The following is a 144,179-nucleotide window of genomic DNA, read 5'->3' on the forward strand; positions in this document are numbered from 1 at the left end:
AACCCTTTCAGACAAGTAAGGGTCTTGAGTTACTATGGAATCCTTTTTCTGCATGGGATTCTGTTCCACCAAATACAACCCAAACTTTTGATCATAACAAAGCAGGCTGAGCATGGTGAAATATTTTTAGGCTCTCTTTTCTTCTATTAGCATTTAAGAGACACTGGAGCACCTTTTTTTTAGACAGTGAATTATATTTTTCTTAAGGACTAGAGGCAAAATATTAGAAAAAAAGAGTTCTCGTACTGCAAACTCCTTCTGCCAGCTAGCTTAAGGATAACTAACCCCTTTTGGGAGAACAGACATTACTTCTTTTTTTTTTTTTCTTTTTTTTAACTAATAGCTACTTTGTTTATTTATTTATTTATTTATTTTTGGCTGTGTTGGGTCTTCGTTTCTGTGCGAGGGCTTTCTCTAGTTGCGGCAAGCGGGGGCCACTCTTCATCACGGTGCGCGGGCCTCTCACTATCGCGGCCCCTCCCGTTGTGGGGCACAGGCTCCAGACGCGCAGGCTCAGCAGCTGTGGCTCACGGGCCCAGTTGCTCCGCGGCATGTGGGATCTTCCCAGACCAGGGCTCGAACCCGTGTCCCCTGCATTAGCAGGCAGATTCTCAACCACTGCGCCACCAGGGAAGCCCCCCAGACATTACTTCTGAAGTTGACAGAATTGCTGCCCATGGCATCAGGATCACCTGGGGAGCTTGATGCATTCCTGATGCAGGGGCTGCAGCCTAGAATCTCGGGGGGTGGGATCCAAGCATCAGTATTTCTGAAGCTCCTCAGGGGGTTCCAATTGGCAGTCGAGGAATGTAAGAAATACTGCATGTTAAAAATTAAATACTGCATTTTAAATTTCCGTCAATTGTTTCTGTAAGTTAATTTTTATTCTGAGTCCTCACCACACTCGGTTTGTCATTCTTAGGACTCTACCCCTCTATCTGCCTCAGTCTCTCCAAGCCTCATGGTAAGGTTCCGGCGTTTGCAGGATTAGCTAGAACTAGTTAGCATGACCACCCAGACATCAGGGAAACAAGACGCTGATACTGCAGCCCTGAATTCAGGGACGTCCTCAGATCAGGCTGTAATAGAACAGTTTGAAAGTAAAAGACTTTTATGCCAGAAAATCCTGCACCCTGCAATCATTGTGTACTGTGCAGCCCCTACGTGGCTCAGATGAGAAGGTGGTCTCATGTAGGGCAGCTCCACCTTTCCGTATATAAGGCTGAGGCTGGAGAGAACCCGTTATCTTCCAAAAAGGTATGAGGTGCCCCCCACTAATTCAGACATGATTACACAACCATGCAATCTGCTAGTGAGGCTCTGGGGCCATCAAGCTATACATTTTGTGCTAAGCTCTCCACTATGCTATGCCTCCTGTGCTATTTTCTGCACCCTTTAAGCAATCATGGTGTGATTTACCCAAGAGGTAAATGTGTCTGGTCTTACCATCAATTGGTGCCCATTACTGCCCTCTCAGTACAATGAAGGTGCAAGCCTCTTGGAAACCCAATGGATCAAGTCAAAAGAGAAGACAAATCCTGCCTTTCTCTTGCATGCAGTAGGTGCTCAGTAAGTGCTGGATGAACCAAGGACTCTACCACTAAAGGTCCTCAGGCTCTAACAAAAGAAAGGCATCAATAGGGCTTGGACAAGGCACTTTGGAAACCAGGCACAGAAATCCACTCACATACATTCAAGTAAAAGGCAGACAAATAAAAGGATAAAGGCAAATCTCATGGAAACAAAGTACAGAAGGTATAGCTGAGCCTCACAAGCAGGTCAACAAGCAGTTGCTCTGTCTCTCCCTCCCCCTTTGGGACCCCATGACTTCATGCCACTGTTTGTGCTTCATTTCTTCTTGCTCTGCATATCCTGGTCCTTTGCTCCATTAGCACATGGCCCATTCTGTCACCCAGTAAGAGCAGCTTCTGCTTATTTCTGGGAGAAACGTTAATGGCTCAACTTGGGGGAAGCGGGGAGCTAACATCATCTGGCTGGTATAGCACTCTTATCTGGGGCTGCTGAAAGGACTAAAATCACTACTACAAATGATAAACACAAGCTCTGCCAGGTGATGTGATACCCTCAAGAAATTAAAATTCACACATAAATATTAGTTGTGACACCTTTATTTCAGAATGACGGCAGGATTGAATTTCACAGGTATACAACTAATTTATAGCTCTAAATCACAATAACACTGAATCAAAAACACTTTATCCTGCACAGAAACTTGGCACAGAAATGTTCACTTGTAATCTACTTAAGTTTCACATTATAGAACTGGACATATAAAAACACTAACACAGCTGGGGAGACAACAGCTTACAGATCTAAGTAAATCATTTGTAGCAATATCTCAGTTATCTTGAGGTCTCAGATCTGACAACTGCAGTCAAGGATGAGGAAGTAAGTTAGAGGAAGTAGCAGAGCCACTAAAATAATGTCACCAAGTTAATGCAGCAACGTTCATCCATTTCACTGCTAAAAAAAAAAGCCTCCCAATGACTCACTCAGCTCCTGTTTACTGTTACTTGACACAGTATGCAATTACAGCAATTCCCAACTCCATATAGTAAAGGAGAGCAAAGTTCCTAGGGACAGGCAGAGTTAAGGAGGAGAGAAACGACAGGGAACAGTGACAGAAAAGAAGAAACTATGAAAACCATGGCAAAACTCAAAGAACAGAGCCATTCAGTGGAGGGGCTTTAACAAACCTAAATAGGACCTGAAAGAATTCAAAACATAAATGATGACTCTGAAATGATTTCATTATCTTCAGTAGATTCTGTTTGCAAAAGCAGGGAAATGTATACTAAATTAGGAGGAGGCTCAAGAGGGAGGCGATATGGGGATATATGTATACATATAGCTGATTCACTTTGTTGTACAGCAGAAACTAACACAACATTGTAAAGCATTTATACTCCAATGAAGATGTGAAAAAAAAAGAGTTCTGTGTAAATGGCAGAAATAGAGCAAAAAAGATGTGAGACTTAAAAGAATAACCTTGAGTCAGCTATACCATGCCCCCACGATGTCTGATAAATGGGATATTACTACACAGGTACTGCTTATAAAATACACAAAGCAATTTATATCAAAAGAATATAGCACCTTTTTTTATCCCCACGATTGAAACCATAAAAGCCCGTTCATGGTAAAAGCACCTCAATCACGTAGGGATAGCCTCAGTCAGCTTCTCTGTGCATGAGAACTTTATATTCTGTCCTGAATGATCAGCTGTATTGATCCGTGGGCCCAACTGACTATAAACCCTTCTTAAGTGATAGAAGACATAGAGGCCACCAACACCTCCCCTAAATCACTGTTTCTCAAAATCTGGTCTGCGAAACAGCACAACCAAGACTCCTGGTGAACTTGTTTTAAAATGCAGATCCCCGAGTCCCAAATGAAATTCCATGAATCAGAATCTCTGGGGGAGGCCCTGGGAACCTGCAGTTGAGCCCACCTACCCAAGGATTTCTGGTACAAGTAGAAGCCTGGGAATCACTGTAATACATCCGCAGCTTCGTGTGTAGGTTCAGCAACCCAGTCAGGAGGAGACTGGCCAGGTCTGTGAATTAACCCTTCCCACCCTTGTTCCTAATGTACCCAAGTTAAGGCTATACTCCCGGTTTTGACATTTTATAGATAATCAAATTACATGTGGACTTCTAAATGTTTTATCACAGGAAGAAGATTCTGACACATAATAAAGTTTAACAAGCCCTAACTAATTTTAAAAGGAGCATACAATTTCTAAGCCATATATGTGAAACCTGAAGTAATGGATGCCCGCAGGGGGGGGAAAAAAAAAAAAAACTGAGGATAAGTGTCTGATGCAAGTTCAGAGGATTGCCTGGGAATGGGGAGGAAAACACATGTAAAAGCAGTCTTGGAGGAGAGGCAGAAAGCAGCTTACAACCAGAATAGGGAAACGCAAATCTCTTAAAAGTTGGCTGAGATGTTTAAGCTGGTCCTTAACACTCTTGAAGCAAAGGCTGGAAACTACTGGCAAACATGTTTTGTTTGGCCGGCACAATGTTTTACACAATCCTGAATTCGTTGCCAACACATAAAAATTGGGTGATTTCTTTCTTTTTTTTTAATACTATCTTTTCCTGGAAAATTGGAAATTGGAAGAACTAGAAAAATCAGACACTTGGCAACACCGTGCTGGAGCCGGGCAGCAGCTGCCCACCTTTCACCACAGCCACGTACTCCTGGGGTCTCCCCAGCGGCCGCCAGCCTGCTGCACGCATCAGATCACCTGCCAGACCCCTGCAGGCGTTTGCATTGGCCATGCCAGCTTCAAGGAATTAAGGCAAAAAATCAGCCTCTCTCTGCTTCACTCTAACAATAATTCTTACTACAAAGATACTTTCCTACCTCGGAGGTGTGAAGAAAGGAATCAGATAATATCTGCAAATCACCCAGAATTGTAGTGTTCACTGGCCATTGGAATCACCTACAGAGCTTTAAAAAATACTGCTGACTGGGTTCCACCCCCAGAGATTCTGACTTATTGGTCGGAGATGTAACGTAGGCAGCAGGAGCGCAGAAAGCTCCCAGGTGGTTCTAATGGACAGTCAAGGTTGAGAACTCCTGCTTTCACAGAATGCAAGTTGTTGAGTACGAAGGGTTACATTTATTCTTTCTTTTTTTTTTTGGCTGCGCCAGGAGACTTGCGGGATCTCAGTTCCCTGACCAGGGATTGAACCCGGACCCTGGCAGTGAAAGCCCGGAGTCCTAACCATCAGGCCACCAGGGAACTCCCAGAATTACATTTATCCTAACGTCAACCTCCAAGTACAGATTTCTCACCTCTCACCTCTGTGATAATTCACATCACCTTTTATTTGTGTAAATGAGCTCCTATTCCAAAAGCCTACCAACTGCCGTTTACAAACTGGAAAAAGGTCAAACTGTGTTCTGGTTTCTACCATTCATTTTCCCTCCAACACAACTGAAGAATGAAACACTAAGGAAATGAAGGGAAATTATCCTAAGACACAAAACTCAGGCAGTACAAACAGCTCAAATGCAATAAGAGGAGCTCACAGTGGCAGGCTTGTATTAAAATTAAAAAAAAGAAAAAGAAATTTTAAAAAAACAATTGCTTTGAAATTCATCAATTCACTAAATGGAAAATTTTTCAAATATTAAAAAAAAATAATAATTTCCCCAAGACTTTCCAGTAATGGCCCAACTTGTTTTATCTTAAGACAATGAATTCCAAATTATTGCCCCTCTTCAAGCTTTCATTTAGGTAGTGTGCATTTACATTTTGGCTTCGGATCATGGGGAATGCAAACTACCATCACCTAATTTTCAAACAATACTACTACATTACCTTACGTTAGAAAAGTATATTTCCAAAATGGTTTCATGTACTAAAAATAGCTTCTATTTACTTCTGTGTACCAGGTAGCATGCTAGGCACTTTATCACATGATCTCCAATTGTTCCAACAGCCTCATAAGGTTAACACTATAATCCCATTTTACAAAACTAAAAAATGAATCTAGGAAAGACCTTTAAGAAAGATTTTAAATTACATACATAATCACCGAGCTGCTGTGTGGTCCTGCTCAGATTCAAACCGGAGTCCGTCTGACTCCCAAACCTGTGCTTTTCATACCAAACAACCTTGTTTAATCATCACAAGTAGAAAGATCTGTGCCCAATTATCCCCATTTGCCCAATGAAAAACAGACAGGTCACATAATCTGCTCCACATCCCAGAATGAGTTAGAAGGAGCCAAGATGATAGCCTGTCTCCCCACCCCCCAGGTTCTTTTAAGGAGCAATCACAGTTCATGTGTTATATTATACAAGCTAGCTGACGGCAGTTATGTAGTACTGATGGGTAGAAATCAAACGCTCCTGATTTCTGAGAATCTTCAACATTACTGTGAAGATGGCTTAACTTCAACACAGGTATGGTATATTCCTGTCTGTTCCAGGCCACCTAAGAATCAGGTATCAGGTTTAAGTCCTTTATTCGGTCCCAGAATCCTCTCATGAATCCTATGAGCAATGATGTAGAGAACAAACAGGCAAAAGCAGCATTTTCCATGCCTCTGGCCCATCCTTGGCTGCCCAACACTGCCACCAGGCAATCAGCAGGACATCCTGAAGAAGGGCAGACATCACCTTCTATGGGATTTTTCCTTTATTTGTAAAATCGTAGAGATTATGCCATAAGAATCAGCCAGAAGGTCTCAGCTCCACGAGAGCCGCTATTTGAGGTCGGCTCCCAGGGGGAGTGTATCATGTCATATCCCGGCAGAAAGGTTTCCTCTTCTGTAAGCTGCCAACACCGCATTCTTATACCTGTATTTCGAAAACTGTGTCTTTGGATGTGTTGTGTCCGAGAAAAGATTCTCGAGCAAAAGTAGACACAACACAGCTTCCCTGCAAGAGAAAGCAAACAGGCTTTATCACCTAGTAAACATGTCTCAACAATCAATACTCATTTGTCCTCTTTTCTGAAGCAACTCTTAAGAGTCACTTGAATTCTATCACTACGGATAATTCTTGAAGGAATTGCATTTCCGCCTCCTAATGATCTTCAAACAAAGCAAGTACCTCATTTTATTAATAAACTACCAACTGCCCAGAGCAGCTGGTTCAAAGGGGAGTTGAGATTAGCTAAAACTGAGGTCTTAATCATTCCGATGTGAAAGAACTCTACTGTGTTTTCAAACCTCACCGAGCCCGGTCTCCCAACTGCCAGCAGCAAGAACAAACAGATGTCAGGGCTATTTGTTTTCTTCAAAAATGACAGGAAATCAAAAATCTATCAGATGGATGTGTCAGCAGCAACACCCCAAGCCCACTGATTAGTGAGATTTATGCACCTCCATTCTGGCTCAGGACAAAATCACTTTCTAAGCGTTTTAACTATCAAACGCCCACTTAGATATACAGGCCAGAGAGATCTAGGGAGCAACTTTAGTGTGAGGTACCCTACACAATGTGGTCACGTTCTATGTGACTTTAAATTATGCAAATTTGAAATGTGGTAGAATATAAAAATATTAAATAATGTCTCCTTAGGCACACTTGTGCAGACCCCATGGAATGTTTTTTTAAAACATTAAGAACTGCAAAATTCCAAAGCTCAAAATTTGAGTACACTGTACACGGCACCTACACTATTGCCACATCCCAGTGCTATCTTATCTGCTAAACAAAATGCCTATATTCCTACCCCATTCATGCACATGCATTGGAACTTTATGACGCAGTTTTAATGATCACTATTGCTGGTATCTTAACTTCCTTGTTGTGATCATTTTAATGTTTTTTTATGCCTTAAAATAATAGCATCCAAGTGGTTATGTTGGCGCTAATGCAGAGAAAATAAACTCTTGCACTATTAACTTTGGAATAGAGGTATGATGTGATCAAATGCTACACTAAAAAAAGGCCAAACCACCACCACGAGGCCACCTGATGTTAATTTAGGCAAACTCTAATCCCAGGGAGAGACAACTTTTTCTTAAAGGACCAGATAGTAAATATTTTAGGCTTTGCAGGCTGTAAGATCTCTGTCACAGTTCTTCACTTTTCTGTTGTAGCTGGAACATAGCTGTGTTCTAATAAACCTTTATTTACAAAAGGAGGCCACAGGCTAGATTTGGCCCCGAGGTTACAGTTGGCTGACCTCTGCTCTACAGCTATGGAGCTAATCCCCACCCCAGCCTTTTCTTTTAATGTGGCATTTTACGGCTCATAAAAGGTAGTTTCCCCCATCTACAAACATTCTCCCACTTCCAGTAGATATAATTTTGAGAAAATAAAAAGTTCCATTAAAACAGGCGTATTTCAAACTTGCCAAACTTTGTAAAATCAGTCAAGAAAATGAGCTAAAAGTAATAAGCTGGCAACAGCACTGCAGCAACAGCAATGCCTCAAAATGTTCCATATCATGTTTTTCGTGATGCTTACATAACTGTACATATGTGTCAAAACTTACCAAATCCTACATTGAAATTAGTCGTTTTAACTGTGCACAGATACCTAAATGAAGCTGATTTTGAAAAAAAGCTTTAAGTCTCAGCAATAGCCCCTAATTTGCAGTAATTGTAGATCCAAGTGGTAAGAGTATACACCTCTTACTTCATATTTGCTCCTGAGAAAACTGGTCATAAATTATGACAGTTCCAACTATGTAAATCCTTCAGGAACTCCGTTGCATTAAATGCATTAAATGCACCTGTCCTGCATTAAACTCGTAGTTATCCAGACCTCAACTACTTCACTTCAGAGAGGAGGAATTGGTTGCTTTTTAGAAACAACATAGGGACTTCCCTGGTGGCACAGTGGTTAAGAATCTGCCTGCCAATGCAGGGGACACAGGCTCGATACCTGGTCCGGGAAGATCCCACATGCCATGGAGCAACTAAGCCCATGTGCCACAACTACTGAGCCTATGTGCCTCAACTATGGAAGTCCGTGCACCTAGAGCCCGTGCTCCACAACAAGAGAAGTGACAGCAATGAGAAGCCCGGCACTGCAACCAAAGTAGAGCCCACTCGCCTCAACTAGAGAAGGCCCGTGCGCAGCACCGAAGACCCAACACAGCCAAAAATAAATAAAATACAATAAATTAAAAAAAAAAAAAAAAGGAAATACAAAGCCCTGAGTTCATGACTTAGCTCTCCACCACAGTAAAAGCAAAACAAAAAAACAAAAACATGAGTCATTTAAGACAGGAGATAATACTTGTTGAGTTTCCTCTTTCCCATTAGCAACACTTTTTTTTTTTTTTTCAAACATCTTTATTGAAGTATAATTGCCTTACAATAGTGTGTTAGCATCTGCTTTATAACAAAGTGAATCTGTTATACATATACAATATGTTCCCATTTCTCTTCCCTCTTGCCTCTCCCTCCCTCCCACCCTCCCCATCCCACCCCTCTAGGTGGTCACAAAGCACCGAGCTGATCTCCCTGTGCTATGCGGCTGCTTCCCACTAGCTATCTATTTTACATTTGGTAGTGTATATATGTCCATGACACTCTCTTACCCTGTCACATCTCACCCCACCCCCTCCCCATATCCTCAAGTCCATTCTCTAGTAGGTCTGTGTCTTTATTCCCGTCTTGCCACTAGGTTCTTCATGGCCTTTTTTTTTTTTTTTTTTCCCTTAGATTCCATATATATGTGTTAGCATACTGTATTTGTTTTTCTCTTTCTGACTTACTTCACTCTGTATGACAGACTCTAACTCCATCCACCTCATTACAAATACCTCCATTTCATTTCTTTTTATGGCTGAGTAATATTCCATTGTATATATGTGCCACATCTTCTTTATCCATTCATCTGTCGATGGACATTTAGGTCCATTAGCAACACTTTAAATCACAAACACAAGTTGATAATTTCAAATACGAGTTGTTGTTGAATCTCAACTCTTTTCTTTTCAGTCATCTTTGCTCCACTGTGGAGCCTGTCAACATTCAAGCAGGGGGAAGAAACGAAGAAAAAAAAAAAAAGAAAAAAGGGCAAACAAGCAGAAGCTGAGATGCTAAAATCAGGGAAAGGCCCCACAAAGAAAGTCATTGCTCCTCTGATTAATCTAAAGTCAATGGAATACGTGACAACAGTTTCAAAACCCCAGCTATTAGCTTTCGCGGGGCTTGCATTTCATCTGTCTCAAACTCAGAGATGAGAACTTATTTAAAGCAATCGTTCTCAAAGTGTGGTCCATGGATCAGCCTCACCAACATCACCTGGGAACTGGCTAGAAGCACAAATTCTCAGGCTCCCCTCCCTGCAGACCTAATGAATCAGAAATTCTGAGAGTGGGACTCACCAAGCTGTGTTTACCAAATTCTCCAGATGATTCTGATACTCACTAAAGTTTCCAAATCACTAATTTAAAGTCTGAAAACCAATGTACACTTGTAAGTGGAGTTTCCTCGTCCTCTCTTTTAACTTGGAGCTGACTTTAGATCCCACCTTGCAGGATAAGATGGGCTCTGTGCTCAAGTGCACAAGTACTAGTGGTGCTTGGTGAGCCTCACAGGAGGCCAGCCTGGAAAAACAGGGGGATATGGCCAAGTTCTTCTCCACAGCTTTTCCACGTACAGAGATGTGGGAGCACGCCACATTTAGATTCCATGCCAACAGTTTTTGAGCACCTGCCATGTTCCGGGCTTGTGCTAAATGAAATTATCTTGCTTAGCCATTCCAATAATAAATAAATGTATTAGTATGTGTTATGTATACAGAGGCTTGATATTAATCAGAATGGAGTCAAACCTGCAAACAAGCAGAAACCTTTGTAATTCTCCAATTCTCGTTCACAGGCCTGGCCAGCATGCTTTGAATGCTGAGGTTCTCGTACACAAATATTCCTTTTGCTTCCTCTTTGGTTAACTGTTCTCAAACTTTATTGTATATCAAAATTAGAGACCAAGTTGCTTATACAAAACCATGTATACTCTAGTTTTAAGCCAACATAAGGAAATTTGAGGTAATTTTGAACTACCCATAACAATGTGTGCTCTACTCAAAGGTTTTACCTTCTCTCAGACGTTAAAAATCAAAGTCCAATAAATCTTGTAAGATGCAAATCCACTATACAAATTTATTTTAGGCTTTGAGTCTCTCAGATAATTTTGTTCTGCCCTTTCCACCATGAAGACCATTGTCCTTGAGGCAGACAATGAAAACTTAAGGAATAAAAAAAGGAAGTAATTCCAAAATCCCCCTGCTTATCTGTTAACCCTACATCACTTGCCCTAAATGTGGCATGTGCTCCAGCACGAGTGCTATATTCTTAATGCTGTGCCCATGGCAGACATTGCTAATCAATCATAGCGCTCTTACCCAGAGCCGGAGAGTTATTCTCAAGGCCTTGGAATCCTTCTCAATAGCATTTCAGGCAGCACCCCCGCCCCCAGATCGGGAGGAGTATACATGACTGGTAAAATGTCTGTATTTCACTGGCCAATCAACATGCCCCTTTCTTGTTTTCTTTTAAACAGTTGAAGCAGTTTAAAGCTGCTCCAAATACAATTTTAAACCCCTCCTTCCACTGTTCTCAGGACAATAAAATTAAGCTTCAGTTAATTCTGAACTGCAGTCTCTACAAACCTATGCCACCTTGAGGGTGCTAATCATGGCGGATTGTGTTAAACAGTTTAAACAATTTGAGTGCAGTTGCAACCCACAACGTAGTACAAAACTGCTTTGAAAATCAAAGAACCAAGTAAATAAAGGTACAGAACAGATAACGAAAAACCTGTGAGGCAGTATCCCATGCATATAACTGGGAAACGTACAGCATGAATAGCCCAGGGAGGCTGATACATAATACTCAGGCTTATAAGCATGAAGACATGGCTGGAGTAAATAATTCTGAGTTTGCTTTTGGTACTCACTGATGATTCTTTATTCAGCTAAGGGGGCACCACACTGTTCCTTTAACAGCATCTCCATTATTCTAATTCCCTATGGAGAGAAGAAAGAAAAATCAAAATGCCACATTTCACGGACAAGCACTTTTACATTTATCACAACCTTTCCCTTCAAGGAATCCAAGCCATGGCCATATACTCTTTTCAGAAAAGGCTCGTAGTCATACTTTATATTTTTATAATATTCTAATCAGCAATTTCACATATATTATCTTCACATGTGCTCAGAACTACTCAGGGAAGCAGGCAGAGCAGAACTGTGAATCTTCCATTTTAAATATAAGAAAGCCATCCAAGTGATGTTAAGAACTTCCTGAAAGTGGCCCAGTTACTAAGCAGCACTGCTAGAGCTGGAATAATCACAGTAATAGTTAATACTACAATAGTGACATTAAAAATCACAGATCACCATAACAAGTATAATGATAACGAAAAGGTTTGAAATTACTAAAATGTGACACAGAGACACAAAGTGAGCAGATGATGTTGGAAAAATAATGCCAAAAGACTTGCTTGATGCAGGGTAGCCGCAAACCTTGCGCTTGTAAAAAGTGCAATATCTGCGAAGTGTGATAAAGCAAAGCATGATAAAACGAGGTATGCCTGTGTTCACTGAACACTTACAAACGTGCTAGACTCACTGCTAAGGTCTGTGTGTGCATTATCTGAGGTAGTGGGTGCAGGGTGCACCACGGAGATCCCCCCAGGACTCAGGCACTCCTCCCCCTTCTGCCAGCACCATAGGCTGGCATGCAGCTACCCTAGGCCAAAGGGAGATGCATTCCCTGAGGTCATGCCCCTCTGCAGGGGTGGCCCACATCTCATGGCTGGTGGGTATAGTGTAGAAAGGCCCAGCCCCCGCCCACAATTCGGGACAACTCTGAACGGCATCCCATCGCCACAGCTCCCCACGGGATCAGCTGGGACCTACATCACAACTGCATCGCACTTCAACGTCACCTTCTGCCTAATCCTGCTTGCCTCGCTCCCTTACAAGAGTTGTTTCCGAGAGCCCTCTCCAGTGACCCTCCTCATAAAAATGTCCATCTGAGTCTGTGTCCGAGAGCCGACTAGGACACCTTGTTTAATACACACAAAATCTATGAACAAGTACTATTCTTACCCCCGTTTTACTGATGAGAAAAACAGAAATTCAAAGAGAGTTAAGTAATTTTCCCAATGTTATACAGCTATTAAGTAATGAAGCCAGGGAAAGAACAGACACTGAATTCTGGTTTCAGGGGCACCCCTTAACCTTGCAAGGCTCACTCCATGACTGTACGCATCAAGCTGATTGCCCACCCACCCCGGCCAGTCAAATTCTACCCCGGAAGAAAGAGGAAAGCAGATACTCCCTCTTTCCTCCTTCAAGGACAAGTTCTGTACCGGAGGCTGAACCTTCAGATGGAAAGGCAGGATTGTGATGTAATTATGAACTGGGGTGTTAAGGAACCCGAAGCTGGGTTGTGGGGAATGGGGCACGATGATCTCAGGGACAGGAGTGTGGATGAGAGGGAGTAATAATGATCAACGCTAACTTAAATTGCAGGTCCCCAGGCCCCGCACAGGAAGGCTTTGATTTCATAGGACTTAAGCAGGCCCCAGAGAGCTGTACCTTTAACAAGTACCAGCTGCTCCCCATGGTCAGGCAGGGCTGGGAGACACTGGGTGGGCCTACATGAGAAAGGCAGGGACTTCTTACCTGGGGTTTGTTCTGAGCCATGGGAGGGGGATGCACCTCTAGAGAAGACAATAAAATATACTGAGTACTAAAGTACACTGAACAAAATCTAATGTTTCCTTGAGGTTTCCGAAGGTCCTTCAGATTCTAGCTGGCCATCACCACAAATACTGCCACTAGCTTGAGAGGAGGAAGTATTTTTTTTTAAATTATTTATTTATTTATGGCTGTGTTGGGTCTTCGTTTCTGTGCGAGGGCTTTCTCTAGTTGCGGCAAGTGGGGGCCACTCTTCATCGCGGTGCGCGGGCCTCTCACTATCGCGGCCTCTCTTGTTGCGGAGCACAGGCTCCAGACACGCAGGCTCAGTAATTGTGGCTCACAGGCCTAGTTGCTCCGCGGCATGTGGGATCTTCCCAGACCAGGGCTCGAACCCGTGTCCTCTGCATTGGCAGGCAGACTCTCAACCACTGCGCCACCAGGGAAGCCCGAGAGGAGGAAGTATTAATTAAAGGATCTTGACAATGCCAGGGAGCACGGACTGTGGGGTGAGCCAAAACAGGAGACTGTAGGACCAGGAGCCCTGTTGTCAGAGTCAAGAGACCTGGGTTCTGGTCACAGCCCTGCCAATTATTCTGCCGGGTACCTTAGGCTAATCACTTTTACAAACTTGTAACTTAGACCACAGAGCTAAGGGGACTGGGAGGTTGACTGGATAGTGCAGGTGCACGCCAGAATTACTAGGGGAACCCACAAAAGCAAATACAGATTCCCAAGCCCTACCCAGACCCATTCAATCAGAACTTCGAGGGCTGGGGCATGGAATCTGCAAATATTCCTCATGTGGTTCTGAAGCACAACTAGTTCATATACTAGAATTTGTAAAAAGCAGCTTGATACCACCTCTGCAAGCCTGGGAATTGAGGAAATAATTGTCCTTCATCATTTGTGAAGATACAGTATATACTCTTGTACTCTTAGAGCTACTAACCTTTTTAAGAATTAGGGGGAAAAGGAGGGGTTGGGGGATGAAACAACCAGTGGAGTGAAATTTAACTTAATTCTTAACCTAAGATCTGAATTGTGCTCACTTCTGCTCTCTCTCACTCAACAACAGAACGGTTAACAAATATTTATTGCGTACCTGCTATGTGCACTGGAGATTAAGTGGTGAACAAACCTAAGTCCCTGCGTTCATGGAACTTACAGACTAACAGATTTCATTCCCCTTGTCTCAACTTTTTTTGTCTGTTTCAACAAACCCCTGAGCAATAATTAAACGCCTTCCTTCTATTTTCAGGAAGAATAAAAATAGCCATGTTAATTCGGTTGCAAGCTTCTTTTTGCAGAGTGGGCCGTAAGTCTAGTCGGTATGTCTTTAAAACCAGAAAAGCAGACTCCTTCCTTAGGAAGTGAGCACAGGTGAGCTCTCCCCATCTGTCTAAATTAAGAACGCCACCGTTTACTGAGCTGAGAGCTAACTGACGTAAGTGAAGACGCTGGGGTTTGCCTTGGGAATTGAAAGACATTATTTATTGAATCAATTATGCTCACACTGTGACAGTTGATTTTCTTTCCCTTTTTTCCCCCTCTCTCATACCACTTGAGTCTTTTTAAGCAGAACAATTAGAAATAGAAGGTGGAGAACAGGGGCAGACAGAGAGAGACCTATAAATGAATTGAAAACAAAAAACGAAAAACAAAAAACCTACCAGGGAGGCCAAGCCATTATTTAGTCCGTCTCTTTGGTAAGGAAGGACCAAATCAAAACCCGGTCGATAGAGTCCTTTCGAATAGTTTCAATGCTTAAAATTCAACCCCCAAGAGATCAGGCTTAAAGGGGCTAAATTTACACCACTTATCACACAGTGATGGCTGAAATGCAGAACAAACATTACGTGGATCCACCTTTATAGACAGAGCTTAACTTAAAAGATTTTTGGACTGACAAACCATAAACCAGCTTAATTTTATTATGTCCTTCCCCTCTGAGAATTTTTTTCTCCGTTACCAGGCCATCTTTCTCTATTTGCCAATGTACAGACAAGGTAGCCCTCCCAGGCTCATTTCCCTAATACCAGGGCTGTGCTGGCCAGACACGTTCCCACAGAGGAGTCCCAGAGTCACGTCTTTCAGATTCAAAACACTTCGCCAATTCCCCACTCTAGAAGTGTCTGAAAAATAGCTGATTATTACAGAAAACGAAAAGCTTGCCTGAAGAGAAGGCAGAATAAGTTGGAACTAAAGGTGGCTAAGTCCAGATGCTATCTTTATTTTGTTATCAAACTGATGCTTCCTTAAGAAGCTCTGATTTACCTATGAGTCCCTGAAGAGGCCTGCATGAAGGGAGGACCTGCAGAAGCTGCTAGAAGGTGAATGGTTTGAATAAGACCCAAGCCTGGTTACGAGTGTGACATACAGAGTGAGGGGAAGGTCCAAGCAGAGGACAAGAGAGTAATATTAGACATTATAAAAATTACAAAGTTCTTGGGGAGTTCCCTGGCCATTCAGTGGTTAGGACTCTGTGCTTCCACTGCCAGGGGCCTGGGTTCGATCCCTGGTTGGGGAACTAAGATCCCAAAAGCTGTGCGGCACAGCCAAAAAAAAAAAAAAAAAAAATTACAAAGTTCTAAAGCAGTTCTCAAAAGACACATATATAGGGAGATCTTAACTTTTGTTGCTCAGTTAGTTATCACAATGATAAAAGATTGGCCATAATTAGATGAAGAACAACTGTCTGTGTACTGAGTGTTCACCAGAAGCTAGGTACTGTGATGACCAGATTAAGCATTGGAAGACCTCTCCTCCCGCCACTGAAAACAAGCTTTCTTTTGGATCATGGCTTTGGAATAAGTACCGGAAACAGTATCCGTGCCCGTTGTGTGTACAAGACTGCACTGCTGCTGTGAGGAATGAGATGCATATAAGACATGATGCTTCTACTCAAGAGGGCATCATCGGTCTCTTGGGAGGAATCAGAGGAATGCAAAATAACTGAAAAACAACATAGCCTCTGAGAAACATTACCACACTTAAAAAAAAGGTCAATGGAAGAAGGGAAGCAGAGACTGATCTTGCGTGAAGGCAGGACCTGCAGAAGCTGCTAGAAGGTGAATGGTTTGAATGAGACCCAAGCCTGGTTATGAGTGTGACATACAGAGTGAGGGGAAGGTCCAAGCAGAGGGATTAACAAAAGGCATGGGGGTGGGAACATCAGTCCATGTGCAGTTAAGCGTTTGCCTTCCTGAAGGGTGAGAAAGTGGAGTGGATGAGACTATTACACCTTCCAATGTCTCCACTCCCCCGTAAACTCCCCACCTGCTCACACATACTCTTCCTCCCACCTTAGTTCTGCTCTTTCCTGGAAGAGACAACAGCACATAAAACATCTCACAAATAGCCCTGTAATTATGCAACAACACTCTTAAAAGGTTTTAGGGTTGAGTCCAAGCTAGCTGTGAAACCTTGGGCATATTACTTAAATTCTCTAACCTTCAACTACCTCATCTTTGAATGGAGATAATATAGTAACATGGGTTTGTGCTAAGAATTTGTCAAAATAATGTCTGATCTGGTTACCACAGTACCTAGCCTCTGGTAAACACTCAGTACATGGTTGTTCATCTAAATCTCTTTCATGATCATCTAATCCCACTAGAATTCAAATCCCATAAGGCTAGGGCCCTTGTCTGTCTTGTTCAAGATGTAACCCCTAGGAGAACAATGCCCAGTACACAGAAGGCATGCAGTAAACGTCTACTGAATGAACGAATGAATCTATCAGTCAACCCATCAATCATCAGCTTACAAGTCTACCACACTAGATGGTAAGGTGCTCAGAAACAGGGAACAAAAGTTACTTACGTTTGAATCCTTACTGTCTAGTGCAGAATCTGGCACAAAATACATGCTCGATGTTGATGAATCATAAGACAGACCAACTGATACTTTTGAATGCCAGGCTGATGAGTGTGAATTTTGGAATTATAGTGCGATCTGCCCAGTAGTTGGCATCCTAGAAAGTGTGGTGAAAGGTCAGGATAACAGGGGCTGCCATAGGAAATGAAAAAAAACCAAACAAGGAAAGAATAAAGAATGAAAGATAAAAGGAAGGGAATGCTGTGGAAAGAACTGACAGCAGAGCAGGGACTTAAAATGGGTCCTGAAGAATCCGTGGGCTTCCCTGGTGGTGCAGTGGTTGAGAATCCACCTGCCAATGCAGGGGACACGGGTTCGAGCCCTGGTCTGGGAAGATCCCACATGCCACGGAGCAACTGGGCCCGTGAGCCACAACTACTGAGCCTGCGCGTCTGGAGCCTGTGCTCTGCAACAAGACAGGCCGCGATAGTGAGAGGCCCGCGCACCGTGATGAAGAGTGGCCCCCGCTTGCCGCAACTAGAGAAAGCCCTCGCACAGAACCGAAGACCCAACACAGCCAAAAATAAATTAATTAATTAATTAATTTAAAAAAAAAAAAGAATCCTGATTAGCCGAGAGGAGTTAGAAAGTGACATAACTCAGATGCTGAAGTGTGCGTTATAAAACCACTCACCTTTTGATAAAAAGGTACGCATTGAATTTACTTTAAAAATCTCACTTCCCTTTTGATTCTAAACTTTTTTTTATTAAGTTGGTTTACATAAAACTTTCTCGGAATCTTTTCATTTACTTTATGTAGAATCATAACAGTATGAATAAAAGGTAGAAAAAAGAAAATGTCGCTTCCCTGCTTCAACCCTTCAACAGTGTTCCACTGCTCTTAAAACGTAAGGCTCTGTCTGATCTGCCTCTAGCAGCACTTCAACCGCAGGGAGGGAGGGAGGGAGGAATCCGCATTCAGTTTTCTCATCAAAAGGTAAGAGAAACACTGCTCAATGCTTCTCCAGGAAAAGATTCTTTGCCACAGTAAAGTATCTTTTAATCTGATGCTGTCCAATTCTTTTACATTTAGGATTTCTCGTCTATAAAACTAGGATAACACCAAACAACAGGAGTTCAAATGTACTGGCATATACTGTGTGCCAGGAACTGTGCTGAGTACTTCATCTGCACTGGCTTATTTTACCCTCCTATCTGCCTTAGAGAGTATTTTCTTCTTTTGGATGAGACCCAAGGCTCAGAGAAATTAAGCATCTGGACCAAAATCACATAATAACCAAGAGGTAGAGCCTTGATTTGACCCAAGGCAATCTGGATTAAGAGTCCAGGATCCAGGATCTTACAACACTGGGGGCTGTAGGGTTTTAATGAGATTGCATGTGTGAAGACACCTAGTATGATGCTGGGCACACAGCAAGGGCTTTCCTTCCCTTCCCTATTGTCTATGTTCAAAAAGCCTGATACATAAAGCAGGTACTTCAGCCCTACGCCCAAACTAAATGGCATGATTCTTAATATACAAATCAATATTTAATCACATCTACAAATTATTTTAAATATAATGTTTTTCAAGTAGGAATATCCTAACAGACTATATGACTTCAATATAATTTTCCTACAGGGGCTAATAAACTATTGAGTAAGATTCACTTTTATTTTGATAAGTAACTCAAAATCTTTAGGTGTAACTGCAGAACATTAAACTGATACAGTAATTTAGATGTCTTTGCTTCACAGTATAAAGCTTCCTGTCTCCTGAAGGAGAACATTTAATCTCACAGTTTGTAAAGGAAAAGAATATATTCTAAAATAATAAAATCTAAAAATTGGAAAGGACATTATATTATCTAGTCCAGATAGGAAACTCTCAGCAAAGAAATGAAAGTGGCCCATCCAGTTTAAGGAGTTGTCCTGGGATCAAATATCACAATGGAAGATGACAAATCCATTTCCATATTGCCAATTTGCAAATAAATCCTGATCTGACATGAACCTTTTGTTGGCTAAAAGGCATTTAGTCACTGGTCTCCCACCCTCCAGTGTGACTCAATAAGTCTATTTCCATTTTTAGTTTTTTTAAATGTGACTTGTATATAATTTCAGTTTTTCTGACTTAGACTTCATGCAAAATATGGCTTGTTCATGTGTATCTGTTGGGTATAATTATCAGTAATTTTTTTAAACATCAAAGACAGCCTCCCATGCAGTGCCTCATCCACCCATGACATTTCTGACAATTGTGATCTTGCTTAGAAACCTCCATGGATGGGATGCTTTATACTCCTTATTCCCTCTGTCTCAGGCCTAACTATAAGACAATCTTCCTTACATTGAAGCGGCACTGGCTCGGTGCCTGGCACCAAAGGGTCCTAGTACCAAGTCTTGTACCAACTCTTATACTACCAAACTAAAAAACAACAAGGTTCCTATCAATTCCCTTTATTAGCCATTTTTTTCACTATTCATCAGATTTAAGCTCAGTCATAAATTCCCCTTGTTTCTTCCCTATTCTGAGAGAGAAAATGGTTAGCAGCATACTTGTACATTTAATCAATGAATTGTCTCTAAAAGAGTAAGTAAATCCAACTGATGCCTAGACAATAAACAAATCCAATGGGTGTCCAGATAATTCTCTTTTTATCTTAAGTTCGTATATACCCTATCAGAGAGGGGACAGAGATTTAAAATCAGGTTGGGTTGACTCCAAAACAGCCTCATTATAACTGCTAAACATTTGTCTATCATGTCATAATGAAAAAATTAAGTTTTTACCTATAATTTCCTTGCATTTTTCTTTTTAAATAATAGTAACAACTGGGACTTCCCTGGTGGTCCAGTGGGTAAGACTCCTCTCTCCCAATGCGGGGGGCCTGGGTTGGATCCCTAGGCAGGGAACTAGATCCCGCATGCCACAACTAAGACCCGGCACAGCCAAATAAATAAATAAATAAATATTTTAAAAAACAGTAACTGATCATTTACTGTATGCCAAGTCGGCTCCTATGCATTTTATGTATGTAACTCATTCACTCCTCACAGGTATTCTATGAAATAGGTTCCTATATTATCCTCATTTTACAGATGACAACGGTGAGACTCAGAAAATTAAACGGCTTGCCCAAGGTCACACAGCTGGTCAGTACAGGGTACGCTGCTTTCAGAGAGTGCAAGAGCAAAAGAACATAAATGGCTCTGCTGCAAATATAATTTAAAACATTTATGTGCAGGTAATACCTACTCAAAAACATTTTATATAAAATGTTTTTTTAAATTCTGCTTAAAAACAGAACAAGTCTCTTTGGGGGGAGTGCAGCAATTTTTTAAATTATGAAATATTTCAAACATATCAAGAAGTGCCAAGAGTAGAAAAACTAGTGGGCTTTAACAAACATCAATGTCCTTAAAAGTAACAAAAGCTACATCCTCACCAAAGGCCAGTGATCAAGAAAATTTTTAATTATAGCCTTTAAATTCTTCTTAAACTGGGTGTCAACAACTCAATCTCAAAAACCCATCATTTTCCTTTACCAAGGAAATTGAGAAAAAAAATAGTTTAGCCAGGATCTAAGAAAGAAAGCTAGACAAAGAATAAGGGGTCAAATCCCAGGCAGCAAATGGAATTCCGAGGATATTGAAAGTGACAAGAAATATCACTCCAACAAACCTGGGTTCATGAAATACGAGGCTTCTTTTCTCCTTAACAGGCAGACACCCCAGCGTCCTCCCCATCATCTGCTTGGGGCTCTACCTGGTGCCCCTAGTCCCACACAGTGTGGGCACACCAAGGGGTCCTTCAGCAAGAGATGAAGTTCTACCATAGAGTGGGGATACAGAATAAGAAATGACCACTGACAGAAGGGGTAAGAATGACCAAGAGGAACAGCTGGACACCTCGGAGAGCTCAAGGGGCATTTAACTAGCATGCTCCAGGGCTTAAGCACACAACTGAAGTTTAACTATTAGATGTACCTTCAAGAAATTAAATTAGCTTTGCAATTCAAGTTGCTCTGCCCAGAATTCTGTATTAATCCCTGGCCTTATTGGTCAAACTAACAGCCTTAATTTTGCACCAAGAGCCTAGGTGAATCCAAGCCCGATCCTACAACAGATTTGATCCACCAAAGATCTGTGACTAAAACACTCTTAGTCCACACAAGCTGTGGATGCAGCCCCTGTTTTTCTGCTATTTCAATGCAGCCCAGCCAGAGCTGTTTCAGTTTTCAATTCTGTGTCTTCCTCAGGTTTACACGAGGTACGTGAAGATTTATGGTGGCCACAAATTCCTATTTTCTCATTGTCTCTGAATTTAGCACAACGGAGTACAAGAACGGGCTCAGAAAAGTAATAGACTGGTTGGAAATTCCATCCAGAACAGTGCGGAGAACATGGCTCCCAAATTTCCGAAGAGTCCAGTCTGCTGTGAACGTAAAAGAGCAACAGCAAAGCAAGTACAATACTGTACACTTCGAGTGTCTACTTCAAAGTCGTATGCGTACTAAGCTCTGTATACTGGCTGACGACACCGTGCAAGTAATTTAACCTCTGTGTGCCTCCACTTCCTCATCAGGGCCTGGCTCCTGGTAAACACTCAATAAATTATAGCTACAACTATTATTACTGTAACTGGCTTTCTCCAAATTTTCCAGAAGAGTCTGCATTTACAGAAGACATGGACTGGAAACAAGCCAACATATCTATGACCAGGCACCAATACTCAAAGACATCTACGAGATTTACAAATCATTGTAATATGCGGTGTATTCAGCTCACGTGCATAGGATTTTAAAATGAAATTGGAACATCAGTACCACTTGCTTACTACCCTCTCTTGCTAATTAGTATTTTTTAAAAGCATGTGTCTGGGAATTCCCTGGCGGTCCAGTGGTTAGGACTTTGCGCTTTCACTGCCAAGGGCCCGGGGTTCAATACCTGGCCGGGAAACTAAGATCCCACAAGCCGCGTGGCATGGCAAAAAAAAAAAAAAAAAGGTAAAAGTGTGTGTCTTATTTTTAAATATTTTATTACCATCACCTCAACCCTTGACCATCTACTTGTTACATGAATTATCTCTGATGCTCTTGGATCCCTACTTAGCTTCAACTCCTGAATTTTTATGCAGACTTCAAGACTCTTGTCAGACAAATTTAAAAATCTTTTTTTAACATCTTTTTCAGAGTATAATTGCTTTACAATGTTGTGTTAGTTTCTGCTGTATAACAAAGTGAATCAGCTATATGCATACACATGTCCCCACATCCCCTCCCTCTTAAGCCTCCCTCTCATCCTCCCTACCCCACCCCTCTAGGTCATCGCAAAGCACCGAGCAGATCTCCCTGTGCTATGTGGCTGCTTCCCACCAGCCAACTATTTTACATTCGGTAGTGCATGTACAACGATGGTACTCTCACTTCGCCCCAGCTTCACCCTCCCACCCCATGTCATCAAGTACATTCTCTATGTCTACCTCTTTATTCCTGCCCGGCAACTAGGTTCATCAGTACTTTTTTTTTTTTTTTTTTTTTTGGTTCCATATACTTGCATTAGCATACAGTATTTGTTTTTCTCTTTCTGACTTACTTCACTCTGTATGACAGTCTCTAGATCCATCCACGTCTCAACAAATAACTCAATTTCGTTTCTTTTTATGGCTGAGTAATATCCCATTATATATATGTACCACATCTTCTTTATCCATTCGTCTGTCGATGGACACTTAGGTTGCTTCCATGTCCTGGCTATTGTAAATAGTGCTGCAATGAACATTGTGGCGCATGTCTCTTTTTGAATTATGGTTTTCTCAGGGTATATGCCCAGTAGTGAGATTGCTGGGTCATATGGCAGTTCTATTTTTAGTTTTCTAAGGAACCTCCATACTGTTTTCCATAGTGGTTGTATCAATTTACATTCCCACCAACAGTGCAGGAGGGTTCCCTTTTCACCACACCCATTCCAGCATTTATTGTTTCTAGCTTTTTTGATAATGGCCATTCTGACCGGCGTGAGGTGATACCTCATCGTAGTTTTGATTTGCATTTCTCTAATAATTAGTCATGTTGAGCATCTTTTCATGTGCCTCTTGGCCATCTGTATGTCTTCCTTGGTGAAATGTCTATTTAGGTCTTCTGCCCATTTTTTAACTGGATTGTTTGTTTTATGATATTGAGCTCCATGAGCTGTTTGTATATTTTGGAGATTAATCCTTTGTCTGTTGTTTCATTTACAAATATTTTCTGCCATTCTGAGGGTTGTCTTTTTGTCTTGTTTATGGTTTCCTTTGCTGTGCAAAAGCTTTTAAGTTTCATTAGGTCCCATTTGTTTATTTTTGTTTTTATTTCCATTTCTCTAGGAGGTGGGTCAAAAAGGATCTTGCTGTGATTTATGTCCTGGAGTGTTCTGCCTATGTTTTCCTCTAAGAGTTTTATAGTGTCTGGCTTTATATTTAGGTCTTTAATCCATTTTGAGTTTGTGTATGGTGTTAAGGAGCGTTCTAATCTCATTCTTTTACATGTAGCTGTCCAGTTTTCCCAGCACCACTTATTGAAGAGACTCTCTTTTCTCCATTGTATACTCTTGCCTCCTTTATCAAAAATAAGGTGACCATATGTGGGTGGGTTTATCTCTGGTTTTTCTATCCTGTTCCATTGATCTAAATTTCTGTTTTTGTGCCAGTACCATGCTGTCTTGATTACTGTAGCTTTGTAGTATAGTCTGAAGTCCAGGAGCATGATTCCTCCAGCTCCGTTTTTCTTTCTCAAGATTACTTTGGTTATTCAGGGTTTTCTGTGTTTCAATACAAATTGTGAAATTTTTTGTTCTACTTCTGTGAAAAATGCCATTGGTAGTTTGATAGGGATTGCATTGAATCTGTAGATTGCTTTGGATAATACAGTCATTTTCACAATGTTGATTCTTCCAATCCAAGAACATGGTATATCTCTCCATCTGTTTGTATCATCTTTCATTTCTTTCATCAGTGTCTTATAGCTTTCTGCATACAGGTCTTTTGTCTCCTTAGGTAGGTTCATTCCTAGGTATTTTATTCTTTTTGTTGCAATGGTAAATGGGAGTGTTTCCTTAATTTCTCTTTCAGATTTTTCATCATTAGTGTATAGGAATGCAAGAGATTCCTGTGCATTAATTTTGTATCCTGCAACTTTACCAAGTTCATTGATTAGCTCTACTAGTTTTCTAGTAGCATCTTTAGGATTCTCTATGTATAGTATCCTGTCATCTGCAAACAGTGACAGTTTCACTTCTTCTTTTCCGATTTGGATTCCTTTTATTTCTTTTTCTTCTCTGATTGCTGTTGCTAAAACTTCCAAAACTGTGCTGAATAACAGTGGTGAGAGTGGGCATCCTTGTCTTGTTACTGATCTTAGTGGAAATGGTTTCAGTTTTTCACCATTAAGAACGATGTTGGCTGTGGCTTTGTCATATATGGCCCTTATTATGTTGAGGTAAGTTCTTTCTATGCCTACTTTCTGGAGAGTTTTTATCATAAATCGGTGTTGAACTTTGTCTAAAGCTTTTTCTGCATCTACTGAGATGATCATATGGTTTTTCTCCTTCAATTTGTTAATATGGTGTATCACAATTATTGATTTGCGTATATTGAAGAATCCTTGCATTCCTGGGATAAACCCCACTTCATCCTGGTGTATGATCCTTTTAATGTGCTGTTGGATTCTGTTTGCTAGTATTTTGTTGAGGATTTCTGCATCTATGCTCATCAGTGATACTGGCCTGTAGTTTTCTTTCTTTGTGACATCTTTGTCTGGTTTTGGTATCAGGGTGATGGTGGCCTCGTAGAATGAGTTTGGGAGCGTTCCTCCCTCGGCTATATTTTGGAAGAATTTGAGAAGAATAGGTGTTAGCTCTGCTCTAAATGTTTGATAGAATTTGCCTGTGAAGCCATCTGGTTCTGGGCTTTTGTTTGTTGGAAGATTTTTAATCACAGTTAAAAATCTTGGTATTTACACATTGGGGGAAAGGAGGGTGGGTTTGAAAAAAAAAATCATACAATGTCAGAATTGAAAATGACCTCCTAGTCCAATCCCTGATTTTACAAAAAATGATAGTGAAGTGAGAGCAACTAGTCCAAGCACCGTGGCCAGGAGAGTGCAGCCAAGGCAGGGCCAGAGCTCAGGTTTCCTGATTCCTGGCCCCTGTGCTGCACAGTCCACTGTGCAGAGACGTGACTTCTGATCACTATGCAAATAATGACAGAGACTCATCTCAAGCTCAGGAAACCACTTTCTATCATTTCAGGAAAGAGCTTAACTTCCCAGGTTTCATCTAGTTTCATAGAAGATAATAACCCAGAATTTCAGCTGGCTGACTTAAGGGATTCCCAGAAGCTTTACCGCTGAGTAGTCTATCACAACCATGATGAATTCAAATGTGCCACTGAGGGGTTTTGGATTCCTGAGTCTCCCAGTCAAGGTAAAGGCATGGATTTAAACTTAGTGGAAGGAAAAAAAACTGTTATCAGTTGCAGAATACTCATTTTCACTAAGATGTTTTCACTGCAAAGGTTACATTTCTCGGGACTAAAAACTCTAGAGATAACAGCAGGCTGAGATGAGTTGATGGGGAGTGGGGTACGCAAAAAGAGAGCAGCTACTATTACTTAACTGATCTAGAAATAAGTTGTTAAAAATCAGAATCCTGGTAATATTCTCATGGCATCTAATGAATAAATATCAAGTAAATCAATCTATTTGAGCATTCAAGAGTGGGATTAAAAAGTATTATCAACAGATTTAAATTGAAAGCTGGGCAATAAGAGGGATAGAACATATTTCATCAGTTCTTCAAGTGATTCAAGTAATGAAAAGAATCTTGAAAGAATCCACATAATCAAGCAGGAAATAGAAGTCTCCAATATATAGTCAGCAGAACATTACACTAGTGTTCTTATGTCATCTTTGTGAGTTTATTCTTTTGAATGACAGTTTTATTTGCTCTTTTCCTCTATCTTGGAATTATTACTGGGTTTTGAAATGTCCGCTCTTTTTTAGGGTTGTGACTGCCATGCAGGTGTGGACACTATATAGTCAATTCATAGATAAGGAATTGAACAGTTCAGGGCAACTAGCCTAAGGTAACACAATTAAAACCTTGGAGGAGGACTGAGGTCACACAACTAGTTAATGACAGACGCATTAACTTTCACTGTCTTTGGAGTAAGAATCAGAAGACTGGAGCTAACAACTTCATTTCTTCTTCACAACAATCCCATGAGGATGGACCAATTAGCCCTGCTTTCCTAGTGACAAATACAAGTTCCTAACAGGTTGTGATTCATTCAAGTCATACAGCAAGAAAGCTGATAATACCCAGAGCCAGCTGGTGGTGGAAGGTACAAATGGGCAGAATTCTTCTGGAAGCAAATTGGTGTTACATATCAAAGGTCTTTAAAATGTGCACACTCATTAGCCTAGGAAGTGATCAGAAATATACACAAATATTTACATTCATGGATTTACTACAATATTATCTATAATAGTGAAAAAAATAGAAAACAACAATAAGAGCTATTATGCCAGTAGAATATTATGAAAGCATCAAAAATCATGTTTTCAAGGAATGTGTAATGACATAGAAAAATGTTCACAGTATGTCCATAAATGACAAGGTCAGGCTAAATAAACAGAACAATTCCAATTTTGTTATTCAAAAAAAAAATACATATACATACATATGCAAACATACACAAAGACATATGGAAGGATCTATATCAAAATGTTAAATGTAGATACAACAAGTAATAAAATTATGGATCTAAAAAATGATTAGAAAAATAATTTTTAAAGAAACAAAACCTTACCCATACTGCTGCTACATAAAATTTTTGTTTGGATAAATATTTAAAAGCCTATTTACTTAAAAAATATACTTCTTATTAGAGAATTTCTCTTAATGCTAGTGATTATTTAAGTTTTTCTATGTGCCAGGCATATTTCATATATATGCCCTCACTTAACCCTTAAAATAACCCTGTGAAAGATTATTATCACTCCTTTTTAGAGGTGAGAAATTTGAGGGTCCAAGATGTGAAATGTGACATCTGGGAAATAAGAAAACCAGATCATGTACCAAGGGGCACTTCTCTAAAGCTTCACATTTGTTAAGCACATAGGCAAAACCTTGTTTCACACCAAATAATCTTTCTAAAGGCAGAACATACTAGGCTTTTAGTTCAGGAGTTGGCATGTGGAAAACGATTAATAGGATGTCTATAATTTGCTTCAAAATATTTCAGCATGTGCAGCATAATGTTATGGTGCATGTGTTAGTTCAAGTTATACACCAGGTAGTAAGTTGCCCTAATGTAGGCTTCACGCTCCAGGCGTTGGCTATGAGCATTCTAATCAGCAATCTCACTCTATAGAAACCTCAGTTATCTTTATCAGAAACCACCAGAGGCTTTGATAATTAGCATAAGGAATGTTAAAATAGTGAATTTTCACTGGCTTGCTAACTAGCATAACGGATATTAGAAATGGACTCTTATTACCTCAATTAGAAGAACTTAAGATATGCGGATTAGCTCAAAATTCTAGAGTGACACTCATCCTTGCAATGAGGATTTAAGACTATTCAGCAATGCCTTCATCTGCCAACTTTAGGGAAGGCACCCACAGTTTATGACTAAATAGTCCTGTACAGACACTGAATTGAAGATTCTGGCTACCTGATGCTATCTGTAAAATAGCTGAATCTTGCCTTTGTAATATCATCAGCTCTGCCTGCAGAGAACGAAGCACCCAGAAGGACGGAGATGTAATCAAACTTACAGAACAGGAAGCTACTTTGGGTTTCCTTGTAAATGATTAACAAAGCATCTGTATGTGTTGCAGAACCTTTTCATAAGCTGGTAGTGAGGTTATGAGGGTGCAGCTGACCCTCACCATTCCCAATAGGTACCAAAAAGACCTTAACAACTGTACATACAACCTGGCATACCAATCTGCTTAAGTCAGTATGACAGGCAATTCTGACACTGCTCCTAGTGTTCCTGACCTCTTGGTATTTATGCCCTTGTGTAACCCCTTCCCTTGACTGTGGGCTACACCTGGTGACTTACTCCTACTGAAAAGAATACAGAAAATAGGGCTTCCCTGGTGGCGCAGTGGTTGAGAGTCTGCCTGCTAATGCAGGGAACACGGGTTCGAGCCCTGGTCTGGGAGGATCCCACGTGCCGCGGAGCGGCTGGGCCCGTGAGCCACAATTGCTGAGCCTGCGTGTCTGGAGCCTGTGCTCCACAACAAGAGAGGCCGCGATGGTGAGAGGCCCGCGCACAGCAATGAAGAGTGGCCCCCGCTTGCCGCGGCTGGTGAAAGCCCTCGCACAGAAACGAAGACCCAACATAGCCATAAATTAAAAATAAATAATAATAAAATAAATAAAAATTAGGAAAAAAAAAAAAGTTAAAAAAAAAAAAGAATACAGAAAATAAAGGGATGTCACTGCTGTGATTAGGAAACAAAAAAACTATGGTTTTTGCCTTGCTTGCACCCTCTTGCCCTCCCTCTTGCTTGCTGCCATGTTGTGAGATGCTGTATAGAGAGGCCCACACGGCAAGGAACCAAGGGAGGCCAGCAGAATCCTACCAGCAACCACATGAGTGTTTGGAACTGAATCCTCTCCATTGAGCCTTCAGATGAGATCGCAGCCCCAGCCAACAACTTGATTACATCCTTGTGAGACCATAAGGCTGAGCACCCAACTAAGCCATGCCAGACTCCTGACCCACAGAAACTGAGAGACAATGAACGTGTGCTGTTGCAAGCTGCGGAATGTTGGGGTAGTCTGTTATAAAGCAACAGATAACTAATACAGTTAGTTTAAAAAAATGATGCAACAAACAGATTTTTCCAATGCCCATTTGGACTACATATATAGTACCTGAATATACTATACTATATACACATAGTGTATAGTGTGTGTGTGTATATATCCATATATACACATACATGCATCCAATATATATACACACACACAACATACATATATATATACATATATATACTAGTATATATACAAGAACAGTATCTTCTGTCTCAAAGAATTATCTTCCACTATTAAAATGGATTTCATAAGGCTCAAATAAGCACACACCCTAAGGAAGCAGCATATTCAGATCTCTTTAGCCATAACATGTCTAGGCCAGACCTTCTTTAAAAAGATGCACAAGTTGTTTGACTTGCCCACATTGTTTCAGTGACAAATATTTCACATGCTGTTGAATTCAATCTCTCTCTGCTTCAGCCTCCCAATCAACACAATAAGAATAATGATGGAACCAATAATGGGGCCTTGCCAGGAGAGTGGCTGAAATAACAAATTATTTTATCACACATTGAAAATGTATTTCATAAACTTAAAAAAAAAATCTCTGTGTGAGTGCATAATGAAGGCCCTGCATTTCCGCAGCATTTGTAGTCATCCTGAAGTACTCAGACAACTGGACTAAAAAAAGAACACTTGCATGACGAGACTGTTATCACCCATATTATCTCCTGCACCTCTCCCAGAAAAGTAAAATGTGGGATTTACAAGAACCACGTGGGAGTTCACCAAAAAGTTCTTTTGATTTTTGTTTGGAATTTGGGGGGTGGTGGGGGAGTGGGGGTAAACTGGTGATTGCTTTGTTTTGATTTGGAGAGATGGAGACAAAAACTACAAAAGACAATTACACCCAATGTAGTATAAAGCATGCTTTCTCAGCGGGGACAATATTGAAACCAGATGACAATTTGTTCATGGAAGTGAAAACTATCTTGCACTTTTTATGTATATAGCAAAGATATAATACAGTGTATAAACAGATAATTAGGATATTTATCATAATTATAGGATAATACTATAGGATATTAGTATTAACATTGGGTGGGGGGGACAATTCGGAAAAAAAGTCTACAAAGGATCCTTAGTTGGGGGGTGATAATGGAAAAAAGACTGAGCAACACCAGCCTGAGGGTTGCCTTTCCAGAACTGGGAGCATCTGCAGAGCCATGTCTGCCCCAGGTAATATCCTGATCTCCGTTTCCTGTTCTGAGGATCCCTGAGGTTGGACTTGGCTGGCCTGGGTTACTACCAGCTCTGCTTCACAGTTGCTGGCCATTCACCTAGGCTGCAGAAATGTGTATGAAGCCTTACATGTGTCCCAGATTTCCACCAATCCCTATTTTCCTTCAGATTTCCTCTGTTTCCTTAGTCAGTTTTTTGAGTGCTTGCTTACCTGGAGGCATACGTATCTGTATGTATATGGCAAAATATGTATTTGACAACTAGCATCCTACTTGTCCACAGTATGAGAAAAATACACAGTAATGATACTGTCCATTGCTGTCATGGACAAAGATAGACAGCTATCTCAAAAAGAAACTTTTAGGAAGTTTCCTTGAAAAATTAAACACAGAATTACCATATAATCCAGCAAAGAACTGAAAGCAGAGATTTAAACAGATATTTATTCACCCTTGTTCATAATAGCAACGTTTGTGTCAGAAAGACCCCCGAATTGCAAGTCACCTCAAAGTGGTAAAGGGAAAAGAGAAAAGCAGTTGAACAAGCTCCCAGAGGAACAAAAACAGAAGTGATCCTGAAACAGGAGGGAAGGGGGCAGGGCACAACCTTTAAAAGAATGACAGCCATAGGACGTGACAAAAACTGGTGAGAACTAACTAGGTCCAAGATGGCGGAAGATTCGACTTCCAGTAGACCTTGAGCCTCAGGATACGCTCATTGTAACACATCAGCACGCTAAATGACAAACTCACAGGCGCCATGACAGTTCCAAGGCCGACCATAAAAGGTCAAAAAGTGGGCCATGGTCCAATTCCCCACTCCTTCCCCAAAACAGCTGAAATACTCCTCCCACTCATTAGCCTATGAAATTACCCACCACTATAAACACTGACAACCCACGTACCCTGGTCCCTCTCACCTTCTGAGATGGCCCACACTCTGTCTGTGGAGTGTGCTTCTCTCTAAATAAATCCACTTCTTACCTATCACTTTGTCTCTCACTGAATTCTTTCTGTGATGAGAATCAAGAACTTGAGTTTCATTAAGTCCTGAGACCAGGTGTGTGATCTCAATTAAAAGACCATGGGTTCAATGTTCATTGCAGCTCTATTTACAATAGCCAGGACATGGAAGCAACCTAAGTGTCCATCAACAGATGAATGGATAAAGAAGATGTGGCACGTATATACAATGGAATATTACTCAGCCATAAAAAGAAACGAAATTGAGTTATTTGTAGTGAGGTGGATGGACCTAGAGTCTGTCATAGAGTGAAGTAAGTCAGAAAGAGAAAAACAAATACTGTACGCTAACACATATATATGGAATCTAAAAAAAAAAAAAAGGTCTGACAAACCTAGGGGCAGGACAAGAATAAAGACACAGACGTAGAGAATGGACTTGAGGACACGGGGAGGGGGAAGGGTAAGCTGGGATGAAGTGAGAGAGTGGCATGGACATATATACACTACCAAATGTAAAATAGATAGCTAGTGGGAAGCAGCCACATAGCACAGGGAGATCAGCTCGGTGCTTTGTGGCCACCTAGAGGGGTGGGATAGGGAGGGTGGGAGGGAGACGCAAGAGGGAGGAGATATGGGGATATATGTATAGCTGATTCACTTTGTTATAAAGCAGAAACTAACACACCATTGTAAAGCAATTATACTCCAATAAAGATGTTAAATAAATAAATAAATAAGAAGGCATTCCATAACATCTCAAGATTAATCTCCTTCTCTCCCGAGGTCACACAGGGCACAATGAAAATCATTAAAGTAGAATGCATATATCCAAAAAAAAAAAAAAAAATGACCGTGGGTTCAAGTCCCAATCTGAGTTGCATGGTTTCAATCTCACCTTGGGGGTCCATATCTAGGACTAGGTTTTAATTTATACACACAGATATATATATATATATATATATATATATACACACACACACACATACTTAGTGAGCACCTAGTTTTTCTTTTTCTGGGAAAAAGAAACAGATCCCACCTTCACCACTGTTACCATGACTATTAGCCTCAAGCTCTAACCTGCCTGCTTTCTTGAAGAAACGGAAGTGTTATATTGTCTTTCTTACAGGAAACCACCAGAACAGAAAAACAAGAGGCCACCAGAATTGGTGAGAACCAGCCAAATCCAAGAAGGTGGAAGACCTGACCTCCAGTAGACCCTGAGCCTCGTTATATGCTCATGGTAACAATAACATGCTGAATGACACACCTACCAGTGCCATGACAGAAAGTACCGGACCACAGAAGGAAGAAAAAGAAGTGGCACTCAGTTGCAGGAAGAACCCTGTCTTTTCCCAGAAAACCAATGCATATGCACCCGCCACCACCATTAACCCTGCCTTTAAAAATCTTGCCTTGATCAACTCCCCACCCCCAGAAGTTGATTTGCGAACTAATTTCCTGCTTCTCCATTCTCTGGACATTGAATAAAATTTGTGCTGCTTCAGTCACAGCATCAGTTTCATTATTGGCTGTCTGAATCCAAATGGAAAAAGAACCTTCGCCACTGAGGCAGGGGGCTTCTGCTGAGCTATGGTCCAACGATCAATTTGGTAACGTCCCCACTAAACAGCCTCAGGGATAAAGTTCTAAACTGAACATAAAGTCACCTAAAACACTCTAATGATGACTTCTACAGAAGCCACTTAATGCAGGCTCAGCTGTGAAGGTTTATCAGGAAGTCAGGCTGATACGGGAAAACATCACCATTTGGGTAAAAGATAAAAGACACTTAAGCATGAGTGGCTCCTAAAATTGAAAAGCTAACTAATTAAACTAAGCCTCTTTAAAAAAAAAAAAAAAAGTAAAGTCAGAAAAGGCAAAAGCTAGCAGGAAAAATATATTCTTCCTTCTGAGTATAATAAGTGGGAATTCAGAGGAATCACCTGGATTACTCACTTTAAAAATTTAGTCACTTGATGATTTCCAGATAACAGTCACCAGAAACCAGCTGTGGACCTTGCTGTGCATTCTATTTCCTTTTTACTCATGTCCACGTATATGTACTGAGCACTGTCCTAGGTACTATGGTTGGGGGGACTGGGTGTAAGATGAATAAAACTGTCTCTCTGTCATCAAGAGCCTAGTACTACTGTTAAGACCATGCCAGAAACCTTTAGGAGTATTTACCCATTCTACCACCCTTTTCCCTGGGAACTAACACCCTAACGCTGACCCACGTAGTTGTGACATAGGATTAGCCATATTTACACAACCTGGCTTCTCCCCTCCTGGCCATGTTTGACCTAGGGAAGGCCACTGAGAGTTCCTTCCAGAGAATTTGGAAAGGAAGAAATAAGCAGTCTCTCTGTTGGCCAGAAATCTACATAACAGTACACTTGGACTGCGGAGGCCCACATCACACTATACAGCCTGTGAAGCAGAGAAAGCCAGACTGCATAAGAAGAGAATAAAGCCGATGCAATTCGTATGGACAAGTGCTAAAGAAGGAGTACCACCTGGGTTCCTGGCAGCTCTCAGTTCCAGTGCAGACCATTCTGAAGCCTGCCAGCCTCACCACCCTTGTAGCTCTATATCAAGCTAGCCTAAGGTAGTTTCTGTTATTTGCAACCAAAGAGCCCTAATAAATACAGAGGGAGTAGGACCGCAACACAAATTCATCTAAAGCACAACATGATGCTGAGCTGGCTAGCATTCTGCTTCATTCATCTGAGCACATCTTGAACAGTAAGTGGCAAGGAGTAAGTGGCATAGTAAGTGATAAAAGATGGGGATGTGAGTCCAGCCTCCACCCTTTGCCAGTCCTGTGACCTTGAGTAAATCCATTTAGCCCACACTCAACGCAGTGCCTCCCACAAAGCAGGTACTCAAAATATATCTGCAAGAGGAAGGACTGTGGGCAAGCAGCGACCTACAGACTGGGTGCACCTACCTCTTCAAGACATTTCTCATCGATAAAATGGGAATAATAGTGTCTCTTTATGTATCTCACAGAATCAGAATGTACACAATCACTGTGTGATTAAAAGTCATTAAAAGGTTCAGAATGATGGGCAGGTCAAATAGAGACCCACTCGGATTAAACAAACAATATTTATTTATCTAAAGCAAGGGCTGGCAAACTATAGCCCACAGGCCAAATCCAACTACCACCTGTGTTTGTATGGTCCACAAGATAAGAATGGTTTTTACAAATGAACATTTGCAGCCAGTCTGATGGCAGGGAATACTAATTTTTAACCCCAACTCAGGTAAATGTTATCTCCCCCCAAAAAAGAATTCCACTCTTTTAAGAATTATATACTTAGTAGACTTTTATTGTAAAAACTATACTCAATTACTATTATTATAATTTTAATTTTGTCAATAAAAAATGTGTGCAAATTTGGTTCTCTCTTGTTACAAAGCACCTACACAGTATCTTGATTTTGCCTATTGGCCCACAAAGTCTAACAAATTTACTCTCTGGCTCTTTACAGAAAAACTTTGCCACTTTTAATCTAAACAATGTCCCTGGGAATTCCCTGGTGGTCCAGCGGCTAGGACTCTGCACTTCCACTGCAAAGATTCCGGTTCAATCCCTGGTTGGGGAACTAGGATCCTGCAAGCTACGTGGTGCGGCCATAAATAAATAAACAAACAAACAATGTCCAAGAAGTCAACTCAGTCAGGGACATAGCAATAAAGTTATTTTTCTCATCAGCACTATTATTTTTAGAGTGCAATTTTGCAGAACATGGGGCTTTTTACAAATCCATATTTTGCAATATAGCAGGGCAAACCCGCAATAATGTCTGAGTAAATGACAGTCACATCAGACCTTACAGAAGCTCAACTATCCACTTCAAGCCCAGGCTTAAACAGGCAGGGCCAGCCTAGCGATGTGCTCACCAGGGTCAGGAACACATCATCAATCTAGACAGTATGTCTATGGAGTACAGTACCAAATATTCATCCATCACCCTCAGCCTCCCAGATTAACACATTGTGGTCCAGGTTCATTCTTGAACCTAGATCTGTAAAACGAGAACCAAGGTCTATTACCCATAAAACCTCTAAGGTCGTAAGGATAGTTCTTTAGACCAGCCATTAAGCCTGTCCCACAAAACATAACTAGGTAACATATGCCTCATACCTGAGTAAACCCTGGAAATAAGTGATTATGTTCACCCACATAATTAATAACAATAATAATGACAAATAATTTTAAATATAATAAATAAAACAAATACTAATAATTTTAAAATATTTTGGAACACCTACAATAGGCATATAAAGGTGCATAAGAAATGGACTTTCCTAGGCAAGAAAACAGGATATATCAATCTCATATGTAATGCTATATAAAACAGATGAAAACAAGAATAGCACTACTTAAAACACAGGGTAACTCAGGACCTTAGAACTTCAAGGTGGCCTCTGAATAACATTCATGGAAGCCTAAGCTCCCACAAGTATAGAGCTTGAAAACCACAATAAAAGACAATCAGGAGCTCCAGAACTCTGTGTCTTCTTTGTCCAGACTATCAGGACAACAATAACAGCTATTTCCAAGGTTTGTGAGCATTAAATGAATTAATGATTAAATATTCTTTTTAGTGAGTAGCACATGGTAAGCACTCCATAAATATTAGCTATTATTATCTTTTTTACTAAACAGCTGTCATCACATTGTATATACAGTAAATATAATTATTCATTTTGATTATTTCTCTTTATTAGACTGTAAGTATTCCCATATTATCACATATTCTTCATTGGCATGTTTTTAACTTAATGAGCCACAAATGGCACTTTAGTTTTACTTTGATTTGGATTTATGTAATAATTAGTGAGGGTAATTATCTTTTCATATATTTATTAATTGTATTTTTTTCTTGTTTTGTCTGTTCATGAGCCTTGTTCAAGAACCCAATGGGAATCTCCATGGTTTCTTAAAATTAATGTTGGTTCAAAGTGAAAAGAAGCTTACCTTCTGGGCACCCTGTCTTAAAAATGTGCTGGCAAACGTTTCCAGAACGCAGTTGAGAAAACCAGCCCCTGTAATTGAAATCCTGCCTTTTTGAATGAACTCTGTCCTGCAAAAAACAAAAATATACATCTTTGTAACACAATGTTGTAAAGCAACTATACTCCAATAAAAATTAATTTAAAAAAAAATATATATATATACACACACACACCTTTGGTGTCATTCTATATTTGAATATTTAAATTATAGGGATTTCCAACAGCATAATTACCACTTATAATCAACACAAAATAATATCTATAGTAATTCAATAATTGCCTGTTACACCAAAGATTTTATCAAAAGGAGACTTCCAGTTTATATAATATAAGCAACATATTATATTCAAATTAAAGACTATTCATTTCAAGTTGCTAAGAAAGTAGATTTTAAAAGTTCTCACCACACACACAAACTGTAACTATGTGAGGTAATGGATGTGTTAAATAACCTTATTGTGATAATTATTTTGCAATATATACATATATCAAATCATTACACTGTACATCTTAAACTCACACAATATTACATGACACTTACATCACAATAAAGCTGGAAAGAAGAGAAAACACATGGGTACTTTATTCTGATTATAAAAACTGCAGAACACAGAATTTTTATTTATACCTAACAAATAATTCAATGATCAAACTGTGACAGGACAGTCAACGAGCTTTAAGAATCTCTACCTGACCCAAAATAAATAAATTTAACCTATTCTAAGTAAATATATATATAAATATATATATATTTATATATATATTTCTCATTCCATGCTACAAAATGTCTTGTTAAAATTGAGTATGAGACAATAATCAGCTATATGACCTCAGGTAAACTACTTAGATTCTCTTAACTCAGTTTCCTCCCATGTAAATTGGGAATAATTATAGTATCTTCTTTTTACAACTAGTGTCAGAAGTAAATGAATACATACAACAGGAACATGAACAGTTCCTGACACACAGTAAGGAACTTATTAAATGTTAGCCACCATTACTAAAGAGAGACAGACAGACAGAGACAGGAAAGAAGCCTGGAATGACTTCTTTAATCTTTGATCAGAAAAGGAGATGAGACAGATTATATGTGCCACTAACCTATTTAAAGTTCTACCAATATTGGGACTTCCCTGGTGGCGTAGTGGTTAAGAATCCACCTGCCAATGCAGGGGACACGGGTTTGAGCCCTGGTCTGGGAAGATCCCACATGCCACGGAGCAACTAAGCCCGTGTGCCACAACTATTGAGCCTGCGCTCTAGAGCCCGTGAGCCACAACTACTGAAGCCCATGTGCCACAACTACAGAAGCTCAAGTGCCTAGAGCCCGTGCTCCACAACAAGAGAAGCCACCACAATGAGAAGCCCGTGCACCGCAACAAAGAGTAGCCCCTGCTCGCCACAACTAGAGAAAGCCTGCACACAGCAACAAAGACCCAACACAGCCAAAAATAAATAAATAAATACATTTATTAAAAATTAAAAAAAAGTTCTACCAATATTAATTATCTCCATTTCATAAAGCAAAGATTTGAATAACACTTGAGAGTGATGTCATAAAGCTGGCAGGATAGGAAGCCCTAGGCCCTCATTCCCCCACAGAGACCCCAACTTATGGGCCAAGTTGCCTTTATGAGAAGTGCATAAACCAGCTAAGAGACTGCAGCACCCCAGGCAAGTATAAAGCCAAGCAAAGCCACACTGAACTGAACAAGAATGTTTGTTGCATTTACCTGCCACGGTCCCCATCCACCCAGCATAGGGCACCACAATCAGGAAACAACCCCTGACTCCTGGCTTCTCCTTTGGAAGGAAAGAAAAGAGCGTAATGTACAGCTAACATTCTGACCTTACAGTGGGCTGTCCAAGGAACTGGTTTCTGTCTTGCCTGACTCAGAATGCTGAAGGGAACAGCAGCATACTTTGGATGTCTGGGGGCTGCTAAGAACAAAGGCAAGCATGGTGGCTTGTTATAGCACCAAAGAATCTGCAGTACCACGGACAGACACCAGGGAGAGCAAGAGACTATGAGTTCTTGATAACAGGGGCAAACCTTCTAACTGGAAAATTACACACACAAGCCCCAAAGAGAAACATCCTCACAAAAGACACAAGGGGGGGCCCCCCCAAAATCTCTACCCAGGCTGATGGGTGAAGGTCTTCCCCTGCACAAAGCCAGTCTGCAGAGGTTGGGAGAGGTGGCTGTCTTTTCAAATGCCCAAGTCTCAACAAAAGATCACAAAGTAAACAAAGAAACAAGGAAACAAGGCCCAACCAAAATAACAAGATAAATCTCTGGAAACCAATCCTAAAGAAATAGAAATCTATTAATTACCTGACAAAGAATTCAAAATAACCACCTGAAAGATGGTCAATGAGTTAAAAGAGAACAGAGGTAGACAACTAAATGAAATCAGGAAAATGAGGTATGAACAAAATAAGAATATCAACAAAGAGATAGAAACTAATTATAAGAAAAAGAAAAAAAAACAGAAATCCAGGAACTGAAGACTAAAATATAAAAACTGGAAAATTCACTAGAAGGGTTAAACACCAGATTTGATCAAGCAGCAGAAAGAATCAGTGAACTTGAAGACAAGTCATTTACAATTACTGAGTCAGAGGAGAATAAAAAAGGAAAAAGAAAAAAGAATGAAGAAAAGTTAAGATGGCCTAATGGACTTATGGGACATCATGAAGTGGTCAATGTACACATTACAGGAGTGCCAGAAGGAGAGGAGAGAAAGAAAGAAGCAAAGAGCCTATTTGAAGAAATAATGGCAGAAAACTTCCCAAATTTGAGGAAGAAAATGGACATCCAAATTCAAGAAGCTCAATGATGCCAAAGAGGATAAATCCTAAGGAGACCCACATCAAGACTTTTATAATCAAATCATCAAGTCACAGACAATGAGAGAGAATCTTGAAAGCAGCAAGAAAAAAAGCAACTTGTCACATACAAGGGAGCCCACATAAAATTTTCAGCAATTTCTCAGGAGAAACTTAGTAGGCCAGAAAAAATTGGTATGATATATTCAAAGTGCTAAAGAAAAAAAAAAAACTGTAAACCAAGAATACTGTATTTGGTAAAACTATCCTTCAAAAATGAAGGTGAAATTAAGGCTTTCCCAGATAAACAAAAGCTGAGGGAGTTCATCACCACAAGATACTGGACTTTGCCTCATTTATTCATTTGTTCAATACACACTGACTGAGTGGCTACTATCTACTAAGCACCTTACTGGGTGCAAGAGCCCCGCAGGGAAGGACAGTTTCTGTCCTCCAGGATCTCACTGACTAGTGGGAAAGACACATAGACAAGAGGGTGAGTGTCACACCAGCAAATGGAGGCAAAGCATTCCACCAGAGGAAAACCACAAGGACTCAGACAAGAAGGTCTGAAGAGCAGCCAGTTATCTGAAAATACCCAATACTTGGTAAGGGGCTTGATCAATTTTTTTTCCATAAAAATGACCAGAGTATAAGGTGGGTGTGGGAGATGTTAGGAGATAAGGCTGGAAGGACAGATGGAGACCAGATTGCAAATGGTATTCCCAGACTGAGGAGTTTAGACTTTACCCTGAAGGCAAGAAGGACTTCGCATCTGAGGCCACCAAGTAACAGGTACAGATGAACAGTTACATGTGCACCATTGACTAAAAGGCTTGCTGCCATTCCTTAATGCTTTTAGATGATTTCCTATCCCCCATTTTCAGCACAGTGCCTACACTCAATGAGTTCAATGAATATTTGTTAAATGGATAAATTAGTATTAAATTTCTTTACAATCAAAAGTATTCCGCAACAACAAAAAACTTCCCCCTACCTTCTTATATCTCTAAGGAAAGGAAATGGGAGCCAAATCTCCCATAGGTGTACTTGGGTGTATTTGTACATGTATATATGAGCACATTCACTAACACTAAGAAATATATTGAGAAAACTATGAATTCAGAAAGCTGTGATTTTGGTAAAAATAGCTACTATAACCTCTTAATTAGACCTTCTCTCTAATTCTCTAATAGCAGTAGCCTCTACGTTTAGATCATGCATATAGTGAACGGAAGCCTTCAGAATACTTCTCTCTCCCTCTCTTTCCCTCTCCCTCACCCTCTCCTGTCTACCCTCTCCTCTCTCCCCTCTCTCCTCCCCTCCACACACACACAGTTATCCTAGCCAATCTGACATAAATAGTCTAGGCAACTAGTCAGTTTAAGCAAAGCAGCTTCCACCTCTTAGATTTAAGCCTATTTTAAATGATTTGCTCATGTAAAACTATATCCTAGTGACACTAATCTTTCCTGTCTTTGTTCCAGATTAGTCAGAGTAGAAATTTCCAGTGATTTTAATATTTCAAAATGAAAAGGTGAGCAGTCTTACACTCTTAGGAGAAATGTACTCTTCAGTCTGCAAGGAAAACGTAGGTGAGGGATTAATAAAAGTCTCACTTACATCATATTCTAACCAACATTTCTTTCTGCCACTTTTGGGAGAAGCAAGTGCTCAGAAAAGCAATCTCAGGCTTGGCCCACATATAAGAGAATAACAGGGCAGTAAAGCAGGGTCATGCCCTTGCCATCAATGAGATGAGAGTTTATCCTACTATATTTTAAGACTGCCAGAGAAGGAACTGCTGTGCTTTCTCTCAATAACTCATTGACAAAGCACATCAGACATTTTCTTCTTAATACACATAGCTAACCTCAATCCCTCATGCTAGATAAGCCTCCATTTAAGTTCCTACGCAAAACACAGCAGCTTACACAACAATTTACGGGTTTAATTTCAGCTCTTTTTTTTTTTAATTTCTTTGTTTATTTTTTGGCTGCATTGGGTTTTTCGTTGCTGGGTGCAGGCTTTCTCTAGTTATGGCAAGCAGGGGCTACTCTTCGTTGCAGTGCGTGGGCTTCTCACTGCGGTGGCCTCTCTTGCTGCGGAGCACAGGCTCTAGGCACACAGGCTCAGTAGTTGTGGCTCGTGGGCTCCAGAGCGCAGGCTCAGCAGTTGTGGCGCACGGGCCTAGCTGCTCCGCAGCTTGTGGGGTCCTCCCGGACCAGGGCTCGAACCCGTGTCCCCTGCATTGGCAGGCGGATTCTCAACCACTGCACTGCCAGGGAAGTTCTCAGCTCTTTTTTTAAAAAAAGAAAGAGAAAAAGATAGATGGATGGATGGACGGATGGACAGACAGAAAAATAGACAGAGCTGAAATATGAACAGACTCTCTGGGCATTAGAATTATAGGTGTTATTTATTTACTTTGTTCTTTTTACTAATTTCTGTAATAAAGATGTATTACTTGGCAATCACCAAAAAACATCACTAATAAATCCTTGAGAATCATTTTTATATAAATAAAAAGTTATTCTTTAAAAGGCTCTGTGCTACCAAGAACCCTTTTCAGCAAAGGGACATGCTAACTTTTTTTTAAATATGTATCCTGCCACTTTTTTCTTAATTTATTTTATTTTATTTATTTATTTTTGGCTACATTGGGTCTTCATTGCTGCACGTGGGCTTTCTTCTAGTTGCAGCGAGCGGGCTTCTCATTGCGGTGGCTTCTCTTGTTGTGGAGCACGGCCTCTAAGCACAGGGGTTCAGTAGTTGTGGCACACGGGCTCAGTAGTTGTGGCTTGAGGGTTCTAGAGCACAGGCTCAGTAGTTGTGGCGCACGGGCTTAGTTGCTCTGTGGCATGTGGGATCTTCCCAGACTAGGGCTCGAACCCGTGTCCCCTGCATTGGCAGGCAGATTCTTAACCACTGCACCACCAGGGAAGGCCCGGGACATGTTAACTCCAGACTTATCCTTCATTTAAAGTCTCATTAAATCACCTCTTGGCTTTCCTTTTCTCACACTATGTAACTCCATTTCTTTGTGCCTTTTGACCTAAGACTTTCTCCTGCCCCCAAGTTTTGTTTGATGTTTCACTCAAGAGATACATAGAGATGATTCAAGTTTTCCTACACCTGTCTTATCTCTGTTAAGCCTAAAGGAATGACTGCATCCATTTATGATGTTATATACTCAGGGTCACACTTATTCTTCAAAAAACTGTATAGTAACAATGTGTATTATGTATCAGACACTGTACTGTGTTCTGAGGTTGTTACTCTTAATATGTTTTCTCTCTTTTACACATGAGGAAACTGTGGCAAAGAGAAGTTAAATAACTTGCCTGAAGTCACAGCTTAATGTCATGCAGATTCATATCTACCACCTCAAAGGAGACAACCATCACCCTAGTCTATGAGACTAGAAATCTCAGCAACAGGTTAAATGGTTCTTTTTCTAAACAATCCAAACATTCACTCAGTCCCCAGATTGTGTTTATTTTACTTCTAATGTTCCTCAACAGTCCATGTCATTCTCTCTCTTGCCGCTGCTACTGCCTGGGTTTAGCACAGCACTTTCTCTCTCCAGGACCACCACAACTGCCTCCCAACGGGATCCTTGCCTCCAGCGTGGGCTCCTCATAACCCACACTGCCCTGTCAGCTTCCTAAGCACACCCTGATCTTGTCACTGTTCACTAAGGCACAGGGAATTAAACCTGCATGCTCAGTGAAGATTCACCCATACTGTTGCATGAAGCTGTTGTTTGTTGGTTTTCATTGCTGCATACTGTTCTATTGCTTGAAAATACTCCAAATTATTTATCCACTCTACTGAAGATGGACATTTAATGTGGACTCAGTTTGGGGCTACTAATAGTTCTGTAAAGTAAATATTTATAATGCATCCAGCTACATACGTGTACATGTGCACAAGTGTCTCTAGAGTGTCTAGTGGTCAAATATCTGGGTCACAGGACATGCACAGTTTCAACTTTTAAAAAATGCCGGGACTTCCCTGGCAGTCCAGTGGTTAAGACTCTGCACTTCCACTGCAGTGGGGTACAGGTTCGATCCCTGGTCAGGGAACTAAGATCCGGCATACCATGCAGCGTGGCCAAAAAAAAAAAAAGAAACTGGGGGAAAACATGCCAAATGTTTTTCTAAATGGTTGTACCTATATTGTTTTTCTTCATTGCATCATTTCCAATTGCAGTGACTTAGCATATGGTAAGAAATCAATAATGCATCAGGAGCAGAAGGATGGAGAGAGGAGGGAGGGGAGGGGAGAAGCAAAAGAAGAGAAATTTATGGTACATCTCAATAGTTCTGTCAGGGAAATTGAACCAGATGTCTCAGGAGGTCACTTGCTAGTGTCAGTAGGGGGCAGCCTTCACCTGGCTGAGAGATAAGCCAGCACAGTGTCTGGAAACGTGTTCAAAGAGGAGGCTCACTCACTCACACGGTGCCTATACCTGAGTCACATCTATCGCTTTGTCCATGGGCGGACAGAACTCAACACAGAACACAATGGAATCATGACAGAGCGCACAGCTCAAAGCTAGGAACACCTGTGTGAAAGTGAATGACAGCTTATTCCATCAGTCTCCTACTCTGGGGTCATTTAAAAATGTGTTTCCTTCTGAATTTGGGGAAATAAAAAAGTTCAGAGGAAACACGGATCAGGAATTAATCCCCAGAGCACACAGCCACCAGCTCTGAATCCTCAAAACGGCAGTTTCCAGAAAGCAAAAGCTCTTAATGAGCTCCTGTTCCTGAATTATTGACTGGTTGGGTATGGCAAACCTTGCCCAATTGTTTTCACGATGGGAATTTAGTTAAAGTGTCTTTGAGAAGGAAAAATGGTTCCACGGATATGCTTGTTGTGATGACATCTCAGTTCTAGTCAGGCTGTTCTCGGCATTCTCCTGTAACCACACAGAGGGGTGGCCCAAGGGACAGGCAGGGCCCGACACTCCTGCGGAGACTGCCCTGCCCGTGCACTTCACCACGCCAGGACACGCGGTCCCTCCCCCCAGCTTACCAGACCCACTTACAGAACTGTGCTTCCTCAGAGACCCAATTCAATTTACAGGGTCCTCCGTCAGTGTTAAGCACTTTTTAGCCTTAACACGAACACACATAATTATACATGCGCTTCTTATATTTTATATATCTGTATTAAATATATATATCTTTACAGGACATGAATTCGGCATATGTTTCCTGGAGTCAGATGGCTTGGACTCACATCTCCTCTCTAACACGGAATGGGGACCCGCCCACGTAGGCAAGTTCCTGAAGCCCAGTCTCCTCTGTAAAATGGGGTTAATCATACCTACTCAAACTTTGTTCCAAAGGTGAATAAGGTAATATGTGTGAAGCACTCAAGGTAATATGTGTAAGCATTCGATACATGTTAGTTACTCATACTAACACTGGTAGTAATAATGCTATTTACTACTACCATCATTATGATTCCCATTTGCAGAAAGAAGAGCACGGTGTCTGGGAAGTTAAATGCCCACAGTACAAATCCAGCTCCAGTAAACTCCAAAGTATGTCCACTTCTCTGGCATCTAGATGGCACTCAATCCCCATAAACTACTTGGCAAGGAGTCCCTCCCTCCCCATGCTGGCATTCAAGGCCCTTGGAGCTCCAGAACCCTCCATCTTTCCAGCCTTCCCTCCCTCCCTGCTATCACATGTCACACACCCAGCACAGCGGCCACAGAGACCAAACACCCTGCTGGTCTCTATAACCTTCACTCCTGAAGCCCTTCCCGTCTGAGCGGCTCTCCTTTAACCCATCCCAGGAACCACTGGGTTGTGGCCTAAATGATTAACCAGGAGCAGGAACAGGGAGTAAGTAAACGGTGGATCTCAGGAGCCTAGCAGCCTAATGCGGGTAAACATTATAGGGCAGGGTGGCTCAGTCTCTTAAAACAGAGCATTCATTCTCACAATCTATCTTATTAACAGCCGATCGTGCAGAAGCACTGTATTAAGTCTTTTATACACACATTTCAGTTAATTCTCACTATCTTATGAGGTAGTAATATTAACCTCATTTTACAGATGAAGAAACTGAGGTTCAGAGTGGCAAATCTGCTAAGGTCACACAAAAGTAACTGGCATGACCACTTTGTGAATCCACACAGTTAACATCAGCTCCTGTGTCCCTTCCCACAATCCTGCCTCCTAGAAATGTGCCTATTCACATTTGCTTACTGGCAATGTGCTTACTGGCATCCTAAGTGGTGGACAAAGCTTCAAAATACACAGTTTGTGAACTGGCCCAATTGGAGGCTTGTCTTGGGATATCGGGCCCACCAGCGCGTGTATCCCATTCAGGCTGGCTTCAAGGATGTACGTTCTACGGGGTGGCGCAGGGCTCAGCTATCAGAAGGGCTACACACTCAGTTGAATGCTCCACTGTCACTGTTTCAAAATTCTTATCTATTTTTTAACAGGGACTCTGCATTTTCATTTTGCACCGGCTCCTGCAAATTATGTAGCTGCTCCTGATCCCATTTCAAACATAAGTCTGTACAACACTGCCAACTGCCAGGTCCCTGGGAAGTTTTATGAGATGCTTAGGAATACATCCTTCAGTTCAGCAATACCTAATAAAAGCCTCAAGTATGTGCAAACCCTTGGACCCATAACATCTACCTCTAACAATGCGTTCTGAGCAAAAAATCTTAGATGAGGGCATAGACCAGGCTACAAACATATTCATCACATTGCTATCTATAAGTGCAAATAATGGCAAATAATGCAATGCCCAATAATTAAACACACTAGAATAATTTTATCCAATAAATATATCTGACCAGCCATTTTTAAAAATCATTTTAAAATGACACATTCAATAAGGAAAGACAGTCCCAAATGCAATGTTAAATTGTAAAAGTCAGAATACCATGTACAGTATGATTCCAAGTCTGTAAAAATTCTGCACAATGAGTAAATAAATTGTAGCAACTGCAGTATGCTCCTGCCATGGAATGCTACACAGCAATGGGAAAAGAACAAACTAAACTGCTGATACACACAAGACGAAGCTCCTAGACACAATGCCGAACAAAAAACAACGACAAAAAACTAATACAACAGAATACATACTGAGATTAACCAAGATGGCGGAGTAGAAGGACGTGCTCTCACTCCCTCTTGCGAGAGCACCAGAATCACAACTGGCTGCTGGACAATCATTGACAGGAAGACCCTGGACTTCACCAAGGAGGATACCCCACGTCCAAGGACAGAGGAGAAGCCACAGTGAGACGGTAGGAGGGGCGCAATCAGAGTAAAATCAAATCCCATAACTGCTGGGTGGGTGACTCACAGACTGGCGAACACTTATACCACAGAAGTCCACCCACTGGAGTGAAGGTTCTGAGCCCCACGTCAGGCTTCCCAACCTGGGGGGCCGGCAAAGGGAGGAGGAATTCCTACAGAATCAGACTTTGAAGTCTAGTGGGAATTGATTGCAGGACTGTGACAGGACTGGGGGAAACAGAAACCCCACTCTTGGAGGGCACACACAAAGTAATGTGTGCATCGGGACCCAGGGGAAGGAGCAGTGACCCTGGGGGAGACTGAACCAGACGTACCTGCTGGTGTTGGGGGGTCTCCTGCAGAGGCAGGTGGTGGCTCTGTTTCACCGTGGGGATAAGGACACTGGCAGCAGAGGTCCTGGGAAGTTCTCCTTGGTGTGAGCCCTCCCAGAGTCTGCCATTAACCCCACCAAAGAGCAAGGGTAGGCTCCAGTGTTGGGTTGCCTCAGGCAAAACAACCAACAGGGAGGGAACCCAGCCCCACCCATCAACAGTCAAGTGGATTAAGGTTTTACTGAGCTCTGATGCCACAGCAACAGGGAGGGAACCCAGCCCCACCCATCAACAGTCAAGTGGATTAAGGTTTTACTGAGCTCTGACCGCCACAGCAACAGTCAGCTCTACCCACCACCAGAGCCTCCCATCAAGCCTCTTAGATAGCCTCAACCACCAGAGGGCAGACAACAGAAGCAAGAAAAACTACAATCCTGCAGCCTGTGGAACAAAAACCACAGTTACAGAAAGAAAGAGAAGATGAAAAGGCAGAGGGCTATGTACCAGATGAAGGAACAAGAAAAAACCCCAGAAAAACAACTAAATGAAGTGGACATAGGCAACCTTCCAGAAAAAGAATTCAGAATAATGATAGTGAAGATGATCCAGGACCTCGGAATAAGAATGGAGGCAAAGATTGAGAAGATGCAAGAAATGATTAACAAAGACCTAGAAGAATTAAAGAACAAACAAACAGAGATGACCAATACAATAACTGAAATGAAAACTACACTAGAAGGAATCAATAGCAGAATAACTGAGGCAGAAGAACGGATAAGTGACCTGGAAGACAGAATGGTGGAATTCACTGCTGCGGAACAGACTAAAGAAAAAAGAATAAAAAGAAATGAAGACAGCCTAAGAGACCTCTGGGACAACATTAAACGCAACAACATTCGCATTATAGGGGTCCCAGAAGGAGAAGAGAGAGAGAAAGGACCAGAGAAAATATTTGAAGAGACTATAGTCGAAAACTTCCCTAACATGGGAAAGGAAATAGCCACCCAAGTCCAGGAAGCGCAGAGAGTCCCATACAGAATAAACCCAAGGAGAAACACGCCGAGACACATAGTAATCAAAGTGGCAAAAATTAAAGACAAAGAAAAATTACTGAAAGCACCAAGGGAAAAACGACAAATAACATACAAGGTAACTCCCGTAAGGTTAACAGCTGATTTCTCAGCAGAAACTCTGCAAGCCAGAAGGGAGTGGCATGATATACTTAAAGTGATGAAAGGGAAGAACCTACAACCAAGATTACTCTACCCAGCAAGGATCTCATTTAGATTTGATGGAGAAATCAAAAGCTTTACAGACAAGCAAAAGCTAAGAGAATTCAGCACCACCAAACCAGCTCTACAACAAATGCTAAAGGAACTTCTCTAAGTGGGAAACACAAGAGAAGAAAAGGACCTACAAAAACAAACCCAAAACAATTAAGAAAATGGTCATAGGAACATACATATCGATAATTACCTTAAACGTGAATGGATTAAATGCCCCAACCAAAAGACATAGACTGGCTGAATGGATACAAAAACAAGACCCATATATATGCTGTCTACAAGAGACCCACTTCAGACCTAGGGACACATACAGACTGAAAGTGAGGGGATGGAAAAAGATATTCCATGCAAATGGAAATCAAAAGAAAGCTGGAGTAGCTATACTCATATCAGATAAAATAGACTTTAAAATAAAGAATGTTACAAGAGACAAGGAAGGACACTACATAATGATCCAGGGATCAATCCAAGAAGAAGATATAACAATTATAAATATATATGCACCCAACATAGGAGCACCTCAATATATAAGGCAACTGCTAACAGCTATAAAAGAGGAAATCGACAGTAACACAATAATAGTGGGGGACTTTAACACCTCACTTACACCAATGGACAGATCATCCAAAATGAAAATAAATAAGGAAACAGAAGCTTTAAATGACACAATAGACCAGATAGATTTAATTGATATATATAGGACATTCCATCCAAAAACGGCAGATTACACGTTCTTCTCAAGTGCACACGGAACATTCTCCAGGATAGATCACATCTTGGGTCACAAATCAAGCCTCAGTAAATTTAAGAAAATTGAAATCATATCAAGCATCTTTTCTGACCACAACGCTATGAGATTAGAAATGAATTACAGGGAAAAAAACGTAAAAAAGACAAACACATGGAGGCTAAACAATACGTTACTAAATAACCAAGAGATCACTGAAGAAATCAAACAGGAAATAAAAAAATACCTAGAGACAAATGACAATGAAAACACGACGACCCAAAACCTATGGGATGCAGCAAAAGCGGTTCTAAGAGGGAAGTTTATAGCTATACAAGCCTACCTAAAGAAACAAGAAAAATCTCAAGTAAACAATCTAACATTACACCTAAAGAAACTAGAGAAAGAAGAACAAACAAAATCCAAAGTTAGCAGAAGGAAAGAAATCATAAAGAACAGAGCAGAAATAAATGAAATAGAAACAAAGAAAACAATAGCAAAGATCAATAAAACTAAAAGTTGGTTCTTTGAGAAGATAAACAAAATTGATAAGCCATTAGCCAGATTCATCAAGAAAAAGAGGGAGAGGACTCAAATCAATAAAATCAGAAATGAAAAAGGAGAAGTTACAACAGACACCGCAGAAATACAAAACATCCTAAGAGACTACTACAAGCAACTTTATGCCAATAAAATGGACAACCTGGAAGAAATGGACAAATTCTTAGAAAGGTATAACCTTCCAAGACTGAATCAGGAAGAAACAGAAAATATCAACAGACCAATCACAAGTAATGAAATTGAAACTGTGATTGAAAATCTTCCAACAAACAAAAGTCCAGGACCAGATGGCTTCACAGGTGAATTCTATCAAACATTTAGAGAAGAGCTAACACCCATCCTTCTCAAACTCTTCCAAAAAATTGCAGAGGAAGGAACTCTCCCAAACTCATTCTATGAGGCCACCATCACCCTGATACCAAAACCAGACAAAGACACTACAAAGAAAGAAAATTACAGACCAATATCACTGATGAATATAGATGCAAAAATCCTCAACAAAATACTAGCAAACAGAATCCAACAACACATTAAAAGGATCATACACCACGATCAAGTGGGATTTATCCCAGGGATGCAAGGATTCTTCAATATACACAAATCAATCAATGTGATACACCATATTAACAAATTGAAGAATAAAAACCATATGATCATCTCAATAGATGCAGAAAAAGCTTTTGACAAAATTCAACACCCATTTCTGATAAAAACTCTCCAGAAAGTGGGCATAGACGGAACCTACCTCAACATAATAAAGGCCATATATGACAAACCCACAGCAAACATCATTCTCAATGGTGAAAAACTGAAAGCATTTCCTCTAAGATCAGGAACGAGACAAGGATGTCCACTCTCACCACTATTATTCAACATAGTTCTGGAAGTCCTAGCCACGGCAATCAGAGAAGAAAAAGAAATAAAAGGAATACAAATTGGAAAAGAAGAAGTAAAACTGTCACTGTTTGCGGATGACATGATACTATACATACAGAATCCTAAAACTGCCACCAGAAAACTGCTAGAGCTAATTAATGAATATGGTAAAGTTGCAGGTTACAAAATTAATGCACAGAAATCTCCTGCATTCCTATACACTAATGATGAAAAATCTGAAAGAGAAATTATGGAAACACTCCCATTTACCATTGCAACAAAAAGAATAAAATACCTAGGAATAAACCTACCTAGGGAGACAAAAGACCTGTATGCAGAAAACTATAAGACACTGATGAAAGAAATTAAAGATGATACCAACAGATGGAGAGATATACCATGTTCTTGGATTGGAAGAATCAACATTGTGAAAATGAGTATACTACCCAAAGCAATCTACAGATTCAATGCAATCCCTATCAAATTACCAATGGCATTTTTTACGGAGCTAGAACAAATCATCTTAAAATTTGTATGGAGACACAAAAGACCCCGAATAGCCAAAGCAGTCTTGAGGCAAAAAAATGGAGCTGGAGGAATCAGACTCCCTGACTTCAGACTATACTACAAAGCTACAGTAATCAAGACAATATGGTACTGGCACAAAAACAGAAACATAGATCAATGGAACAAGATAGAAAGCCCAGAGATTAACCCACGCACCTATGGTCAACTAATCTATGACAAAGGAGGCAAAGATATACAATGGAGAAAAGACAGTCTCTTCAATAAGTGGTGCTGGGAAAACTGGACAGCCACATGTAAAAGAATGAAATTAGAATACTCCCTAACACCATACACAAAAATAAACTCAAAATGGATTCGAGACCTAAATATAAGACTGGACACTATAAAACTCTTAGAGGAAAACATAGGAAGAACACTCTTTGACATAAATCACAGCAAGATCTTTTTCGATCCACCTCCTAGAGAAATGGAAATAAAAACAAAAATAAACAAGTGGGACCTAATGAAACTTCAAAGCTTTTGCACAGCAAAGGAAACCATAAACCAGACGAAAAGACAACCCTCAGAATGGGAGAAAATATTTGCAAATGAATCAACGGACAAAGGATTAATCTCCAAAATATATAAACAGCTCATTCAGCTCAATATCAAAGAAACAAACACCCCAATCCAAAAATGGGCAGAAGACCTAAATAGACATTTCTCCAAAGAAGACATACAGACGGCCACGAAGCACATGAAAAGATGCTCAACATCACTAATTATTAGAGAAATGCAAATCAAAACTACAATGAGGTATCACCTCACTCCTGTTAGAATGGGCATCATCAGAAAATCTACAAACAACAAATGCTGGAGAGGGTGTGGAGAAAAGGGAACCCTCTTGCACTGTTGGTGGGAATGTAAATTGATACAGCCACTATGGAGAACAATATGGAGGTTCCTTAAAAAACTAAAAATAGAATTACCATATGACCCAGCAATCCCACTACTGGACATATACCCAGAGAAAACCGTAATTCAAAAAGACACATGCACCCGAATGTTCATTGCAGCACTATTTACAATAGCCAGGTCATGGAAGCAACCTAAATGCCCATCAACAGACGAATGGATAAAGAAGCTGTGGTACATATATACAATGGAATATTACTCAGCCATAAAAAGGAACGAAATTGAGTCATTTGTTGAGAAGTGGATGGATCTAGAGACTGTCATACAGAGTGAAGTAAGTCAGAAAGAGAAAAACAAATATCGTATATTAATGCATGTATGTGGAACCTAGAAAAATGGTACAGATGAGCCAGTTTGCAGGGCAGAAGTTGAGACACAGATGTAGAGAATGGACATATTGACACCAAGGGGGGAAAACTGCAATGAGGTGGGGATGGTGGTGTGCTGAATTGGGCGATTGGGATTGACATGTATACACTGATGTGTATAAAACTGATGCCTAATAAGAACCTGCAGTATAAAAAAACAAACAAAACAACTAATACTAAACTTTCATTGGGTTATTTGTATGGAAATATGTTAATATAAATGTTTCAGACATTACATGAAATTTCTAAAAATCTTATATTTGTATTTGCATGGAAATATGTATGGAAATATGTTAATATAAATGTTTCAGACATTACATGAAATTTCTAAAAATCTTATATTTGTATTTGTATGGAAATATGTATGGAAATATGTTAATATAAATGTTTCAGACATTACATGAAATTTCTAAAAATCTTATATTTGTATTTGTATGGAAATATGTATGGAAATATGTTAATATAAATGTTTCAGACATTACATGAAATTTCTAAAAATCTTATATTTGTATTTGTATGGAAATATGTATGGAAATATGTTAATATAAATGTTTCAGACATTACATGAAATTTCTAAAAATCTTGTATTTGTATGGAAATATGTATGGAAATATGTTAATATAAATGTTTCAGACATTAAAAAAAAAAAAAAAAAAGAATACATACTATACGATTCCATTCCATGTGAAGATCAACAAGAGACAAAACTAATCTATAAAGATGGAGGTCAGAATACTGGTTCCCTCTGGGGTCACTGACTAGAAACAGCACTGACCTGAAGAGGGCATGAATATATTGTTTTTTCTTCTATGTATTTTGTAACTGTCCTACAATTAACATGTAGTACTTGTGAAAAAAAGAGGAAACATTATTTTTAAACATGATAATAAAGAATACTTGGAGCAAGACTCATCCAAACAGGACCTATGTGAGGGCCAGAAGGTTTTCCTACCTTCAGACAAGAGGCTGTTGAGTCTTCCCAGAGCAGAGCAGAGAATAAAACAGAACAAGCTAGGAATTACCACTTAGATTCCTCTCAAGACTACACCCTTCTTGAGGTCAGACACATATGAAATGGAAGAGCCTCCAACACCAGCACAGAAAATGTCTCAAAATGTAGCTGTGAATTCAAACCAGGAAAACGAACTCAGCTGGTCAATTTTTTTCCCCATCTCTTTGCTTAGCTACCAATACTAGCCTTGATTAAAAAGAGGGCGAACAGCTCCCAGGCGTTGACCCGCAACCTGATGGAGGAGGCAGACCCTTACACTGGGAGGACAGCCATCAGGCTCCCGGGTACTGTCCCAGGACCGTTAGGGTTTCTGCATGGCATCGATTCTTGATTGGTAAAACATTCTAGTTTTTAATACCCAAACTTTTTATTTACTAGAGATGGATGGAGGAAGAGAAGGAAAGGGGAGGGAGGAGGGGAGGGGAGGGAGAAAGTAAAAAGGAAAGGAAAAAAAAATAAGAGAAAGAGAGGAAGGAAGGGAGGGAGGGAGGAAGGGAGGGAAGGAAGGAAGGGAGGGAGGAAGGGAGGGAGAGGGGGAAGGAGGGAGGGAAGGAGGGAAGGGGGGAGAGAGGGAGGGAGGGAGGAAGGGAGGAAGGAAATTAAACTGGTCTCTCTGCTCCATAAGAGATTCCAGAAGAGTTAATCCAAATTTTGCTAAACTTTTCAGCAGGGTGTTTCTGCCAAGAAGTGTTTACTGTTTGCTGGAGAGTCAGATTATCAACTGGTCATGCTTTATAAGATTAACAGGAACTTTGCACAAAACAGAGCTCCAAAAGGGATGCCAGCTGTATGTCTGCTTTCCACTGTAACCACAGGATACTAACTAGTTATCAAGGGTTCCCAAATCTGGAGGCTCAACAGATTCACCGGGAAAACTTTAAATATACTGACTCCCAGGAGCCAGCCCAAGCCGACAGAACTAGAATCACCACAATGAATCCACACATTTAAACTCCCCCCAACCCTTCACTAATACACAACTGAAAACCAAGGGGCAAAGGAGGATGGGAGAGGAAAAAAAAAAAAATCAATAGGCATTCACTAATATATTTCAAAAGCTCTTACTTGTAAATGGCACAGAATGCTCTCCTGGCTAAACATCATTGTTTCCGTTCAATCATCACCTCCATTTTCAATAAAACAGCTTACTCCACTTGTCAAAGTTAGTACCTTTAAGGAAACACGGCACTTTGAAAACAGCATTTATTCACCATTAGTTCCAACGACAACCTACATTATCTAGTGCTTTATACTCCCCAAGTGTAGGGCATTTATTATCTTATTAAATCTTCACACCACTCTGTGAGGGAGCTCAGGCCAGCTTTATCCCTTCTCCCAGAGTCCAACAGCACGTAAGTGACCAAGCAGCAAAAACCAGCAGAGAAGTATCCACATTACTGGGTTCAAGAGTCCCCCTACACCGAATTTCCTACCACATCCTATCAGACTTTCCCAATCTGCATGTGCCCTTTCTGCCGGTCCCCTTTTCAGCCCATAAGAAGCACTATCTGCCATTCATTCAACAAACGGCCACAGAGCCTCCTCTGTGAGCCCAGCACTGTGCCAGATGCAGGGGTGCAACAGGATGGAAGAGCAGAGAAGGCCCTGATTATATGGACACAAAAGTATCTTTTGTAGGGCAGTCTTACTGAGTGGAAAATAAGGCTCTTGCCCAGACGCCTGCCATATTTACAGAAAAGGCACTGGTGCTCCGTGTTCTATAACTGGCAGTACGTTCTGCTAATTATCTCCTCACCCACTGGTGCATGGGAAATCAAGGTCAATATAAGCACAGGGCATCCTGTTTGGGGATGAATACAGTGGTTTTTATTCAGGATATTAGATAACAACACCCTCAAGACCTTTATCATCATGATCGAGGCTTAGGAATCACTCCTAAGTAAAGTTGACAAAGCCAGAATATTTTAATACCTCAGTGAAAACAAGCTTGGAGGTCAACTAAAAAGGCTACTGCCAAACGCATGCAAGTCACCAAACTATCAAATTTGCTCCTGGGAAAAAAATACATCAGAGTACGGAAGAAACAAATACACAACAAAAAATGCCCAACAATTAGTCCCTCGAAACATGCAAATTATACTATTTGTGAATCACCAAATGAATACTTGAGACTTGGGATGTTTTAATCCAGAAATTTAAAAATTAAAAATTAAAAATATTATATATCTTATTTAACAGAACAAAGAATATTCATATGAGTCACTTCAATGATAATGAAAACTTACTGAACTAAGAAGAGCTGCTCGTCCTCGTCATTTAATCTGTGTATAAAGTTTGATTTTGGCTTTTTTGTTTCTTTTACTATATTCCAGGTGGGATTATTTTTGATATCTTATAAATGTTGAGTCAACATAACCAATGTTATTAACACACATTCTACTAGGCTGAACATCTCCAAATCTCAGAAATAAGGTTTTCAAGCCTCAATGGATAAGCAGAAGCTCTTAGACACGGAAAGGTGAAGACATGAGCCATCATGATGCTCAATGCTGAGTATGGGATTATGGTCTTGTCACTCAAATGCAAGAGAAACCCAGCTCTGTACCATCATGAACAGCATGAGTCTCCAGTGACAGTGATAACTTAAATCCTGCTTCAAGATAACAGAACAGTTTTTATTTACCACCAAAACACACACAGTTATGGTGAAAGGGCAAAGTCCAAGAAAATACTTTTACAAGATGATTATCTTTTAGAATTACATTACTTGGATACAGTAAATGTTATTAAAACCAAATCCAGTGCATATCAATTACATTCCCACATAGTACAATAAAAATCTATTTATTATAAGGAAAAGAACCAGAACTGACAGATAAATACATTTTAGAGTCTAGAAGCAGGAGGAGCTTCAAGATGGAGAAGTAAGATGTGGAGATCACCTTCCTCCCCACAAATACATCAGAAATACATCTACATGTGGAACAACCCCTACAGAACACCTACTGAACGCCGGCAGAAGACCTCCGACGTCCCAAAAGGCAAGAAACTCCCCCACGTACCTGGGTAGGGCAAAAGAAAAAAGAAAAAACAAAGACAAAAGAATAGGGACGGGACCTGCACCAATGGGAGGGAGCTGTGTAGGAGGAAAGGTTTCCACACACTAGGAAACCCTTTGCAGGCGGAGATGGGGGGTGATGGGGGGGAAGCTTTGGAGCCACAGAGGAGAGCGCAGCAACAGGAGTGCGGAGGGCAAAGCGGAGAGATTGACCAGCACTCACCAGCCCGAGAGGTGTGTCCACTCACCCGCCGGGGCAGGCGGGGGCTGGGAGCTGAAGCTCAGGCTTCGGTCGGATCCCAGGGAGAGGACTGGGGTTGGCTGCGTGAACACAGCCTGAAGGGGGCTAATGAGCCACAGCTAGCCAGGAGGGAGTCCAGGTAAAAGTCTGGAGCTGCCTAAGAGACAAGAGACCATTGTCTCAGGGTGCGCGAGGAGAGGGGATTCAGAGCACCACCAAAATGAGCTCCAGAGACGGGCATGAAATGCTAAGGCTGCTGCTGCCGCCACCAAGAAGCCTGTGTACAAGCACAGGTGACTATCCACACCTCCCCTCCCGGGAGCCTGTGCAGCCCGCCACTGCCAGGGTCAAGTGATCCAGGGACAACTTCCCCGGGAGAACACACGGCGCACCTCAGGCTGCTGCAACGTCACGCCAGCCTCTGCCGCTGCAGGCTCGCCCCGCACTCCGTACCCCTCCCTCTGCCCGGCCTGAGTGAGCCAGAGCCCCCTGATCAGCTGCTCCTTTAACCCCATCCTGTCTGAGTGAAGAACAAAGGCCCTCAGGCGACCTACACGCAGAGGCGGGGCCAGATCCAAAGCTGAACCCCAGGAGCTGTGCGAACAGGGAAGAGAAGGGGAAATCTCTCCCAGCAGCCTCAGGAGCAGCGGATTAAAGCGCCACAAACAACGTGATGTGCCTGCATCTGCTGAACACCTGAATAGACAACGAATCATCCCAAATTCAGGAGGGGGACTCTGGGAGCAATGATATATATATATTTTCCCCTTTTTCTCTTTTTGTGAGAGTGTATGCGTATGCTTCTGTGTGTGATTTTGTCTGTACAGCTTTTCTTTTACCATTTGTCCTAAGGTTCTGTCTGTCCATTTTTTTCTTTTTTTTCTTTTGGATTTTTTTTTAGGATAGTTTTTAGTGCTTGTTATCATTGGTGGATTCGTTTTTTGGTTTGGTTGCTCTCTCTTTCTTTTTTTTAATGACTTTTTAAATATTTTTTATTTTTAATAATTATTTTTTATTTTAATAACTTTATCTTATTTTATTTTATTTTACTTTTTCTTTGTTTCTTTCTTTTTCTCCCTTTTATTCTGAGCCATGTGGATGACAGGGTCTTGGTGCTCCGGCTGGGCGTAAGGCCTGTGCTTCTGAGGTGGGAGAGCCAACTTCAGGACATTGGTCCACCAGAGAGCTCCCAGCTCCACGTAATACCAAACGGCAAAAATCTCCCAGAGATCGCCATCTCAACAGCAAGATCCAGCTCCACTCGATGACCACCAAGCTACAAGTGCTGGACACCCTATGCCAAACAACTAGCAAGACAGGAACACAACCCCACCCATTAGCAAAGAGGCTGCCTAAAAACATAATAAGGTCACAGACACCCAAAAACACACCACCGGATGCAGACCTGCCCACCAGAAAGACAAGATCCAGCCTCATCCACCAGAACACAGGCACCAGTTCCCTCCACCAGGAAGTCTACACAACCCACTGAACCAACCTTAGCCACTGGGGGAAGACACCAAAAACAACGGGAACTACAAACCTGCAGCCTGTGAAAAGGAGACCCCAAACACAGTAAGTTAAGCAAAATGAGAAAACAGAGAAACAAACAGCAGATGAAGCAGCAAGGTAAAAACCCAGCAGACCAAACAAATGAAGAGGAAATAGGCAGTCTACCTGAAAAAGAATTCAGAATAATGATAGTAAAGATGATCCAAAATCTTGGAAATAGAATGGAGAAAATATAAGAAACATTTAACAAGGACCTACAAAAACTAAAAAGCAAACAAACAATGATGAACAACACAATAAATGAAATTAAAAATTCTCTAGAAGGAATCAATAGCAGAATAACTGAGGCAGGAGAATGGATAAGTGACCTGGAGGATAAAATAGAGGAAATAACTACTGCAGAGCAGAATAAAGAAAAAAGAATGAAAAGAATTAAGAACAGTCTCAGAGACCTCTGGGATAACATTAACCACACCAAGATTCAAATTATAGGGGTGCAAGAAGAAGAAGAGAAAAAGAAAGGGACTGAGAAAATATTTGAAGAGAGTATAGTTGAAAACTTCCCTAATACGGGTAAGGAAATAGTCAATCAAGTCCAGGAAGCACAGAGAGTCCCATACAGGATAAATCCAAGGAGAAACACGCCAAGACACATATTAATCAAACTATCAAAAATTATATACAAAGAAAAAATATTAAAAGCAGCAAGGGAAAAACAACAAATAACATACAAGGGAATCCCCATAAGGTTAAGAGCTGATTTTCAGCAGAAACTCTGCAAGCCAGAAGGGAGAGGTGAGACTTATTTAAAGTGATGAAAGGGAAGAACCTACAACCAAGATTACTCTACCCAGCAAGGATCTCATTCAGATTTGACGGAGAAATTAAAAGCTTTACAGACAAACAAAAGCTAAGAGAATTCAGCACCACCAAACCAGCTTTACAACAAATGCTAAAGGAACTTCTCTAGGCAGGAAACACAAGAGAAGGAAAAGACCTACAATAACAAACGCAAAACAATTAAGTAAATGGTAATAGGAACATACATATCGATAATTACCTTAAATGTAAATGGATTAAATGCTCCAACTGAAACACATAGACTGGCTGAATGGATAGAGAAACAAGACCTGTATATATGCTGTATACAAGAGACCCACTTCAGACCTAGGGACACATACAGACTGAAAGTGAGGGGATGGAAAAAGATATTCCATGCAAATGGAAATCAAAAGAAAGCTGGAGTAGCAATTCTCTTATCAGACAAATAGACTTTAAAACAAAGACTATTACAAGAGACAAAGAAGGACACTACATAATGATCAAGGGATTAATCCAAGAATCAAGAAGAAGATATAACAATTGTAAATATTTATGCACCCAACACAGGAGCACCTCAGTACATAAGGCAAATGCTAACAGCCATAAAAGGGGAAATCGACAGTAACAAAAGGCAGAAATCGACAGTAACACAATCATAGTAGGGGACTTTAACACCCCCCTTTCACCAATGGACAGATCATCCGAAATGAAAATAAATAAGGAAACACAAGCTTTAAATGATACACTAAACAAGATGGACTTAATTGATATTTATAGGACATTCCATCCAAAAACAACATAATACAGTTTCCTCTCAAGTGCTCATGGCACATTCTCCAGGATAGATCATATCTTGGGTCACAAATCAAGCGGTGGTAAATTTAAGAAAACTGAAATCATATCATATCCCAGAAAGTATCCTTTCTGACCACAACGCTATGACACTAGATATCAATCACAGGAAAAAATCCGTAAAAAATACAAACACATGGAGGCTAAACAATACACTACTTAATAACCAAGAGATCACTGCAGAAATACAAGAGGAAATTAAAAAATACCTAGAAACAAATGACAGTGAAAACACGACGACCCAAAACCTATGGGATGCAGCAAAAGCAGTTCTAAGAGGGAAGTTTATAGCTATATAATCCTACCTTAAGAAACAAGAAACTATTCAAATAAACAATCTAACTTTACACCTAAAGCAATTAGAGAAAGAAGAACAAAAAAACCCCAAAGTTAGCAGAAGGAAGAAATCATAAAGATCACATCAGAAATAAATGAAAAAGAAATAAAGGAAACGAGAGCAAAGATCAAGCAAACTAAAATCTGGTTCTTTAAGAAGACAAACAAAATTGATAAACCATTAGCCTGACTCATCAAGAAAAAAAGGGAAAAGACTCAAATCAATAGAATTAGAAATGAAAAAGGAGAAGTAACAACTGACACTGCAGAAATACAAAGGATCGTGAGAGATTACTACAAGCAACTATATGCCAATAAAATGGACATCCTGGAAGAAATGGACAAGTTCTGAAAAAGTACAACCTTCCAAGACTGAACCAAGAAGAAACAGAAAAGATAAACAGACCAATCACAAGCATTGAACTTGAAACTGTGATTAAAAACCTTCCAACAAACAAAAGCCCAGCACCAGATGGCTTCACAGGCAAATTCTATCAAACATTTAGAGAAGAGCTAACACCTATCCTTCTCAAACTCTTCCAAACTACAGCAGAGGGAGGAACACTCCCAAACACATTCTATGAGGCCACCATCACCCTGATACCAAAACCAGACAAAGATGTCACAAAGAAAGAAAACTACAGGCCAATATCACTGATGAACATAAATGCAAAAATCCTCAACAAAATACTAGCAAACAGAATCCAACAGCACATTAAAAGGATCATACACCATGATCAAGTGGGGTTTATCCCAGGAATGCAAGGATTCTTTAATATATGCAAATCAATCAAAGTGATACACCATATTAACAAACTGAAGAATAAAAACCATATGATCATCTCAGTAGATGCAGAAAAAGCTTTCGACAATATTCAACACCCATTTATGATAAAAACCCTCCAGAAAGTAGGGACAGAGAGAACTTACCTCAACATAATAAAGGCCATATATGACAAACCCACAGCCAACATCGTCATCAATGGTGAAAAACTGAAACCATTTCCACTAAGATCAGAAACAAGACAAGGTTGCCCACTCTCACCACTATTATTTAACATTGTTTTGGAAGTTTTAGTCACAGCAGTCAGAGAAGAAAAAGAAATAAAGGGAATCCAAATAGGAAAAGAAGAAGTAAAGCTGTCACTGTTTGCAGATGACAGGATACTATACACAGAGAATCCTAAAGATGCTACCAGAAAACTACTAGAGCTAATCAATGAATTTGGTAAAGTAGCAGGATACAAAATTACTGCACAGAAATCCCTTGCATTCCTATATACTAATGATGAAAAATCTGAGAGTGAAATTAAGGAAATACTCCCATTTACCATTGCAACAAAAAGAATAAAATACCTAGGAATAAACCTACCTAAGGAGACAAAAGACCTGTATGCAGAAAACTATAAGACATTGATGAAAGAAATGAAAGATGATACAAACAGATGGAGAGATATACCATGTTCTTGGATTGGAATAATCAACATTGTGAAAATGACTCTACTACCCAAAGCAATCTACAGATTCAATGCAATCCCTATCAAACTACAAATGGCATTTTTCACAGAACTAGAACAAAAAATTTCACAATTTGTATGGAAACACAGAAGACCCCGAATAGCCAAAGAAATCTTGAGAAAGAAAAATGGAGCTGGAGGAATCAGGCTCCCTGACTTCAGACTGTACTACAAAGCTACAGTAATCAAGACAGTATGGTACTGGCACAAAAACAGAAATATAGATCAATGGAACAGGACAGAAAGCCCAGAGGTAAACCCACACACATATGGTCACCTTATTTTTGATAAAGGAAGCAAGAGTATACAATGGAGAAAAGAGAGTCTCTTCAATAAGTGGTGCTGGGAAAATTGGACAGCTACATGTAAAAGAATGAAATTAGAAGATTCCCTAACACCATACACAAAAATAAACTCAAAATGGATTAAAGACCTAAATATAAGGCCAGACACTGTAAAAGTCTTAGAGGAAAACATAGGAGAACACTCTATGACATAAATCACAGCAAGATCCTTTTTGACCCACCTCCTAGGGAAATGGACATTAAAAAAAAAAATAAACAAATGGGATCTAATGAAACTTAAAAACTTTTGCACAGCAAAGGAAACCATAAACAAGACCAAAAGAAAACCATCAGAATGGGAGAAGCTATTTGCAAATGAAGAAACTGACAAAGGATTAACCTCCAAAATTTACAAGCAGCTCATGCAGCTCAATATCAAAAAAACAAAAAACCCAATCCAAAAATGGGCAGGAGACCTAAATAGACATTTCTCCAAAGAAGATATACAAATTGCCAACAAATACATGAAAGAATGGTCAACATCATTAATCATTTGAGAAATGCAAGTCAAAACTACAATGAGAGGGGCTTCCCTGGTGGCGCAGTGGTTGAGAGTCTGCCTGCCAATGCAGGGGACACGGGTTCGAGCCCTGGTCTGGGAAGATCCCACATGCCACGGAGCAACCAGGCCCGTGAGCCACAACTACTGAGCCTGCGCGCCTGGAGCCTGTGCTCCGCAACAAGAGAGGCCGCGATAGTGAGAGGCCCGCACACCGCGATGAAGAGTGGCCCCCACTTGCCACAACTAGAGAAAGCCCTTGCACAGAAACGAAGACCCAACACAGCCAAAAATAAATAAATAAATAAATTAATTAATTAATTAATTAATTTTAAAAAAAAACTACAATGAGATATCATCTCACACCGGTCAGAATGGCCATCATCAAAAAATCTATAAACAATAAATGCTGGAGAGGGTGTGGAGAAAAGGGAACCCTCTTGCACTGTTGGTGGGAATGTAAATTGATACAGCCACTATGGAGGACAGTATGGAGGTTCCTTAAAAAACTAAAATAGAACTACCATACCATCCAGCAATCCCACTACTGGGCATATACCCTGAGAAAACCATAATTCAAAAAGAGTCATGTACCACAATGTTCATTGCAGCACTATTTACAATAGCCAGGACATGGAAGCAACCTAAGTGTCCATCGACAGATGAATGGATAAAGAAGATGTGGCACATATATACAATGGAATATTACTCAGCCATAAAAAGAAACGAAATTGAGTTATTTATAGTGAGGTGGATGGACCTAGAGTCCGCCATACAGAGTGTAGAAAGTCAGAAAGAGAAAAACAAATACCCTATGCTAACACATATATATGGAATCTAAAATAAAAAAAAAGCAGTCATGAAGAACCTAGGGGCAGGATGGGAATAAAGACGCAGACCTACTAGAGAATGGACTTGAGGATATGGGGAGGGGGAAGGGTAAACTGGGACAAAGTGAGAGCGTGGCATGGACACATATACACTACCAAATGTAAAATAGAGAGCTAGTGGGAAGCAGCCGCAAAGCACAGGGAGATCAGCTCGGTGCTTTGTGACCACCTAGATCGGTGGGATAGGGAGGGGGGGAGGGGGGGAGACACAAGAGGGAAGACATATGGGGATATATGTATATGTATAGCTGATTCACTTTGTTATAAATCAGAAACTAACACACCATTGTAAAGCAATTATACTCCAATAAAGATGTTAAAAATTTTTTTAAAATTTAAAAGTCTAGAAGCAAACACAAAAGAGTAAGAAATTAATAAGCTTATCGTGGAATGTAATGTTTCAGAGGGCAGAAATCATGACTTTTCATTCTGAAAAATCTAAAATAGGGCACTCCTTTCCCCACTTCCGTGAGTAAATGCCTGTATCCTACTCTACATAATAAGCAAAGGACAGGACTTCCCCTGCATTCCAGTGGTTAAGACTCAGTGCTCCCAATGCAGAGGACCGGGGTTCGATCCCTGGTCAGAAAGATCCCGCAGGCCACGTGGCACAGCCAAATAAATAAATAAGAATAAAGCACATTCCCACGAGAGCTGACCTCTGATTTTTTTAATTTCAGATTAAGATTCATTTTTCTATTCTCTGATTTGGCCCAAGTGTCCCAAGGCCGAGCTGTGCATCGCCCCCAGCATCTCTGACTCTGGAAACCCAGTCAGTTCCTCAGAGCACTGCACATGACAGACCTGGGTCTACAGCAGCCGTGGTCATAGCAGGAGCCAAGAAGAGAACCCCAAATCCATGAGAATTCAGTCCATGCCAAACGCTTGCACTGACCCCTGCATGCTATGCTCTCCAGCGCTTCAATCTCACTCTGGAACGAAAAGAGAAGTGTTCCTACTCCCATGACGCTCGAACTGAGGAGCTCATACCCCCAGAGATGGTGAACCAGGGGAATGCAAAATCACGACGTGGAACATCTCCCCGCAGCGTAATGGAAATAACCATAAACACTGTTTCTGTATTAAAATAGTACATGCTTAGGATCAGAATCAAAAGTCATGTGAATTTTCAAGACGATGAGGATGATAACAATTAAAGTCACGATGTTGAGCACTAACATTTACTGACCACTATGGGCAGGTGCTGCTTGAAGCTCTCTGCGTGTACGAACTCATTTGATTCCCACAACAGCCCTCCAAGGTAGGGATATCATCCCCATCACACAGATGAGCACACTGAGGCTTAGAGAAGAGAAATAAATTGTGCAAGGGCACATAATTTTAGTTTCAGAGGTGGTTTCTAACCCCAGAATCTAGTCAGTTACTGTGACACAGGACAGGAGAGAGCACAGGCCTGGAGGAGCCAGGCTGGCTGTGGAATGAAGTAGATCTGTGTTTTGGACAAACGAGTCAGGTATGGAAAGACAAGAGACTGTGAGGCTGCCTTAGTTCCTGGTTCCTGTCCCTTGGGAGGCCCAATGACTGGTGGTACAGAGATATCCCTGTATTCACTTGCTGTAGTAAGTGTTTATCACTTCCAAAGCATAACAAAGACAATGGGAAGGGGAAAACCGGTGTGCAGTGGTCCTTCTTACTATACTCTAGGGGTGTTCGTGTCCAGGTTCCCATCCCTCTCCCATGCAGCCCATGTGTTTCAGAGGGAAGGGATCCCACCCCAGCTCTACGGGCAGATCCTGACTGGTGAGGGCCAGTCAGCCGGTATCAGCCTCTGATCACTCTTACTGGTTCACGAGGGAGCAGGTGATCGAGGCTGACTCAAAGAGATTCAGGGAGAGGCCTTTTCCCTCTTGGTTGGGATGGGTTCTCTCACTCTCACAGGTCTCTTTCCCTCACTAAATGAGGACAAAGATGCATGCTACCCTAGTTGCTGCTGGCAGCCATGAGTTAAACAAACTTGAAAAAAAAATTGGATACACAGGGAAAAGTGGAGCCAAAAGAAGAACAACTATGAAACTGTACCCCACTTGGTTATGAGATAATAGAGCTCCTTACTAAGAGGAAGGACAGTGTCATTGCCAGCAGCATAGATTCTGCAGCCATACCACCTGGGGTTTGAATCTTGACTCTGACACTTACTGGCCATCTTAGCTAGTATAAGTTACTTAACTTCTCTAAGCCTCAAGTTGTAAAATGGGTATAATAATAGTTCCAACCTCATAGGGTTGCTATGAGAATTAAATGAATTTATATATATAAACTCATATATACACAAATACATACATATATCAAGCACTTAGAACAGAGCCTGGCACAGAGTAAACGTACATAAGTGATGGCTGGAATCACCTGAGTCAGGGTGTCTGTAATTTGCTGTGGAAGGCGGCCTGATGGGTATAGGAGAAGGGACAGAACAGGTATAGGAGGACGTCTCTGAGGCATGGAGTGTCAAGCTGGACTCTGGAAAAATCGAGATGAGTGCGAAACATCACATCACTCTAGCTTCTGAAAAGGATGTAAACTCCATTCCATAAAAACTGCAGGGAAAAAATGTCCAATGAAGTTAATAAAGGAAGAAAGCATATTAGAAATACCCAGTTGTGTGATACACAGACAGAGAAAGACCAAAGGAGCTCTTGCCCAAGAAGGTGCCGCAACTGCAGAGACGTCAGCAGAAAGCCAAAACTGGATCTATGTAAAGAGATACAGGTCAAGGCTTGGCCAGATTCTACGGGAAACCCATGTCAGGCCATCTCTGAATTGAGCCGACAGGCCACGCACAGGGACAGAATGACATCCGGTTTCCCGTCACACATCCGCACCTGCTAACCAACACACAGCTTGAAGGTCTAATTTTAGACTCAGCAGCCGTGACAGCATTTTTTTTTCTTTAAAAAAAGATGGTCCATGTTTCATCTTCTGGGTGCAGTGGATAGCCCTTGCTCTCACATTCCCTGCAAAGGAGGGGAATGGAAATAATAATGGGTCCTTTCTTTCATGTCCCCCCAAGATTACCCACTCATTTAGAATGTCTGCCTAAAATGCCTTTCTAAATCCATGTCAAGACCTAAGAAAACATAAGTTTCCCAGAGCCTGAATCACAGCTGTCATTACATCATCCCCTGCTCAGAAACCTTTGTGTGACTGCTTGTTGCCAGAAGAACAAAACCCATTCTCCATAACCTGGAATCCAAAGCAACCTACAGTTTGAGATTAAGTCCATCCTTTAAAAATGTCCATATTCCTGCCTCACCACTTTGCTCAAGGTGGGGTCACATATTGGCTGGGCAACTTAGTGACCATCTCTCTTTGGGTAAGTTATCTAACCTTAGCTTCAAAACACCTCAGGTGAAGGATCTAGCTTTGACCTTGACATAATAGGAGTCAATAAATACTGGCCTGCTGTGTCAATCATTAATAAGAGAGTGTTTTGCAGAGGACAAGAACATAACAAACCAAAGAAAGGAAAAGGTGTAGTTGGTCAAACTCTTTTACAGAGGAATCTGGTAATATGTATCAAAATATAAAATGCACAAAACCTTTGAATTGACCCAGAAATCCCACCTGTCTCATCTACCTTAAAAGGTCATTGAATAAGTGAGGAAATATGTAACCATAGGGATTTCATCACAGCATTGTTTATAACAGCGAAAAATTCAGAAACAATCTAAATGCCATTAGGATTGGATCAAGAAAATTATGTAAACAGGCACTATTGTTAGATGATGAAAACTGCTTCTTTTTTCCCTGAATTTAGTGTTTTTTACAAGATACATGTAACATTTTTTCCAAAATCAGAATGACTATTTAAAAAATAATTTTTAAAAACACACAATGGAAAAAGGTCCTGCAGGAAGTTTTCCTGGATTCTCCAGGACAGTTATTATTTTACAAAGAACTGATGAAGGTTTAGTACTGCTTTTCAGACCAGCCGACAGCCCAGATAGCTGATAAAATGAGGCTGAAATGAGGCATATGAAACGAAAGACTTCTGTGTTTTTTGCATAAAATCAGCCAATTCTGTCCTTTTACTACTTCTACAAAAAAAGAAAAAAAAAGCGCTCTATTCTTTACCCACAACTTTTATAGTTAATCCCAAACATCTATGTTCTATGTGAAGCTCTTGACATGAGGGAGACTAAGAAAAAAAAAGCAAGTGGGTGGTTCAGAGCATGCCCACCTCAGACGCTAATAAGACTTGGCATTCATACTCACCCAGTGTGCTGCTGGAGCATTCTAGAATTATCACTATAGGACCATAATTATGGGGAGCAGAAATGATTTGAACAAGTGATGGAGCTTCAGATGGATTTTAGATTTCTGATTTTTAGTTATTTGGGTTTGAGGGCTTTATTTCCCTTAAAATGACAGGTAAATAAAAATCTCAAACCATATAGAACAGAAAAACATACAGTCAATTATCCTCTGAAATCATAGGTCACAGCAATAATCACTATTAACATGTGGTGCTTGTTATAGTTTGCTTTTGTTTGTAAACCTATTTCAAAGGAATTAATCATTTCTCACCCATTATACTGGCAAAAATTTAAAAAGTATGTTAATATTAAGTCCTGGCAAAATTGTAGGAAATGAGCTTTCATGTGCTGCTGCTGAGAGTGTAAATTAACTTATTAATATATTGGTGAGAGAATCTGTATAAATTTAAAATATGCATGTCCTGAGAACCAGCCACATAACTTTCTTTTATCGAGGAATAATTCATATACCATGAAATTCGCCCCTTTAAGGTATACAGTTCAGTGGTTTTAGTATTTTCAGAGGTGTGCAACCATCAACACTAGTTCCAGGATATCTTCATCACCCCAAAGAGAAATTCCATACCCATCATCAGTTCACTCCCTCTTCTCCTGTCCTCCTTGCCCATGGCAACCACTAATCTACTTTCTGTCCCTATGGATCTGCCTGTTACGGACATTTCAAATCAACTGACTCAAACAATATGTGGCCTTTTGTAACTGGCTTCTTTCGCTGAAAACAGTGTGTTCAAGCTTCATCCACGTTGTAACATGAATCATTACTCCATTTCTTTTTATGGCTGAATAATATTCCATTGTATGGATATACCGCATTTGGTTATATAGTCATCAGATGAAGGACATTTGGCTTGTTTCCACATTCTGCCTATTACGAATAATGGGGCTATGAACATTGCTGCAAATTTTTGTGGATTTTTTCAAAACAACGTAGAATGGCTGGGTCAAGTGGTAACTCTACATTTAACTATTTGAGGCACTGGAAAACCGTTTTCCACAGCAGCTGCACCATTTACATTCCCACCAGCAGTGTGCAAGGGTTCCAATTTCTCCACATCCTTTCCAACACTTGTTACTGTGTCTCTTTTTTATTATAGCCATCCTAGCAGGTTTGAAGTGGTATCTCAATGTGGTTTTAATTTGCATTTTCCTAAAGATGTTGAGCATCTTTTCATGTACTTATTGGTCATCTGTATACCTTTTTGGATAAATATCTACTCAAATGCCTTGCCCATTTATTAATTGGGCTGTCTTTTTATTACTGAGTTGTAACAGTCCTTTATATATGCTGGATACTAAACCTTTATCAGATATACAGTTTGCAAATATTTTCTCCCATTTGTTGGGCTGTCTTTTCACCTTCTTGATAGTGTCCTTTGAAGCACAAAAGTTTTTCATTTTGATGAAGTCAATTTTACCTATTTTTCTCTTTTGTTGCTTGGGCTTTTGGTGTCATATCTAAGAAACTAACAACTAATCCAAGATCACATAGATTTACACCTATGCTTTTTCCTAAGAGTTTTATAGTCTTAACTCTTTCATTTAGTTCTTTGATCCATTTTGAGTTAATTTTGTATTTGGTGTGAGATAGAGGTCCATTTTCGTTCTTTTGAATGTGGATATCCAGTTGTGCCAGCACCACTTGTTGAAAAGAATACTCTTTCCTCATGGAATTATCTTGGCATATAGCTCTTTAAAATCTACCTGAAGCGTTCTGTAGCTTGATTGTGGCAATGGTTACACAACTGTATATGTGTGTGTTTGCCAAAACTCACTGAATTGTACCCTAAGAAGAATAAATTTTGTATGTAAATAATAACTCAATAAACCTGACAATTAAAAATTCTCCTTTAACATAATACTGTATGCCAACTATATTTCAATAATAAAATCAATTCTCCTTTAGAGAAACATTCACATATAGAATACACAAGGATCGTATGCTTCACAAATATTACAGTACTGCTTATATCTAAGAGTAACTAGAAACCATCTGAACATCTGTCCAAAAAGAAAAAAGCTAAATAGAATGTAGTATAATGATAGGATTGAACACTATGCAGCAGTTCAAAGGAATAAACTAGATTTTATAGACATCAAATGGATAAAGTTTAGAAACATTCTACTAAATGAAAAAGATAAGTGCACAATGATTTACACAGAATGAAAACATGTATGTAAAAAAGATAATCAAAACCATACTATATAGGTTCTATGAGTATCTAAAGGTATCTCTTAAAGGTCTGGAAGAATACTCAATACACTGATAACACTCACTGCCTCTGGAGAAGGCAAAAAGGCACCAAATTGGATAGGACAGCCAGAAAGGAGTTGAGCTGTCATTTTTCCCCCAAAGGGAAATCTATTTATTACTTGTGTGATTAAAAATTAATAGTATATAATTTATGTGAGTTGTAAACAGAGGTTATAAGTATGGAATCATAGCTTTTTAATATGAGTGCTCATTTGTGCTTCCCTGCACCCAACCTACATGCACACACACACACACACACACACACACAGAGGTGATCTTACCAATTTGGATTTTCCATACTTTCCCGGAAGACAGACTCTTCCTTCATGGATGCATATTGTGTCCACGTAAGGCAGTGACTCCTTATAGCCATGTTCCTTTCCTGCGGATTGAACCATGATTCCTCTTCTAACTGGACATTAGGTACCTTTAAAATGTTCACCTGTCCAAAAGACGGAAGATGGCTTTCTGAATTTAGGAAGAACAAGCTACATAAGGACTGTGTCCAGAGTTGCTTTTAGTCTTGGGGAATTAAGAGGACAAGTGATCCTGATATATGGATGATGGTACACCAATGGCTGTAAGTCCTTGATAATCAAACATACTATGACCTTACTAAATGCTGGTAAGGACATGCAAATGGCCCAGGATTTATGCAGCCTGTATAGTCCCTGGCCTGATTTCCCTAACTGCTAAATACTAAGCAAAGTATCAGCCTCCTTCGTGTCTCCTCTAGGGCTGGTTATGGCTTTCTTAAATTGACGGATTCTAATTGGGCCCACTTACGGGCTCACATGCAGGACAATATCAGATAAAATATGTTCTTCATTTTAAACTCTGCCCAATATCTAGAAATGTATGCTTTCCTAGGTGGAGGAAACATGGAAAGCTACAAAGGCAAAATTGTACAAGTCAGGGTGTCCTTAAATTATTTAAGAATGGAGATACCAGACAAAGTTGAATGCCTTTTTAAATAATAGATGCAAAGCATGTATACAGAGCAAAGGCAGGGTACACACTCTGTGGAAAAAGCCAGCAATAATTTGCTGCACATACTGCAACATGTTATTATCTGGAAAATAAAAGAAAGTTCATTTTCATTGTCATATCAGCCTTCTTTCCACTAAAGAAAGCAACAGAGTCTTAATCCATGATAAGAAAGTGATGGAAGCTGCCATGTTTTCTACACACAGCACAGCAAAGCAATTTGCAAGCTAAGCGGCAGGAGCCCCGCTGGGTTTTATATCACACACAGGATCACTTCCAGGTTGAAAAGACTGAGACATTTTTAAAGTGCACAGCAAGACACTCTCCTCTACTTCCTAATGATTCTAAAAGGACTCTTATCAATAATCCCTCTACGGTTAAAGCAACGTGATTAAAAATTTCACTCACCTTTTCCCAACAATCACCAGAGTGCTCAAGGATTTCAAAGAGAGAAAACAATTTGCTATCATGAAGATTTCATCATCAATACCATTACTTTACAGAAACACACACACAAAAAGACTTACAGAGGGTGCTGAAAACACTATACTCCCAAAACCATTCTCACTGACAGTAAAATGGAAACTGAAGCTTTTCCTTACTGAAGATTACACTTAATATTTACCACCTGCCCACTTCTGATCATTCTTACCTAAGAGTCATATCTAACCATGGACAGATTAGAAAAGATGGCCACTTCATGCAAAATGTCCAAAGTATCTTTTAAAATAATTGTAGCCCATCTCTATGTACACTAAGAGCCCTCCACAAGAGAGACAAAACAGACAGGAAAAAAACTATCCCTGGTAGCATCTGTCAAAACTGAGGTTGGATAGGAGACAGGTTTCTTCCCTTGAAGGGCTCTGAGGTAGGAGAACTGGGGAAGTTCCAACACTCCTTCACATCAGAAAATGCTATCTCTTTCCATGACTATTTGGAAAACACCCAGCGTTACACCAAATCTGATTAAATTTTGAAATGAATTTACCTTCCTTAAAATTTCTGGAACCACATTTTGACAGACTGCAATCCTCTTTCTATAGATGATCCCTGTTGACACATCTAGAAACAGAAAATTTTCACACTCAAAAAAAAACTGAAGGAAATGTATTCTTGTTTTAATGTCAATAAAACTTTTAATGTCAATCTCAATTTTCTATATGTAGAATTCCCAAAGAAAATATTTAACTCAAAACCCAGCATCTCTGACCACTTTTCTGGACCAAATCCCTCCAAATATCTGTGAGCAAGGAATAAGGATAAAATAGCTAGCCACTCACACTGCACATTTTAAATTCAAGGACAAAAGAATCGTAAATCGTTCACTGCTCTGGACTATCAATGTCAACGCTCCAATGGCCATGGCCAATGAGCCTCCTGCTCAGCTCCAATGAAGAGAATGTTTTAACAAAACGATGGAGAATCTGATTCTGCCACCCTTCTGCACCAAACATATTTTCAAGCACAGGTTTCTGGCTACAAATTTAAACCTATTATTAATTTTATTGGGCATACTCTTCTCTCGTAGGGGAGCAGACCCCCTGTGGCTGGAACTATTCTGTTTTGGAACGAAGTTTACAGAATAGCACTAGGGACATAAAAAAACACACAATAAATGTGAGTTGAGAAAAAAAGGAAACCAAATCAGAGAAAAATATAAACTCTGAAGTGTTGTCTTTTGCTCTATGAATTACTGTGACTCAGCCATGTTCCTACAGTTTCTCAAAGCTCTGGCTATAACAGCCCTGAACCTTGGTGCAAACACCCTGAGTGCCCAGAAGTTGTTGGTAGGGTGAGAAATTGGTTCATCTCCTCTGCCCACTGGCATGCCTTTGGCCATCTCATCCAATGTCTGCAGCACACGTAGTGAAAATGGATGAGCCACTCCCAGAGGCAAAGATGCCCCTGTCAGTGGTAGAAATTATAATTAACCACTTAGGAATATGCACATTGTTCTATCATTTGATCTTCTCAACAACCTAAAGGCAGGTTGTTATTATTTTCCCATTTAACAGATGAAGAAATAGAGCCTCCAAGAAGTTAGGTCATGTATAGATAGTAACAAAATCAGGACCTGAAATCAGACTTTTCTAATGCCATATAAAACCTTTCTCCTACGAGTGCAGGTACCTGAGAAAATGGCTTTTAGTCATATTTACAGAGTTATGGAAGTGCAGGAAATACCCTCGCAAAGACAGTTCTCTCTTCACCAAGCAGAGAGAAGGCCTCAGAGTCACGAAATGAACATCTCATACATTTTCTCAGAAGGTTCAAGAGCATGGTAGACCGAGCCTGGGTGTCTCCAAAGGTTTACACATTGATGATGTGCATCATTATAGCTTCCGTCATTGCCAGCTCTTGAGTTCAAACACTGACAGTGAAAACGCTTCTACCAGAGGAGATGTATGTGAATGACAGAGAACAGGAAAGACTCCTACACTCCAGTCCAAGGATCAGTAAACATCTGTAAAGCGCCAGATGGTAAATATTAATATTTTAGGTTTTGTGGGCCACACAGTCTCTGTTACCACAACTCTATTGTTGTGATAAGGAAGTAGGCACAGATAATACATAAACAAATGGGCATAGCTGTGTGCCAATAAAACTTTATTTACAACAGGCAACACAAGCATAATTTGTCAAGCCCTACTCTAGTCAATACTGAACCGTATTGTTAAGCAGTTTTGATTCCATAATCCAATCATTTTACAGTCCCATCTCATATACATGCTATTAGTCATATCTATTTTGCCATCTACAAAATGATACATCAATATATCAAGAGGCATAGCCATGTGACCTCATTGTTCTGAGGATTAAGTTAATAAAAGTAAGAGTGCCTGGCACACATTAAGTGTTCAAAAATGTAAACTGTCACAGCTGTCATCAATTCTTAATGGAGAAAGTGACAAGAGCATAAGGCAAGCCTTCTACTGTGGGAAATGCCGGGTGCTCTTTTCTATCAGTCGCCTCAAATACAGAACTATACCTGTTAATATACCTGTTTAAAATATAACAGGCCACACACACACACAAAGACACATATCTTTACAAAGATCACTAGCACTTACCTTTTTTTTCCTCCACAATTTTTACAGAGATGACATTTTTATCCATGGGGTTTGGATACTAAATGAAAACACATAAAGAAAAATTACCATTCTTTTTTTTACAAAGTGAATTACTTCATAGCAACCAGTTATTTGCAGAAACAGTAAATATTATCCAAGCAATCTCTAAGGCCAGTTTTCAATCAAGAGTCTTAATTTTACTAGTTCGGAATAGGTAAGTGAGATGCTGTCATCAACTGGACCTGTATGAAACCAGGAGAAACCTTCTTTGGAGTCAACCTAGCTCTGGATGGAGAGGGGGAGGTTAGGGTAAGCTAATTAATAAATAATACTATTAATGTTGAACCAGCCTTACATAAATCAAGCGTGTTCTTTGTACGAGGCACTGTGTTGAATGCTTTACTTGCATGATCTTTTTTAAAATCAGCCTCTCTGTTGTGACTGGGTCATGGGATATCATTATCCCATCTTTCAGAAACTAAATGGAAACTAAATAAAATCAGAAAGCTTAGGGTCACCCAGCTGGTTAGTGGTAGAGCCACAAAATTAAATCAGGCCTAGTATCAATACATAGTGAATTCCTTCACTATTGCCCTTTACTATTGCCTGGTGGCTGGCTCAGCATCACAGGAGTATAATCACAGAAGGAGTCTATGCCGGGTGCTCGATAGTTTATTTATGTATATAAGTGTATGGCTGAGTCACTTTGCTGTACAGAAGAAACTGGCACAGCACTGTAAATCAACTATATTTCAATAAGGAAAAAAATGCAAAAAAAAAAAGTTTATTTATTGATTCAATTCCCCTGAAACACAATTTCATGTTAATAAAAAGCTGATAGGGTTTCCCTGGTGGCGCAGTGGTTAAGAATCCGCCTGCCAATGCAGGGGACATGGGTTTGAGCCCTGGTCCGGGAAGATCCCACATGCCGCGGAGCAACTAAGCCCGGGCGCCACAACTACTGAGCCCGCGTGCCTAGAGCCCGTGCTCCGCAACGAGAGAAGCCACCGCAATGAGAAGCCCATGCGTGCACCATAACGAAGAGTAGCCCCTGCTCGACACAACTAGAAAGCCCGCGCGCAGCAATGAAGACCCAACACAGCCAAAAATAAATTTATGAAAAAGAAAAAGCTGATAACGGCTACCATTTTTGTCCTAGGCAGTTTAATATATTATTTCAGTTTAATTCTCAAAACTATTCCATGAGTTACATTCTGGGGGTTTTTTTTTCCCTTTCACTTGTGAGAAATTAAGCTTGGATAAACTAAGTCATTTGCTCAAAATCACCCAGCTAATGAGCATCAAGACTGTAATTTAGCCACAGATACTTTCTTTTGCCTTCAAGGTCTGCCCATCTAACCTACCCTCAGACACCTCAGTCACTCAAACCCCACCCTTTCCACTGCTCAGATGCGAAAAGAGACTCAGACAGTAGAAGTCCTCAAAGCCAGAGGACAAGCAGGCTGCTGACCAGGCCTGCTGAGCGCCTTTCGGGCTCTATTCCCAGAGGTTTACTGCTTCATCATGCAATCTAATATGAAAGAAAAATTACAGGGAAGTCTTATCCAAAACACCATAAGGTGCTGAGGGGGAGATGAAAGCAGCGAACAGGCTGGGGGGGGGGGGGGGTGGGCGGCAGGGGACAGGCCCCTCCTCTTGGTAAGCTTGAGCTTTAAGCCTTCTGAACCCAGGGAAATGGTATACAAAACTCAGTGAGCAGGGCTCTTCCCCACCCCACAGCAGCTCTGTGTCTGCATGCATCAGTTTGTATAAGAGGTTGACTGAGTGACTGATTTTTCAGGGAAAAGGATCCATCACTTTCACACATTGTTAAAGATATCTGTGGCCCCAGAAGACCTGGGATAAGAACACAGACTCTGCAAGGGCAGGAATTTTGTATCTCCACCAGCCAGCACGGTGTCTGGCACGTAGCGGGCACTCAAAGAATATTTGCCGAATGAATGAACAATCTGGAAGATAAACCTTGCTGACCTCCGGGATCAAGGTGGAAACTAAACCTTAGTCCCTTCGAGGACCAGGGGAACCAATCTATGAAGCAAGCAGTGGGCTCAGTCCTTGGCACCCTCAACATCACGTGACACCCCACGCCGTAAACTCTGCCAGTCACACTCTCATCCGGGAAACTGCGATCTTGATAACAAATCAACAACTTGCCTGTTTGTTTGTTTGTTTGTGGCCACACGCTCGGCTTTTAGGATCTTAGTTCCCCAACCAGGGATCAAACCCAGGCCCCGGCAGTGAAAGCACCAAGTCCTAACCACTGGACTGCCAAGGAATTTCCCAACATGGCTGTTTAAATATTTATTTATTCATTCGTTCATGTTTGCTGCAGAAAAAAATGCTCAAAATTACAATGCTTGTTTTCCTGAAGTTTAACCTTCAGTATTTTTGTGAAGATAATGTCCATCACAGGGGGTCAGGTTTAGCTATTCTGTCCCTCAGCAAGGGGGCTTCACTTACACAACATCCTTGAAGTGAGGGTGATATCTGAGACTCACACAGATGCCCTTAATTTTTATTGTGTGTGTGTGTGTGTATAGAAATCAGAACTTTTATACTAAGGTAAAACGAGAGTATGAGAATATTGCCTCTACTACAGTTCTAGTTTACTCATTTTATTATATTCATCAATACATCCTGACTGACTGAATATTATAAATACACTGTAAGTTATACGAAGATGACTGAACTAAATTATGAAAGAGGTTGGAAACATAATCACCAGAGAAGGCTAATGATAAAAATTTCCCAAGTTCTGATTACTTCACAAAGTTATCAGTGAAATTCCTAAAGATTATAAACTCAAATGCTTTACTCACGCTTTTATATAACTTTAATATCTGCTTATTAGGGTGAAGGGTATCGATTTAAATAATAGTGAAACTATTCTTCACTTAACAGTTTTCTGACTACCTAGGCACTCTTCCAGGCACTAGGGATAGAGTAATGAAACAAACAAAATTGTAGCCTCTTAAGAGAGTTTACATGTCAGTCAGAAAAACAAAAAATAAAATATATAAGGAGAAAATAAATCAGACTAAGGGATAAAAGGGGCTTGGGAAATCATGAAGAGGAGCCATTGTAAAATACTTAAGGGTCACTCATTAGACAATGCTTGCAAATTACAAAGTAAAAAGCAAGTTGTCTCAGCCAAACACAAGAAATCCTAAACTATTCACTCTAGTAAACTCATTTGCAAGATTCAAGGCATTTTCCTATGCAACTACTTTTGGAGTTGAATAGACATGAGCCTCAAGTTTCCTTCCATATGAGAATGGAAAAAGAAATCAGAGGTTTATTTACAATAGCTAAATACCATGACATGAACGGCATATATTTTAACTTTTTTTAAATTAAAGATTTATTGTGCTGAGGCGCCCCCTACCTGGCATTACTCAAAATTTTCTGACACCATCTTGTGGTAACTTGAATATTCAGGATTTAATTCACAAAAATGTATCTGAAGTCAGCTAATAAGGGGTCGAGAGAGGGAAGGCTGCTCAGAGAGGATCACCACCAGGAATGCCAATTGGGAAGACAGGAAGCAGGTGACCAGGTTTTTCTGGACACCTGTACAAACACAGTGTGACAGTGGAAAGGGTTAAGCTAGATCAGGATCAAGCCCATCGAAGACTTAATTGCACATCTACTTTGCCCGTGCAGAGTGCTGTATTAGAGGTCACCATATGTATTATCTCATTTTGTCCTCCTCAAAATGAGTAAATCTCTTAACAAGCGTTAAGATAAGGAGTCTCCATGTTAAAAACATAATGGCATAAGACCTGCACACGAGCAGGGCAACCCTGGGATCTTCCGCTCCCTGCTCCACACTAGTGACTTTCATGGAAGCAAAGTGGACTGATGACCCAAATATCTACCAAAAACCCTTGCCATCCTTGGACCTCACTCAGTGGACCACAAACTGCAGTGTCTAATAATTACTGCACAGGACTCTGCACATTTGCCATACTTTCTGGGTGACACAAGGGATTTTTCAAGGTATATTTGAGTTCATTCTGAATGTACTTATAATTTTTACATTCTTCACAGAACATAAAAACTAACCCCTTCCCTTTCCCCAAGATATAAATGTGTTGCAAATATCACTGCTTATATTATATGTATGTAACAGTCTAACAAGGGTAAAACGTAGACTCTCCTACACTGTCATATACCTTGCTTTCATTTGTTTTACATATTAAAAGGCAAGAGCCCAAAAATTTCAAAATAATGGGTAAAAAACAAAATATACATTAAAACAAATACATAGCTATGAAGAGTGAGAGGTCAAGAAATAGAGTCCATCTAACTACAGGAATAACATTCAGAAGATAGGGTATATTTACATTTCTTATTTACAGGGGGAAAATATAATAAGCTTTCATAAAGCCGACTCTTAAGAGAGTAAGGAGTTATTAACATATCAACTTTCCAGGACTTCGGTGGTCCAGTGGTTAAGACTCCAAACTCCCAATGCAGGGGGCCAGGGTTCGATCCCTGGTCAGGGAACTAGATCCCACATGCATGCCGCAACTAAGACCTGGTGCAGCCAAATAAATAAATAATTAATTTTTTTAAAAAAAAAGAAAGAAACAACTTTCCAAAAAGCTCAGAAGTCGATGCCTGCCTTTTATAATACTCCCACCAAAAAAATCAATGACCTCCAAAGGAGCCATTGTTTACCAACTTCCAACTGGCATTATCCAAGAGAACACAAGGAAGCAGTTAAGCTGATATATCTGTATTAGTCCTTCAAAGAAGGCCAAGGAGACCTAAAGTAAGTCTGGTATATTAACATATCAGTTTTATAAGCATTAAGGGAATCTCTGCTAACCGGGCTGTTGCCAAACATGTACGTGCAAAGGGATGGAGCTGCTGAAAAGAGCTATGGCATTTAACTACACAAGGAAATCACTGCGAGCTGTGCCAAATTCCCTTTATGAGCTACATACTATTGTCTATCTTAGAAGAAAAGCAAAGCTGACTTTATACCAAGACCAAATGATTAGTCAAAATGTCAAAGACCAAAGACTAAACACATTTAAGTCAACAGACATTTTGAATGGCTGTTCATTGGCCTTCGCAATAGGAGGATGAAGTAGAAGAAACAAAGGACAAGGAGGCAAGATGTGCAGACTGTGATGCTGCCATCTGTGAAGCCCGGGTGGTGGACAACCAGATGATCCTCAAAGGCCCTTCTGGTGGGACAAGTTATGATTCTAAACAAAGGCCAACCAACGTCATTTCACACTCATTCATACCAAAATGTCCCAATAATTGGCAATGACATAATGAAGTTTTTTAAAAAGAATCATTCATACAATTGTGACACCAAGGAAAATCCTTTTCCCTAAACATTAAATGCAGCACTATTTACAATAGCCAAGACATGGAACCAACCTAAATGTCCATCGACAGATGAATGGATAAAGAAGATGTGGCACATATATACAATGGAATATTACTCAGCCATAAAAAGAAAGGAAATTGAGTTATTTGTAGTGAGATGGATGGACCTAGAGTCTGTCATACAGAGTGAAGTAAGTCAGAAAGAGAAAAACAAATACTGTATTCTAACACATATATATGGAATCTTAAAAAAAAATGATACTGATGAGCATAGTTGCAGGGCAGGAATAAAGACATAGACATAGAGAATGGACTTGAGGACACGGGGGCAGGGAGGGGGAAGCTGGGGTAAAGTGAGAGTAGCATCGACATATATATACACTACTGAATGTAAAATAGCTAGCTAGTGGGAAGCAGCAGCATAGCACAGGGAGATCAGCTTGGTGCTTTGCGATGACCTAGAGGGGTGGGATAGGGAGGGTGGGAGGGAGGCTCAAGAGGGAGGGCATATGGGGACATATGTATGCATATGGCTGATTCACTTTGGTGTACAACAGAAACTAACACAGTATTGTGAAACAATTATATTCCAATAAAAATCTATTTTTTAAAAAAAAATGCATACACAAACCCAATGCATTTAAAGTTACAAAGTCTACAAAATAACTAATCAGTAGTCTTGGAAAGCACCATGGTCCAGAAAGCACTAAAGAACTGAAGAGGAGACTAAGATACAACAACACATTAAATGTAATGTGGGATCCTGGATTGAATCCTAGACTGAAAAAAAATCGTATTAGTAAACAAGAGCCAAAATTTGAATAATGTTTATAGGACAGCTAACATGGTATCAGTGTTAATTCCCTGATTTTAAAAATTATATAGTGGTTTGAGGAAGTTAAGGACACGAATTTTCTGTCTGTTTTTGCAACATTTTGTAAGTCAAATTATTTCTAAATGAAAAGTTAAGAAATAAACGAAAGTAAAATAAAGACAGTCTGGGAAACAGAATGAGTTTTAGAATCTAAGAGACCTCAGTTGAAGCCCACCTATGGGAGTCTCAGGCAAATTATCTCAGTCAGTCACAGTCTTTTCATCTGTAAAATTAGAAAAGCAAAAACAAAAACAAAACAAAACAAAAAATCTACCTCAAAGAGTTGTTATAGGAATTCAAGGAAATAATTTTATGTGAAGTGTAACACCTGGCACCTTACTGCTTTGCTACTAAAAAATGACTCAATATTTTTCAAAACTTAGTTTCAAGACTTCAGTCTTTATCTTGTAACTTACTGTGGTGTCATATTAAGTATACTATTAGTGTCCATTTGCAATCCAGATATATTTAAATGATTATTCAAAAATTACTAGAAGATATTTCTTATTTTCCTAGACTAGTAAAACCTCACAAGCTTATGCTTTACCATTGCAGAATTTGTAGAAGATACGACAAGGACTCCTTGACACATCCTACCCACTAGCATTAGGGAAAGCGCCACATTGGAGAAGAGAATAGAGAGAATACTTACTTTTAAAAAAGGCAACAAACTCTTAAGTACTCTAAAAGCTCTTATATATTTATAATTAAAACGTGAATCTTGCCCCATACTTTATGTCTGTGATATGCCCCTGAGAAGGCACTTATCACAAAAATTAATTTATTTTCTTTTGTCCCCTTTGACAGTGAGCTCCTTGAGGTCAGGGCTATGTTTTTTTGTCTTTTTTTTAAACATGTTTTTTTGTTTTATTTATTTATTTATTTATTTTTATTTTGGCTATGTTGGGTCTTCCTTTCTGTGCGAGAGCCTTCTCCAGTTGTGGCGAGCGGGGGTCACTCTTCATCGCGGTGCACGGGCCTCTCACTGTCGTGGCCTCTTTTGTTGCGGAGCACAGGCTCCAGACGCACAGGCTCAGTAGTTGTGGCTCACAGGCCCAGTTGCTCCGCGGCATGTGGGATCCTCCCAGACCAGGGCTCGAACCTGTGTCCCCCGCACCGGCAGGCAGACTCTCAACCACTGCGCCATCAGGGAAGCCCCAGGGCTATGTTTTATTTAGCTTTTCATCTCCCAGGGGCCAAATGATACACAGACCTATTGTGGATTTCTATTAGGAGACATATAATGAATGTTTAACTATTATACTTTGATAATTAAAATTTTCCTATCTTTCAGGCACTGATTAAGCCACAACCTCTACTAGGTAACTTACTAAGTATGCTTTAATATTATTTAAATGACATTTTAAAAATAAGTCATAATTCAAATATGTACCTTTATTCATGCTTACTCTCCCCTTAATTACTTCTAGTTAAAAAGATTTCTGCAAAAAAAAAATAAAAAAAATAAAAAAAAAATTCTGCAGACTACTTCTCTCAGCTTTTTATTTTCAAGTTCATGGATTACATGTCATAAATTACTTCTGTTAGTATTACTATAACGATTTTTAACAAGTACTTTAAAAGTACTTGTTTTAAACAAGTACTAAAGCACCTACTGTGTGGTGATATTAAACTATGTATATTGTATGCAACTGTGTGCATTATCCAACTTACTTTCCCCCAACAACTCCAGAAGATATTATTATTATTAATATTATGCAGATGAGGAAACTGAGGCATAGAAAAATGAACTGACTTGCCCAAACTCACACAGCTAGAAGCACCCCGACACCTGGCTGATGCCAGAGCCCACGCTCTTCCTGTCTGCACCTTCTTCCCGTCGTGCCTAATTTTCTAGTAGAATTGAGGATAGGAAGATAAAAGTGAAGAAAGACTATTATAGTGTGAACAAAAAGATAAATAACCATTATGCTAACCCAGGCCTATCATTTTCAAATCACTTATTTTGGAAATATGGGTCCACTCCAAATATTTCAGGAGCTCTGTAGGGAGAGATGTTCCACACATGTGTCAGATATGCAAGGGAGAAAAAAGAGGATCAGAAATGGAAACATTATTAATTACCCAATCAACTTTCTACTCTAAATGGAAATAGCCATTCATAAATCCCCTTTTTGAGTTTAAGGGTAAACATTCAAACCATTTTGTTCACAACATCAAGCTCCTGGCTAGAATAAATAAAATCTGAGGCCACTGTGTTGAAGCAAAGAAATTATTTTAATCTGTCCGTTTGATTACAGTACCCAAAGTAAGGACATGTTACTGAATCCCACACCGGCTTCGGTCTGAAATTACACAGGGCTAAATCCTGAAGAGAGTATTTCACTCATTCATTCAATAAGGATTTGTTGAGTACCTACTATGTCCAGGATCTCTTTGGATACTTGAGATACATCAGGAACAGATGATAAAATCTCCACCCATGAAGCTTACACTCTATTCACAGTGACTCTTTTACCTACAGCATAACAAGAAAATCAACCTGAACAACTCTACGGTAAGAAAAACTGTCGCTTCTCTGGCCTCATTTAAGAATAAACAAGAAAAATCCAGGCCACATAATGGCCTTTTTTATGACTTTAAATTTCAGGTAGACAAAATTTAGAAAGTCTTTTAGGAAGAAATTTTTAGAAAATCTAGGAATCCAGCTCATGCAAGGCAAGCCCATTAAACAGACCCATGTTAGCTTCCAGAGATGAGTAAGCCTATCAGCTGCTATATCCATCTATTCAACAGTGTGTTCTCTTTGTAGATGGTTTTAAGTAAAAGGAAGGAAACAGCTATAAATGATGAGAACTAGAAAGCTAAGAGTCATTCAAAGAAAGAAACCAAAACACACTGTCAAGACCACTGACACTGTAGTTCATGGAAAGTACAGTTTAGCATCTGATGAATAAACCATTTTGGTTCTCACAGCACTCCTCCATGAAGAGTTCATTGAGAAACATTGCACTCCACGAACAAAGAGTATTGTGGTGTTTGTTTTCAAGGTGCCACTTAGCTTTGAAAGCATGTAGCTAATATTTTGCCTGTGGTATCCAACAGGCAGGTGTAAGAAGAGCAAACATTCCTCAGGTTTTAAAAATAGCAGGATATTATAACTTGGAAGGCAAGCCCTAACATACCAAAAGCCAGAGATCAGTAGACTCTATTTAAAATAGAACTTCCTCAGCGCTGTAGCACTTTCAAACATACCATTGTGCAAAATCAGATTAAATGCTTCCCAGAGATCCTATGATTGTCCCTTCTGCCAAGTGCTTTCCTTTGAATAAAAAAAAAAAAAATACAAAAAGACTAAAAGAAAAATAAAAGTGTATTTTGCCAAAAGGATCATTCTTACTACCTTATGCTTTAAAAGAAACATATGCTTGTCAGACTGTTACACATCTGATCCTCACAACAATCCTGGGAGATTGGTGGGTTACATAGCATATCATTTCACAGATAAGAAATTAAGACAGTAGGGTTGTCTCATAAGGTTGTGCATGTTGCTCACTGCACAAGGTTTTCCAGTCAAGCAGGCCATTGGGCACCTAGAAGAAGGAGCACTTTTTTCTAACTTGCATAAGTAGCCCTATACACCTCCCACTAGCCCCATTTACTGTGAGCTTATGGGTGTAGACCACCTAGATGATGCCTCTTTCTAATTTGCTCAAGGGCACAGTATAGGCTGGTGAAAACTGTTTCCCAAGGCCACCTCAAAACTGCTTTTAATGAAGGAAGCACAATGATTGGAATCCAGGTCTACTGACTTCCAGTTCATGGCTTTAAATAATGCAAGGTGGGGACCTCCCTGGTGGTCCAGTGGTTAAGACTCCTCGCTTCTACTGCAGGGGGCACAGGTTTGATCCCTGGTCAGGGAACTAAGATCCCGCATGCCATGCGGCCAAAAAAAAAAAAAAAAAAAGAGAGAGAGACAAGAAAAAAGAATGAATAATGTAAGGTGAAAATTCTCAGAGCAACTGAATTTATTGACATCCTAGAGACAGTCACATAGCCCCATCCAGGGATCTCTGAAGGACTGCTTTGTGAATAGAAAGAATGGAAGTGTAGTGTCCATAGAGATAACACTGTCCCATCCCTAGACCTTTTCTACAAATGTTCTCCTCCACTTTCCCTAGCCTTACCTTCCAAAATGTCCTCCTCAGTTTTTATGTACAATGTGCCAGGCACTTTGCTAGGTATTGTACAAGAACTCTTCCAGATCCTAACTGAACCCAGCTAGAGAAGCGACCTCAGCTATAACACATGGCACCTAAAAACTGCCCACCTGAGCCCAGTCAACCCGTAGAAATGTGAGAATTAAAAGCTTTCCATCAAAAGCTTACCATTGGTTTAGGCCACTAAATCACTAGGGTGATCTGTTACACAGCAGATAACCAAAACAATGTATTTTCTCACCCTCGCACCTTCAAAGCTATACCCTTAGACCAGGCACAACCCGTCGGAGATGAATAAACCCTGAGAGAAGACTGCAGGCAAAAGGAAACTGAGATTGGATAAAGAGCACACAAAGTAGTCTACAGCACTGTATTTCCTCAGTGATTATCTGAGTGTCTATTATGTGCAAGATAGCACAGCCTGGTGATTAGGGGGTGTGAGCTTGGATTCAGATGTGTTGAAATCCTGGCTCTCCCACTTGCTAGCTGTGGGAACTTGCAATCTGAACCTCAGTTTCTCCAGACCATGGAATGGAAGTCAATCATAACTACTTCCTGAAGCTGCTGGGAGGAGTAAAAACGATAACGTATGACAGCACTTCCTCCCCCGCCCCAGTGGCCTAGGAAACTCGTCTCATGTTTCAGCCATCACTTCACAAATGTCACTTTCTCGAAGAAGTCTTCCCTCATGCCACCCTCCGGGACTTCACAACGCTGTGAACTTTCCCTGTGTAAATACACATCATCAGCTGGAGTTATGTGTTCACTTGTTAATCATTTATTAATGTCAGTCTCACCCACCAGAGACCATCAGCTCCACGAGAAGAGAGTCTGTCTGTGGTGCCCTACACCCAGCGCAGAGCCTGGCACACAAAGTGTCTCTAAACACCTACTGAATGAAAGAAAAGCATTTAGCCCAGAAGCTTGACACATGCCAAGTACTCTCTAAATGAGAGCTTGGCACTGTGATACGTGCTTCTTCAGGAGTGAGACCTACCCCGAGGAAGCTTGGAGTCTAATGAGGGAAAAGACACATGCAGTAGTAACTACCCAACACTGTAGAAGACGGTCACTGAGGCCCAAAGTGTCCCTCCAGCTCTGACAAGGCAGAGATTGCCTCTTGATGAGGACAACCCAGAAAGGCTTTCCAAAGGGGCAGTGGCACTGGAGAATCCACACTCCAAAGTGCCAGTCCTAAAACAAAAATGGGGTGTTGGCTTTTTCTCTTTAGGGCCCAGAAGCCTGGCCTAAGGCAAAGTCTACAGCACATCTGTAATTCATTTATTCATTCATTTATTCATTCATCATTCATCAGATTTGTACTGAGCACCTAGTAGGTACCAGGTACTACATACAGGAGATAACTAACAATATTAACCCGCTGACATTCCTCCCCCAAAAAAGGCCTCCATGGTACCATCATGTTAACCAGGGTCCTACTCACTCCTTTGTGACCTGGGCCCCCAACTGCATCCTCTAATGGAGGTCAGGTCTTATCACTTAAAAAAATCCATCTCCAGGCTTCCAGGTGGCACACCGGGAGCACTGCCAGTGGCAGCTGTCCAAGGCAAATTACAATTCTTGCAAATCTTCCTCAAGATTGTGAAAGCTGAAAGAAGATCTGATACAACACTCATCTGTGGACAAAGAATGTCACCTGCCATTTCAGTAAACAAACGATGTTGTGGCCATAGGTCCTTCAGCCTCTGCAGCCATCCCCAGCGGTGCACCCTGAGGGGATTCAGGACAGAGAAAAACAGGATACAGGTCCTAGATAGTTAAGACACTTATCAAAGGAATTTCAGTGAGCCCAGACTCTTGCATTGTTCCATACACAGAAAAAAGCTAATTTCATTAACTTGAGATGTCCCGTTTTCTTTAATTAGCAGTAATCTTTGGATGGTCAACTATCCTTTTTTCTGTTTGAACTCCTATATATCCTGGTTCCTCCCTTACCTCCTCAGACCAGCCCCAAGGAGCTATCTCAGAGGCTGTGTCCAGGCTTAAGTCCTCAGCAAGTCTGCCCAATAGAACATAATTCTCAACTTTCAGGTTGTGCATTTTTTTACGTGGACACATCTTAGATGCAGAAACTGAAGCCTAGAGAGAAAACGACCCTTGACCAAGGTCATCAAGTGAACTAACTAAAGGCAGAACCAGACTAGAAAGAAATTTCCCATTCTACCATTGCGAGCCACAGTCCCAGGAGCAGCCCTTGAGATAAAGAGGGCCACTGAATATTGAGGCTAGGGTGTACAGTTATAGTAGCACAAACAACAACAATATATTTTAAAGAACTTAGCAAGCATCAGTCACTGTGATAAGCACTTTACGGGAATTATTTCACTTGAATCCTCACAACTCCTGAGTTGGTACCATTATTTTTCCCATTTTACATATTACAAAACTAAGGCACGGAGACTGCCCAAAGTCCCAAGCTGTTAATAAAAGAGAAAGTGGCGAGGTGGTAGATGACGGCTTCAACAGCCTCCACTAGCTTTGAAGGAGTCAATGATGTACTAGAGAGATCGACAAGCCCTGTGCAAGCTCACCGGGGCTCCAGAACTTGGGTTCCCCGCGACTCTCCCTCCAGCTGGGGCAGGGTGTGAACGTGATGCCGCGCACGGAGCCTTTGCCTCATCCTGGTGGGGGAGCTCTCAAGGAAATCCACCCCCGCCCTCGGCCAGCACATCCCAGAGGCGAAACCCGCAGTTGGAAGGGGAGACCGACCGTGGGTGTGGACCTCCGAGGGCAGAGGGGTGCAGAGTGGAGGATAGGGGAGCTGCGGGCGCCCGCTGCCCAGAGCGCAGACCGCTGGGCCACCGGGGCAGCGCGGGAGAATGCGAGCCCCGGCCGAGACGGAGCGGGGCGAATACCTTTCGGAGGAAGCTGGCGACCACCTGCTCGAAGGGGTACTTGAATACCTCGTGCACGTCCACGGTGACCCCCATTCCGGCGCGCCGACCACGCCTCCGCGAGCACACTGCTGCTGGAGCTCTGTGTGTGCCAGGCCGCAGGCGTCCACACCAGGGTAGCCGAAGGGGCGTGGGGGGGTTTTTTTCTCCTCCTTTTTCAAACTTTCGAAACTTTATTGTCCACTCGGAGAACCAGACAGTCGGTCATGCCCCCGCCCCCTTCCGCCAGCGTCCCGTCGGGCGGCGGGCGCGGGAGGTGCCGGGGCCCCTGGCGGGGTCGGCTGGAAGCGCCTGGAGCGGCCCGGCCCCGGCCCCGCCCCTCCCCGCGCCGGTCACGCCTCGCCCTAGCCACGCCACGCCCCCGACCACGCCTATGGACCCAAGTATCCGCCCGGGAGCCGCCGCACAGCGCCTTAGCGGCTTGGACCTTGGAACTGGGGCTTTTGTTATCACCTCTCCTGGAGCCTTAAGCCGCTACTGGCAGCGCTAAAAAAAAAGTAATAATAAATACATAAACGACCCTCCCTCCAAGTTTAGGGATTGTAATATAACCCTCCTCGTGTTGCCGAGTCCGGTGTGACAAAGGCCAACAACTGCATTACCCACACGACCCGGGCAGCTGCCTCTGAGGCTTTAGGTTGCGTCTCAAGTACTTAAAAATTGCCCGTATCTGCATCTGACTCCGTAAGGAAATCCTACGCTCATGAAGGTTAAACACCATGGAGCAAGGAAACAAGGGATACAACAAGAATTTTGAGTGTTCTTCACTCGACTGTACAGATTTTACAAGAGCAGGCAAGTGAATCCATTAATCCAATAACTTATCCAACATGTTACTTCCTGAGCACCTACTATGCGCCAAGCACTGTGGTAGGCACTGGATTCCGCAGTAAGGAAAGCACAGTCCCTGCTGTCAGATGATTTAACACCCAATAAACAAAATAGAAAAAGAAGCAGGATAATAGGTCAAAGTTACAGGTGGCATGATTTTAGCTCGGATAAATAAGGGAGGTCTCTGAGGTGGTGGCTTTTACATTTATAATTTTATAATCTCGCTTACACATAGTCATACTGGACTGGCAAAACCCTAGCCTTGGATAAATCCAGCTCTCCACTTACTCACTGCCTCACCCAAGCCACTGAAAGGGCCTGGAGGAAACTATACACCCAGGCCTCTGTTTAGATTCATAACCACCAAACTCAAGGGGCCTTTTTAATGGTGCTTAGACAAAAACACTGCAATTCTCTAACTCACTTACTGTCCCAGGCTCCTCTCTCTTCTAACCTCCAACACCTCCCTCCCCAGCCTTATTCTCAGGTGATTACCTTGCTTCCTTTTTCCCTTAGTAAAGAGGAAACATCTCTCTACCACATCTATCTACCCACCTGTCCAAATGGCCTGCCTTCTCCCCTGTTCTTGTAGACAAACTGTTGCCACTTAGTTGAGGGCCAATCTCTCCACTTGTCCACCAAATCCAGGCATGGGCTGCAGATGCTTAACAAACAGCTCTCCTTTAAAAAACAAACCGAAACAAGGCCCTGATGTCTAATGGCTGCATTTTTTGTGGTGTAAATACTCCCACCACGGCCAATTTGAAATGACCAGCATGGTGTCATTTCCACCACCCACTCACGATAGACATAACTGCAAGAACACAGACCATGGTAAAGGTAGGAATGAAGTTAGGAAGGGAAGCTTTTTGAATATCTATTACCTTTTAAAATATAGTTTATTTAATAGTAAATTTATATAATTTAATATTTAATTACAGTCGTGTTTAACAACCAGCTGATGAGGGTCAGAACACAGTAGCCCAAAACGTGCACCTTAGCATATAGGATATTTTAAGCTGAAGGAGTCTGAGAAAACAGCAGAAGCAGGAAGATCTCGCTGGCTGTCCCCCGCCCTTCTCCCCTGAAGCAGGTCATAAGACCTTCTTCTAACAGGTGCCCCTCTATACCCAGAGGAAAGAAGCATCTTTATCTCCAGGATGAAGGGTCACCAGGAAGAATCCAAACAAACAGGCCTTGCCAAGTTTCCCCCAGTTTACTACACTTACCTCGTACCCTTTGTCCTATCATATTTCTCCACAACTGCCCACTCTTCATCAAACCTAGAATTAAAACACTTAGGTTTAACCATTTCTTCAGGTCTTCATTTCCTGATGAAGGCTCCCATGTCAGTTATAAAACTTACAGTAAGTAAATGTGTATGCTTTTCTCCTGTTAATCTGTCTTTGTCAGTTTAATTTTCACATCCAGCCAGGGACCCTAAGAGGGTCAAGGAAAACTTTTTCCTCCCCTACACAGCTCTACCACATCCCTAAAAGTTCTTTGTCCTCTTTCTGGTTCAAGGACATCTCAAGCCATATCTACTCCCTCTTTTTTGCATCATCAGTTTTGCCTCTATTGGATCATTACAACCAGCATACAAGTACACTGTGATTTCTTCCATCTTAAAAAAAAAAAATCTAGGGGCTTCCCTGGTGGCGCAGTGGTTGAGAATCCGCCTGCCAATGCAGGGGACACGGGTTCGAGCCCTGGTATGGGAAGATCCCACATGCCGCGGAGCAACTAACCCTGTGAGCCACAACTACTGAGCTTGCACGTCTGGAGCCTGTGCTCTGCAAGAAGAGAGGCCGCGACAGTGAGAGGCCCACGCAGCGCGATGAAGAGTGGCCCTCGCTTGCCGCAACTAGAGAAAGCCCTCGCACAGAAACGAAGACCCAACACAACCAAAAAATTAATTAATTCATTAATTAATATATTTTTTTTAAAAATCTACTCTTAACCCCATATCTTCTTCCAGCTCTATTTCAACTCTCTGCTCCATTTTTTTCCTATAATCTCTTGAACCCATTCCAGCCAGTTCAGGCCCCTGGCACTCCACTGAACTTACTGCTGTCAAGGTCACCAAGGACTAAATTGCTAAACCCACTAGTTAACTCTTACTCCCCACCTTACTAAACCTATGAGCTGCATTACCTTGAAATACTGCATGAGAAGTGGGGTGGAGAGTTAGGCACCAAAGCCATTACATGTTGAATGTATGTATAAAGCAACTCTACTATATCACCAACCCATCCTTACAGGAAAAAAACAAACACCAATGTCCCTGGGGAATTACACAGGCCTACAAAGGACAGATAATTTACTTGTGGAGTTGATGGTGTCTCTAATCTGCCTCTGCAACCAGACAGCATCTGGAGACTGGGTGTGAAAGAGAGGCTCCTACCAGACTGGACAATGTGCCCACGCTCCACCCGGGCCACCGACTTCTTCCAGAATGTATCCTTGGACAGCTGCTCACCCACTCCTGATTAACCAGCCACAAAAGGCCAAGGTTGTGTCCTGAAAGATTAAAGGACCCAGCACCTGCTGGCTCTACTTGGGCTGGCTGGCCAACTGCCTTGTGTAAGAACAAACGCTACCTGCCCATTCCAAGGACATCAGAGCACTCTGAAGGTGAAAAGGGGTGCCAGGCTTGACAAGGGAGGCCACCTCCAAGCAGTCTTGTGACTCAGAATCACAGCCAGTTTGCACAACTTACCTGCTGTGTCCCAGGGAAGAGAAAAGGGCTGTGAAACAAATTTCCTTTGCTTTGAAATTGAGTGGCTTAACCAGTCAGGGACTCGAGTTTGGAAATTTGCTGGCCAACCTCACAAGTTCATGACCTTATTTGGCCTTTAAGATACCAGACTCACCTTTGTATCTTCAAGGCAAGGCCCAGTAGAAGAACATCCAATACATTTGGATGGAATGAATGGATGATTGGCCCTTTATAAATATTGTGAGGTTTAAGTGGATGGAGAGCTTCAGCCCTGACCGTCTCTCCTTGCCCTCTCACCTCTGTGCTGTTCTCACCCTCTTCATGCTGACCGTCTCTCTCTTACTGATCTTTTTATCCAGTCTTGTAATTGTCTGTTCATGTGAATTCTCCATTGAACTGTGAGGTTGTCCAGACTGGAAAGAACTGTGTCGTATTCACTCTTCCCTATTCAGTGCTGAGTAGGAAAAACCTCAGTCCGCCTCTTGTGTTTCTTTTATTCTCACATTACTACCGCACTCACAACACTTTTGACGCTAGATGCGTAGGGGTTTCCCTCACATCAAGCAATTCTGTGACACCAGCTGGGTGTCCTCCAATTTAACTCAATTCTGACACGATCTATCTGGAGATAGCTTCAGACCCCACAGGTTAAGGGCTCATTCCCACAAGACTGTCCCTCCCTCCAGATGTCAAGCCCAAGTCAAGGTGATTACCTGATGGGCTATAAATCAGAGGTTCCCACGGTTCAATTAATTTGCTAGAGCAGCTCACAGAACTCAGGGAAACAGTTTACTTACTGTGTACCGGTTTATTATAAAAGGATATGACAAAGGTTAGAGATGAACATCCAGATGGAAGAGTTGCACAGGATTAGGTGGGAAGGAGCATCGAGCTTCCATGCCCTCTCTGGCCATCCCACTCCCCCAGCACCTCCACATGTTCAGCAATCTGGAAGCTCTCCAAGCCCCATACTTTGGGGATTTTTATGAAGGCTTCATCACACATAGGCAGGATCAGTCGTTAACTCCACTTCCAGCCCATTTCCCGTTTCTGGAGCATGGGGGATGAGGCTGAAAATTCCAAGTTTCTAATCCTGGTTTGGTCTTTCTGGTGATCAGCCCCCATCCAGCAGCCTACCCAGAGTTGCCTCATTAGAACAAAAGGCACTCCTATCACCCAGAAATTTCCAGGGGATTTAGGAGCTTGGTGTCAGGAACAGAGTCAAAGACCAAATATTAGAACAAAATATGCTCCTAGTGCTTTTATCACTTAGGATATGAGAAGGGTTTTAGGAGCTCTGTGCCAGGAGGAGTTTAAGAGGTGGGAGAGGGGAGCGTAGGGGGGAGGGGGGCAGAGACCAATATATGTTTTTTTCTATTATTCTACAAGTGCCTAGCACATAGTATATATTGAATAAATTCATGAATGTACTTAACATAGAATATGACCTTGAGCGAGTTCCTTCCTGCCCCTGCACCTCAGTTTCACCATCAACAAAATGACCACATGGGCCAATTTTATCTCTAAATTCCCTTCTAGCTCCCTGAGATTACAGATATGGACTAGAGACTCAGGGCAGGCAACATGGATACAAGGGCACAAAGCAGAAATCTGCAGGGAAAACAAGGCAAAATCTCAGAACAAGTTCACAATGTCAGGGTAAGTTAGACCCATGGCATCATTGAACCAGACTTCTCTTCCCCCAATTAAGGATGACACTGACCAGACAAAGCGTATGGTCAGGCCACTCAGGATAGCCGTTCTCTTGCTCTCTGTACATCCCCTGCTTTAACTACACCTACTCACATGACTGACCTTCCCTCTAAATCATAGAGCCTAATTGGTAAATGCCTACATTCTTGCCCCTAGCCCCAACTAGTGATTGTTCTAATCTTTAGATCAGAACTACCTCCACTATGTTAATTTATCAAAGGGGCGTGCCCCTCTGCTGGTTTCCCTGGTAACCTGATGTCAATTCCCTCTGCAACTGGTGACACGTACACATTCCTCCCCAGGCAAAGACTTCTGCCATGCCCTGCCCTCCATCTGCAGACAGTGGGGTGACGGTGGGGTGTAGCTCCAGGACCTTGCTTTAGACGTGTAAGCTCTCCCATCTATTAAACCAGTGATGTCTCTGTCCCTGACTCTGGGCTCTTTCTTCAGTCTTAAGGCTGGGCAAGTAAAGGGCTTGCAGGCCTGAGGGGTGCAGCTCAACACAAAGGAAGTTCAAGAATTTTAATCAGGCAGAGAAGAAACGTTCCAGGGCAAGGAGCCAGCTGGTCATCATACCATCCACGTGTTACAGGGAACCTAGAAGGTATTCAATTTCCAATGCAGAGCAAAACAAATATGTAAAATATCTGGTATTACACAAGTATGTGTGCTAAGGAGAAAAAGTGGAGAAGAAGGATGATAAATGGGGGCAGGGCAGAAGGGAAGACTTCCCAGACAAAGTGACATTTAAGTAGAAGATTTGAAAGAAGAGAGGGAGCAAGTCATGCTCATATTTGAAGGATGATCATTCCAGGCAGAGGGAGTAGCAAGTTCAAAGGCCCTGAGACAGCGCTCCTTTGCCTGGTGTATTTGAGAACTGAGGCCAGTGTGGCTGGAGCAGAGTCCTGGGAGAAAAGGTCAAAAAAGTAATAAGGATGTAGGTCACATAGAGTCTTCTAGGCCACTGGTGAAGATTTTGGCTTTATCTCTGTGTGAAATGGGAAGTTACTGAAAACTTTGAGCTGGGGAGGGACATGATAGGAACTATTGCTATCATGAAAATCCTGGTGGGTAAATTTTTATCAACATGTTTCATTGCTTTTTTAGAACAGTCCTTGAAGGGTAGTTACAGGGTAAAAAGATAGAACATTTTTTTGAGGACCATTTTAACCCTGTCACCACCTTGATCTTAGACTTCCAGCCACCAGAACTGTAAGGAAATATATTTCTTTCTTTTTTTTTTCTTGGCCATGCCACGCAGCCTGTGGGATCTTAGTTCCCTGACCAGGGATTGAACCTGGGCCCTCGGCAGTGAGAGCACAGATTCCTAACCACTGGACCTCCAGGGAATTCTCAGGAAATAAATTTATATTGTCTGAGCCACCCAGTCTGTGGTGCTTTGTTATGGCAACCCCAACAAATTAACACATCATCTGAACTTGCTCATCTGTTAAAATTCTCTTTCCAAATAAGGTCACATTCACAGGTACTGGGCATTAGGACTTCAATACCTTTTAGAGGACAAAGGTATCAACCCACAACACCAGACACAAATGAGCAGAGATCGAAGATGAAAAGAGAATCTGGTGGAACCGGATTTCCAGGTCTAGTCCCTGAATCCCATGAGTTGCCCTGTTTCCTGCAGCTCCTTGGGTTTTCTGAGTTTCTCCAGAATCCTTCTAGTAAATCGCCTTTTCTGCTTAACTTAATTTGAGTTTTCTAACACTTTCAACTGAGACTCCTGCCTAATATAATGTGGGAGAAAAATTTAGCTGTTATGAGTTCATATGCCAGGAAAAAAAGAAAAGAGAAAAGAACCCCTTATTGCCTGCCAGAACTTATTCCATCTGCAAATCAACCCAACTCTTGATACCTTTGAAAGTTGAGCTGCCTTTCACATTTATATTTTCAACTCTCTCTTTTTACTTTTTCCACCTTGATTGTTTAGAAATCCAATGAGAATTTTATTCATTTTGTTTGGTAAAACTGCATCCTTTAAGGCCAATTTACCTCATGATATTCGTACAAAAGGGGAAATTTTCTTTGTAATAGCGGTAGCAATTAATGGCATGAATTTTAAAAGAATCTAAGATATTTCCTGTCTGAGAAGACCAATTTTAAAAGACTGATCTCACACCAGACTGAAAACTAGAAATTACGGAAGGGCAGTTGTGGTCATAATACAGGGAACAATAATCATAAAACAAAAGACACACAGAGAGAATTTCAAAAGAAATGTAACTTAGAAAGCTAAGGGGTAACATATTCAGCCTCATTGAGAATAAGTTTACCAAGTCTTTTCCCTTCCCACCTATTTCTCTAGGGCAAGAAGGGGTGAGCAGTAAGGTACTGGAGCGCTGGAATTGTTGGAGGGGAAAGAGGCAACCATGAAGAGCCCCAGGGCAAAGGAAGAGTGAGTTTAGGGACAAATAACAAACTTAAGACAACTTAACTTTGCCTTGAGTTAGTTATTACTTTTCTCAAAGGACTATCTGATTGATGAGATCAGGCAGAAATATGAATGTCATCAGTCAATGACGTACAGGAGGATTGGGGGTGTGCTTTGGGAGATACAACCATAGGTAGTGAAGAATGCAGGATTGGGCAAAGAGATAATCTGCCCCAAAATATGGTTCCAACTGAGTCTCAGCCAACCCTATAGGAGCAGAAGCTCTGGTTCTGGGGGATCCCCACTGAGGCAAGGGGCTAGGGGAGGCAATTCCCTTGCAGTACCGGACAATTCCCAGTGAGGAGCATGGCTTTGGGTTGGGGGTTGGAGGAAGAATAGGTCCTGAAGAGGGGATCTGGGTAGAGTACCACATCCATCATCATTCTTATCCACAGTTTACAGATGAATAAACTGAAGCTTGCAGAGGTTAACTCATCCGAAGGGAGTAGAATCCAGTCTCCCAAAATTTTTCCCTGCAGAGGTGTAAACTAATAGATACAAAGTCACTGGAAGAAAACTGGAATGATTTGAAGGCAGAACACAAAAGAGCGTTTAGATTAAAGGCATTCATACTTCTGAAGAAAGAATAAGCCAATCAAAAGAGGTACTGGTGACTTATGAAAGCATGAGAAAATAAAATTCGAGGTAAACATAAATATTAGAGAAATTACCCCTAGAAATAGACGATTCATGCAAGGACTCTGAATAATTCTTTCCTCGTTGGAAAAAAAAATTCTTTTCCTAGAACAGTCACATCAAGATTAACTTAAGCCATCAAGCAACTGCCTTTGTTTGCTCACCAAGAAGGCTGATCTTAGCAGTAAGAGCATATTTAATTAATGTGGTAGTGATGTCTCAGAATAAAGTGGCTCCTGACTTTGCTTTTAGCTCCCCAAAAGCTTAAATGACTTATTGTAGATGATATTATGCAGTGGTTGTGTGTACTTGGTTACCCCAAGTCTACCCCTAAAATATGGATGCTTTCTTAGTTAGAGATGAGATAAAAGAGATGCTGAGCATGCAAGTCAAAGGGTTAATTCCAGGGATGTAACACATTTACCAATGTCACGTGTACCTAACATTATTCTTACTTGTGACCAGGCATTAGACTTGCTTTTCTTTTTTTTTTTCTACTATAGCTGTTACCATTGTCATTCCATATGGTGACTTGGAGGCTCGGCCCGGCTGTTTTTTCTGCATGAAGCCACATTCCAGGGAGGCTCTCAGTGTCTCTCTGGGACAACCGATTAAACAACAGTTTAAGGATGGGGAGATCATTCTGAGTCCTCCCAAGATGCTAATTAGTCCATCAACATCTGCTTCCCTAACCTCAGAGTTGGAATAAAGAGGGAGCTTAAATGGCAATTTCTCTGGGCACAAACCTTAGAAGATTGACTCATCTACCATGACGTATGATACCAACCAGCCAAAAGATGCCCCATGACCTGGGAATGAATGAGGAACATCACAACTTATAATTAATCAACGATGGGGCTCCAGAAGGAAGGGTCAATCCAGACCTCCCCTCTAGCACTACCGGAGTCCATGGTTATGTTGCTAAGGGGAAAGGCAATTAAACAAGAAAGAACTGGTCATGTTAGTTCCTGGGACAAACATTTCTAGGACTCAGGAGGCTTATGTAAGGTGAATAAATAATTCTTCCTAGGTCTATTTACTATCCATTCTTTCTGCTAGTATTTATTAAGCATCTTCTGTGCAGCTGGCACAGAACGTGTTAGAACATAAAGAAAAGTAAGATACAGTTCCCCCTTCCAAGGGTAGGCTGGGAATTGTTGGTTGTTTACTCTGCATTCATCCTGCCCTCTGTCTTCAGGATAGAACCCTGTTTTTCTTCAGGTGTTCACTTGACCCCTAGCTTCAGTGGTGGGCTTTACTGGCCTGGGACAGATCTTCATTACCACTGATTGGCAGTAGAATGGGCATCTGACCCAGTGTGGACCAGTGAGACATAAAGAGAGGTTTACTGGGGCCACAGCCTTGGTTTGATGCCATCCCTGTGATGACAGGAAACAACAGATAGGAAAATCTGGGCCTTTTTTTCTTTTTTTTTTTGCTGCACCGCACAGCTTGTGGGATCTTAGTTCCCTGACCAGAGATTGAACCCATGCCCCCCAGTGGAGTCCTAACCACTGGACTGCCAGGGAATTCCCAGTCTTTTTTTTTTTTAATCTCCGCCTTAAAGTGAACACTATGGAACCCCTCGCCAATTACCCCCAATTACACACTATTTTCATTGCCCCATACATGGACTAACAAATCCACTTCGTAGTCCAAGCCAGTCTGAGCTGGCTTCTCTTACTTGCAACCTAGAGAATCCTAATTGGTAAAAAGCTGACAGTCCAAATTTAGCTCCCCTGGAGGGGTATTTTCTAAAAGCAAGCCATAGGATAAAGTACTTTGCTGGAACTCAATTGCAAATTTCTCAAAGATGGGACTGGGTCTTACATTTCTTTGTATCTCTGGCACCCTGCAAACACTAAGTGCTGAATCTTTCATGCAATTCAGATAAGGTGATGTACAAATAAGTTCTCTGGTAGAGGAAATTGCTATTCAAATAAAATAATAAAGGAACTAAAGCGCTAATACTAGCTGTTCGTAATAATAGGTAACATTTCTTGGGCACTTAATATGAGCCAGGCACTGTTCTTTGTGTAATTGCTTTGAGTAATTCGCATGTGTTAACTTATTTCATCCTCACCACAATAGTCAGGTACTGTTATATCCATAGTTTACAGACGACGAAGCTGAGGCCCAACACGCTTACTCAGATACTTATAAGAAAGTTTGCTTAAGATGAAAATTCTCAGTAGTTAACTAATGACTAATAAAAAGAAAATCTTAAAGTCTCCATACTTCAACCAATAGGACTTACCTAAGCCAGTTCATAACAGGATTGTGTTTCATCTTCTAGACAGGAGGAGAGGTTGAAAAATATAGATTTGCTTAGTTTTTTACAACACTTTAATATGCTATGTTGATTTATAGATTCTTGGAAACTCGTTTTTTTCATTTTGCTGCAGTCTAAAAGTTATTGTAGAAGCATTTGATAATCCATGCTATTAGTGCAATCTGTTAGCTGTACTGTCTTACTAAAATGCATCTTCTTGGACTTCCCTGGTGGCGCAGTGGTTAAGAATCTGCCTGCCAACGCAGGGGACACAGGTTCGATCCCTGGTCCAGGAAGATCGCACGTGCTGCAGAGCAACTAAGCCCGTGCGCCACAACTACTGAGCCCTCATGCCTAGAGCCCATGCTCTGCAACAAGAGAAGCCACCGCAATGAGAAGCCTGCGCACCGCAACGAAGAGTAGCCCCCGCTCGCCGCAACTGGAGAAAGCCTGCGCACAGCAACGAAGACCCAACGCAGCCAAAAATAAATAAATAAATAAAATTAAAAAAAAATAAAATGCATCTCCTTGTTAACCTAGACATACCAGGCCAAGTATCTTTGAGCCAAAATCCCCAAAATTCTGTTCCATGTTTTTATCTTAAAATCTGTAAGTATCCAATGGGTAGTGTTTGCTGTTACTTCTTTCAATAAATATTTTTGGGGGAGTCACCGCATACAGGCAGTTTTCCAGACACTGAGGAAACATCAATAAACAAAATAGATATACAGTTGACCCTTGAACAACACAGGTTTGAATTGCATGGGTCCACTTATAGGTGGATTTTTTTCCAATAAATTAGTAGCTATATTTTCATTTTACAGATCTTTAAATCAGCTAAATATAGGGGAAAGTTTGTGTTCTATTAGAGATCACAGTATGAGGAATCAAAAAAGTTAGGGCTTGAGTTCTGAGTGGTGAAAAATAAAAGATAAAGCATTCCAGTGAACAACTCATGTGAAGGGAAGAAACTGAGTTGGAGGTTGAAAATGGGGAAGACATGTTTTGAGGTTACTTCAGTGATCCAAGTAGGAGGTGATGTTGACTGGACTATGGTGATGGTGTGGAATATGGAAAAGAATGGAGAGATTCAAAATATATTTTAGAGATAGAAAATGATAGGAAATAATTTTTCTCTGCTAAGACCCCTTGCTTTCTCATTTTGACTTTATGTTTAACAGCCCAGGGGCAGCATTAAAAAATTAATGGGGCTTCCCTGGTAGCGCAGTGGTTAAAAATCTGCCTGCCAATGCAGGGGACACAGGTTCGAGCCCTGGTCTGGGAAGATCCCACATGCCACGGAGCAACTAAAGCCCATGCGCCACAACTACTGAGCCTGCGCGTCTGGAGCCTGTGCTCCACAACAAGAGAGGCCACGATAGTGAGAGGCCCACGCACCGCGATGAAGAGTGGCCCCCGCTTGCCACAACTAGAGAAAGCCCTTGCACAGAAACGAAGACCCAACACAGCCATAAATAAATTTTTAAAAATTAAAAAAAAAAGACTTACTGCCTGTTAAAAAAAAATAAAAATTGTTGATGATTTAAAAAAAAAAAAAAAGAAAAAAAATTAATGAACTGAGAGTTAGAAGACCCCAAGTCTGGGGTTAAGTCAGTTAAGTAGGATGTGACCTTGGACAAGTCCTTTGCCTTTGCAGACCTTCACTTCTCATCTCTATAAAACAAGGGGGGAGTCAGGGTATCTCTACTTTTTCCTTTAAGCACTGTCATTCTATAGAGCCTGATCAGAGGAAACTACCATATCAAAATATTTGAAGGGAATAAGTGTCCCCGACTCAATTAAGGAAATAAAGAATGAAAACTCAGAAGATTTTGCCATTGTTTAGTAATTTTGTGAATAGTGAAGGTAAAGTAACACCCAGTGGCATAAGAAGGGCTGGAATGTTTTGATTATGATTTCATAATGATAGTTTATTTAACACAAGTATCTGAAAAATGACCCAGATGGCATATGTGCTACATTGTCAATATGACTCACTCTGATTTGGATTCAGACAGACTCTTCTGCATTAAATGTGTTCCTCCAAATGTAACAAATAAATTGAGATGCAGGGAAGGTACCCAAGAAATATTGGACAAGGTGAACTTCACAGGCACTTTACCATAACACTGTTCACTATAGCAGCATTTCCCAAAAGTTGTACTTAGATGCTTTAACTCGATACATGGACAAACATGTATTTTTAGTAGTTATTTCCCCTGACTTTGTGTTTTATTTACAGAAATATCCATTAGCTTAATGTTCCCTGGCCCCTCTCTGCTCCCTTACTCATACCTGCCTGATTGGTGAGTTTGGAGAAAAGACTAAGTATGGTAGCTCAGTCTTTCTCTCCTTACTTTTTGAATCTGTCTCCTTCAGGGAGGACAACTTCTGTGCTGTCCTTGGCTGTGAGGGAAATGGGGCCACACTGAAGGTCAGGCCTGTCGGTGGATGTGTCTGTCCAAGCCTGGGGTCCACTCTAAGGGAGCCCGTAATCATCCAGCTCCTAAGCAACATCCCCCAGTGCAGCCTTTATTAGTAATGAACCTCATATTTTGAGCTCTTTTTTTCCTGATTTTTGTCTACCTTTCAGGTGGTGCTAAACTTGAGTGAGAAAGATGACATTTATTGAGTCCTCTTAAATTCCAACACTCATATCCATCTTAATAGATACTGGAAAAAATATATGGCCCATTAATGAAACCTTATATTTCCACAGATATTATTGCCTAATATGAATATCATTCTTTTAAGGGGGTCACTTTAATGTTGATTAAACAAAAATATTAAAAAAATAATAAAATAAATGGTACAAAATTATAAATTTAGCAAATTTGTAGAAAAAAATTTATGAATTATGTGACTGACAGAAGTTTGGGAATTATTTTACCAAAGAGCAGAATGTGATATAAAGCATGTCTTGGCTCCATCCAGGAGCTTTATCAGACCAAAAAGATTGTCAATTCAGGAGAAAGGCTTGTAGTTGATGAAACCTTATATAATACAAGAAAAGTATGGAATAGCAATATCATAAGTTAAATTGGAAATATCAGTGTGAAATAATAACCTTAATAAGTATGTTTTCAGCTCTCAGGGACCCAGTAGCAACAGCAATGCATTCTTGCTCACCACACATTTCCATGTGCATCCCCAGAGCCCAGCTCCTGGCCTTTAGAATTATTTCCTATTAAAAGAAAACAGAATCCTTCGGAAGGTAGCTAATTTCATGATTTATGATGGAAAACAAAAAATTTCAGAACATCTCTCCAACATCTTATTGTTGCCAAAAAGCAAGAGAGTTTTCAAGAATATTAGGGGCAGTATATAAAGGATAAAGGAGTCAACATAAAGGGCCCCCCAGTGACCATACGGTGACAGTTTTTTAAATAAAATTACTATTATACAAATAGAGCAGATGTAACACACACACACAAATCAAATGTTTGCCCAGGTTAAAAAATAGAACTTTGCCACCTATTCCATAAGCTCCTTCCACGAGCCTCATTCTGATGACACCGCCTTCCCCTTCTTCATATCCTCACTTTTATAATAATGACTTCCTTGTTTTTTGTTTTTTTGGTTTTATCACCCAAATGTGCATCCTTAAACACTATAGTTTACTCTTGCCCATTTAAAAAAAGATGCATCTCTTAGGATGAAGTTACAATTTGAGCATCAAAAGCACCGTCACCATCATCATCACCACCACCATCACCATCATAATCATCATCATGGTTTACAGGACAAGATGGGTTTTGTGAAAGACCATGAATTCAAAATGACTCAAAATAGAAAAGTTATTATGAAGCTTGCCTGAAAGATGACTGTAATAGATAGTAGTGACTATAATAGATCGTGTTTATTTTTTATTGATTTTAATAATTAAGAGGGTTTGATATTTCTTCTATGAATCTTGTATGTTTATAAAGCACAGTCATATGTCTGCTTTATCTGTTAAGAATAAACACTGGACACTGTAAGTCAAATAGCCCCAGAAAATGTAGACGCCAAGAACAGGAAGGACTGTTCAGTTTGGGTGGGCGCCCACAATAACCAACCAGAAAGGGGGCTCCACAGTGTTTGCCAGATGACCTACAGAGGAACATTAACTACACAGACTTAATCTCTCAACCCCTAGATTAAATCTCAATGCTAATAAGGGAGATGTAACTTTATAATGCTAAGAGACAAAAATCAATACTTGATTATGACAAGATAATAGGTTATATATAACAATGGCCAAGTGATATATATTTTTTTAAAATCAGCGATAAATACTAGGTTGCAAAATTAAAACCCTAGGCATAAGATAAGGCCTGAAATAGTCACACTGGCATTAACAGGTGTAATTTAACTATAGAAAATTATAGTTAATTTTTATAGTTAAGCTTTTATAGAAAATCTTAATATAGAAAGGTGGTTTGGGTTAGAATCACCTTGAGAGAAACAAACAAGTATGATCAAGAATTAGTCAGTCAGTAAACCAAAGTTCTGTAATCTAGGCAGTTCTGATAGGGTAATCTTTTCTTCAGGATCTGCTAAGAATTTTATGACCCACGGAAAGGAATAAAATTAATAACGCTGAAACTCTGAGGGTATCTAAAAACAAATATAGAAAAATAAGAATAGAAATAAGAAAGACATTAAACCTATGTTATTGATGCTTTAGAGTAAATTTAAGTGAAACTATAACAATAAGTTCTGTAGCCTTTGTTTTATATGTTTGTGAATTATGGTTTCGAAGTGTTTAAAAGGATCAGCTGTTCTAAATATATAATGACAGTTAGTTTAAACTGTTTAAAATGATATGCTTAATAAATCTGTAATCAATATTTAAAGGCCCCAAGAAAAAATTCATTTTCAGTTTGGGGTATTAGGTTCATGAGTTTAATAAATTGAACATTAAACAAAGAACAAATGATTCTGTGTATTCCTCTCCATGGGAAAACCTTTTGGATTTAAATGATCTGTCAAAAAAAAAAAAAGAAAACAAAACAAAACAAAAGAAATGATCTGTCAATAAAGACCTAGAGAGAAGGTAGTCTTACCTTGTGTTAATTATCTATCCCTATGTAACTAATGGTCCCCAAACTTACTGGCTTAAAACAACGTTTATTATCTCAAAGTTTAGCATCCCACAGGCCAGGGATCCGGGCAGGGCTTAACTGGGTGGCTGTGGCCCCAGGTCCCTCACAAGGCTACAACTAAGAGGTCAGCTCTGGTTGAGTCTCAAGCTCACCTAGGAAAGGAGCCTCGTCCAAGCTCACACATGTGGTTGTCGGCAGGATTTAGTTCCTAGTGGTTGCTGGACTGAGGACCTCCATTCCTCCTTGGCTGTTGGCCAGGAGCCACCCTCTGTTCGTGGCCACGTGACCTCTCTATAATGCAGCTCACAGCATGGCAGCTGGCTTCATCAGGTGAGGAAGCAAGAAAAGCCAGAGAAAGAGTCATAGTCTTTTATAATCTATTCTCAGAGATGGCATCCCGTCATTTTTGCCATAGCCTACTGTTTGAAGCAAATCACTCAGTCCAGTTCACATCAAGGAGATGATTGCACAGGATGATTACCAGGAGGTGGGGATCATTGGGAGCCATTTTAGAAGCTGTCTACATGTGAAATTTCCCAAGGCACTGGCCCATACGGCAATACACTGAGGAGGGCCATGTGTGTGCAACCAAATGTCATGTCTCTGCAAACACCAAATCACCAATCATTTACTGAGCACCTTCTATGCACCAGGCTTTGTAGGAGATGCTGGGGATACAGTGATAGATGAGGCACACTTCCTGCCCTTAAGGAGCTCGTAGCTCAATGAAAGAGACCCACAATTCAAGGAGAGTTAGCCACTCTCTCTTCTCTTCCTCTCCTATGGCAAATATAATTTTATTTTGCAAATATTTATTTAAATCTCTGGTTCCCTGTGAGACTATAATGTCTCCGAGAGAAGGTACTATGTCTGTTTCATCTTCTGGCTCCTCGTGTCTTGCACATGGCCTGACTCATAGGAGGCTTTCAATAGCATAACACTTTGAACCTAAAAAACAGCCATGGTCAATAATCTACTAGCCATTCACACCTAAATGTGAATTACTGGCCCCAGTCTTCTGAGAATTAATCATTAATAGGGAAAGAAGGACTTGGGAGCTGGACAAAAGTGATGCTAAGGGGAACGTACAAAGAGGAATCTCGTCATGTTAAAGGAGATACAGGTTGACTCTAATTTTGTCAAGGCCTGATTTAACTTCCCCCTCCTACTTCCTTCGCCCACTCTCCCACCCCCAAGCAATGAGAAAGTTCTACTGTATTATGGTTCCAAGTCTTCTCTTCTCTGGGCTGTACACGTTCTTTAACACAGGCAGTAATTATATGCCACAATCTGACACTGACATAACTCCATTTCTCTCTCACATAATTGCAGGAATGCAAACTCTCTGTAATTACTGTGGTTAATTAGAAAATGAGGAGACGCAACTAATGAGGACAGGTGATAAAAACAACTGTGAACATTTCTTTCAAATTTACCTTTAGCATAAAATTCACTCAGCTTAAGCTCTAGTGAACCACAGAAGTTTTTTATAAATGTCATTGGCACAGGTCTAAATGAATATTTTACCACAGCGATTCGTGTTTTCAGAAGACTTAGAATAAGAACAACATCTTCCCTATAAATGTAAGCTTAATTGATGTCTTTGGAAAGGTAAATTATGTGGATTTCAAAAAATATTTTAAATATGCAACATTCTCTTCAATAGGAATCTTATCTGGAAAAAAAAAAAAAAGGAAGCCAAAATATAAACAGAAAAATAGTAGAGTTATTCCAGGGGCAAAGGTTTCAGGAGTATGGACTCTTGCCCTCCTCACCCCACAGAATCCCCTGGACAGGAAGGGAAGGGAAGATAAGTCATTTCAAACCACAAGCGTCTTCCAAGAAGGGTGGGGTGTGTGAAAGAAAACCCCTGGCCCTGCAGATCTTGGCCTGTGGAGAAGCAGATAGGCCTTGAGGCTAAGCCGTGTTTGGGAATAGGGGCCATGAGGATAAGTCACTCTACCCAACAGATTAATAAAAACAGAGGGTGAACTAGAAAAGAAAGGAAGGACCAGGGTTGCAAGTGGCCAGCACAGTCAGCAAAGGTAGTCTTGCTAAGTTAGTTTGCCTCGTTACAATCATATAAGGTCAGCCCCCGTTTTCATACAGCTTGTTCCTTTCACAAAGGCATAGTGAGGCAAGATGTTTGTGAGGACCACAGCAAGGGCCTGCAGGTGAATAGTCTGGGTGGACGTGGCACCCAATGGAAAGGAACATCCTGTGTGGGACTGAAATCGAGCAGGACCCTGTGGGGCTCCTGGGCATGGAAGCCTTTCCATGTCCGTGTCCCCCATTTCTTGTTTGTAGGGAATAGTTTCCAGCCTCCATGACCTTCCCTGAGATCCAAAGGGCAGATTCCAACAGTTGCTAATCAGGAAAGGGAGGGGATGCAGAGACACGGGCGGAGCCGCCAGGAAACAATAGAGCAGCCTTGGAACAGGATCCTGGTTCCACCTCAAGGGATACACGACATAACAATATCTTTAAGCTCTTCTGCAGAACTAAAACCTCCACCAACTGGAAGATGTTCCAGAGAGAAGGTCACAGTTTGATAACCTCGAGAAGTTCATCAGGACCACCTGAGGCCAGATTAAAGGAACCAGAGAAGTTCATCAGGAGGCCGGATTAAAGGAGTGCAGGCCCTGCACACACTCTGATCCCTATCAGCAACTCCGCCCTTGAACCTTTGTTATAAAACTCCTTAACAGAGGGACTTCCCTGGTGGCGCAGTGGTTAGGAATCCGCCTGCCAATGCAGGGGACATGGGTTCGAGCCCTGGTCTGGGAAGATCCCACATGCCATGGAGCAACTAAGTCCATGAGCCACAACTATAAGAAAAAAAAAAAAAAACAAAAAACCTCCTTACCAGGGACTTCCCTGGTGGCCCAGTGGTTAAGAATCCACCTGCCAATGCAGGGGACACAGGTTTGAGCCCTGGTCCGGGAATATCCACACAGGTTTGAGCCCTGGTCCGGGAATATCCCACATGCCGCAGAGCAACAAAGCCCGTGCGCCACAACTACTGAGCCTGCGCTCTAGAGCCCGCGAGCCACAATTACTGAGCCCACGTGCCTAGAGCCCGTGCTCTGCAACAAGAGAAGCCACCGCAATGAGAAGCCCGCGTACCGCAATGAAGAGTGGCCCCTGCTCACCGCAACTAGAGAAAGCCCGCGCGCAGCAACGAACACCCAACGCAGCCAACAATAAATAAATAAATAAATAAAAATAAATTTATAAAAAAAAACTTCTTACCAAATCTCCCCGGGTTGGGACACAGAGTTTTGAGGAGGCACAAGCCGACTGTGGCCCCCTTTGCCTGGCAAAGCAATAAAGCCGCTCTTTTCTACGTCACCCAGAACTCTGTTTCCAAGAGTCCATTCAGCACTGGTGCAGAGAGGCTGAGTTTTCGGCATCGGGACTAAGAGGTGATCCCTAAACTGAATTAATTCAATTGTTAGGACGATTCAAGGTGTTAGTAAATGTGGAGTGCTAAGAACAGTGTCTTGTGATGAACTGGGAGATTGGGATTGACATATATACACTAATATGTATGAAATGGATAACTAATAAGAACCTGCTGTATAAAAAAATAAATAAAATTCTAAAATTCAGAAGAAAAGTATTAATATAATAATGAAAATAAAAATTTTAAAAGAAAAAAAAAGAACAGTGTCTTGCACACACTACAGCTGATACATACTTGTTAAAATAAACAAGTAAATTAACTCTGCAATACAGCGCCCCTGCGGCCCAGCTGACCTGGGCCAGCACAGGAACCAAAAGTCACTGGAGGAAGTAGCAGAGGAGGCAACTGCGTCCTCCCCGAGCTGTAAGGCCAGATTCACTCATTATGCTGACCAGAGGCCCAAGATCATAATCTCATTAATGCTAAATACTAAGTGTATTTTCCTCTTTGAATCCCCTACTTATTAATTCTTTATTAAATAGAAGCATGATTTAAAAGAGTACACATAACAAACAAACAAAAAAAGAGTATACACAAAAGTCTATGAAACCAAACAGAAAAAAAAAGCTACTAAGACTATACAAATACACTGTGATATTATATTATATATAATGTCTTTTATGTATAATATTTTTTAAATCTCAAAATAAGAAAGAGATTAATGCTTAGACTTTAGCTTCCTGGAATCTGATCTTGCTGGAATATAAATGAATGGATAGGTAGTGTGCCTTTTGAAAACATGTATTCATTGAAAATTTTTTGAGTTTTCAAAGGATATAGCATTATTTTTATTTTGACCACAGCATCACTGTGATACTTTCTAACCCTCTTATTTGTCTCTAGCTCTGAAGGAATTCTCATAGTCTTAGGTGTCCTGGTTGGCTAACCTTGCCCTAAACCTATCCCTGACACTGCCCAACCCACTGGTAATGCTTGTAGTACACAAATCAGAAAGCGGATTTTTGTGCAAACTTATCTCCACTAGTAAGCAAAGAACTCAGGAAAGTTTTGCATACAGTTAAGTAGGTCACAAGCAATATTTCTGCATACAAAGGACAGTAAGTAGAACCTATACCTCTACCTTCAAAATATATCCACAATCTGACCACTTTTACCACTTCCGCTGGAGTCACCCTGGCCTAGACCACCATTAGCTGTCACCAGGCTTGCTGCAGTGGTCTCCTAAATGGCCTCCCACTCTCACTTTTGCCCGGTAGCATCTTCCCTCAACACAGCAGCCAGAGTAGCTTGTTAAAACGTAAATTAGATGGTAACCCTCTGCTGCTCAAAACATTTGTATCAGTCAGCATCCAATCAGGAAACCAGAAGCCACTCTAGATATCTCAGAGAGAGGATACGTATTATAAGGAATTGATGACAAAGAGGAGTAACTGCAGGAAGCCACTGCCACCCTCAGGCTGGAGGAACAAAGGGGATATGGTGTGACATGGAACCTGCAATCAGAGCCACTGAAGGGACCATGGCTGGAAGGAGCTGCCTGAGCCAGAGTCCCCAGCTGCCGTTGCTGCTAGGGCAGCTGCCACATGGGAAAGGCTGCCAGGACCCTCAGCTGGAAAAACAAGGAAGGCTCTTCCTTCCTCCCTTCTTGCAGTCCTGCCAGCACCTCCCAGGGCAGAACCTAAGAGGACGCCAGTGGGCAAGGGACTCTGGGAAGTGTAGTTTGCAGGTCCCCTGCCCCAGCAGTAAGAGGAGGGAGCTGAAGGAGAGGGTGAGGGGTTTCAGAAAACAGCTCCCATCCAGAGCAGCACGTCTCTCACGGTAACACCCAAGTTCTTATGACGGTTTCACAAGAAGGCACCGCCTGGTCCCGACACACGCACACACCTTCTTTTCTGACCTCCTCTTGTCACCTTGCTCACCGTGCTCCAGCCATGCTGGCTTCGTTGCCCTTCAAACACACCTTGCTCTCCTTCCTGTGCTGTTTCCTCTGCCTGGAATAGTCCTACCCCAGATAACTTCGCAACTCCTTCATCCCCTTTAAGCCTTTATTTAAAGGACACCTTCTCAAGGACACTTCCTTGAAAACTAATTTTAAAATGCAACCCCTCCTAACTCCCGATCCTCAGCAATGTTTTATTTTTCATCAAACATTTATCCTTCTCTAACACACTATACATTATATACATATGTGTATAGTTTAATCAGATAAGTATCTTTTTATTCTGTATTACATATTTTTAGTTGTCTCTAAATACATATATTTTAGTTGTCAATATCACCCCACCAAAATGTAAGCTCCACAGGGACCAGGACTTTGTCCGTTTTGTCTAGTGATACATCCCCAGTATTCAATAAATACTTAACTGAATAAATAAATGTAATCATTAGTAGATGTATTTATTATGAAATGAAAAATATTAAATGCTCTTAAGAGCTTGGGGTAAGGAAAAGAAACCAACAGAGTTCACACCTCTTCCTCTGGGAAGCCACTCTAACCCCACTCAGGCTACGTTAGGTGTCCCTTCTATGTGCTCCAAATGCTCCTTGGAATTCCCCTTTCCCAGAACTTGTCACACTATATTGTAATTTTCTGTTTATATATCTGTCTCCTCCACTGAAACTCTAAGTCCCATAAGATACCAAAGGGTGGTGCCCATCTGGGAAACACTGCACATCAAGCATCTGGTAATACCGTCCTGCATGTCCAACAAACAGTATCTGTGGTCGAATGTTCCTGTCAAAAAGCAGAAGAATACACTTAAAGGTCTTAGGATCTCTCGACATCATTCCTTCCTCTGATATTCTGGAAAGACAGAAGAGCCAATAGCTGTAAGAAAACATAAACAGAGTCAGGAAATAGTTAAGTACAGAAGCAAAGAAAGTTGGTGAGCGATAGTGCCATTGTTTTGGCTAAAAGAGAACAGGCAAAATTATCTTGGTCTTGAAAAATAGTTTAATATTTTTATTAGAAGTATGTATATTGTCTGAAGATCACTCCACTGTTGAATTATATTAACAGCTGAATATTAGAGAATAACAAACAAATCTTGAAAAAATTAAGTTACGAAAATCAAAATAATTACCATAGAAAAGCAATGCATATAAATAGATAACAGATTTTACAGTGTTATTCTCAAGGGGGAAGGGGAATGGCTGTTAGAGCTGCAAAAGTTCATTAACAAACGTATTTTTCTAATTTTACCACCAACTTTAAGAGGAAAATTTATCCTTAGTATGCATATTCATAGACAGTAGAAACATAATTACTAAATATCAGCCTTGGTTACTTTTTTTTTTTGAAGTTTCCGATAGATACCTATAAAATATCCACAGTCTTTTATGAAGAGATCATGGCTATATCTTAGCCTTAACATAAATGCATTCATTTGGTAATAATTTGGGGGCTGGAAGAAGTCGTTATCACACACACCCATATACTTAAGCACCAAATTTATCATAAATAGCTTTGACTTGGCTTATAACCTCAGTAGTGTAGAGGCACACAGAAATGTCTTATCTTGTCCTAAGAAGTAGCATTGCTCATTGCCTGCATGCATATTACCCAAGCACATCACACAGGAGAGACTCAGGACTTTGAAAAAAAGGGGCTCCTCAGCTTGCCTCTCTTCAGCAAGAAGCAAACACATCCTGTTTTGTTTTCAGTGGCCTTGCTAGTGCATTCAACATTGGGCATCCCTTTCCTCTTCTGCTTAATTAAAAATGCAATTTGACCAATAACCGTGTGAAATGCATTATAAGCAACAAGAATGCAGTTCATCAGAAACCTGCCTTTTTTAATTCCTTTCTCTCTGCATAATTTTTCAAATAACTCCCAACCAGAAAATGACTTCAGCCTGCTGCCTGAATTGTACATTTATTTTTTCACTTGTGCAAGGAGAAACCTGAGCTAAGTCAAGTGAGATACATGCACACGGTCCTGGAAGGATCATTTTAGTTTCAAAGCAGATTCTAATTCAAAAATGCCTCTGCCACTTAGACCCACACGGAGATGTTACCAGCCTCACGAAATATCATCGAGTAACTGAGTTGTGCCAGTGGTGGAAGTGATCGCAGGCATGGTGGCTTCCTTGCCGGGAGAGGGAGGAGAAGGTGGAGGAGGGGCAGTTGATTACAAATAGCTTTAGGGAGGATGTGATAAAAGCAGACATACAAAGCCACGGGCTATTGATTGCAAATCTGGCAAGGCTGCAGGCCATTCTCATTGCAGGCAGGGCACCGCAGGGCCCGATAGGACTCCTTAAATCTGTTGGCCAGCATCGAGAACTTGCTGCCGTGGCACAGAGAGCAGGTGGCACTGCCCGATCCTCGGCAGTGAAAACAGTTGTCCTCGGGAAGTTCCCCTTCCTGCAAGAGACAGGTCAGGGTTAAGTTACAGCAGCAGTTCAAATCCATTGTTCACACACAAGTCAAAATAGCACTGGGAGCCTGCAGAGGCTGGGGCAGAATTAGAGGAAAATGCATCCCACACATGCCAACAAGGGACCTGGCCAGAGGCACAGAATAAGCTCAGCACTTTATCCGAGATTTCCCTGATGGACCTCTCTAAGACAGCAGCCCCTGCCACCAGGCTGTGCACTCCACAACTTGACCTTTTTCATCTCTCTTGTCACCATCTGACACATTATTTCTGTGCCCATAAGGGCAGGACTTAATGCTCCTCATTGCCAAACTAATAGTGAACACTTGTGAAACACCTGGGAGGTGTCAGGCGCTGTACCCGGGCCCTCGGCAGTGAGAGTGCGGAGTCCTAACCACTGGACGGCCAGGGAATTCCCTGGGCACTGTTCTAAGAGCTCCCTCTGTGCCAGTGGTCACACGGCTTGAAGACAAGGAGGCAGGCTTGGGTCCCAGGGGGTCGGGCGCCAGAGATCATGCTCCTAATGACTCCATATGCAGCCCTCATGGGAGTTGCCCAGCTGTAGGGGCTCAGGACTGTTTTGTGTGACTGAGGGACAGATGAATGGATGTCGCAATCCTTTGGAGCGTAGCTCTGAATTCCTGCAGAACTTTTATCTTGATTCTCTTGGAGAACCATGAAAAGGCCCTGTGATTAAGAGCTTGGCTCTGAAGTCAGCAGCCTGGAGCTGAGGCCTGCCTCTGACAACAACTGTGCACCTGGGCCGGTTCCCTTAACCTCCCTAAATCTCAGTTTCTTTACCTGTGATCTGGGAGGGATATTGCTTACCTCTCTGAGTAGCTGGAATATTAAATGAGAGAGTATATGTAAATGCCCTAATATATTATCTGGCATATTATAGGTTCTCCGTTAAAGTTAGTTTACTTCTAAACCTTGTCCCCTCCTGCCAGGGACACCAGACTATGCCCCTTGGCTATCGCTGTGCTCTTCCCCTAAGACATCTCAAGGAAACTGGCAATTTTGCACTGCCATGCAATGACCGTGCACAGACCACGAACCTTCTGTGAAATAAGGGGTAATACCAGATCGATACCAGGTAGATTCAGCACCAATTCCTGTCCATTTCACCTTTTGAACATCCCTCAAATCTCTTCAGTTTCCCCTCCGCAACCACAATCCCGATCCAGACGCCTATCGATTCTGGCATGAACTCAGCATAGTTCCTGCCTCCGGGCTTGTGGGATGTTCTCACCATGGATACCAATCTCATGAACCTACAGTTGTGATTGCCACATAGAAAGCACCCAAGAAACCTTGTAATGAACACCTGCCCACCAGATCAACTTCAGGTTAAAACCCAATCTCCGGGACTTCCCTGGTGGCTCAGTGGTTAAGAATCCGCCTGCCACTGCAGGGGACACGGGTTTGAGCCCTGGTCTGGGAAGATCCCGCATGCCGCAGAGCAACGAAGCCCGTGCGCCACAACTACTGAAGCCCGCGCACCTAGAGCCCATGCTCTGCAGCAAGAGAAACCACTGCAATGAGAAGCCCGTGCACTGCAACGAAGAGTAGCCCCTGCTCACCACAACTAGAGAAAGCCCGCGTGCAGCAATGAAGACCCAACGCAGCCAAAGATAGATAGATAAATAAATAAATAAATTTATTGGGAAAAAAACCAGTCTCCTTAGCTGACGTACATTGTCAGTTACTTCTCTCATCAGGCTCTCATCCTTAGGTCTCTCTCTAGCTGGTGTCGAGGGAACTTTCCCCACTCTCAACCCAGCCAGCTCCTACCTGTTCTCAGATGTCAGCTTAGCAGCTCTTCCTCCAGGAAGCCTTGCCCACCCGTACCTCTGGACCAGGAGTCCCACCCCGCCTCTACTGCCCCTAGCCTGGAAGGTCTCACACTCCCCTGAAAGTTCCTGCTGACTAGGCAGGAAGTGTTCTGGGCTCGTGCCTCTTCCCATCACTTCCTGACATCTAGTGTAGTACCTGGCACAATATTTTCTGTTCACATACTTGCTGAATGAATAAACAAACAAAACAATGATGTCTGGAGATCCCTTAGTGTTCTTAAATTCTAGGAACTAACAAGACAGCTGGAGTTCACTGGGTGCCTCGACCAGCTAACACAGCTTTCTTTTGTAACCTAAGAATAAAAATCATCTCTGAAAAGGGAGGCCTACGTTCTAAAAATAGCCCCATCGCACTGCAAAGCGCCTAAGTAGGTATTAAATTTTATTTATTCTAGATGTAGGGAATGGAGGTCATTTTCCAGCTGACAAAATCCCAGATGATGTCCATGCTCCCTTTTGTTAATATTTTACTGCTTGTTGCCATATTCTGATATGTTAACAATGGGGAAATTGGTTTTCTTCCCTTAAAGTATGCAGAATAAATATATTTGCCAAAATATTCTTAAAGCAAATTGCCATGGTCCATTTTTCTGCCAAATCCATCATGTTTTTGTTTTGCACTTGATCTCACTGAGATTTTAATGATATAAGTCAATGTTGTCAAAGAAAATACAGTAAAATCCTACCATAATGCTATACATGTGATCCAAAAATTCATTTGCATAGGATGCCAGGCCAGATATTGAAAGATTCGTGAAACGACCTGGTGAGCCCGCCATGAAGAGCAAGAACAAATCATCAATCAAATTTCATCTCATGTCACGTGGTTATATGACACATCGTTAGACGTTTCACTGGAGTTTCCATTCTTACCCTAAGTTACCACCCTTCCTCCAACTGTTTGCTCTCAATATGCTCTTTTTAATCATTCAGTTAACTCAACAGGTATTTATTGAGCCTCTAGTCTATATAAGGCATGCATGATATCAGCATCTGCGTACCGTCTCAATATTTTTAAAAATTCTTCTCAGAAAACATTTAGTAAGAAGATATAGAACATTGCTGCACAGCGTAACTTAGGTTCTAGAACCCAACAACCTACCCAAACTACCTCTCACTAGCTCCATGACCAAGAAAAGGGGTCTCAGCTTTCATCAGAGACTCAAAGGCTTGCGTGGCCCTGAAGATGGTAACCAGCACCATCTGGAGGCCGATCAGCAGAGTGATTAAGATCATGAGATTGGTAGTCAGATGGACCTGGGTTTGACTACTGACTCTGGTGACTTCTGGTGAGTTACTTAACTTCTCTGAGCCTTAGTTTCCCCAGCTGCAGAATGAGACTACAGATAATACCCACCTCACAGAGTCCTTGTGAGAATGAAATGGACTACCGCATGGAACGCACTGGGCATGGGGCCTGGCTAACATGAACCCTCAAAAAATGGCAGTTGTTATTATTATTATTATTATTATTCTGTTTCAAAGGTAAGATCACATAAAGCATAAAGAAGCCCAGATGACTTATGGTCTCAAATCCACTGAATACAGGGCCAGATTTTTCCCCTTCTACTTTTCATTGTGGCTCAATTCAATTATTCCTCTCCTTTTCTTTTATAGTTAATACAGAGGTTCAAGCATGGCCTGGCTTTTAGCCCTCTCTGCTCTTTCATCAAGGTCCTACTGTTTCCCTGTTCCATATAACACAACAAGGAGTCTCTTGGTCAGAATGGGCTCCTTGCTGTTCTTTGACCCTCTGTTTTAGGATAAAAGTTGTCTGGGCATTTACTGCATGAGGGATAGGGCAAACAAATAGCAATTAAAATAGAGCTTAGGGCTTCCCCGGTGGCGCAGTGGTTACGAATCCGCCTGCCAATGCAGGGGACACGGGTTCGAGCCCTGGGCTGGGAAGATCCCACATGCCGTGGAGCACCTAAGCCCTTGCACCACAACTACTGAGCCTGCGCTCTAGAGCCTGCAAGCCACAGCTACTGAAGCCGAGTGTCACAACTACTTATGCCCGCATGCCTAGAGCCTGTGCTCCGCAACAAGAGAAGCCACCGCAATGAGAAGCCCGTGCACCGCAATGAAGAGTGGCCCCCACTCACCGCAACTAAAAGAAGAAAGCCCACGTGCAACAATGAAGACTCAACGCAGGCAAAAATCAATCAATCAATTAATTAATTAATTATAAATAAATAAATAAAATAAAATAAAATCGAGCTTAAAGGACAGGCAAGCGGAGTATAACCTTTCACAGCAACTTTCTGCTGCACACCTCTGTCCTGGTTTATGGCATTATAGCTAAAAAACACAGTTCTCTCCAAATTGAATTTAAAGGTAATTGTCATAGCAGGCTTGTTGTTGCTTTTCCATTCAGGCCTGCAATGTGACCTGCATTTCTGGTCCTCTTCTGAAAATGCATGCTCCAAGTTACAATATGGTATGGAAAAGGATAGAATTAATGAATTTTAAAGTGGGATGGTAATGCTTTGGATCACAAAGTTTAGTTGTCTGACTGCTGCTACGCTAGGCTCTGAATAGTGCTCTGTAGAAGGCGAGAGATGGCAGAGGCAGAATGCTTCTTATCAGTTGGCACTTTCATTCCAAATTCCAGTATTCTTTCCACAAACATTTACCTAATATTTACTGAGCACCTATTATATGCCAGGCTCTATTTTTTTTGGCACTGGAACTACTATGTTACACCCAACATAAACATGCCCCCTGACCTCATAAAGACCAAATCCTAGTGGGTAAGAGCAAACATTAACCAAACAATCACACAAATAAATGTAAAATTACATGTGCGGGGGGAGGGGGAGGTGCCTTGAGGGGTCCTTCTTTGTGGATTTTTATCCTCATGGGATTTTATCCTCATGGAAACCAGGGGAGGCCTCTCTGTGGAAGTGATGCCTCCGCCGAGACCTGTGGGCAAGGAGGTAGGGAGTCTGGAGAATATTCTAGGCACAGGGAAGTTGCCTCTGGCAGGAAAGAGCAAAGAACATCTGAGGGGTAGCCAGATGGGCAGTGTGTCTAGGGCAGAGAGAATGAGCAGATATGTGTAAGAGATGAGGCTGAAGAAGCCAGGCCACACAGTGCTTTCTAGAACAAGTGAGGAGTTTTGGTTTTATTCCAAGTGATAAGAACCCATTGAAAGTTGTTTTCTTTTGGCTGTGGGGTGGGGGAGGGGGGCGGTGGGGGGGACGGGGATGTGTGAATAAGGGATGGCATGATCAGATTTGCATTTCAACTATATTTTATCAAGTGTGAGATCAGGTCGGAAAGAGACAGGAATGGTTCTGAGGAGAACTGGAGTCTGGTGGTGGCTTTCTCATTCCCTTGACATCACTCAAGTGCGAGGAAGCCCCTGGCCCATTTTGTCACGCTAACCCATGGGAGGTTCAGCTTCAAGTCCCAAGAGATGGAATCTAAAGAGAGAAAATTCATTTCTGCTGCTTTCCAAGCTTTTACTCTCTTAGCTTAAATTCACCAAAATTGCTTTTCCCACCCTCAACCCCACACTGTGAACTAACGAATGTCATCACCTTCCCGCTTGTCTGAGCATGTCTGAGCAATGGTTTCCAAGGTGGGGAGTGCACACCTCTGAAAGGTGTGGGGAGAAAAAAACATTCGTACTATCTATATTAATTTTTTATCTAAAGAAAACAAAACAAGAAATTAAGCTTTAATGATATCTTCAAAAGAAACGGTTATATTGATTTTTAATAAACAAGGTGACACCAGCACCCTCACTAAGTTGGGCAGTCACTTAACATAGGTGGTACCCAAGGGACCCTGTTGTATACGTGATGTAAAGTGACCTCACTTTACATAAATTGACAATGACGACCCTGCTCATTCGTTCACTTTCAGCATATTACAACATGTTGTGGTTCACTCGTGTCTGGTCTAGTGGATTTACAGATGATATTGCTTAGTTTTAACTAAACTAATCTCCACAAACTCTAAAGACAAGTGGATTTATTAGATTTCCTCAAGGAAACTGTGGGTTGAGGACTACCACCAATAGTAGGAGCACAAGCAAACCCATAAGAAAAGGACAGAGCTGATTTTTTCCATCTCTAGAACAAGCTGTTCTAAGCCTCAATGCAAAGGGAAAACAATAAGCTCCTAATCAGATCTTAAATCATTCAAAATAATTCAAATTATGAGTATTTGAAATATGGGCTTATAGCTATTATTGCTAACAATAAAATGTGATAAACCACCAAAATATAATAAACTTAAAATTCTTCAACATCTTTAACATTTAGACATAAGTATTCACATTCAAAAGTTCTTACTTAAATAGTGCACAATCAAAACAATTTGGAGCCCACGGCTATAGGGCCAGCTCTGTGCAGGGCAGTGAACCGTTCTGACATACCTGTGGGTACTGGTTATGGGGGAAGGTGCCTTCCGTCTCTGCCAACGGCCCATCGTTCTGGTCTCCATAGATTTCTTCTTTGCTCATCAGGGACTCTTCCTCAGCCTCCTCTTCCTTCTGGAGCATTTTCCTCATGAAATCTCTCTTGTCCATTGGAGTTCGAATGATTTTCAGGTTATTCGTGTAGATGATTATCTTTCCAAAATCTATAATAGGTGGGGACTAGAGAAATGAAGAATGAGCACAGTGATTCACCAGGAGTCACCAAATACAGGGCTGCAGAATCTCTTCAATATCCCAGGAAAGAGAGATATGGTCTGGCACTAGGGATCCCATCACAGCCCAAAGCTACAGTTCATTCTCTGGTTTCTTTGCTCTGTCTGAAAACCCTGAACACCAGCTTCTTTCTTCCTGTTGATGGTAACCAGCCAAAGCTGAATTAATCATGTAACTAGAATGTAGGACTCTGCAGGACAGGGTCCAGAGCTTCTATTCCTACTACATACCATGGGATCTGGTGCAGGGCTGGGTACAGTGAGTGCTTAATGCATACAAAGGAAAGCTTTTAAAAAATAAATCTCTTAGCAACCAAATTATTAGTTATGCTTTTTGGAAAAAAATTACCAGTTTACATAATTAATCAGGGTGGCTTTTAAGTTCTAACTTTTTTTATTTATTGTGTAATGCATCATTTGAAAATACCAAGGAAATATCTTTTTGTTTTTAATGATGCATGAATGGAAGTAATGCTAGTTGGCAGTATTTGATTGTAAGAAATCAATAAAGTAACTGTATTTTTAAAAAAATAAATAAATCTCTCTCCAACATTTTTATGCATCAATAATAACAATAGACACAATTTATTGAATAACTACTATTATTATTATTATAGTGGATAGCATTTATTTTGGGTCAGGCTTCATACTAAGCATTTTACAAACATTACCTCACTTCCCTCCCAAACATCCCTATGAGGTAGATGCTATGATTTCTACATACAGATAAGGAGACTGAGGTTGTGTGGTTAAGAGTCTTCCACGTTTACAGAGTTACTCAGGGTTTGTGGCCAGGATTCAAACCCAGGTCTGTCTCACCCTAAGGACCATATTCTTAACACCTATACTGTAGTATTCACAAACATTCCCCACCACCACCAGATAAGATATATATATGTGTTTGTGTGTGTGTGTGTGTTTTCATTATTCATATAATATGAAAATCTTTTTATGTCAATAAATGTACTTCTATAGCATCATTATTAATAGCCTATGTTCCCTTGTATGGATTTATCATGTGTTACTTCATCATTTGCTGAGAAACAACTTGGGCAATACTACAATGCAGTAGAGAAGCCTGGGCAGGAAATGTTTCGCAGAGCTAGGATAGCTTGGGGGGAAACAACACTAGATCCCAGTTCCACTGTCCACCAGTTGTGAGATGGGGAGAGCCATTTGGCCTCTCAGAACCTGTTTGCTCACGCAAATGGGTTGACATGCAACTGATGGGCACCACCAGAGACAAACTACTTATTAAAATATATGAATATTTCCATACTGGGTGGTAATCAGGTGCTGTCCTGATACTCCTGAGAGCCTTCCTGTTTCCCCAGCCTCTCTCCTCAGGGAGCCTCTCACATCCCCAAACCCAGCAATGTAGACATTAATGCTTAAGACCCCAGGTCTCAGGACCCTGCCCCAGCACTCTGCTGGCTTCTGTGCTGACTGAGCAGTGTTCCTGTGCTTAAATATTTTGACTCTCATCCTTGAGGCTAATTATATCAACATCTAGGGGCGAGGGTGCAATGAAGACCATGTAAGAGTTTGCAAAAGCTGAAGATACTATGCAAGTGATGGGCATTGTTACTGCCATTAGTATTAAAAACTTCTTTAGTAGTGCACGTACAATCATGCTACACAACTACATTCCCCAGCATAAAATATTTGGCCTTGCTTTTACAGAACTGTATAAACCAAATTTATTTAGATGCCACAGTTAAGCAGTCTCCTATTTAAAGCCATCAGGCATTCAGTCACAACCTGGCTTGAGCAGGACTTCAATTTTCAGGTCCCCTTCCTTGAAACACCCATGGAGTTTTCAATAATTATTTACAGAGCCACAAGCTTCCTGCCTGGCCCTGTATTCTCTCCCTCTCTTCAGGGGATCATGTAGCAGCTTCCATTTCCTACTGTTTGATGCATGCTGGGTTCCTGTTTCACACTCTGGACTATCAGTTTCTGAGCATCAGAAGATAAAGATGGTGGCACTTTTGGAAGGTTCCATATCTCTTTCCAGTAATAGCCAAAGAGGTTCAGTTACTAGGAAGCTTTTTTCACACATAGGGCTGGTTTTTTTCAAGGCAAAATTCTCAATATACAAAAAAAAAAAAAAAAAAAAAAAATTGCAGTCATCTGGTCCAACCTCCTGCCTCTAAGCCGGTCAGCATCTGAGACACCCAGGATAGTAAATTTATTTTTAAGATACTCCAAAGATGGAGGGTCCCAAATCACCTTTAAGGTGTGTTTAAGTTTCAGTCACCCTGACAGCCAAGTTCTTCCTTGTGTCTAAGGAAACTCTCTGGGTGTAACTAAAGTTCACATTATCCAGTTACACCCAATTGCCTGTGAGGAATACCCACTCTTACATTATAGAGGACCAGGATGGAGCCAGGAATTTTTTGTGTCCTTCCAATGCCCGGAATGGCAACTTATGTGATTAAACATTCATAAATACTCTGATGTCAAAAGCAACAGGACTGGGAATTGCCATTCAGGGACCATGAAACCTTTCCACTGCTCTGTGTTTAAATGCAGACATGCCTAGTGGGTACTAGAAACTCAATGGGCTTTGGAGGTAGGCAGACCTGAGTTCAAATTTTAAGTCTCTCAAACTGTGTGAGATTTGCAAGTTTTTTTAACCCCTATAAACTTGTTTTTCCAATTTGTAAAACTCTCACAGAATTACTGTGAAGATAAAATTGCATAATTCACACAACGTACCTGTTCAATAAATGTTACTTTCCTTCTTCCTTTCCCTTTCATTTTTTTAAATGAAACTTACAAACTTTAGTCAGTTTCAATTCCTTAAAATATCTGATTGTTTATAACCACTTTCTCTATCCATCACATAAAATTTTAAAAGACTCCATATTTCCTAGATAAGAACCTGGTCGTTATCACAATGGTAGGTAACATATACTGAGCATATACAATGTGCCAGGCACAATGCTAAGTACTTTTAATGTCATATATTTTTAATCACCATGATAATCTTTGAAAGTAGGTTCCTTTATTATCACAAGGTTAAGTGGCTTGCTCAAGCTCACAGAGTAAGTGGGTAGAACGGACATCAAGTCCAGGTTTAATTGACACCAGAGCCTTGCTTTTTATGATTATTATTTTATTGTGGTAAAATATACATAACATAAAATTTACCACTTTAACCTTCTTAAGGTACAGTTCAGGGACATCAGTACATTCACATTATTGTGCAACCATCTCCACCACCCATCTCCAGAACTTTCTCTTATTCCCACACTGAAACTCTTCAGTTAAACTCCACCTTCTCCTCTCCCCAACCCCTGGCAAACACCATTCTACTTTCTATCTCTATAAATTAGACTATGCTAGTACCTCATGAAAGTGGAATCATACAATTATCTTTTTGTGACCGGCTTATTGCACTTAGCTCAAGGTCTTCAAGGTTCATGCATGTTATAATGTGCATCAGAATTTCCTTCCTTTTAAGGCTGAATAATATTCTATTGTATGTATATACCACGTTTTGTTTGTTCAGTCACCTATTGATGAATATTTGGGTTGTTTCCACCTATGGGCAATTGTGCTGCTATGAACACTGGTGTACAAATATCTGTTCAAGTTCAGAGCCCTTACTTTTAATTATTGTGCTTAACTGTTACCCAGTGTTGCTGCAAAGCCGATATTTACTAAGGGTTATTTTACAGTTGGATTCACTATTGAAAAATCATGACTTCCCAGCTCTCATTTCCTTATTTTTCCTAAGTACCGCATTGACAACCTGTTTCAGTGGGTGGAGCTGCACGAATCCATCCTGACCACTCTCACACCAGAGGCGGGCTAGCAGTGGGATGTGGCATTTGTTCAGGCAACAAAGAAAACAAGGGTAACCAGATGAAGCAGAAATCAAACCCTGAACCTTGTCTCTAGAGTACTATGTTTAAAACCACTGTGCGGTGCTGCCAGGAAGACTCCGGTAGCTGGTTTTATCAAGTCCATGCCTAATCATACTTTTACATAAATGCCAAGTACGACACATGACTGATGAAGGTCAAGCAGTCCAATATTATAAACCATGGCCTTGTACAAGGTTCGTATAAACTATGACTTTATAAATTCTAAAGCTACAAATGAGATTTACTTAAAAAGAAATACTGTAAGTACAGGATATAACAAAGTACCTAGGACCTAATAAGCACTTGATAACTGGTAACTATTATTATCATCATCATCACTATTATTAATGGCCTTATTCTCTTAAAAGGAACATTCCATAGGGCCAAGGGCATGGGGAATCAGAAGACCTGGGTTCTTATCCTGACTCTGCACCTAATGACCCTATAATATTGGGTGGGTCCCTTACAACTTGGAACTCAATCTTCCTCACTTGCAAAATGGAAATGACCATACTTTGCCTTTCTCCTCAAGGTTGTGAAGAAGACTCAATGAGATAGAATGTGATAGTGCTTTGTAATGCGTAAGTCACTCCACTAACATGAGGGATTGTTCATTCCAGTCCCCTTTAATATCAAAAAGAAACCTGGTATTATCTTTGATAAATGTGGACATGCCCATAATTACACTTTTACCAATGCCAGCAAGGCCAATACATTTGTCTGCTAGAGATGTATAACCTGTTCCCTTAGGAAACGAACAATAAAAATGATTAGAGAGTAATTACCTGAATTTCACACTTTAAAGATGAAAACATATCTTGGTGTGCTATTCATTAATAACCTGGTACATAATATCATTGTATTTACTCTTTTTTTTTTTTTTTTAAGGCATTCATGGCCCTACTGGCAGAGAGCATATACACATCTCCTATTAGTTTTTGGAAATCAGCTAATATTTTCCAGGTTCTTCTAGCTTCAAAGAAGATCATGTACGGGCTTTTGATTATCCATGGTACTGGAGAAGATAACTGAAATTCACAGATAAAATACATGTTTCAAGTGAAATATTAGCTCAAATGTCTTCCCATGTAACGTTACCTCTGGCTGATTTGCTTTTCACCATTTCTTCCCAGGACTCCAACTACCCAGCATTCATGTTAACAAGCAATGGAAAGGCAAAATAAATAAATAAACAAACAAACAAGCAGGCAGCAGGAGGGAGATAAGAAATAAAAGAAGACATGGATAAACCACAAGCTGCATAATTGGCTGGAATAAAATAAGCACCTTCAAACACTTAGCTCTTTCAGGAAAAAGAACAACTCGTTGCCGCATAATTTTCTAAAACGGCAGACTGGCAACCTGAAAACCGCTGCAAGTCTATTTCATTTACTTACCAAGATTACCCAGCCAAAGACCCAATTACAATTTCCTACCCTGGATGGAATTTGAATACTAGCTATGCATATTGCACTTTCCAATAGGTAGTCAATAAGAATGTTATTTTCGTCCCAGAAATATTATTCTGAGAGCAGCTTCATATTCAGTGCACCTATAGCTCTGGTCGGTACCAGAGCTGGAGCCAGACACAAATCTGAACAATTCAGGTGTTTCTCTAACCACATTTTAGTCCTTAAAGCTTATACACCATGGGCAATACCAACCTTCCGGTCATTCGCCTTGTAATCATTGAAGAAAGGCTGGCTGCTCGCCAAGGTGTAGGCACTACCCTCTCGAAACACGCTGATCCTCTGAGCAGTCAGCTTAGGGGAGTACAACTGGGGTTTGGGGGCTTCCCCAGACCCATAAACACCATCCATTGGTTCAAGGGACTCTTGGAGGAAACTGTGAGGGTACTCCTCCTTTGGCGACTCTAATTCCTGCCCATCCTCAAAGACCTGCTTCAACACCCGGCCACTGTAGGAGGAAGAGATTTTAAATCGTACTTTCCGGGGTTTGCCGTCACTCTTCTGGTTCAGCTTCTTCTCAGGGTCCTCCATCAGCAGAAAGTTCACCTTGTGGTTTCCAGGCTTTGGTGTAGCCAGTGAAACTTGGGGCCCTGAGGAAAAGGCATTTTATTTTCTCCCCTGCATATAATTAATTCAAGCTGGTGCTGGGGTATGCTCGGTTTACAGCAACTGACACCTGCACATTAAATATTGATAGGCCTTCATGCAGAGGCAGGTTACTGCGGGTTTATGAGTGGATGGCATATAAGACAAGACTGGGTCCTCTCAGAATCCCAGACTCACCCATAACTTCACCCCAACCCTGGCATTTCTTACTATGAGCATGAGTAGGTTTATTTAGACTGAACAAGTAATCAGTTCAGCAGGGATCAGTTAGCAAGGGTCTTGTTATTCTTACCCACAACTATGACCTAGTGAGCATTTAATAGATGCCAGAGATTTTTACATGCATTCTCTTACTTTGTCCTCACAATAAACCTACAATGAAACTATTATTATCTGTGTTTTACAGAGGGGAAAGTGAGGGCCCGAGCAGTTTCTCCATTAGTTTACTCTATTACAGTAAGTAAGTGACAGGGCAGGGATTCAAACTCAGTTCTAACTGATTCCAAAACCCATGGCCAGTCCACCAGGCCGGAAGTTTTCAAACCGTGTCTCATGGAGCCCTAGACAGGAAGAAGCCACGGGTCCTTCTGAGCCTTCTACCCCTGCATTAACCAACGCACCTTCACTTTATATCTATTTTATATTTAAGATTTCATCTGCAAGAACAGCACGAGCCCCAATGCCTACTGCAGACAGCACCTAGTAAATGCCCACACTGTGAGAGAGTTGCTGGGATAAATATCAGAGAAGCACAAGACATGGGGCTTGAGAATGACAGTCCTATAGTCTAGTTTAGGAGACAGGCCTAACACATAGGAAATAACAGCCTCCTGCTTAGGGAGCAAACTGTCCACTGCTAACCTCCAGAACAGCTATTCTGGAAAGAGAGCAGTCCCTCAGGAGACAAGGATGGAAGAAGAAGGCTTATAATGGAAGGGCCCTTGGATTGGCAAAAAAAGAACGAGTTGCATTTGAAGAGCTGACAGGGTTTCTCCCAGTCTTTGCTAAAGACATCAACATTGACTTAGTTGCCCAAACTGACTTCTCCCGTACTTCTGCAGCCATTCCCGTGTATTCTATCACCATTGCCTTCTTCCATCCAGCCCCACCTCTCCGGCCCCAGCTCAAGCCCTCATCACTTCTGTTTTCAGAGCTGTGGCAGCCTCCTGGTGACCTTCCCACCCATCCACAAGTCCATTCTCCACATAGATGCCAGAGCGATGCTTCCAAAGCACAAGTCTGCGGATGTCACTCTCCTGCATAAAAAGTCCTAACTCTTCATGCAGCAGGCAAAGTTCCTCAAAACCTAACCCTGTCTTCCTCTCCAGACTGGTCCTCTGTCTCTTCCAGGTGCTGCCTGGAATTTGTGTTCCAGGCATACTGACAATCTCACCTATTTCTCAAAACCACAGATTGCTGTCTCCTATCCAGTACAAACTCTGTTTCCTGATTGAAATGTCAAACTTTCACTCACCCTTCAAGTCACACCTCCAAAGTCACAGCTCCTGGGAAGCCTTCCCACCTGCCCCGAGGAGAAGGCCATGGGACTTTGGACCTACCACCATTAACTGCTTCTTGTTTTTCTCTTACCATGCCCGCGTTCTCCATGAAACTGTGAACACATCAGAGTCGGGCGCTATCTTGACCATTTCTTTACCCCTAGTTTTTATCAAAGCACCTGGTATTTAATAAAACTCAGTTAATAATTATTCAATGAATGACTTCCAGGTGAGAGAAATCAAATAAATAAAACTTTTGGAACAGGTGATAAGTACATTTTGTGGAGAACAGTGAAGAGGTGAAAGTTGTCAAGAAAAACATCTACATTTCTACTAAAAAAGAGTTTCCCGGTTATAAGGTCTCTGTGCAATCCATGCAAGGAACAGACTAAACACACACACACACACACTCACACAGAAACACCATTTTAAAACAAGAAAGAGAGAAAGATATGTCTTCATAATATCAGAAGACACATGCCTGTAGGTTCCCTAGGATGCGGAGCTGGCTGTGATGTGCCACGGATGGCTGACGGGAGGCGGAAACATGGATCCCTCAGCCCTCAGGACAGGCAGGTGGGGCCCCAGGCTCCCAGGTGCTCACCTCGGATGACATCAGCCTCATCTATCTCCTCCAGTGTAAAACACAAGCACCATTATTTTCTAAGTATACCATGCCGTGAAAAAGACCAGGAAGCCCTAACTAGAAGAACATTTTCTTCTATCCATCCCAGGAAACAAGTATTAGTAAGTGACTTATAGCCTATCCTCATCCAGAGGACCAGTGAGTGGACTTCCATGGCTGCCTGTTAAATAGGCATTCTCCACTGAACACGGAATAAACATCATTAAGAAGGTAGACTTTCAAAAGGGTAGGTTTCAACCAGAGTGTATACATTGATGCATTTTGCACAATTGTGCTTCTGCTACCTTGAAAATTCGTTAAACCTAAATTAAGATAAAATTATGAATTGGATAGGATTCTCACTATGAAAAAAAGAATCCTTTAGTTATGTGAAGAAATCAAAAGCTGGCAATGAGTTTTCCAAGTAACATTTGTTTTGTACTTTTCACACCCATTCCCACGTTCACAAACAGACTTTCAGCAAGCCAGACCAAAATCATGGAAGTTTTGAAACAATCATGCTTACTTGATAATTTTTAGATGTTAGTGATTTCAGGACAGTCACAACTTACACACCTCCAGATGGAGCATACATTGATAAAATGAAAACAACTTTGGCAGTATTATCCAAAGCTTTAAAAATGTTCACATCCTTGCACCTTACTAAAGAGAAAATAACCGAATAAATCAGAAGAAATAATGTCAAAACATTAGCATGAGGTGCCCCCAGGTGGAAGACTCTCAATGACTATTCTTTCCTTCCCAGTTTCATTACATTTTACTTGACTATAATAAACGTATCTTACTTTAATAATCGGGGGAAAATAAATGAAAAAAAATTCATTACTTTCAATCCAATAATTTTTCTTAAGGAGATGATTTTTCTTTTTAATTTTAAGAGTTTATTTGAGCAAAACTGATTTGAATCAGGCAGCACCAATCCAGAAGTGGTTAGGAGTGCTCCACCAACAGGGGCTTGGGGAGAGACTTTTATAGAGAAAAGGCAGAAGCAAAGTAAGGCAATCATTGTTTGGCTATAGCTCAAAGCCTAGATGTCTGTTTGTGACTGGTCAGCCTTAGCGTTTTGATTTCATAACCATGAGGCATTTACAGGCTTAGACTTTGATTTGCTTACATAGGCCACCACAGCATAAAAGCTATACCAATTTAATAGCCTCCTTGTTTAATTAATTCAACAATTCCCCTCTTTTTGCTATCTTCTCATACATGAGAGACTGACCAAACATTTGTTATTAGTGCCTCTCTCAAACACCATCAAAGTTAAGTTGTTCTTGTCTCATTGTCTCACAGATTATGATGGCAGATCCACAGAAGAATTGTTTTTGCTGTTCATCTCATTGTTCACCTAGTTTCTGTTTCTCCAAGTGCAGCAAGACCATCTGATGTACTGCTGATGGCTACAAACATGCATTTAAGACCTTTGATAGAAAATAGCACTCCAGGGGCCTCCCTGGTGGTGCAGTGGTTGGGAATCCACCTGCCAATGCAGGGAACACGGGTTCTATCCCTGGTCCGGGAAGATCCCACATGCCACGGAGCAACTAAGCTCGTGCGCCACAACTACTGAGTCTGTGCTCTAGAGCCCACGAGCCACAACTACCGAGCCCGCGTTCCACAACTACTGAAGCCTGCATGCCTAGAGCCCGCGCTCCGCAACAAAAAAGCCACCACGCACCGCAACGAAGAGTAGCCCCCAGTCGCCACAGCTAGAGAAAGCCCGCGTGCAGCAACTAAGACCCAACACAGTCAAAAAAAAATAAATTAAATAAATAAATTTTTAAAAAAAGAGAGAAAGAAAATAGCACTCCAGGGAGACTATAATGATAACTATTAGGAGGATAATACCAAGAGACTTAAGTATACTCCTTAGCCAGGGACCCCATGAACCAAACCAGCTGATATCAAATAAATCAAAGAAGGTACCTGAAAGGGCATCAACCTGTTTTAGCCAAGTGGCTTATTTGTTAATTTCTTGTATTTGCTACAATAGCAAAGGTGTTGATCTAGGTATAGCAGAAGGTATTTGCTATGGCATAGACTGCTTTTTCAGCCAAGTAATCTAAAGCAATTCCATCACGTAAAACTGCCTTAGCAAGAAAGTCTAGGGACTTCTGTTGTGCAGCTATGGCCTTATCGGTAGATTCTGTGATAGTTGCCAGAGTTAAGGAGCATTGTCTTCCTATGCATTAACAGAGAGGAAAAGCAAGTAGTAAAAATGCAAAAGGAATAAAGTTTTCACACTGGAGATGAAGATCTTGATCCGTGATCTTGGGAGAGCTGTCCACCTAAAGATGCCGTCTGCTTCTGGGAAGTAACCTACCTAGTCAATTTTAATTTTAGATCTCCAGCTGGTATGCAGTTCCAAGAGTCTGGAGAAGCCATTTTTAACTGGGGGATGTAGACCCAAGGTTCAAGTCCCTAAAATTCAGCTGCCATCTGGGTAGTGGGGAGGACCTGGTATGGTCCCTTTCAAGGAGATTCAAGGGCAGTCTTTGTTCTTAGTGATTCCAAATCAGAAGGATGGCAGAAAATTGGAACCATTAGTTTGGAGAGCTGTAGCCAGATATTTGAGGAAACTAGAATTCAGGATCCAGTCAGTTTACTGGTATATAACAAAACCTCAAAGACAATGAACAGGACTAGAATCCGATATCCACAAGACTGTGTTATAATTTTCTATGAAATATAATTATTTCCTCTACAATCACCCTCATTTCTATCAAAGATAATCATAGTAAGACAAATTTGTTTGCAAGTGTAGTCTCATTAAATTTGGCCTGATTATTCAGATAAATGCAGCAAGAATAGTGACTGACCATAGAGATTCACCTGGCATACCTACACCTGGCATACCTACAGATGTGAGTGAATTCCTCTCTTTCTGAGGGTACCCTAAGGTTCTGGGCCTGCCAGGAAGTGGGCTTCCTTATTCACCTGGTAGGGCTTCCAGGAATCCTTAAGCAAGGTTAAGAGGCCAGTTTTTCCAAGGGGATTTTATTGGCTCCATAGAGTCAACCTGACTTCCTTAAAAGTATCAGGTCAAATCTGATTTTATGCATATTCTCAAATATGACATTCTAGTCAAAGCTTTGGTAATATAACCAATGTTTCCAATTGTATCTTATTATAAGAAGAAAATATTCTTATTGAACTTATGCAAATAACTATATTGCCATGAAAATAAGAATACGCAACAACTTTCTAAATTCTGGAGGTATTGGGTAGGGAGAAAAAGTAAATGTTCCAGTTCTGTTTATAAAGGTATACTTTACAAAATTACTCTAAGTCATAGATAGCTTAAGAGAAAAAGAGAAAAAGTTTTCCTTAAACCTGGGAGGTAGGGGGGAAAGAATATTAAAGATCCAGCAATGTTTCATAGAAAAAGTTGTAAAAAAAATTATAATCATCCTCATCAGTTCATTCTATCCCATGTTATTAATTCTTGTTCTGCTGAATACAGTTTTCCCATTAGTTCTGGAAATTCTCACCCAAGTCACTTTTATGGTCTTTATCAGAAACTTATATTCTAGAGTACTTGTCAGAGTCCTTCCCATGAATCTCTCTAAAGATGAAACACCTTTGCAAAAGCATCACAGTAAGACAATATCTGTAAATGATAAAAAAAAAAAACTTTAAAATGGCCATGGACTAAGATCTGATGAGAGTGCATTTGATAAGGAAATGTAGTTATCTCTATAGTATACAATAATTTAGGATAATAATTGGACTATTAGAGTGTTGGCAAATTTCTAGAAACTTTAAACAATTTCTAGAATACCTATATTAGTAACATATATCCAAAAACATATAACCTAAGAAGGTTTGTCATTCCTTACTATTTGACAATGCACCCCACATAATTTAACATACCAAAAAAACATAATTAGTTTAACATCTCTCTTTTACAAGGTGAGAAACAAATCCTATGAGATTTTCCAGGCTTCCTCTGGGAAATTTCAAAGTTACTTTGAGGTCAAAAAGACTGCACTTATATTTTGATATTGGGAAGTTTGTCAAAATGTCAAAAGGTTTGAACATTTGACTAAATAGGATCTCATATCATTATGAAATAATACTTAATTATTAGTTTAACTAAATTGACAGTAGAAGATTTTAAAAGCAAACACAGAAGGTTACAAAGCTGTAAACAAAACTTAGATCTTTTAATATTGAGAAGACTGGGTTTTCTTAAGTAATCAAAGACCTGATAAAGACAAAGTAAAGCACAATAAATTATTTTGGAAGACACCAAATCTTTGCTTTCCAGGTAGATTACCCAAAAAGTTAAACAACAACAACAATAACAACAAACTTACACAATCAAGAGGATACCAACATTCCAAGAAAACTCTGTCCTTTTAACAGAGAGAAAGCCAAATTCTAATTCTGTACCAGTGTACGTCTAATATTAAAACTCATACTTTAAAATTTTAAATAAATCCATTCTCATTTTAGTCAGCTTGACCACACATAAAATTTCTTTTCCAAGATTCTTTTCCATAGAACTTTTACAACTTTCTTTTTTTTTTAAATATCCATTCAGGTTTTGTCCTACGTTTTTCTCTTCCTCATCTGGAACAACCAGTCATTTTACTTTCCTTACCTACTTTTCACACAGTTGTTTCCTTTAACTTTTATTTTTCTAAGTAGTTTTAATTACATTTATTGATTAGAATCCTTAACCCTTAGAATCCTTTATTCCTAATAAAAACTAAGAAGTAAGCAATTGTGGACTGTTACAGTAGCATTCTGTGGATTGGCCAATTCATAAATATATTTCACAATTTCTAGAAGTATATTCTTCCTCATAGTAAAATTTTCAATGTGTTACAAAACGTGTCTACTAATAGATCCAAATATCTTTAGCTCCTCTCTAAAAGGAAGTCAAAAGTGGATAAACCTATGTCAGTAATTTATGTTTCAGTACTTTATTTTATTTGGAAATGATCTGGCTATTCAATGATATCCATCATTTAACTGATCTCAACATAACTTTAAGGTTTCAATTTATCAAAAATATTTTGGAAATTATTTTTAAGTAGACATATCTTAAAGCATTATTACTGTTGAAAAGTTTATTTATAAGCTTTAACCTTACTCACATCTATTTAACTTACCTGTTCCTAACAATTATGTTTAGATTACTCATGAAAATTTCATGAGACATTAAACAGCTAACCGTCATCTTAAGTTATCTTTCTTGCTGACAAATTCTGTAACAGAGAAGACATGAGCTTATTTGACTTTTAGTAAACCTAGGTAGAATGAAAGCATTCTATTTAATACTGTAACTCTAAAGACATGCCTGTTTTAATTAAACCAACAGGCTTAAACTAGCTTTTATTTGTCAAAGGTTATCCTAGATCACATGAAATTGAAAGACATTTGGGTTAGTTTCTATATTTCTGAGAGTATACTTGATTTATATAAATGTTTGTTTGTCTTTAAGCCAATTAAATAGAGCTCTTTACCAATTAATTTTGGCAATACCATTAGGAGGTAGAAAAATACCACATATCTATAACATACATACATAGACATACATAAACATACAGACAAATGCAGAACTCTTATAGCTTTCATTTTAAAATTTTAACCATGAGACGGGTACAATAATATAAAACTCACTAGTTTATAAAAGAACATTTGGATACAAATTGTGTTTCTGGTGAATAGAGTAAGTTAAGGTTACCTCTCTGATGGCTAAGGCTCTTACTAATATTTGTGGTAAAGACTTCAAGACTTTTAATTCAGCTAATTTCCAAAAAAAAATTTTGTTTTTCTAGATCAGAATTACCTCCTTGAAGTTTGCATCTCAAGAGATGGCTGTAGGTTCCTAGAGAAGACCAGGTAGAACATTTACATCTCAAAGGCACAGAGAAAGGAAGGGCTATCTCCAAAAAGGACTCTTTTTCCCCCTAAATCCAGATCTTCCACAATATCAGCAAGCCTTTTGAGATGAACAGGGGATATTCTTGGACTGGATTAAAAAAGGATAGGTGGCTTCAAATTGTTTCTAGAGCCGAATTTCTGTTCTCATCAAGACTCAATTTGTAAGACAAGCACAGTTGTTTTTAATTCCTTAAAGAATTGGGTTGCACAACCAAGAGGTTGACCCACCCACCCAACTACATCATCCTCAGTTTGCTTGGTTATATCAGGGAGAAGATCTTCAACTAAGATGGAAACCAAAAGATTCCTGTGTTATAGCTTGAGAGCCATGTGTCATTGAAATGCTTGAGTAAACCCTTTCACAAGGGCTTCAAAATATTTTCTTTCCCTCTGGATACACAGTTTCATTTTAGTCTAGGAGAGAAGGCCTAAAAAAAAAAGTTCCTACCAGGCTCTGAATATATATTTGGCCAACTTCTGACCATAGAGCTATTAAAAAAAAAACACACACACACACACACAACAAAAAAAACCCTTTTGAATGTCTTGTTAGCTTTCAATCAGGGCAAATAGTAAATTTTCCTGGTAGTATTGAACAACCCCTTGGATGAAGAGGCATTCCCCAAAGAGGGTGCAAAAGATACGATACTCCCCAAGACTCAGGACTCCTCCCAAAGATAAGCAAGAAAAAGAAAGACTTAGAAAATTCCCTTGAGAGCTGACAACAGTCGGTAGGACCCTAGCTGCAAATGGAGTGCAACCCACAGTCCTGTACGGTCATATTTTGGGGGCCCCACCTAACAGATGTCAAGCCAAGTTCTCAGGACACAAATTGAGACAAACAAGAAGGCAATAGATGTCCCTGGGAAACCAAGGATTGATAACTGTATTTTCCTGCCAATCTGGATTTAGAAAGGAAGGGATAACGTGAAATTTTACCTTCCCGTCTTGAGCAGACACCACAGAGATCTGGGCGAGCTGACTTTGGTAAGGATTCTTACCCTTTGTGGGCTTCTGCCAGTTTTCCCAGGATGCCATCTGCAGGCCCCAGAGAGAGTGGGGTGTCCCAGTGGGACTCCTCCTGGTCACCAGAAACTGAGGCTTCACACTGGACCCAGTCCAGTTTAAGTCAGAACCAGTCCAACCCTGGACCCAGTCTGGTTTCTCAAGTAGACCCAGGCCAACTTCAGCAGTTTCCAGAAAGAAATGTTCAAATAAAGTCTGAAAGCTCATAATGCAGAAGCTGTGGATGGAGGATGGAGAGACCTTACCCACCACCTCCAAAGGCAGGGAGGAAGCAGCAACGCAAGGGGCTCTGCAGGTGCCTTCGCCGCTGTCGCTCGTTGTTCCTGAGGGCCTTCGGGGGTCTCCTTGGGTTCCCTCTTATGTCCCCAGACCTGTGAAAAGATAAACTGAGACATATTAAAATTTTTAAGAGTTTTTTTTTTTTTTTTTTTTTTTTATTTATGGCTGTGTTGGGTTTTCGTTTCTGTGCGAGGGCTTTCTCCAGTTGCGGCAAGTGGGGGCCACACTTCATCGCGGTGCGCGGGCCTCTCACTGTCACGGCCTCTCTTGTTGTGGAGCACAGGCTCCAGACGCGCAGGCTCAGCAATTGTGGCTCACGGGCCTAGTCACTCTGCGGCATGTGGGATCTTCCCAGACCAGGGCCCGAACCCGTGTCCCCTGCATTGGCAGGCGGATTCTCAACCACTGCGCCACCAGGGAAGCCCAAAATTTTTAAGAGTTTATTTGAGCAAAACTCAATTCAAATCTATCAGTGCCAAACCGGAAGTGGTTAGGAGCTCTCTTAAGGAGATAATTTCAAGTGGAGAAAAATATTTGTATGGATAAATTATTCACAGTAGGAAAAAAATTTGAAAACAACTTAAATGTTCAACAGCAGGAATTCCACAAAATGAAAGATTATGTAGTCATTTAAAAAGATTTACAGAGCTTGAAATAATATGGAAAAATACTTATGAAACAAATTAAGTGAGAAAAGGTGTAAAACAAAATTTTTTTTTCTGTGATATAGACTTTACTATGTAAAATTGTATACAAGAAAAAGACAAAAGTAAATCTATTAAAATGTTAAAAATGGTTCTGTCTGACAAGGTAGTTAGGGGTGATTTTTATTTTCTTTTTTATACTTTTCTGTATTTTTCTAAATTTCTGATAATTAGCTAATAGTGATTTTAATATTAGGGAAAAAACAGGTTTTTTAAAAGTAAACTGTGCCTAACATTTTAAAATACAGATGAATTTATGCAATTGGCTGGAGAAAATTAAATCTTCAACCACTGCCATTTTTCTTCTGGATGAATTCAGCTAATAGGAAATCATATCATTTTATTGTAAAAATATATTTTTTTCATACCATTTTAATACAAAAAGAAGTGATTTTAACTTAAGTCAAACTTAAGGTAGAATCATTTACTCATGATTGTACCCAGATGCAGAAAATTTTGATGGGTTATTGAAAGTAGAGATGACTTACATAACAAAATCAATCAATTTATAATCTCATTATGGGGCTCATTAATTTTTAAAAGCTGTGATGGACACCTAACCAGGTGATTAGACGTGGTGTCCCTAATGGTGGGACAAACTGACATTCTGTGTCTCCTAATGGGATGCTTCATTTACAGATGGGGTGTCCAAACCAAGATGTTCTTGACACTGAAAGGCACTATTTATAGTTACACTGGGACAGGAGACAAATGGGAATAAATGATCACCCTACTGATGAGGTATTTTGACCAAAAATATTTAATATTTATGTAATCAAGACTTTAGACCTAACTTTTCATTTACAAGAAACACAGGTGATGGAAGTATGAGTGAAATGACTCCAAGAGGAAACAGATGGACAAAGCCAGTAGGTGGGACATCTTACAAGACAACTGGTCTCACCAAAAAGTCAATACGCTGGGGAAAAATGTTGGGATGAGTGGGACATTTTAGATTTAAAGAGATAAAACCAAATGTAATATATGAACCTTGGTTGGTTCCTGGAGAAACTTGACTCTAGAGTTGGCATCAGAGGGATCTAGATAATTATTCTTCATTTTCATATGCAGGATAACATTATGTGATTATGTGTGAGAATGTTCTTTTTGTAGGAGATACATGCTAAAATATTTAAAGTGAAATGTCATGATGTCTGCAATTTATTATAAAAAAGCTTATCCCTTCAGTATATATGCATACTTAAATACATATGCATATATATAAAGTAAAAAAATGGAAAAAATATTAACAATTCTTTATGGTTGTTTATTATACTATTCTTCTAATTTTTTAATGTTTGAAATGTTTATGATAAAAATTGGGGGCAAATAATGCACTTAGAAAAATATTCACAGATATCTATGTTTGCTTGTATGCATTTTGATTTACACCTAGTATATTCTGAATCTTCTTGGAGTAGAATTTTTATCCTGTCCTGTCTGATGTCATTTACTGGACTTTATTTTTATGTGTACTTTGGGATTTGGGAGATTATATTAAATATGTATCCTGATGAAAGAAATGTGCAATTATTGCAAATTGAGTGTGAACGTTATCCTTTAGAGATCTTTCCACATCTATCATTTCTAATCAGAGTAGGGCTTATAAATTAAACATATTCTTTTACTCTGCTCATACATTACTACGCAGAGTGTGTGTGTGTGTGTGTGTGTGTGTGTGTGTGTGTGTGTATTTAAACCCCTGTCTGGCATTTCCTTTTGAAATATTGCTATGGCAGAACATTATTATAGTTACTGATCATTCCAAGAGTTGTGAGGGTTCATGCAACTTTATAAAAAACGTTAAAAACAAAATCTAAGTTTAGAGTACCCCTACTCTATCACAACCAAAATAGAAATTTCCAAGGCAATACTTCCAAAGACTCATATCTCATGTCACCATTTTTTTTTAAGTTTACAAGGTTGTCTAAGCTCCCACAGGAATGAGTTTTTCATTACGGACCTAGGTGATATGGAACATAGTCTGGTGACTTGTCTTCCCCCATATCACAGGACAATCTGATGAGGAGACCAGCCCATCCAAAGTGTGAGATCAAGGGCTCTGATTAGAGGGTAAGACATTTTCTTCCATGCCATCATTTCCCAAAGTGTGACCGACAGAGCTAAAAGTTATTTCTTGGGAAAAAAAATCCTAACAAAATAAGTTTGGGAAATTATGGGTTAAGTCAAGTTAAACTAATTTCTTTACTGCAGGACTTCTTAGAATGTTAAATATACTAATGTACTTTGTCGACTTCCACCAGGGGATACACCATTTCCAAAATGTAGTGCCCACAAACCTCTTTTTATTGTTGGAATTCTATTTCAGGAAACCAGCGTTCTGAGAAAAAAGTCTCAGAGATGCTGTTAGAAGATGCCTATCTGCTTAGAAATTCTCCCCACCTCTGACTCTCACCCTCTTCATAGTGAAAAACAATTACAGCTTATTAAGCATTTGCTATGTGTGAGAGAGGTATTTCACAGGTAAGAAAACTGGAAACTGAAGCTCAGAGAGGTTATGTTATCTGCACAGGGTCCCAGAGACACGAAATGTCAGTTGCTATACTCACCCAGGTCTGACCCCAAAGTTCATGCTTCTCTCACATCATCAAATTGACCACCTGGGGGAAAAAGGTCAATTCTTTAAAAGTGGGATAGAGGGGGCTTCCCTGGTGGTCCAGTGGTTAAGAATCCGCCTTCCAATGCAGGGGATGAGGGTTCAATCCCTGATCAAGGAACTAAGATCCCATATGCCACGGGGAAACTAAGCCCGCGGCTCTAGAGCCCGCACACGCCACAACTAGACAGCCCACACACCTCAACTATTGAGCCTGTGCACTCTGGAGCCCACGCCCACAACTAGAGAGAGGCTCACGTGCAGCAATGAAAGATCCCTTGAGCCACAACTAAGACCCACTGCAGCCAAATAAATAAATACATATTTTTTAAAAAAGCAGGATAGAAAATAATTTTAAGAAGTCTAGTCATAATCTAAAACCCGTAATAGACTTTTGAATATATGATCAGTGAGGCCTCTCTGTGGCTGGAATGTAACTTAGCCACCAGTGTGGTTGGGTCTCTATGTTCTGTCTCAGAGCAGACCCCATAGTTTGTTCTGAAATTTAACCACCTGTATTATCTGTAATTCACCAGAATGGAGAGATAAGCCATCTTCCTTACACTTTGAAATGCCTTTTCCTCATTGCCTCTGAGCAGAGCTGGCACAAGTCTTTGCATCACAGGCCAAAACCCCCATGTCAGAAGGTAAAGGGAAGGTTCCCAGAGGACCAAGCAGAGGGTGAGTGTAGTGGAAAAACATCAACCCTGCCAGAAACCACAGGCTAAAATCTGGGACTTCATTAAAAAATAATAATCACTTGGGATTATTCTACCATTGCAAAGACCCTGTCACTAGGGCCCCTGGTTTGCCAGCTAGAAAGTAAGGAACTTGTTTTTCTAACTCTTCTCTCACTTCTGACTTACTGTGAATTCCTACCAGACAGAAAGCAAGAAGAGCTGTCAGAGGCTGCAAAACGGTCCTGAATTTTCTTGATCTCAGCACCCTCCAGTAGAAATACACATATGTATGTAACGTAACCCACATATATATTTTTAAATTTTCCACTAGCAACATTTTAAAAAGTACAAAGAAACAAGTGAAATACTATAAATATTTTATCAGTATTCAAATTTCATAAGATTGATAGTTGAGGAAGTAGATTCACATACCCAAGTAGTTCCAATCACACTTAAAAGTCTTCCAGTAACGGACTTGAGCATCAGTTTAAAAGTATATGTGTAGAGAGTCAAGATGGCAGTGTGGGAAGACACGGAGTTCGTATCTTCCCACAACTAGGGTGCCTGTTGGACGCTGGGGGGGGGACCCCGACACCCAAGGAGATGGGAAGAACCCCCAAGAAAACCAGTAAGATGTGGAGGGACTGATGGGGGAGGAGAAGTGGAGGCCATACAGGACTGGTGCCCCAGAGGGGTGGCTAAGGGGGGGGAAGGGTTCCCACGCCAGGAGGGACCCTCAGGGCTCGGATCAAGGGGAGAGCGCCCAGTATTTCCCCTGCCCAATTGGCTGGGGAAGTCTGCCCGGCTCTTGGGCTGGGTCATACACCCTCAGAGGTCCCCTCTGGGCCAGGTTGGTCCTGGAGGTGTAGGAGGGAGGCCGGGAGAGAACAGGAGAGGCAGGCAGGAGGGACCGAAATGCTGGAGAGGAGGGGAGGGCATTTGCTCCACCTACTGGGGCACAGGGAGCCTGCTGGGCTCCCAAGCTGGTCCCTTGCTCTCCAAAGTACCTTTTAAGCTGCGTGTGTCCTGGGGGCATAAGAGGGAGGCTGAGGAGATCAGCAGAGGCAGATGGAAGGGGCTCTCTGGAATGAGAGGAGCGGGAGAGGAGTGGAGGGCATTTGCCCCACCCACTGGGGGCCGGGGGAGCCTGCTGAGCTCCCAGGTGGGATCCCCCACCCTCTGAGACCAGAGGCGGGAGGTATGTCTGGGCCCCTTCTGTTCTGTTGAGCCTAAGCCCCACCCCCACACCCCCCAGGGCCTTTTGCAGCCCTGTGGATCCTAAGCATAGGCCCCGCCCACTGCCCAAACCTCACCCTGCTTAGGCCCCGCCCTCCACAGCCAAGGCCTTTTCCACCTTTTTTTTTTTTTCTCCTCCTCTTTTTTACTATTGTGGTTCTGTTTTACATTCTGGTTGTTGTTTCACCTATATTTTTATTTTTATATTTTTTCTAACATATCTTTTAGTTTCCTAGTCTAATTTTATTTTTTATTTTGTTATTGTTCCCCCTTTTCTTTTTCTGCCCCACGCGGCTTGCAGGATCTTGGTTCATGAGCCAGGGGTCAGGCCGAAGCTTCTGTGGTGGGAGCTCCATGTCAGAACCACTGGACTAACAGAGAACCTCAGACCCCAGGGAACATTCATCAGAGTGAGGTCTCCCAGAGGTCCTCATCTCAGCACCAAGACCCAGCTCTACTCAACAGTCTACAAACTCCAGTGTTGGAAGCCTCAGGCCAAACAACCAGTAAGACAGGTACACAATCCCGCTCATAAAAAAAAAAAAGGAAAAAAAAATGAGATGGCAAATAAATATGTCAGAGATGAAGGAGCAAGGTAAAAACCTACAAGGCCAAATAAATGAAGTGGAAATAGGCAATCTACCTGAAAAAGAATTCAGAGTAATGATAGTAAAGATGATCCAGAATCTCAGAAATAGAATGGAGGCATGGACTGAGAAAATACAAGAAATGTTTAACAAAGATCTAGAAGAACTAAGAACACACAAACAGAGATGAACAACACAATAACTGAAATGAAAAATACACTAAAAGGAATCAATGACAGAATAACTGAGGCAGAAGAACAAATAAGTGAGCTGGAAGACAAAATGATGGAATAACTGCAGAGGATCAGAATAAAAAAAGAATGAAAAGAATTGAGGACAATTTCAGAGACCTCTGGGACAACACTAAATGCAGCAACATTCAAATCATAGGAGTCCCAGATGAAGAAGAGAAAAGAAAGGGTCTGAGAAAATATTTGAAGAAATTATAGTGGAAAACTTCCCTAATATGAGAAAGGAAATAGTCATGCAAGTCCAGGAAGAACAGAGAGTCCCATACAGGATAAACCCTAGGAAAAATACAGCAAGACACATATTAATCAAACTAACAAAAATTAAATTCAAAAGAAAAAATATTAAAAGCAGCAAGGGAAAAACAAAAAATAACATACAAAGGAATCCCCATAAGGTTAACAGCTGATTTTTCAGCAGAAACTCTGCAGGCCAGAAGGGAGTGGCAGGATATACTTAAAGTGATGAAAGAAAAAAACCTACAACCAAGATTACGCTACCCAGCAGGATCTCATTCAGATTCGGTGGAGAAATCAAAAACTTTTCAGACAAGCAAAAGCTAAGAGAATTCAGCACCACCAAACCAGCTCTACAATAAATGCTAAAGAAACTTCTCTAGGTGGGAAACACAAGAGAAGAAAAAGACCCACAAAAACGAACCCAAAACAATTAAGAAAACGGTAATGGGAACATACATATTGAAAATAACCTTGAATATAAATGCATTGCATGCTCCAACCAAAAGACACAGACTGGCTGAATGGATACAAAAACAAGACCCATATATATATTGTCCACAAGACACCCACTTCAGACCTAGGGACACATACAGACTGAAAGTGAGGGGATGGAAAAAGATATTCCATGCAAATGGAAATTAAAAGAAAGTTGGAGTAGCAATACTCGTATCAGATAAAATAGACTTTAAAATAAAGGCTCTTACAAGAGATAAGGAAGGACACTACATAATGATCAAGGGATCAATCCAAGAAGAAGATATAACAATTATAAATATATATGCACCCGACATAGGAGCACCTCAATACATATGGCAAATGCTAACAACCATGAAAAGGGAAATTGACAGTAATACAATAATAGAAGGAGACTTCTCACCCCAATTACACCAATGGACAGATCATCCAAACAGAAAATAAATAAGGAAACACAAGTTTTAAATGACACAACAGACCAGATAGTTTTAATTGATATTTATAGAACATTTCACCTGAAAGTGGCAGAATACACTTTCTTCTCAAGTGCACACAGAACATTCTCCAGGATAGATCACATCTTGGGTCACAAATCAAGCCTTGGAAAACTTAAGAAAATTGAAATCATATCAAGCATCTTTCCTGACCACAGCACTATGAGACTGGAAATCAATTACAGGAAAAAGACTGTAAAAACCACAAATACATGGAAGCTAAACAGTGTGCTACTAAATAACCAAGAGATCACTGAAGAAATCAAAGAAGAAATTTAAAAATACAGAGAAACAAATGACAATGAAAACACAACGACCAAAACCTATGGAATGCAGCAAAAGCAGTTCTAAGAGGGAAGTTTATAGCAATTCAATCTCACCTCAAGAAACAAGAAAAATCTCAAATAAACAATCTAACCCTACACCTAAAGCGACTAGAGAAAGAAGAACAAAGAAAACACAAAGTCAGTAGAAGGAATGAAATCATAAAGATCAGAGCAGAAATAAATGAAATAGAAACAAAGAAAACAAGAGCAAAGATCAATAAAACTAAAAGCTGGTTCTTCGAGAAGATAAACAAAATTGATAAACACTTAGCCAGACTCATCAAGAAAAAAAGGGAGAGGACGCAAATCAATAAACTTAGAAATGAAAAAGGGGAAATCACAACTGACACCGCAGAAATACAAAGGATTATAAGAGACTACTACGAACAACTATATGCCAATAAAATGGACAATCACGAAGAAATGGACAAATTCTTGGAAAGATACCATTTTCCAAGACTGAACCAGGAAGAATTAGAAAATATAAACAGACCTATCACAAGTAAAGAATTGAAACTGTAATTAGAAATCTTCCAACAAACAAAAGTCCAGGACCAGATGGCTTCACAGGCGAACTCTATCAAACATCTAGAGGAGAGCTAACTCTGATCCTTCTCAAACTCTTCCAAAAAATTGAAGAGGTAAGAACACTCCCAAATTCATTCTATGAAGCCACCATCACCCTGACACCAAAACCAGAAAAAGATATTCACAAGAAAAGAAAATTATAGACCAATATCACTGATGAACATAGATGCAAAAATCCTGAACAAAATACTAGCAAACAGAATCCAACAACATATTAAAAGGATCACACACCACAATCAAGTGGGATTTATCCTAGGGATGCAAGGATTCTTCAATATACACAAATCAATGTGATACACCATACTAACAAATTAACGAATAAAACCCATATGATCATCTCAATAGATGCAGAAAAAGCTTTTGACAAAATTCAACACCGATTTATGATAAAAAACTCTCCAAAAAATGGGCATAGAGGGAACCTACCTCAACATAATAAAGGCCATATATGACAAACCACAGCAAACATCATACTCACTGGTGAAAAACTGAAAGAATTTCCACTAAGATCAGGAACAACACAAGGATGTCCACTCTCGCCACTCTTATTCAACACAGTTTTGGAAGTCCTAGCCACAGCAATCAGAGAAGAAAAAGAAATAAAAGGAATACAAACTGGAAAAGAAGAAGTAAAACTGTCACTGTTTGCAGATGACATGACACTATACATAGAAAATCCTAAAGACGCCACCAGAAAACTACTAGAACTAATCAATGAATTTGGTAAGGTTGCAGGATACAAAATTAATGCACAGAAATCTCTGGCATTCCTATATACTAACAATGAAAATCAGAAAGAGAAATTAAGGAAACAATCCCATTTACCATCGCAACAAAAAGAATAAAATACCTAGGAATAAACCTACCTAAGGAGGCAAAAGACTTGTACTCAGAAAACTATAAAACACTGATGAAAGAAATCAAAGATGACATAAACAGATGGAGAGATATACCATGTTCTTGGATTGGAGAATCAATATTGTGAAAATGACTATGCTACCCATAGCAATCTACAGATTCAATGTAATCCCTATCAAACTACCAATGGCATTCTTCACAGAATTAGAACAAAAAATTTTTCAATTCATATGGACACACAAAAGACCCCGAATAGACAAAGTAATCTTAAGAAAGAAAAATGGAGCTGGAGGAATCAGGCTCCCTGACTTCAAACTATGCTACAAAGCTATAGTAATCAAGACAGTATGGTACTGGCACAAGAACAGAAATATAGATCAATGCTATGGGATAGAAAGCCCAGAGATAAATCCATGCATGTATGTTCACCAAATTTACAACAAAGGAGGCAAGAACATACAATGGAGAAAAGACAGCCTCTTCAATAAGTGGCACTGGGAAAACTGGACAGCTACATGTAAAAGAATGAAATTAAAACACTACCTAACATCATACACAAAAATAAACTCCAAATGGATTAAAGACCAGAATGTAAGACCAGACACTATAAAACTCTTAGAGGAAAACATAGGAAAAACACTCTTTGACATTAACCACAGCAAGATCTTTTTTGGCCCACCTCCTAAAGTAATGGAAATAAAAACAAAAATAGACAAATGGGACCTAATGAAACTTCAAAGCTTTTGCACAGCAAAGGAAACCATAAACAAGACGAAAAGACAACCCTCAGAATGGGAGAAAATATTTGCAAATGAAACAATGGACAAAGGATTAATCTCCAAAATATATAAACATCTCATGGAGCTCAATATCAAAAAAACAAACAATTCAATTAAAAAATGGGCAGAAGACCTAAATAGAAATTTCACCAAAGAAGACATACAGATGGCCAAGAGGCACATGAAAAGATGCTCAATATCACTAAATATTAGAGAAATGCAAATCAAAACTACAATGAGGTATCACCTCACACTGGTCAGAATGGCCATTAAAAAATCTTCAAACAATAAATGCTGGAAAGGCTGTGGTGAAAAGGGAACCCTCCTGCACTGTCAGTGGGAATGTAAGTTGATACAACCAATATGGAGAACAGTATGGAGGTTCCTTAAAAAACTAAAAATAGAACTACCATATGACCCAGCAATCCCACTACTGGGCATATACCCCGAGAAAACCATAATTCAAAAAGAGGCATGTACCGCCGTGGTCATTGCAGCAGTATCTACAATAGCCAGACATGGAAGCAACCTAAATGTCCATTGACAGATGAACGGATAAAGAAGATGTGGCACACATATACAATGGAATATTACTCAGCCATAAAAAGAAAGGAAATTGAGTTATTGGTAGTGAGGTGGATGGACCTAGAGTCTGTCATACAGAGTGAAGTAATTCAGAAAGACAAAAACAAATACCGTACGCTAACACATATATATGGAACCTAAAAAAAAGGTACTGATGTACCTAGTGGCAGGGCAGGAATAAAGACCTAGACGTAGAGAATGGATTTGAGGACATGGGGGAAGAGGGGGAAGGTGGAGGGAAGTGAGAATAGCGTCGACATATATATACTACCGAATGTAAAATAGCTAGTGGGAAGCAGCAGCATAGCACAGGGAGATCAGCTCGGTGCTTTGCGATGACCTAGAGGGGTGGGATAGGGAGGGTGGGAGGGAGGCTCAAGAGGGAGGGGATATGGGGATATATGTATGCATATGGCTGATTCAACAGAGACTAACACAGTATTGTAAAGCAATTATACTCCAATAAAGATCTATTTTTTAAAAAGTATATGTGTAAGTTGAATTAGATTAAAAGTTTAGTTCTTTAGTCCCGCTAGCCACATTTCAAGGCTCACTGGCCACATTCTGCTTGTGGCTACCCTATTAGACAGCACAGCTGTGCAAGAGTTCTTAATGGGGCCAGCAGTGCCCCCTAAGGGGCATAATGGAAATGTGTGGAAACATTTCTTTTTCAGTACTGTACTCACAGTCAGTGGGTGGGAGGCCAGAGATGCAGACATTCTGCAATATAAAGGGCAGTTCTGCACAACACGATATTGTCCCACATCTCAGACTCCCACAGAGGTTAAACACCTGTTTATAATTATCGGAGCCTAGAACCTGTTTGTTTGTTTTGGTGAGAGCAGTACGCTTGGCTTTAATATATATTTTGGGGGACTGAAAATGTATATAAATTAAGAGAAGTTTGTTTTATTCAGAGCTCTACCAAGAATTACATAACATTTTGAAAACCTGCTTCACAGATTGAAATGTCGCTCCTATATCAGACAGCACCTGTAGCTGTGGCATTTACAGGGGTCCTAGACACAGGTAAAGCATCTAACTACTTCATGATATCTTCTAGGGAAATCACACCCAAGCATTTGCTATTAAAATACACAGCATTTTATTATCAATTACTTTCCTTTATTTCTCTTTATATGAGAGCAAAGGCATTGTATGCGTTTTCAAAGTTACGTTAGTAGGAGGATTATTTAATCTAGTAATTTCATTCCAGAATAGTAAAGGGGTGTTGTGAAATAAGTGTTACTGAAAGCACGTAGAACCATTGTTCTAGGAAAAAGCATGGCTGCCTCAAGCCGATGAAGACTGCCACCTGCAGGTAGGAGAGCAAACTGAGGCTGCATCCCAGAACGCAGAGGACAGGAAAGAGCTGCCTCAATTAAACAGCTACGTACTTTGCATCTCCCAAGTCCAAAGCACTGTGCTAGAAAACAGGGCTATGGCAGTGACCCAAACAGTTAGGGCTCTGCTACCAAGGAGCTCACAGTCGAGGGTGGGAAAGTACGTGGGTCTGGGGAGGGGGGATCAGGTCAAGTGGGCACAAAGAATCAGCTGGTCAGAGATACCCCCATCCATTTCAATCCTCTCTGTTAGCAACCTGTTCAGTTTAGTTGATCCAGGAAGATATAACAAAGAGTGCTAAATTTTCTGCACATATTGCTTCAAAATTTACATCAATTT

General features: G+C 40.8%; 2 protein-coding genes across 4 annotated transcripts; both read right to left on the reverse strand.

Moving 5' to 3' along the window:
• Positions 1–1,392: 1,392 nt before the first annotated feature.
• On the reverse strand, positions 1,393–87,015 carry PRELID2 (PRELI domain containing 2). Of its 3 annotated transcripts, none has more exons than XM_007194169.2 (7): positions 86,720–87,015; positions 73,419–73,476; positions 71,336–71,409; positions 69,642–69,802; positions 35,989–36,094; positions 11,406–11,475; positions 1,393–6,420 (listed from the first exon to the last, which is right to left on the reverse strand). In XM_007194169.2, exons 1-6 carry the CDS (start codon positions 86,792–86,794, stop codon positions 11,416–11,418), a joined length of 534 nt encoding a protein of 177 aa, XP_007194231.1. In that variant the 5' UTR covers positions 86,795–87,015; the 3' UTR covers positions 1,393–6,420; positions 11,406–11,415. The 3 variants fall into 3 exon arrangements, with proteins under 3 accessions (XP_007194231.1, XP_057397554.1, XP_057397553.1); XM_057541571.1 differs by lacking the exon at positions 86,720–87,015 and adding an exon at positions 86,396–86,466; XM_057541570.1 differs by lacking the exon at positions 86,720–87,015 and adding an exon at positions 81,433–81,735.
• Positions 87,016–110,074: 23,059 nt separating this feature from the next.
• GRXCR2 (glutaredoxin and cysteine rich domain containing 2) lies at positions 110,075–122,663 on the reverse strand. Its single transcript, XM_007194170.1, has 3 exons — positions 122,328–122,663; positions 116,514–116,735; positions 110,075–110,257 (listed from the first exon to the last, which is right to left on the reverse strand). The coding sequence occupies exons 1-3, from the start codon at positions 122,661–122,663 to the stop codon at positions 110,075–110,077; spliced, it is 741 nt and encodes a 246-aa protein (XP_007194232.1).
• Between the last annotated feature and the right edge of the window lie 21,516 nt (positions 122,664–144,179).

Source organism: Balaenoptera acutorostrata, chromosome 2, assembly GCF_949987535.1.
Source record: "Balaenoptera acutorostrata chromosome 2, mBalAcu1.1, whole genome shotgun sequence".
In the NCBI taxonomy this organism is placed as follows: domain Eukaryota; kingdom Metazoa; phylum Chordata; class Mammalia; order Artiodactyla; family Balaenopteridae; genus Balaenoptera; species Balaenoptera acutorostrata.

Excerpts from the sequence above, each read along its gene's own strand:
- PRELID2 (XM_007194169.2), bottom strand. The coding sequence starts at position 86,794 with ATGGGGGTCACCGTGGACGTGCACGAGGTATTCAAGTACCCCTTCGAG. Across the intron at positions 71,410-73,418 it reads AATTGTGGAGGAAAAAAAAG|ATGTGTCAACAGGGATCATC; the intron begins GTAAGTGCTAGT and ends TTCTGTTTCTAG. Across the intron at positions 11,476-35,988 it reads TAAGACAGGGTGCCCAGAAG|GGAATTAGAATAATGGAGAT; the intron begins GTAAGCTTCTTT and ends TTCTCTCCATAG.
- GRXCR2 (XM_007194170.1), bottom strand. The coding sequence starts at position 122,663 with ATGGAGGACCCTGAGAAGAAGCTGAACCAGAAGAGTGACGGCAAACCC. Across the intron at positions 116,736-122,327 it reads ACAAGGCGAATGACCGGAAG|TCCCCACCTATTATAGATTT; the intron begins GTTGGTATTGCC and ends TCATTTCTCTAG. Across the intron at positions 110,258-116,513 it reads CCCATAACCAGTACCCACAG|GAAGGGGAACTTCCCGAGGA; the intron begins GTATGTCAGAAC and ends TGTCTCTTGCAG.